Genomic DNA, 120,491 nt, shown 5'->3' on the forward strand with positions numbered 1-120,491 from the left:
GCTTCTCAGCCTCTAAGCACCAGGGCTGGGGCAAGCAGGTTCAGGACTCCTGGACAGATGGATAGGAAAGGGAGAGATAGAATTAGAGACGGTGATGGTGCCCTGATGAAGGAGGAATACATCTGTTCATAGTATCAAATCGGACTCAGAAGGGGAGGAGATTCTTCAGATCCCTTGCTGATTTTCAGCTTTTGATTTTTTTGAAGCAGTCGTCCATGACAGCACAGACAGTTTACCAATCCCATCCAGCCTTGGTGATTTCATTGGCTCTTTTCAGAGCAAAATGAAGCCGAGGAGGAACATGCTTTTAATGAAAGTGCCTGTCTACAATAGGCCTGCAACAAGGGATTGCTGCCATTATGTGTGTGCACATAATTGGGGTTATTTCCCTGAGTATATTTCATCAGGTTTGGGGAGTCAAACCTTTGATTTTCTGTAATTCTAAGCCTTTTTTTTTTTTTGCCTCGCCTAAGGGTTGGTAGTACTCTCCGTTTTATTGTTCTTTATTTGTCCCTTTTACCACCAGTTTATTTCTGTCTTCGTGAACACGAAAGTGGTTGCTGTGTATCCTATTACCGCCCTTCTCCCATGTGTAGACAGCTGCCATTACGCTGAATTAAACCCAAATATGAAATCAAGGTTGCCATATTGATGCTCATCAATCCTCCTAGGAATACTTACATCATCCTAAGTGTCTCTCTGACCCTCGTTGCTCTTATTATGGCTTGTTAGAACAATTAAAGCCGACTCGTGTCAGATTTATAACTCACCCTTGTGTGTGTTTGCGTCTGTACATGTGTGCGTGTGTGTTTTATTCTGAACAGATGTGAGCATCTGCCATTGGAGTTAAGGCCATTAATACATGTCGAGAGGTGTTTGTGAGTGGATGTGCCTGGTTTTTGGCAGCAGCTGTTGTTATTTGCTGTGTGCTCTGTTTGTATGTTGCAAGTTGTCTGACATACCGGATTTGAAATATAATGTATATTTATGAGACACATACAGTTGTTTTTCATTTGGAAAACTATTGGATTCAGCTCTTCTGTTTCAGGTTGTTTACAATTACAGAAATACACTTAACACATACTTAAAAGACACACCCACAAAAGATACAAGAACAGCATCTGGTAAATAATGATTTACAAAAAAAAAAAAGGGTAAATACCCTTTGCTGATTGTGGGACCAACTCTTATATGCTTCCTATCATTGGCTATTTTTCTCACACACAGTACATCCTTACAATACATGTTGACACTTGTGCAGAAGTTAAACACAACCAAAGAATTGCGTAATAACACAAAGAAATAGGAGATAATAATGGTGAAGCCAACTCCTTCTATTCACAACACCATCAATCTTACATGGAATGTGGTCCCACAAGTTTTAAAGTGGGTGCAGGTGGATGTTGGGTATTATTATCTACGCTGGTCTTCAATACAAGCCATTTTAGAATAATAGGGCTGCATTGTTACTGTCTTTATAAATCATAGCATAGCTTTTGTTGGGACAAACGTTTGTTGATTCCTTGAGGCACCAATTAAATTCAGTGGGAACAGGCATGTTGGAACTTTTCTGTTAAGCAGTCCACCTCTTGTTCAGCTTTCATCTACTGTACCCGTTTGTCAGTGTTAGTTTTTCCATGGATGTAGTTGAGGTGTTGTAAGTGTTCTGGTTTATTTTAAATCCCTTTGTGAGCTTGTTTTCTGTTCATTTGTCCACTATTTGGAGCTCTTTAATCAGTGAGGTGCGTTTTACACTCTGACCACCAGAGTGTGCTGTGTGATGATGTTCCTTGCCTTGCTCAAGGCTCCTCTAAATAATGAGCCTCAGCACTTGAGAGCCCAGCTGAAGGGGAGCAGGTCCTGTGGGCCCTGTGGTTAAAGTGGTGTCTGTACTTCTTCCTGTTGCTCCTTAAGTAAAATGAAGGTCATAAGATTCTCTTCACAGCCATAAGTGACCATCAGCACAAGAGCACAAAAAAAACCCTCCTGATATTGCTTAAGATTTGTGGCTGTCAGATGCTCCTAGCTCTCTTTTTGTTGTCTTCTGCCTGATGTATGAAGCCAATAAACAGAGACCTTTGTCTCTAATGAGCAGTGGATTCTTGCTCTGCTGCTGTGTGAGTACTGCTCGTTTGGCTCCAATAAACACAGAGCTTTACCGGACAGCTCCACAGTTCCTCTCATCTGTCACCACAACTTTCTCAGCGACACGAGGGCTTGTGGAGGGGACCAGGTTGGGAAGGAGGAGGGTGTAAGTGTGTGTGTGTGGACCAGGGAACTGTTAGGTATATAATTAATGACCTCATCCTGCTCCTCCGGCTGTCCATGAACTAGACAATGAATGGGTAAGAGACAGAAATCATGAAACACAAGTGAAATCAAGAGAGGGAAAATGACAGGAAGGGGGGGGGGGGGCAGCGAGGGACTGAGAGATTGAAAGGGGGGGAAGCATATGTTTAAGGCTGAGCTTGATTAATAATTATGAGTTGTGTCAGTGACCGAGTTGCCGTCCCATTACCCCTGCTGTCTACTGGAGGGGCAATTATGTGGGATTTACCCCCCCCCCCCCCCCCATGCTCCCTCCCCAACAAATCCTCCCTGTCCTTCATTTTTCATGTGCCCAACTTTTGCTCTTTTTGCTTCTCTTCCCATTTGTAGCCTGAACAGCACCTCTGTTCCCATGGCAATAATGTGAGCTGAATATAAATAAGTGGTAAATATCAAGGGACGGGACCTTGGCTTGGAGAGAAACCTGGGAGTGATCAAACTCTGTCTGTCACCGCACATCTTTTTTTTCTGACTGTGGTGTACACCAGGAGATGTAGCAAGGACAAAGACATGAGAAGGGTAGGAGGTGCCTGGTCTGTCTAGCAGGGAGGAGCCATGGCCCCAGGGGGTCAAGCTACCCCCCCCCTCTGCGAGCCCACTGCCTTTCTGGATCATTCTTCGATCCCATCCATTTCTCCTGGACAGCACAGGCACAAATTAGGCCTAAGTATCGGCTTAAAGATTTACAGAGTGGTAGCTGACAGTCACTTCTTGTTAAATGAGTACATGTAAAACCATAAACTGAAGCTGCACTGTCGTGATTCCCTTCGCAATGATTAGAAGAACGGCCTAAAGTCATGTCATGGAGGTGGAGATGATCTCCTCAAATTACGTCTCTCTTTCCCAGAACCCAGGCCCTCTCCTCCCCTTCCCCGTCTGGACGTTAACAAAGACAATCTGCGCGAGTCGTTCGGCAAGCATTCGCCATCGACTTGCGTGGTAGCAGAGGAGCAGGCGCACCTGTCATAGGTGTGGGGCCCATCTGTACAGTAACAAGCAGCTTAGCCCCATGCCTGAAGCAAGAGGTGGAGCTGGCACAGTCTGGCTTGGGTTACTGCACTCCTGGGAGAAGGCCTGCATGTGTGGTGAGGGTTATAGAATGAGTAGTTCGTGTTGGCTCATTAGAGGAACGAGGAAATGCGAGTATGTCAGTGTGTGTGTGTGCGTGTGCACAGGTGCATCCTCTTTGTATTTGTTTATGCGCATACTTAGTTAGTTTGGGGTTTGCATGCCTCAGGGATCCTAATGATTCATTGTCTATAAAGAAGGCAAGTTGTGGAGTTACGACAGACTGAGAGGTTTACCAGAGTTATAAGCACAGCTGCATCCTGCATGAAGACAAATGTGTCTGAGGTAAGGGTTCTAAAGAATGAGAGTGTGAGCAATACAGAAAAACTTGCATTATGTGTTTACGGTAGTAACCTTCGCTGCCTGAAACGATTCATCAATTTCTCATTCAACAGCAAATTCCACAGAAATCCCCCGAAAAAAAAAAAAATTTAGCAAAATGTCTGATTTCATTAGTTACATCTTTTTAAAGGGCTGTTGTTGTTGTTTTTTGTTTTTATAAATGTCCGAATGACATTCTGTGAACAATCACTTATAAAAATTCCTACTTGCAGCCACATGTCATCTATGCCTATTTCCCATTGTCTGTCCACAGTATGAAAGCACGCAGACATAACACATACAAACACACATTAAAATGTGTAAACCCAGTGTCCCAGTGTTTTCCGCTGGGAGTACGATCATGTATAACCCATCCCCCCCCATGATCTTGCCTGTAAAGATGAAATATGTAGCCGTATCATCAAACATTTAACACTCACGCTGCCACAAATCAGATCCCTAATCGTGTGTGGACTTCGGGGACGGAGACTCACGTGCATGTCTTGATCCCAAGTTGATGCGAGTGTGCCGTTTGGTACGCTGGAGTAATTCATAAAAGTCGTGCAGACTTGTATGCAGACGGGCATCACTGCCAAACAGTGTTAATTGTTAAATCAGTGTTGGAGAAACCTTGTTTTCTTATCCACTTAATGGTGTTGCTGGGTATGTGTGCGTCTGTGTCTATTTCTGTGCATGGTGTAGGCTGGGAAGTCTCCTCGGCACTGGGTAAAGTGGGCTAAGTTTACTGGGGCAGAAAATGCAGGAGCGTGACTCAATCCAGCGCCTTCATACAACCAGCCTCTAAAATATGCTTCTGTTCGTTTTCTGTCTGCTCAGTCGTGTCTTTCGGACATCCTCTTACTCTGAGAGGCTTGTACTCGGAAAAGGAGGACAGGGGTACAAACTGCCGCCAACTTACAAAAGGTGAAAGGTATGTGTATTTGCCTGATACCTTTTGATTCCCCTGCGTATCAGATACTGTTTTCATTCTGTATTCACCTGTTTTCTCTGGTCTGAGTGTGAATGGGTCTAAAATCCAAGGTGACTTTTACTGCAACAAGAATGACATAAGATAAAAGAGTGCACCTGCCTCTCTCCTCACAGGCCTTTCCAGACACACACACACACACACACACACACACACACACACACACACACACACACACACACACACACACACACACACACACACACACACTCATGCACACTTCCAGGGACACACACACCTGCATCCAGAGAAGCACACGAATATCACAGAGCCACTCACTGTAATGTGGAATGACAGATTTGGGGTGCAGAGTGACACAGCAAAAAATCAGATTACTAACAGTGCTGCAGAGAATGACTTAGCAGAATCACTTTCATCTGCACTCACTGTCCTCCTTCACCGGAGGCTGATAAAAAAAAAAAAAAAAAGACGAATGGAGATGAAAAATACAAGAAAAGACGGAACAAATGTCAGCAGTGATGAAAATACTGACCTAAACAGATACACATTATATAAAGATTGGTCATTAATACAGCTTTCAGGCAGTGCTGTACGAGTAGAAAAAAATGCATCACAGGGATAATAACTCACAGTTTGATATTTAGTGGGTCAATAAAAGCATTTGAGGTCATTCGACCAGACACGTGAGCAAGTAAAGTGCAGTGGGTTGCATTCTCTGCAAACTTTAACACCTACATGTCTAGTGTGAAGACTGTAAACCCATTAGACTGTTAGATGCAAACAGGTGCTTAAGAGGCTTTATCAACATGTCTGGAATAGATATCCTTTGTGTGTGTGTGCGTGTGCGTGTGCGTGTATGCGTGTGCGTGTGCGCACTCCCACTTGGAAGACTGCCAGGAGTTTGATTTAGCACATATCCCTATTTTCAACACCAGGTGGACTTAGTGATCAATCAGGCTCACGCAGACACACGGTCTTTACTCTCGCTGGAAAATTGCCTTTAAAGAGCAAAACTGTCCTCAGAACGGAGAGGTGTGTGAAGGACAATTTTGCGATGCACAGTCTGAGCTGCTGTAGCCAGCACTCTGGGGTCCCTGCCGTTTACTGGATTACTGGGACGGTCAGTTTTCAGGAGGGAACTGGTGGTGGTGAAAGATGGAAGAACACCTCAGACCTCGACTGCTTCAGCGTGATTCATCTTAAGGTACTGTGAGCAGTGAAGCTGATTTTTATAACAACAGCTAGTGTAGCAAATACACATCATTTGTGGAATTGTCCATCATATCATTATACCTTTATTTGTAACTATAACTCTGTAAAGTAATTGTTGTTTATTTACATGATGTATATGAGGAAGTGTGAAATAGTGGATCCCTAAATTACACATTTATCTGTGCAGTAACAATAGCTTGGCAGTTCAGACTCTCTCTTTTATGTAAATTACGCACTAATGTGTTTGTGTGTGTCTATTCATAAGTGCACGCGAGTTGTGCGTGGATGTTCTCTTTGTATGTAATGGAACATAACGTGTTCTTTGTGTTATACAATGTTATACGATGTGAGGTGATATTCAGCTTTCTCTGAGATGTCTGCTGTAAACATTTCACTAGCAATTCATTCATTCCACTGCCTTCACTTACCATCGCAGACACACACACACACACACACACACACACACACACACACACACACACACACACAGTGGATTACACCCAGAAATCTGGGTTTTAACCCCAGCCGTGCCAAGCAGGAGCCTCACCGGGACACGCTGTCCTGCGCTGTCTCTCTGTTGGGGGTTAAGCTCTTCACTAATGATGACTGCTGGTCTGGATAGACTACCCGCCGCTCTCTACGCTCCTCGCTGCACTCAGACTCCGCAAGCCGCCCCCTTCACAAGTCTTAGTGGGCATATACTGTCCATCTTCAACGTGCTAGAGCGTGTTTATTATTCATGAGTAGCATGCAGATGAGAATTAGAGGGATATATCGGAGCTAATGGTCAGGTGTTACATATTCACAGCAGGCGGCATCAGAAGCAACTTCAGCCTCCTGAGGGCAACAAAGACCTGATGGATGAACACTCTTTAACACCCGGTGGTACGTTTTATGGCGGGTGTGTGAATGCGGGTGTACATGCATGTGCACAGAATCATGGCTGTGCTACAGCCTCGGTCACACCCCAGCAGTTGGGACTACAGACTTGGTGTGAGGACTGATGAGTGGCTGTTCCTTTTGACCGCACACCCAAAGGAGGTCAGAGGGCAAAAGGTCATCGGTGCTCCAGGTCTGTGTGGCTTAGGAAAAGGGCAGGAGGAGGACAGGAGGGAGAAACAAGATTGAGAGGGACGTCTCTGAGACGCAGCGAGGCTGAGAAAGAGCGAGATGAAGCAGATAGAAAAAGGTTAAATGAGGAGTGAAAAGAGGGAAGAGGCTTGATGTGGAGGGACAGAAGGGGAGATGTGGCTACCAGTTTAGATGGACAAAGAGAATAGTGCATCCCGATATCTAAATCTGGTTAAAAGCTGAACAATCTTTAAACCTGATTTATATACCATGCATATGACAAAGACAGCTGTTTACAGTGTGGTGGGATGAAAGAAAAAGATTACAAAAAAAATCCTCTGAAACCTGCTTCTGACGCAACAATATACTTATTACAACCCAGCCTTGATTCAAACGGCAGATAAATCTGATTGCAGACCAGCTGCATGTACAGCAGCTAATGGTTACATTAAATTAACTACATTACGGCAGCATAAACCCGTTCTCTGATTACAGAGGCCTGAATTCTGCAGCAACATGGTTTCTCGTGTGCATGTAAATGTGGTGACTGTCTCCCTCCTCACAGTTAAGCTTGTCACAAAATATTACACAATCGCCTGATTGCGATTATTTGAGCTGACCACAATCAATTTGCACAATTGTGAGAATTGTTCCCATTCAGCTAGATAAAACTAACAGCGATGTTATATTTCAATCACTATTTCCACGTCTTTTTTCACCGTTCGAGGTTTGACTGCACTCCTTTAATGACGTCATCTTGTTGTGCTCCCCATCCCCCTCCCCCAATGGCTCATTAGTGGAGAATTAGCGCCACCATCGGTTTCTCTCATCGTGCCTACCTTTTAATGTTCCACCGATCGTATTTCGATGAGCATTTATTTGCATTAACATCATGGATGTAGTTGCAAAGCCAAACGCCATAGCCCATAAATGGCTCTTCTTCTTCATGAAGTATGTGTTATTAAACTATAGTTATGCTTAAACTACAACAGTAGCGTAAATGAACAGAAAATGACATTTTAATCTTTAATCGCAGTTATTTGTGAGACAATGTGATAGCCTTATTTACAGTTTGTTACAGCATACAGTCATATTCTGTTTATTAGTACAGCCCAGCTAAACTAACTTCAGCATGATCCAGTCTTCATGTTTCTTGTTAACTGAGAGAGAATGGGGGGCACATTCCACCAGCACTCGCCAGAAAAACAAAAACAACCCGTCTCCATGGACGTCCCACTAACATCCTCCGTCCCCCTGCTTCCCTTCTTCTTCTAGTCTGCGTTCCTTCCCCTCTCATTGAATCACTGCCCCTCTGCCACCCCTCTTTTTCCCAATCAGCCCTCTACCCCACATGCCCTGTCCTCTGCAACCCCATACCCCTCCCCTGCAACTGTTACATAAGCTTCCAGTCATAGATCCAGGCTATAATCGCTGTTGTTTCCCCCCCCACCCCCCACCCCCACCCGTGTGTCTATGGGAGCCTCAGCATCCAGGGCCAACCCTTAATGAGGCTGCCACAAAGGCCCATTGATGAGAGGCCCTGTGTGAGAGAGGATGACCCCAGCCAAGAGCACCCAGAACTGTGCATCAGCTGCCCCAGGCTCTCCGTCCACACAAAGATGTCCACTGTGGACGGAGACCTGAAAAGACACGGAGAGGGAGAAAGGGGAAGGGGAAAAGAGGGTGGAGATAACAAATCAAACAACTTAGAAAATATGAGATGGAAAGATATAAAAAAAATTTAAAAAAAGAACCAGATGACTTCATCACATAGTAGCTACTCTGAACGTTAGCTCCCCCATGAGGCCTGCGCCTCTCTTCCTCCTCTGTTCATCCCAACAAGAACAGTGAGACCCACCCTCTGCCCTCCCTCTGCCAGGGAGTCGTCAGTGTTTTCATCTCTCTCGTGGATCATAACTCATCTGAAGAGGGGACTACAAGACTCTAGTCACGAATCCTCGTCGGTAGTCACAGGTTGGTCAAGAGCGATCGAGGCACTCTGATGGGACTCTTTCTGTGAAGCTTTGGACCGCTGATCAGGAACCCAGACGGTTTTTGGAGCCAAACTTACTGGAAATAGACCTGTTTTGTCTATCAGTTTTGGATTGTTTCTGGTTATTCGGAAAGCTACCCTGGATGGAAGATGAAAGTAGAGTGAAGACAAATTAAGCTGGACTGTTAGAAGCTGTCATGGCACAACTAGTTGGAGAAATGGGATATTATATTGCTGACATGGCGTAACTACCTCCTTTAAGTCGTTTGTCAACGTCCCCTGAGCGCACACAAAACGAGAGAAAGAGAAAAGCCTCTGGAATAAGAGTGGATTTTGCCTAGGAATTTTGTAGTAAATTTTGTTTCGTTGATCAGTTGAACGATGACTCTTGCAGCTCGTCTCGAGGACTTAGAAGTGACCCTGGAACACATGCTTATGGACGTTTTTGTAAGTTTGGGCACTATTTCTTTTGTTCTATTCGGTTTTTAATCTCAATATTTAAAAAAAATTAAAACTGACATTTTTTTTTCTTTCGTTTGCCTTCCTCTGTTTTTATCTCTGTGTTTCATATGGGTGACCTCTCCAGTGTATAATTGCAGTTGGAAACCAGAGGCCAACATATGTTCATGCCTTTTTCCAGCTGCTCTCTCATTAATTAGCCCAGAAAAGAAACATGCTGATTAAGCATCAGACTCTGAGAGATTCAGGGACTAAGCTGGCTGACCAGGAATGTAACTTGGACAGAACAGCCTTATATATGACTCAACACAGGGTGAGCTCAGTGAGTTAAAACTTTGGGAATGTTAGCTCAGCGTGTGAGGAGCTTTCATCCAACTAACTCCAAAGTATTAAATCTAGGTACAGTGCTTATTTATGCTTTCTGTGGTCGGCACCCTTCATATTTATCTGCGGATAGCTATAAGTCTTTTGATTAGAAATGAATGAAATCTCCAAGTGCAGGAAGTGGGGATTAAGAATGAGGAAATGAGGGATGAAAGAGGGCCGAGAAGGAGAAGGAAAGCCTGATGGATGCGATAGTCATGTTTCTATTGCCCGTGACGCTTGGTTAGAGGTAGATTACTCAGGCCCCTGTGGTTTCCAAAGCATTGGGGCTGTGGGAATGAAATACTGCTCTACACTGCATCACACACACACACACACACAAACATATGCACACGCAGGCATAAGTGGTCTACCTCTTCATAGACAAGCACACATTTTGTAAATGTGACATAAGAATCCCTGGTTGCTTTGATCTGCCGGCTGCTGTAATGAGTTTGGTCGTTAAGCTGCTGTTTCCCTTTAACATTGTTTACAGGCACGGGCATCTGTCGGAGGGAACTGTAATCTGCCCTTTTCTGAGATACACTCTGCTTGCAGTGAACACTATCAACGCTCAAATCCACTGCTGCACAGCATCAAATTTCACTAATAGATGCAGAGATTTGCTGCTTGAAACCATCAACCTATTGTGGAGATTTGGTTGTTTTCATACTTCCAATAGGTGATTTATGACTGAGGCAATAAAGATTAGTGTGTGTTAGTGTTTATGGCCAGAAAAAGGATTTGGATTATTCATGCACTGCATGTGGGATGGAAAAAAAAAAGAAAAGAAAAAAAAGGGCGTCAGGAAAAAGCTTCCTTCCTCCACATTTCCTCTCAGCATCCTAATTAGACTGCTTATTTATTTCTCTAATTGCTGCAAGAGGCTGGAAAACAGAGGGTTATCTGGCCACTTTGCATACTTAAATGAGAAATATTTAAATTGCTTGCACTCTTTCCAATCTGGTTGCTTGACATATCACATTCAATGCACGCACGCATGCATCCCCCCCCCCCCCCCCCCCCCCCCCACACACACAAAACATGCAGACATAAGCTAAGAAGAGGCATATTTCAGTGAACCATCAAGTAGAGGCAGAGTGAAGTAGGTACTTTCATGGGAAGGCTTACCAGCAGTAGACAGTAGCATGGAGCAGGCATCTTATACTACTGAAAACATTTTGTCATAATACTAGTCACAGGACTCACCAGCACTATTGTCAAGCATTGACTCTATTGCCGAGTCTGTTCAATGAATCTAAATGAAGACAGTTAAGCCCAGAAACTGAGGTCATTAGAGTAATATTAAGGGTCATTAGAATAATGACAGCACTTCTCCATCCTCCGGTAGAGAAGGACCTCCAGAGCCCTATCTATCCCGCTCATTGGCTTGTGAGCAGCAGCCGAGTGTACAGCTATTTTCAAGGGTGCAGTGCTATTTTCATTAGCCACAGCAGTGCATATGAATGATTCAGGAAAGCCGAGAGGATCTGAGGCAATGAACTTCCTTTACAGCCTCTTTTACTACAAGAAAAGGAGGTCACTGTTTTGTTGCCTCGACTGCTCGCTGGGAGCTAAGCGGAGTCATTTGTAGAGACTGTAGATTTTTCAGGTCAACACTCAAATGTCTTCTGAATTCATGGCCGCATTTGACATGAATAAAATAGTAACGTGATCTGTATCTGCTGATTGGATTTCTTTTTTTTTTCCTGTTTGCTGTAACATGTCAGTTTGTGGCGTCACATCGGCTCCTGCCAAAGCTGCTGTGTATTGTGTTGCTGGTCTGCTGAGCTGTGAGGGGAGGACACACGGGGAGACGGCAGCTCCTCTTTGCGAGGATGCCTCACAGTCTCGCACAAAGGCTGACAGTCACATCAGGAAGTGAAGCGTTGTGATTAAAAATGCATTCAATCTCTGTGTAGTTTAATTGATTCTCCTCCTCGTGCACCCTACAAATGTCTCCACCTCCCAATCTTCTCCCCCAACAAACACTTCTGAGAAGCAGGCCCAGAGGCAAACCTAAACATCCCCTCTTTACTCATCTTCCTCCCACATCCCTTCTTCTCTGCCCCATCCCCCTGGTCTCCTCTGTCAGAAAAGACCTCAGCTGGACGAGAGTGTCTCCATCACAGCTGTACTGCACTGCTCTGCTTTGCTCTTTTCAGCTCTGTCCTCTGTAAAGAACTAGTTTATATCTCTGGAGAGCTGCTCTGCCTCACAGGGCTTGTGGTCCAAAAAGCATTCAGTCTGCCAGGACCACAAACACTGTGACGCACTGATACCAAGAGCTTCCTCGCCACAATACGGCATTATCAAGCACGTGTGTCTGCAGTATGTACATACACACAACTTGTTCTCTTGTGTACTATTCACTCTTGACTCTTTGCTGTAGATGTGTTGATTCAGATAGAAGCTATTGACTGGGTGTATTATGTGGGAATATTCTGTTGCGTAATGATTGTGTTCTCTGCCAACTTTTTCAGTTTTAGAAAGCTGACCTCCTCCCTCTTTCTGTCTTCCCCTCATCGTTCTCTCTTTCTCTTGTTCCCCCCCCTCTCTCCACCCTGCATTAGTCATCCCATCTGAATTGATCTGATCTCAGTATTGATTGGTATGCGGCTGGAGTCACGTCGTCTCAGGACCAAGGCATAACTTTGTACAAATTTCAGAGCATATTCCCGCAACCTTACCCTTTGTCTCACCTTATATCTTTCTTACTGGCAACAAATCCCATAATAAGACCAAACCGAACACGTGTCAGTCCACCTCTCGGTGTTTTCTCATTTCCCTACCCATGTTGAGTCAATCAGCAGGAGGACTATTTGTTACTTAAAAGCAGGTCACAGTTCATTTGTTGGGGACTATTACGGTGCCTTTTCATGGTAGTGATCATAGTAATGAAAAAACATAATTTCTCCCATAGTTCAGTGATGGCTGACTTGCGTGTTTTAAAGTTTCTCCTCTGGCATTGCTTAAACATGGCCTAAAAACTCATTGCTGTTAAACAAAGTTTTATTTTACAAAGGTTGTTTTTTTTTTTGGCCAAGATCAAAATCCCCTAAAGCCTTAAAGTGGCTTAAATGTAACTCCGCTACACCTTTATCTTCATTCAATATGTGTGACCATATTTGGATGAGCGGGGAGGAGCGTAGGGTGGATCTGACTCGGTCTGATTGAAAACCCAGCGATACTACGCCCTGCCCATCGATAGCGGAAACCCAACTGCACCACAGGCCTGTCAATCAAACAGACTTGCACTCAAAAACATGATTTTTTTTTTTTTTTTTTTTTTAGGTCTTTGAGGGATTATTTTCTGATAAATAAGACTAATAAGAAGGAGTGACATTAGCTAGCAACACCAAAATGAAATTTATTGACTTTGTATTTCATGGGATCAGTTTAATGGGAGTCTATGGAGCCGGAGGCTTTTTAGGAGCCAGCTTCTAGCGTCACTCGGTGGTATGACAGTTTAAGGCACTTCCACATTGGCCTCATTTTTCAGACTGGAAAGCTACGTCCACTTTTATATACAGGCTATGGTTCTTGTATAAACAACACCACATGGACATGGTAACAAGGTAAAAACCTGATTTTCTCAGGAGGGAGTCTTTAATACCTTTTAGGCAACAGAAGAGGAATACACTACATCAGAGTTTGGCTACACGCTGTTAATCAGTATCAGAATCAATTCATTGATATTTGTGGGATTTTATGGGATTTGTTGACAAAAACAAACAAAAAAAAAAATCTAAAAATGTAGAACAGAATAATGATGTGGTTTTTTTGGGGGGGGGGACCTCCAAAGACTGAATTCAATTTGAATAATAAAGTCAGCTTTAGCTATCAGATGTATCTCATTTACTTGCCTCGTTAGTCTTTTCTGAATCACCAAAATAAATAGAGAAAAGACAATTATCTCCAACTTGATCCAGTTTTTATGGGCACATCCATGAACTCATTAGCCATAATCATTCATCCTTCAATTCCCATCACATGTATGGTCCAGATTCTGATGTGAACCGGCGCAGCGCACGCAGAGGCTTTCCAGTAGACTTGGGTGAATAATTCAGAAGCTTTAAACGCTATTCACCGGGCGAAATTGCACATCCAGCACCCCATTCAAGTCTTCTGCTACCCACGTAATAGACTGCTGATTGGCCCATTGGAATGATATATTCTAATTCTATCAAGGCATAGACGACTGTATAATAGCAGTGCAAGAGTCTGGTTGTGGACTCCACTGAGACAAAGGTTTTTTTTTCGAGGCAATGTCTGCCTCGTCAAGGTTATGAACACATTCAGTGTGACGACACTCCGTTGGTGACAGAGCCTAAAACGTTAATCATACTGAACGACACACAAGCAGATGTACACACACACACACACAACACACACACACACACACACACACACACACAGTCACCTCTCGGCAGGATGAGCAGATGTGAGCTGAGCGGACATGATTTGACCAGGACAACCTGTCCTAGAGTTCCACCAAATCTCTTCAAAATACAAATACTGTATGTCCCAGTTTTCACAGTGACTCACAGAAATGTGTCCGTTCCCTAAAAACAGAAAATATCTCGCAGGCTATCCGTTACCTTTTCCGCACACACAAAAGTGTTTCCCAGGCCTTCTCGCACAGACACTGCTGAGGGGATGATAATCGAAGTGGATGCTCCCCTGTGGAGAAGTCATTATGATTGGTTCTGGCCTGATGAAGGGTGGGTGGCCCCCGCATTCATCTTACTTTCAAGGGAAAGAAGAAAAACAACACTGGTGTAGAAAGCACGTACGGGATCACACGGTTACAAATGAATTGAATTACGCTATCGGGGTGGAACTTGTTTAGCCGCGCTATATGACCGTTTATCTGTTTTGCTTGCAGTGCTGGTGTTAATCAACCCTTTGTAATTTTGCAGAGTCTTGAAACGTAAACATTCAGCCCCCTCCCACCCTGCCTGGGATGCAGAGAGAGTCCAACTAGAGGACATTTCCATAAACACACGCTCTCCGCCCACCCACCCACCCACCCACACACACACAGTGAGGAGCAGGACCATAGGGATGAGTCAGACATCCCAGCATTTACAATGCTAGGATTCCACATTTAAGAACCACTGCTTTTTCTTTTTTTTATTCCAACTCTGAACAAAGACTAAGCAGACACGCAGCTGTTTTGTTTCCCTCATTATCATCTCTCATAACTCGATAATGATTTCTCTTTCTTTTCTTACACGCTCTCTCCTTATCTACAGTTCTTCTTTTTTTTTTTTTTTTCCATAAATGTATTAATAGCTTTTGGTTCATTTTGGGGACAGCTGGTTCTTGTGTAGCGAGGGACATCAGAATCTCCCAGATCTTTGCTAGATTCTTGTATTTTTATGCCGTTTTATATATGTTTGTGTTTTGACATATTTTTATTACAAGGTGCAAATCCCATTCGCCTTTATTTTTGTGCGCTTGTTGACTGAAATGGGTCATTGTGCATCTAGCTTAAGGCATCAAGAAGAGTAACATGATGTTTTTTCTTTTTTTTTTTCTTTTTTCTTCCTGTCAAGATGAGGGCTTATCACCTCCGTGGATTTGAGGAAGCAGAATTTAATCAATTTTAAAATGACAGAAAAAAAAAAAAAAAAAAAAAAAACATCCGCGGAAGAGAACAAAAGAACACAAACCGTACTTAAACTGTTCAATTAGGAGAGCGTATTGTCATCTCGCTGTCAAGGTGTCATAGAGATCCCTATGAAAGCAGCGAGGGTTTGTCACCGGAATCAGCAGTGGCAGTTAATCTCAGTCATCAGGATCTGAATTAACATCAAGCTCACACATCGCACAGCGTACCAGTCGCACAGCAGAGAGACGGAAATGAATTGTGTCTTTTGGTTCCTTTTACAATTCCTCCGATATATCATCCGTAAGACCTGGATGTCCGCAGACTTAAGTTTATAAATAGCCCTCTGATATTTCTCATGTAGGCCGCAGTCACTCACACACTGATGTGGGCCAGGGTGCTGAATAAATAATGCTTACTGGGGATTACCACTGCAGATGATTTTCCTCCTGTGTGCTTGTCGCTCGGCTTTAACACAATGTGTGTGTTTCTGTGTGTGTGTGTGTGTGTTACATATACAGTATTATGTAACTAAAGCCGTCTGGAGTCCTCACTTATAGAAATGATATGGGGATGGAAGAGGCTTGTTTGGTTTGCTCATTTTGACTGGTGGTTTTAAACTGATTTTATACCCCGTCATGGAGCATCAAATCATCTCATGACTTTGGTAACCAAGCTAAACCGTACAGGTTACAATCCAGCGATAGTGGTTAACAACAGCTATCCAAACCTATCAAAAATATTTGCTGTCTAATGTGCCAACATACTGTACATGTATGCGTGTATATTTGCATACCCAACATCTTTATACGCGTGTGCGCGCATGTATGTGTCGATTCACTTTAGTTAATCAGCTGACAGCCGAGTATTGATGTGCAGAACCAAACAGAGCTCAGCAGTGAGTGGTGATGAGAATATGACAGTAAGTCACTAGGTGCAGCTGTAACTCATGAATCCAATAGCTTTAATGGACATGTAAAGACCACTACGGTGGATACAGAGGACTGACTCAGCTGAAAGGGGCTCCAGCTCGCCGCGGCTCTCTGTGGCTGCAGTTACCGTGATCAAAGGCCTCCTCGTAGGGCCACAGCTCGGCCACTGAAAGTCCACTACTGTCAGCAGAGCTTTGTGAAAAAGAAAAAAATCAGGCCAATTTCCGCACTTGTCTTCGCATAGATGAAGAACCAAGTGGTAGTATGATGAAAATCTGCATTCATGATCAATGTGCATGCTTGACTGCAAGGGTGTGTGTGTGTGTGTGTGTGTGTGTGTGTGTGTGTCTGTGTGTGTGTATTCCCCCTTTGTGTCCTGGTCCAGACAGTGCAGGGAGCGAAAGCTGGATGTGGGATTTCAAAGATAATCTCCCTACCAGATGGCAAAACATCCCATATTCCCTTTGAGGTTCCCCACGTGATCCCCTGTAAGGGCTGGGTATGTATGTGCGCGCGCGTGTGTGTTTGGGTGGGGGTATATATATATATGCTCACGCACAATTATTATTGGATCATGTGACACAAGTGCGTATGCTAATAAGAGCTGTAACGTCACATTAATCCAGTGACCTGGTTAAGCCCCCAACTGAAGGAAGTGAGTATGCGGGGAAGGGAGGGGAAACTGCCGGAGCTGGAGAAGAGAGAGAGAGGAGGAGAAGAGAGAGGAGGAGAAGAGAGAGGAGAGACAAAAGCGCACTCCCTCTCCGTCCCGTACACGCTCACACACTCATTCACCTCGTGAGCGGCAGAGTGGAGCGGAGCGGAGCGGAGCGGAGCGCAGCAGAATGGACAGCGTTTCAGGACGGAGGGAGACGGAAGCGGAGAGAGGCACATAGGACCAGCGTGGGACTTTCTACTCCAACATCGCTCACTTCCAGCAACTCGTTACACACCCACGCGCAAGCCCGCGTGGACCACAGCTGTCAGGCTGGACGGGACGGCGAGGACACCCACTACCCACTCTCGCACGCATGCTCACACGCCCACGGACACGCACACTCTGGAGCGTAACATGGTGGTCCAGGGAGCAGTGACGCCCGGGAGAACCCGCCGGCTGATGCTTAAACTGCCGGTGGGAACTCTGCGGAGGAACAGTGGAGAGAGGGTAAGACTCTCTGACTTTGACTCTCTCTCTCTCTCTCTGTGTGTGTGATCGTGTTTTCTCGCGCTGTTGTGTGTGGAAGTGGGATTTAAAAAAAAAAAGGTTCTTGGCTAATCCACGGAACCGTATTAGAATTGAGTTGGTGGAAGGCAAGTCAAGAGCAAAGCTTTTAATCTCCACGGTGGACAATACTTCTCTGTGTCTCTCGTCCTGTCAGTCTGAGTCTGTCAATCTTTGCAGCTCTCAGTCTGTCTCTGTCACTGCTAATGTATTCCACTGCCGTCCTCGGCTTCAAGGTTAGAAGGAACTCTCACTGTGGGAGAGCTGCCTTTCAGTGCAACTTGTTTGCCTGTCACTGTCACGCGCAATTAAACGGGACTTGAGACATCCGTTATCTTCCTTTTATCAACCAAAAGCCACACACAGCCTCAGCTTGATTTAAAAAAAAAAAAAAAATGCTGAATCCTGTCCTGCCCAGACTTTTTTTTATTATTATTATTTATTATTATTATATAAAGCGATGAAGTCCGTTTGTTTGCCGGGCATCAGAGGCTTCGGTGTTAACGTGTCTGTGTGTCTGGTGGGTGTGGACCGAGGGACGAAGATAACAGATTCCAGCGAGGCCTTAGACGTGGAATGCGTGTTGCAAAGTTATCCCTCGTGTCAATTGTAAAGACAGGCCGTGACCTGCCAGGTGATTCACCTCTTGTGTTCCTCAGCAAACTTGTTTACACCACGAGAAAGCTGCGTTGTGCAGCTGTGACTGTAGTTGCGTGTTTCCTCATTGCACTCATTCTGTGAAGCGTGCCAGCACCAATTTCACGTTGCAGGTACACTGGAATTAAGTGAATCACGTTTAAGTAGCGTGTGTGCGTGCGTGTGTGTGTGTGTGTGGGGGTGGGTTCAGGTGAGGAGCGAGAGATGCTTGCAAGCTCTTCCAAACTCCATACCCCCAAATCATAAAGTGCTTAAAGGATCACACAGAGTTGAATCTCCCTTTTAACAGACATCTCAATCGTCGCACCTGATGCAACGTGACTTTAGTTTCATTAACGTGTCTCGTCTTCTAAATGCTACCCGGCCTTTGGAGAGTTGCTTTTTTTTTCTCTCTTTGTAGTTTTCCCCTTTGATTTAACGTGTACACAGAGGATTACAGTAGCGCACGCATCACGCACACATACTGTACACATGCGATCATAAATTACACAGTGCGAGCGTGTAGATGAAAACAGCTTTCGTGCTAATAAGCCGAGACGTGCACCTGCGCTTCAACACAGCTTACGTGGATAAAAAAACAAAAAAAAAAAAAAAAACGCAACCTGGCTCCTTTACAGAAAGTACATTTTATGGTCAAGTTGTGCTGAAGAAAGAGACTCCAGAGGAAGCAAAGTTTTCAGACTGCATGAGGTTTATCTTCGTCTGATGTTTTCAGGTCTGCCATATCCAAAGGTTGTGTGTTATAACTTGTATAGAAGCTGGTAAACCAATAAACTGTGATCTGACTATGTGGCTGGCTGAAATAATAGCCCTTGATTGGAGGAAGCTTAATATTCACTGTCCTTTTGAGAGAGGTAATTGCCACTGGTTGACTGACTGCTGAAACACACACACACACACACACACACACACACACACACACACACACACACACACACACACACACACACACACACACACACACACACACACACTCTCAAATCACCTTAATTAATGTAGAAAAGCAGGTTTTCACATACAGGCAGCGTCTCTCTATGCTGATTGCATTCCCATTCTCTGCCTCCCATTCTTCTTTCAACCAGCAGTGTGCAGACAGACTGAAGGGGGATTATTTGTTGTGATTTGCATAAACTCACTGGCATTATTGCACGGTTGTGCTGGGAAAAAAAAAATGACCAGATAGATGCGCATCAGCTTGCTGTGTAAGGCAGCGATTGTGTCGGATTTTCAAAGTAGTTATCTGTCAAAGTGCACAGGGAGAAACGTGTTCAATAAATCGACAAAGGCGTTTTAAAAAGGTGAATGTAAATCGTCAGGCTGTCTGACTCGTTCCTCTCTCCGCGATGGCAGATGAACAAAGCTCCGTGATCTACTGGTTTCTACACCAGAGGCTCTATAAATGTCAACTGTCTGTTGGGTTATGACTTTCCTCTCCATGTCCTTGCTGAGCCACTAAAATACTTTCACTTCTATACACAGCTGCAGCTTTGTCCTGCTCCAACTTGTCATGTTAGATAACTCATTGCGTTCGCATCCAATCTCCGACTTATGCAATTGCACGAGCTTTGTTAGAGGGGTAACATCGCACAAAAAAATATTGATAAAATCTGTATCTATAATCAGCAGCTGACGTAGCAGAGTGGAAGGTTGTAGTGGAAATTTATTGCTGCGAGTTTAGATCAAGTTAAGAGCCTTTTTTTTTTTTTTTTTTTCACATCCCTCAGCATTTCCTGGTGAACATGCAGAGGTTAGTGGGTGCGCATCCCTGCTGGCTAAACACTTTCCTCCAACCCATTAGCATTCAGTAACTCTTTTTGAAAGATATTTTAAAACCGGATCCTCCAGATTGCTTTTTACCTTCCGGATTGCAGAGTGAGAAGCCACTCTTTTCATCTATTCCCTGTCACTTATCTAATGCAGATGAATCGTCTCGCGTCTGCGTCGCTGCTGTCTGATGGATGTCGGTTTCTATCACAGTTAATTGAGTAACAGGGAGAACATAGCCATCTTTGTTCACGGTCAACAGCTATGACACATTTGAACAAAACATGCCTCGTCAACTGGGGAACAATAGAGGAGAGGAACTTCATTACTCCCCTGATACTCTACGAATCATGGCTTTGCCGTACCTTTATTTTCTACTCCTTGTTGTTGTTCCATAAAAATCCAACTCTTCACAACATGACATGTTGTGCTTCTTACCTGTGATTCCCTCTTTCTCTGCCTCTTGCATTCTTAAGAAAGTAGAACTGGCAGCACGTGAAAGAAGTGTATCAGCATGGACAACATGGGATAGAAGTGCTTGTAGATCCTCGGGAAACACTTGGTGTTTACACTCTAATATGATGATGATAAATTGCACAGTTGATGTTGACACTTTAAAACAGCTTCTTTGAAGGGATGTTTTCTGTTTAGATTACCTCTGCGAGCAGGCTGAATTAGGATTATCCTCTCTTTGTTATCCAGCTATTAAATTAAGCTGCTGCGCTCTTTTCTGTGAAATTAAGAACAAAAGAACAAAACAAAAAAACAAAGAGAGGGTGTGAGAAAGACTGGCATGTGTGTTCATGTGTGTGTTTATGTTGGGGAGAGGTGGGTGTAATACAGAAAACATTTCAGATTTTAGGAGGATGGATCGCTCTCCAAGGAAACATGTTGTTGGAGGGGGCACCGCAGGGGAGCGAGGGCATAAAGGTGGGAGGGGTGGATCACTGTCAGAGAAGGAAACCTTCACACACACACGCATATACACATGTTCAAAACAAACATGCATGAGCAGAATAAGAGTGCAAAGAGACAATGGCAGGACTGTAATTTACCACTACAGGGCTGGGAGCTAGAGGCAGCCAGGCTGGTGATGAGGCAGGAATACTAATCAATCCTTGTTACCTTTAAACATCTTGTCTGCACCAATCACGGAGAAGGTCAGCGCTGGACTCCGGCACTCTGTGGGTCAGGTGGATACTCTGCTTGTTTCTCATCAGACTGATCTAATTGTCTCGACATTTGAGTCAGGATTCATTGAAGCAGCTGCAAAGTTGATGTGGAAACCAAGGCAAGAAAAAAAAAAAAAACGTCCGAAGTAAATTTAATTTGTTTACCTTCCCTCTGGTAGCAAATCTGAATTGGTAGTTTTTGCCCCTACAGCTCTCCTTTGCCTCGCTACAGTATTGATTCCCAGGGATCTTAACTTGCCCCCAGGATTGTAGGTGAGAGAGATGTGGTCAGCCAGCCCAATTAAACAGACAAAGAGATGAGAAAAGAGGGGGGGAAAAAAAAAAAAAAAAAAAAAAAGTGGGAATAACTGCAGCTAAAGGCTCCTGAAGGCCCCTCATGTACCACACCCTGTTCGGCATGAAAAGGGACCCCCCCTTTTTTCCCCAAGGCAGCTCAGAAGGAAGAATGTTATTGAGCAAGTGAGGAAAGGGGGGCACATGGGAGACTCCCACTCTCTTCTCCGCCCAGGCTCTTTCATCACTCTGTGCTATGATTTTTTTTTTTCCCCCCTGCCTTTTATTCCCCGTCCAAAATCAACCCGCAGACCTATAGACACATGGCACAGCTGCGCACAAGTTCAAAGTAAATCTGTACGGGCCGCGATCAAACAATGACGAGATGATCGCCTATTGACTGTGAGTGAAGGCTGAAGGCAGTGAGCTGCTGATAATGTGTTTTCTCTATGGAGACAGTCTGCTAGCAGGGTTACTATGGCGAGAGTGGACTCTTCTGTCCTCTGCCAAAACATCCCCAGTAGATGGATGGGTGTGTGTGTGTGTGTGTGTGTGCGCGTCTGTGTGTTTGTGTGTTCCCGTCCTCCTCTGCCACCATCATGCCGAGCTCAGAAGGATTTCTTCATTTTTCTCTGCCTCTCTATTCTCAGAAATGACTGCATGCAAGAAAGAGAGAGAGAGAGAGAGAGAGACAAAACAGAGTAAGAAAATTAAAAGAGGAGTGTGGGTTGATGGGAAGGAGTCTGTTAAATTCCACCTCCCCCAAAACAGGATGTGGAGACCCCAAAATGTTCCTTAAATATCCCAGTACAATCTGTGCCCTTTGTTAGACAGAGATAACATGTCTCAATGAGAACGGAGTCACTGTCTGTGACTCACTCATATGAAGGGGTTTATTCATAGTGTGTGTGTGTGTGTGTGTGTGTGTGTGTGTGTGCATGTGAATCCTGCACAGTGATATTAGAAGAGGAAGGAAAGTTGGGGAGAAATTATGTGAAAAGTGGTAAAGATTTTCCTGAAGATGTTGGATGTTTGTGTGTGTGTGTGTGCGGGCGTGTGTGTGTGTGTGTGTGTGTGTGTGTGTATGTGCGGGCGTGTGTGTGGGCGGGCGTGTGTGTGTGGGAGTGTACGAGTGACAAAGAGAGACAGAGCGGGAAAGGGTTAGGAAGTGAGAGAGAGATGCTGTCTCTTGTTTTCCCGTGGGTGTACTGCAGTAACATAATAATCCTCATTAATATGTATCTGCTAGGCAAAGTGAAGAGAATGATTAGCGAGAGAGAGAGAGAGAGAGTGTGTGTGTGTGTGTGTGTGCATGTCTGTGTTTTCTTGAGTGAACACCCCTTTGTGCATGTGTAGTATATTAGAGCATATAACACACGAACTAGGTCAACTTCCATACTTAAGAGACAAACAAGTCCCGATGCTTCAAAGGTTTTATGTCATTGTGGGTGCTTTTCGTTGCATGCACGCGCAGTATTTTTCTTTCAATTATTCCAAGCACACACAGGACCAGGGAAACCGAAGCTCAGTGCACGCCAATACGTCCGCGCACACTGACGTACAGTATAGAAGCGCCCTGCTTCCATCCCTCTCTCTCTCTCTCTCTCTCTCTCTCGAGCCACATTACGTTATGTTATTGATTTTCCTGCTCGCACCTCTAACACAATCACATTAAACTAGACTGATCAGAATTGAATTTCAGACTGAGTCTATACACACGTATGTCACTTACAATCTCTGTCGCAGTGACAGCGGTGTGTGTGTGTGTGTGTGTGTGTGTGTGTGTGTGTGTTGAAAACAAACCTTCAAAAGCCAGATGGCAGAGTTACTGACTGTCATGTCAAACTTGCAGCAAAAGAAGAGCATGAGTAGTTCCTGTGCCAGCTGCACTTTCCACTCTCTGGTACACAACTGTTTTAGGTAATTTTGTGTGCCAGAGAGTCTCAGCTGAGAACGTTCTTGTGAATTTATAGTGTAGGTGACCCATTTCCCTCCGCTGCTCTCTTCCTCTCTCTCTGTCTCTCTCTGACTTAGCTGCACTCTGGTATGACACGCCTGAGTGGAGATCAGAGAGCAGGAGAGAGATTGAGAGATAGGGAGATGAAAGAGGTGGAGGGAGAGAGAGAGAGAGAGAGAGAGAGAAAGTAAGAAGACAGAATGGAGAAAGTGAAAGTTCCCTCGTGATGTTCCAGTGTCCTGTTTGTGCTCACGACGGGGATGACCTCGCAGCTGTGCACACAGGTTCGAGATTCGTTTATCGTCATCAATATGAATATACATGTATGTAAGAAATGATGAAACAACACGTAGCTTATCCCACAATCAACTGTCAATTCCATCTGTTATCGTGTCTTCTCCTCTTCATCTTATTACTATGGTAACAGTCGGCCAGCTGATGCTCTGGCCTTGTCTATTTACATCACGGTGCCTTTCGTGACCTTTCCCAGGATTCAGCGGGACATTGCAAACACACGGAATCATGGGAACAGTGCACTGTCATACCTAACCTCCCGCCTCCCTCCTAACCACAACAAATATTTGCACCCCTCATAAATTACAGTGGCTGGGAGGTGAGCGTCTCCGCTTAAACCTACTGATTCATTTTGGAAAATTCACACTATAGGAATACCACACATTCCTCATGGGTTTCTCAAGACACCCGTGAGAACATAACATGAGGCCCTGAAATAGAAGGGTGGGAAACTGAGGACCGAGGGATATTGGAGCATGTGGTTGGAAAAGTTAAGTAAATTAAAAAAAGATCCAGGTTTAGTTCGTAATTGGGAATTTCGATTTTTGAGTGATTGAGAAAGATGCATTGTTGTATTTCTTGATGTAGAAAAGCTAAAGAATTTTTTTTTTTTTTTACATTTTAATTTAGTACAGTGTACGATAGCTGATATAGCAGTAACTTGTTTGTGCTGACTGTCAGTAACAAACAAGCAGTATGAACATCATACAACAATTTGTATGCACAGAAACTTAAACACAAACTCAGGAGTACAGGCGTGACCCCCCCTGCATCGATAAACCTCATTATGAATCAGAGTGCGCTACGAAAGGCCATTTAGTCCACTCACAGTCAGATTGGATTTGGTGTGAAGGCAAATAATTACTGTCCAGTATAGAGTTATTGAATTTCCTATTGATTAATTCTCTCTGAGAAGAAAGTGAAGAAAAATGAAAGCATTTGGCTGTATAAAACCAATCAGACAATTTATTTTATTTTTTAAATGTTACAATTGACATAAAACATCCTCTGTAACCCTGAAGATTAGAGACAGTCTGCTGGAGGTAGAAAAAAGTCTGCGCCTGTGTTTCAATGTCAGAATCATTTTCACATTTGCATCACACAGCACAGCAAACATCAATCATTCAGTGAAGCCAGAGTTGATGACAGACTGGCAAGGCTTTTACACATAGGCAGTGTGGGTTTGGCACAGCTTGTATTGTATGTGGGGTTTGTATTGCCTCCATGTGGCCATTGTTGCAAATGAGTGTATGTAAGCAAATGTAAGACAAGATTCATCGTGTGTTTCTGTCTCAAATAAACAGCTAAGTTTGACATAATCAATTATATTTACATTCTTTTCACATTCTGTGCAGGGATAATATGTCGAGTTGGCGGAGAAGCAGACGGGCTGATTATTCATGATTCTTTTTTTCAAGAATTAGATAGGTCAGACCAGGATACTCCAGCCTGGGAAAACTGGCTCAGAAGAAAACTGTCCTTTTTTAAAAACATTCTGGCTAAAATCCCAGTTCTGTTAGAAATGTCTTTGGAGACCAGATGTCAGTGTTTGAGTTCCGTTTTGTAAAAGCCTACATTGCAAGAATGCTCCTGTTTAGCCTGAATGTGCACATGTGTGTCTTCTTCATAGATTCAGAATGATAAGCATACAGACAGTGTCCAGTCAGACCGGGTGTGTGCGAGGTGTGCACATCCCTCTCTCATTGAAAACGGAGACAGCGAGAGAGAAAAGTGAGAGGACTGGTTGCTCTCCGTGTGAGCTGCAGAGTGAGAGTGCATATCGCTTTAAAAACAACAACCAGTCAGGGAGACTAAGAGACCGGCTGCGTTTCCTTAGTGGGAATGTTTGTGTTTGTGGCGCTCAGACCAACGGACAGAGCGTGCTTTGCTTCAGTGAGAAGAAAGGAGACAGGAAGAGAGGAGGGACGAAGAGAGACGGAGTCAGCAGGGACCACTAGCTGTGTGGGACAGAAGGACTAGCAGGGTTTGACCTTGAGGAGGCACCACACTGGTGAATCCCAGAGAGACACAGGACCTGGAGGGACAGAGGCAGAAGAGGAGACAAGACACAGTGTTTCCCTTTCGCTCTGTGGCTTACCTCTAGAGATGACCCAATTATTATCTACTGGAGCTAAGTGGTATCAAGAGGACAATATTGCTAATCATACCATCTCATTACCTGGGCCTCTGTGGATTTCACCTGTGACGGCTCACCTATACAAATAAAGATTTGCCTATGTGATACCTGTGGATGTCCCCCTGATACACTGCTGTACATACCTTTGGAGGTGTCGCGTCGCAGCGTGCTTGGTAGATAGTGCGGTAATGGAGGCCCTCTTGTTGGGTCTCGATGAGGCGGTGTGTACTCGGCAGGGTCTGCTGTGGACTCTCACCTCCACAGCCATCCGACGGCTGCGCGTGCACGCCAGGAACCTTCCCGGGCCTCTACATCGATCACACGCGTACAGATCTGTTGCAAGGCCACTTTACCAGGTAGGCTGCACCTCAAATACACTCAAAGCATATGCAATGCATATCCAGGTATTCAAACAGTCCTCTTGCACTGGGCCTGTATTGCCAATTTAATCCTAAATAATGTCACACCTGTTAAGAGAAACACTTGCAGGGATTACATTTGCAACTACCTCTTGTCTGTTTACATGCAGCAAACTATTATTAATGAACGATTCCACACTTGTGTGAAAAGTGTTGAGGCAGAAGAAGAGAGGAATGGAGGGAGCAGATGATGTACTGTAGGCCAGGTATGTCCTTCAGACAATAGACCAGGGCCAGAGAGAGGAGCAGGGTTAAACGTGACTGATCTGCTTCATTAAGCATGAGGGACAAAACTGGGTTAGATGTTGTCGCTGTGTTCCCGCCAAGTTCATCGACTGCATTGAGAACTTTTTTTGTTTTACAAAGCTGCTGCTGTGAATAGTTTTCTTTTGTTGTTGTGTTCAGGATGCAGGATGCACAACAGGAAGTTGTGTTGCTAGGGTCAGTATCAAAGAGCTGGTAACTAAGCTGTTAAGCTGGTAAAAGGGGATGCTTGCACACAAAACAGACACAGACACTATTTTATAGGCGGTCTAGTCCCTCTGCCTCCATCGCCTTTCACATTTAATCTAACTTTGCTTCAATAATGCATTATTTTAAATATGTCATTAAAAGTGACAGTGTCTTTTGGTTCCTTGTGTCTGTCTAGCTGTGATTCAGCAGAATGGTTGATCAGTATTCACTTCACCAGGTCTGAATTGGTACTCAGGGCTTTCATGGAGCCATTAGTATTCCCCAGGCGTCTCACCTGCCCTGTATGCAGCTGGCACCGCCAGGACAAACCAGACACAGAGATTTACCAGGCCTGTTGCTAGATGACAAAAAGGACACACTGTACTGCATAGCACAAATTCATCTTTCAGTATCAGTACATGCACACACACACACACACACACACACACACACTGAGTTTTCCTGTCTTTTTTCTCTGATTCCTTTTTTTTATTCTCAAGTGAAGCATAAGCTGGGTTGTTATTTTAACTTTTGTCTTGAAATGCGGTTTTATGTAGCTCTGAAGTTTAAGCATCCTGAGGGAGGGTAACACAATCAGAGGAAGCTAAAATAATTCACCAGCCCTCACGAAGTCAAACCCCTCCTTAAAACCCCCTCCTGGTTTAGAGAGGTCTGACAGAGGCCACACCCAAACACCTTTCAGGCAGAGCTCTTTTAACTCTTTCCTTAACATCCTAAACTCGTGCTTTGATGAACTGCAAACAACATATCTCCCCCTGGCCTGATGCAGTGGTACGGCCCAAGGTGGAGCACTTAATAGTGGAGGGAGTTGTACAGGCAGAGAAGGGGGGGTCAGTGTGTCAGGCTGCAGGATGGGGATATCCCTGGCTCACTGCACTGCCTCTCTGTCCGGCTTCCTCTATTACTGTTAATGAGATACCCAGGCTCACACAACTGGCACACACACAATAGAAGGAGAGAGAAAGTCAGCAAGAGAGAGCTAGAATAACCGAGTCTTTATATTTTATCAACCTGTTTTCACTTTCTTCGCTTCTTTTCCACCGTCTTCTTTCCTCTTGAAATGAAAAAAAACAAAAAACATTTCCACTTCAGCGCTCTGACCTAAACCTGCACCCTAACTTTCTATCCAACTTTCTATTTTTGCTTCTTTTCCTACTTAAATTACTTTTAACTCTCTGTCTGTGCTCTCCTTTTAACTCGCACTGGCAAAGAAATCCATCACCAGCAGTCAAGTATTCTCAATCATGACATGAGCCCAGATATTTTCCTGCACTCCGGTGTGCAACACATATTCTATGTCAAGGTGATGATTTCGCACTCGCAGGGTTCTGCGTGTTGTGTGGAGCAGTGATTGAGCTGTAGTGCTACATAACCAGCAGACTGCAACATTTGCGAGATGTTGTTTGCTCACATTTGTCTCTCGTGAGAGAACGCAGACGTTTTTTCACACGTTCATACATCAGGCTGAGTAATATTGACTCAACAGCCTCCAGTCACACATTTTTTCCTCTGGTGGTGTAACCCTTTAAACAGGGTGAGCACCAACAGGCGTGTTAGGGCAATGCTGTGTTAGACAGTGTCTCTGGGTAATTGTTTGTCATTTCTCATGTTTGCTTTCCATTCGCATTGATTTCAGCTGTGTGTATTGGATCTTTTTGTCATTTTTTTCCCCTCACACCAGCCCCCCTTCTTCCCCCACCTCACCTCTTCTCAAAGGCAGGATATCCTGCATGGGGAAGAAGCAAGCGTAAGGACGACGGCAAACACAGGTGCTTGGGTCTTCCCTAAGTTGCAAGATTTTTGTATTTACCTGTAGTCACCACTGTAATGCAACTCACAAGACTTACCACAAGCCATCATTTTGTTCTTAAGAATTTGAAGTGACTTATTAAGCAAACCTCATCCCCAACGTGTTCAGCATCTCTGTAGATCTTTTCAGACTTGACAAGATAAACATCCTCGATAGACTTGGCTTATTTCCTGTTACAGCGCTTGCTAATAACAGTAGCTGACAGGAGGCTGGTTCTCCTGGATGGGAAATCAACTTTGATCTAAGCTGTTTCCTAGCAACACAAACCCTCTGAAAAGTTTAATACATATTTAAAGTCTCACATTATGTCACATCTGTCATACATACTCATTATACGGCGCTGCTGTGTTAGCTTGTAGACTCTAGTGCATCATACTTGGGACTGAAAGCCAGGCCAGTTTACTCCCACTGAGCTCATCTGGTCCTGTTTCCTGTGAGAAAAGCTCTGTCATGCATCATATTCCCTTCCCACTGATGAGTCCCATTATGATACGAACCAGAGACTCAGCTGCACAACCCTGAAATAACTGAGGTACACAATCCTTCTTCTGTGTGGGACTTGCTTCATTTGTATCTGTTCAGTTACCTCTTCTGTTTGTGGTCTGATAAGCTACGGGCGCTCAGTCAAACCCTGGTGTTTTCAAGCAAGTGGATTTTCTCGAAAGAAAAGTCGACTGTGATTGCCAGCAGCTCCCCTGAATCAGGTCACGATTGTACTCAGTTCAGTTCATCAAGTCTCTCTGACGCTCATGTTCAGTTTATCATCCGTTTGTTCTCATCTTCCACAGAAACAGATGTCAGTAAATAACCTTTTGACAGGCGGGCAAATATCCAGAAATGTAAATTTGCATGTCCTTGCTAATTTCTCACCGTATTCCGTTTTCCCCTGTTTTCCAGCCAAGTAATTATTGGAGAGAGGATGAAGTTGAAGTTGAACTTGTGACTTCCTACTGAAGAATTTTGATCATTCTTGCTGTCTGGCAGTAATCTTTGTTCTCATTGCCAAAGTCCGGATCTGTATGAGAAAATCTTTTCCCAGAACCAGCAGAGCGAGGCTCGGCGATGGGAGGGGTAGAAGGCCGGAGCAGACATTGTCCTAAATTTTTCCAGTAGTTTGTTTATTTATCTTTTTGCAATTTTATAATTTGTCGGCAACTAGCTGGAGGCATATTTGTGTTTGATATCCCTGCATAGGCATACACACACAAACACCCCTCTGTAGATGTGTTGGTGGTTGAAGCCGTTTACAGTGTCTCCCTGGGGATAAGGTCTTATTTGCATAGTTCGTCTGGAAAACATTTCCACTTCTCGATTCCCAGGTTTATCAAATACCCAGTGTGTGAGTTTAAATGTGTGTGTGTGTGAACGAGGAAAAGAAAGAGGGGGGAAGGCTCATTGGTGTCTGAACATAATAAAAAAAAAAAAAAGGCTCTTCTAGAGATTCATCACCACTTGAACGAAAGTAACAATTTTCTCTGAACTCATAAATCATGAATCATGATCAAAGTTTAATCTGTCATCCATATTTTGTTGATATAAACATGTTTGATGAGTCTTCTGGTGATTTGCAGCCTTGTTACATATTAAACATTTAAAGCCTGGCACCCCTCCTCCATTTATACGTCCATGTGCGATTTTATCATTTAGTTACTGTGCACTGTAAGCTTCTTAGCCTTGCCGGGATCTAATGTCTCTGTTAATGTGAGAATATGTCACACTACTTGATAGGATGACCACGCTCTTGATTAATTACAGGCGTTTGGATGATTGAGCATTCACTTCCTCACACGCATGCAATCATCCCAAAGGACTGACGTGATTCTCTGGTTTGAGGCATGGCACCAAATGAAAACAGGATGCTATTTCTACTTTGTCCAAGAGAAATCATGTATTTTTGTCACACGACATTCAAAAATATTCCTTATCCAAGCATTGCTGACAGTGTTTTTGATTTCATATTAAGAGATCGCCAAATGTGAACGCTTTCCCAGGTATCACTTGCCATGTTGGAGACCATTGAGATGTTAAACATGATAAAACACACGGCTTACAATATCTGCTCGTTTTTTTGTCGGACCAAGGTTGAGCGGCCTACTTGATAAATCTGGCCAGTATCCCTTTAAATCCTCTAAGTGTGTCTGAATCGCGGCCAGAGCTCCCAGTGAGTGGCCAGAGCGGACGTGGTATCGGATTTTTGGAGGTGGTCCTCTTCTATTGAGGGAAGTGATAGGTTTAACTGTGGCATTAGTGTTGGGGATATAAGAGTTTACAATGTTTTAAGTTCAGAGGTTAGGGCCTCAGTATAGACTGGTAATCCCGAAGGATTACCATGAGAATCTGGTAAATATCTGAGGAAATCCCTCTCAGGGACTTTCAGATCCTCTATTTGTCTGAATATTATATCCTCTAACAGTGAGTCCACGTGTGTTTACCGAACAGAGGTTTAACGTTTTTTGTGTATTAACTTTTGAAGATGTACGAATATGATGAAAATCAATATTATTATTTCCCTGAGCCAAAGTATTCAGAACCAACAATTTACTGCATCAGTCACATAATGCTGAACAAGAGCTGAAAATATTATGTACACATGTTCAGACAAAATGAGGCTTAGTCATTTTACTTCCCATGGCCTTTGGGGAGGCAGGGTCAGCCACTGTATAGAATTTAATAAATCATGTCAGTCATATCATTTTGAGGCAATTTATTGTGATGAAATGCCTTCAAACTGTCTGCCAAGTACTGGATGTACTCCTGCAGGCTCGATGATCACACGTGTGCATGCTCTCTCTGAAACTCTCTGCTACCTGTTTTTTTAAAAAAAAATGTCAAGTGCCATAAGATACCAAACAAGCTTTTGACAAATAATTCCTTCACTTAACCTAAAAAAAAAAATGAACCCACTTCTCATCTGTAAGTGTGGCATCTGTGTGATTGATCGGGTGTTTTTATTTATTGAGCAAAAAGCCTTCCACCTCCTGCCTTTAGATTCTGGCTCTCCTTGAAGCGAAATGGCCAAATGGAAGACATTCAATACCTTTACTGCGATGGGATTCCCTTTGGACAAGAGGAATTGCACCCACATTCATATCTACACACACACACACACACACACACACACACACACACACACACACAGACCACACACTTGCCAAAGGGCTCTCCCTGCAGATGAGCTGGGTCATTTTTCATTACCCTGGCTCAGAGGAATCAAGTGTGTAGTAATGGAGCACAGTCACAATGAACCGAAGCTTTGGACTGATAAATCCCGGCTGTGGAGCACATAGGAGGCAGACCAGATTGGCTGCAGGACAGAGCTGGTGGAGGGACTGATAGCTCTTTTTCACTCCTCTATTTGTCATTCGAATATCTAAAAGTAGATCCAGGAGGAAGATAAAGAAAGGTCTCAAGCTGCACCGTATTCACCTCGTCACTTCTCATCTCCCAGTTGCTTCTGTTTTCATTGTTATGTTGCCACAATTTGTCTGCCTGCCTCGTCCCCGGGTTATTCCAACTTTTTGTCCTACCTGTCTTCTTTACCGGTTTCAGACCTTCCCCTGTGAATTCCTCGCCCTCACCATCTTCACTGCTGAAAGCACGTGTTTTCGTTTCTCTCTGTGTACCTGTAACTGCATTGTTCATGCACATAAACCCTCTTACGTCATCGTGAGCCAGTATAGCCTGAGGGGGAGCAGGGTAGAGGTTATGTCTTTGTAAAATATATGCTATATGTTCAGTTTCTAGAGCAAAGGATTTCCTTTTCTTTGCCGTCTCGGGATCACGATACTGTCATCGGCTATATTGAATCATTTTGTGAGGGAAACCTTCATTGCATGCCTTTTTACTTTGAATTTATACTCCTGGGTCATACCGTCTCAGCATTGTGTGACTGTCTCCTCCTCTAAGTGCCCTACATTTCTGGCAGAGTGTGCACACGGCTAGATCTCCATAAGTTGCCATGACAACTTTTGTTTGCATCTTAGTCTGGCGAGCACTGGGCATTGTGGCCGGTCGAACATTTATGTGCATGCGTGTGTCACCTTGACAATGTAGGATGTTTCTATGCAACTCAGCGAAAGAAGTAAGTGGTTTAAAAACCGAAGAGCGGCTATGTGGATGGAAGCTCACTGTGCTCCTGTAAAGCTAGTGCTTTGAGAGATGTTGTTGTTTGGTTGTCTCCCTAATTAGCCTGAAGGGTCTTTGGACCTGAAGGACACACACACACACACACACACACACACACACACACACACACACACAACAGCAAAATCAGCAAGAACATAGAGGATTTGAGGGCTTTTACCCAAAACTCTCCTTTCCCCTGCTGTTCTGGTTTCAGGGTACATGTTTAATAGGCTAGTAGAATACATTAGGACTGTGACACACACACACACACACACACACACACACACACACACACACACACACACACACAGGAGTTAGCAGACAGCACTGTTTAATATTCAGCATGCTAAATGATTAGAGTGTTTGGTATTCTATCCAGTCACAGGACACAGCATAGAGGCCACTAGAGTTCAACCACTCTGCGGCACATAGTGCCCTTGAGTTTAGGCCAGGAGTGTGTGTATGTGTGTGAGTGAGAGTAAGAGTGTGCGCATGATGTTTATTTGCTCATGAGAAACCAAAAGAAAGGCAGAAGAAGCAAAAGACAAAGAGAATTCAAGGAGGCAGATTCATCAATAGACTAAGTTCAGTGGGTTTACAAGCTAAAAGAGACTACACAAACACACACACACACACACACACACACACACACTCACGCACTGTATACATTTATATATGGGATACTGTTAGGAGTGCAGAATCAAATACCCCATTCTACGTCACACTGTCTTTCTGCATGCCTTGCCAGCAGTATCAGTGAACACAGGGTCACTGGGGTCTGCAGTGATTTTTCATTCTGTAAATTATAGATGAAGAGTGGAGGTGTAGGGGTAAAAGATCCTTCCCCTGTGAATGACTCACGCTGACAGTCCACATCCTGGCAGATCAGCCCCCTTGATCACAAAGACTGTGTTTCATTGGGATAAAAGTCCTGAAGACATGACATCACTCATACCTATTTGTCCTGGACCTTTGTGCTCCTCTTGTTTAGTTTGTCGGCAGTCGAGCTGCCCCTCTCGCCCCTGTCACCCCGTTTTCTGTCCTTCCTCGAAGATACTTTAGTTACAGAATCAACTAAAATCCATTTCATCCAAAACACAGAGCAGATGTATGGCCCACACACACACACACACACACACACACAACCATTGTACTTATAATGGCTTTATAAGCAAGTGCTCCCTTTGGACTGGAATTTAAGGAATGTCCAGTCCATGTCAGTGAAGGGCAAAGCTGATCGACAAGAGTAATCTGAGAGCGAGAGCAGACATGGACAGAGAGCCGTGGAAGAAAGGTGGCTTATCCCTCCTTTGGGAAATTGACAAAGTGGAATAATCCCTTTTGACTTTTTTTTTTTTAATACATCTCATCCTCTTAAAAAAGAAAAGCAAAATAAGGAGACATGGGTGACCATCAAGTTCAAAGAAATGATGGGCAGCATGTAAGAGGGTGGCCTGCGTGCACGCTCACTAAAGTGTCTCCTGGTGATTTGACCTCGAGCTGACACACTGTGGCGCTGTATCGTTGCACTGCGCTCATGGAAACCTTTTATTTGCTGGGATGTCATCACAGGAGACATATGCTGTCGTCTTGTTTTCGAAATTTCCTGTTGCAAGTATAACTTCAGGCACCGTGTGAGTGTCCGTGCACACGTGCACATCTGTGTGCCCCAGTTTTGTCAGCCACGTAGGGTTTGCCTCAGTGAAATCCGAAAGTACAGTTAAAATAAGAGCATATCATGGATGAATAATGCAAAAGAAAGGAAAGGGAACAATGGAGGATATTAAACCAGGGACTGAACAGAGATTACGAGGGTCCATTGGCGCTGTTTTGTAAGAATATATCACTAATTGTTTAAGTAAGATATTCAATTTACAGTACAGCTCTTGTGCATTTTTTTTTCTTTTTTTTTTTTTTCAAATAAAGCATTTGGTTATATCAGGGTTAGATAATGTGACCTTTCAGTGGGGAATCTGTGAAGAATTTTAGAGCATCAGGAATTCAGCAAGAACAAGGTGAAATATTTCAATGTTATGGCTACAAGGCATATTCAAATTCTCTGTACCAATACAAAATAATAATAGTCTGTCTTCATGTGTTATCTTCACCCCTTTTATTTTTCTTAAATATACAACAAAGTCTCGTAACGTGCAAGCATTGGCTCACATATTGCATATTACTTGGAGTACCCTTGATGATAGTTTTCTCTTTTGTTGCACATATGTGTATATATGAAATATGTACGGCAAGAATGTCCTCTGGCTCTTTTCAGAACGAGCCAAGAAATGATGCCCGTATCTTTGCAGTTTATCAAGAATTGAGGCTCCTCTGGGTGCAAATGGCAGCGGAGTTGAACTTGAAGGCGGCGATGGATTTGTTTGGATTCAGCACAACAAAAAGTTTGGTTCACACAAAGTCTACTACAAAGCATGACTCCTCATGTCTTTACTGTGCCTACTGAAACACCTCACATCAATGTACCCAGTAAAAGTGCCTATGTAGTAGTTAAAATTCATAAGCATCTCCATCTGTCAGCTTTAGTTAAAGTTGTGATTCTGTGTAAAAAACAGGGCCAATACTTTTTTCTTTTTTCTTTTTTTGTGAAAGTCTGGGAATGGAGCTTTGTAGTAAAAATGAGCACAAAGCAGAGTTGGCTACAGAAATATCTCCAGTTTGTTTGAAGTGCCAGTATGTTTCTGATTTTTTTTTTTTTTTTTTAAACGCCCTAACTGAAACCACATTTCAGTCCCAAAGTCACTCACGGGCAGGGAGGGTGGAGCTCACAGACACACACAAAAAACCTCCATGCACACACTCGCACATGCACACACTTGAGCAAACAAAACAGATCTCTCCTCGTTTCTCTAGACATTCCTGGCCGCCTTTCTCTGACCCTCCCTGCTCCATCTCTCTCTGCCACTACATGAAGCGCTAGGTGGAGGAGAAGACAGGATTTAGTCACGCACATTTTTTTCTATCGGGTTTTCAATAAACCAGTGAACTGAACAGAGACTGAAGCCTATAGAGAAATATTTTTTTCAGAATCTTGTGCTGTAATTTAATCTGCACCATATGTAGATACTGTAAAAAAAAAAAAAAAAAACAACGAGTCATAAAGCCTATTCAGATATAATGATCTCAGCGTCATAAATCATCGCAGTGCTACTCGTCTCAGACCACGCTTGCTCTCAATTTGACGTGTTTAAAAGTGTGTGTTTATTTAGTCTCCATAAATATGGGGGACAAGCAGACGGCAGACAGAGCAAAACAGAGAGCACGGAGCATGTGTGTCTGTCTTAACTGCCTACCGCAGCGTCCCACAGTCAGGGTTAAAGAGATTCTCCATCTTGCTTCAATTAACCGTTCAGCTGTGTTTATATCACACTCCACCAATATAGGTTACCTTTTTCCAGAACAAACCAACAGCCCGGTTCCCCTGCCCGACCCTAAAACTTGACTCTTAATACCCGCCGCTTGTTAAACCCGCCTCACCCATTCAGATCGTTCCCCTTTGGACCCGAAATCCACCGGATCAGCATCTCATTGCGACCACACCTCAGCCCAGAATAGAAGCCCACCGGCTCCATAACAAGGGCCCAGATATGTCACACCTACAAGTGTTTCTCACCTTGGAAATACTCTCTGTGGGTCACAGAGAGGTGAGCGTGCAGGGGCACGATAAAGGGGCACGAACATTGGACGGAGTGGCTCACTAAATCACAGCTGCTTGTTATTGTTCCTTCCTGCCTCGCTTCCTTTCTTCCTTCCTTTTCCTCTCCGTCTTATTTTGTGAATCTGCCCGCTCTCATTCAGCTCCTCATCCATTCCAAACAGAAACAATAATTCATAAACTCATGTAGTATTCAGGTTCTTTACACTGCACTTCATTTCTTCTCCTCTTCTGTCTTTGTCGGCTTTACCCCTTTTACCCGCTGCCTGCTTTGTCCCCTTCTCTCTCTCTCTCTCCCTCCCTCGCTTTGGTCAAACAACAGGGCCCTTGTGATAGCAAACTGAGGAAGCTACCAATAAAGGGAGATATGCATTTGACCAAGGAAAGAGAACGAGGGACGGTTGTACATGTATTAAAGGCAAAGAGAAAGTCATCTGGAGATGTTTAAGTTGGACAGGCCAGTTTCCGGTGTCTGGAGCAGGCCAAAAATGTCCAGAAACAAGAAAAATCCAGCAGGAGGGGGGAAAGAATACACCTCCTCTTTTCTCATGTGACCCTTTACGTTTTAGCAAACTAAGCTGAATTGTGGGGTTGCAGCTATGCCAGCAACAAAGCTGTTCAAGCCAAGCACATCGAATGTAAGTGCATCTTTGTATTGCTTAAAGTCTTGGAACAAAGTATTTCTGATGAATCCTGCAAATTAAGATTACGCTCATGTTTTTTCAGATATGGTGCAAGTGTATTTGGCTCAGACGTACTGTGTTTATAACATAAACTGATAAGAGGAAATAGTCAACTCTACCTAATGCAGGCAGCTTCGATAAAAATATATATATATATGTGGCCTGGCACTGTTTTCATAACATGGGGATGACTCATGTTGTAATGCAATAGAAAAGCTGAGTCATTCAAACACTATATTGACAGTAGGCAGCCTATAGGCTCAGCCTTGCCTCTGCTGCACACATTAGTATCTATTTATGGCACTCCGGATTGATTTTGTTATGTTAACAACTTGTGGTTTCAACGGCTGCTGTTCCAGCTGTGTAAGGTGAACACAAGTGCCCAATTTAGGTCACACACACACACACACACACACACACACACACAAGGAGAGTCAGTCCAACGGCTGCAGTAGACTCAAGGCCAGGATTCATTCAAGCAAGCCAAAACCTGAGAGCCAGAGATTTGTGTTTAAAAGTGCAGACAGGAAGTGACAATCTGTAGGAAGAGAGAGAAAAAGAGAGAAAGAGAGACCAAACCAGGATGTAGGTTGAACCCCCTTTACTCTTAAACAGAGGAGATAACCATCTAACCATTTGGGCTTCAGGAAATCTGTCAAAATACACGTGGTATTGGCCTGGTATAAAGTGATCAGTCATTTGAGGATAGGGTCTTTCTGCCCTGCACAGAGAGTAGAGCTGCCTGGTGAAGTGGGCAGGCTGCTGCTCACTGCTCATTGTTACTGATCATTTGCCTTAATGACATATTGGTGTGCTCTGCAGACACAGATGTGTGTTTGGGTGGGTGTAACACGCACACACACACGCACACGGAGAGTGGTCTGCAGTTTCTCATGGCTGCGAGCTGCTGCAGAAAAATTCCCCCTCATCTCCTCCTCTCCCCGCCCCCACATCTTGCCTCCATTATTCCCGTGTTTTTCGAAGCAACTCCGATGACAGCGAGAAACACAGCGCGCAAAAAAAAAAAAAAAAAAAAAAAAAAAAAAAGGGAAGGGAAGGCAGACCGGAATACGCCTCTGCCGTTTCTTCCGCCTCGGCCCCCGTCGGTGGCTGACCGTTGGTACGGTTCTCCCGTCGGCCACGCAACCGTTTGTGCGCACGGAGCCCGGTAGCGGAAAGGGGGGGGGTCCTAACGCACAACGTGAGGGCTCTCTTGCTTTCCGAAGGAGGGATGAGAGGGGAAGGGGAAAAAAAATAAAAAAAAAAACGCTCCTCGGTCGCCGTTAATTAGCGCCGTGATATTTTGGGCTTGACTGGCGAAGATATGAGACGAGCACACCGGCGCTGTGGTGTTTACAAGATAATAACGGGAGGAAACAATCAGCCGCGTCGCTTCTAACTAACTAATGGTCACAAACATGGATGCTGATGTGCCTCCTCCTCCAGGCCGGCCAGGAAAAGGGGGTGTTTTTGGATGATTTTTTTTTTTTTTTTTTTTTTTTTTTTGACAGTAGCACGACTCGTTTGTTTCTGGGATTAATATTCGGGTTTTTGTTTTTGTTGTTTTGTTTTTTTTCCATTTGTTTCTCTACCCCTCTCGGAGTCGGTTTCTGTGTGGGAGCCTCGCAGGGAGCGTGTGTTTGCAAGGTACCAACTAATGATAACGTTACTGCCGTCGCAGGCACTGACCAAGCATCACTGTCAACTGTCTCTGCATGCATGTGTGTGTGTCCGTGTCCGTAATTTAGGGTGTCAGCTCCAGCGAAATAACGAAACCCCGGCTGCTTCCCAACAGCGTTGTAAGGTTTATATTCTTCATCTCCCATCTCTTGCCTTTTAATCTCAGCGTGTCTTGCCAGTGAGTCAGGCCTGAGGATGCATGTTAGCCAATTCAATCCCGACGAGGTAATGGGTCCGAAATGTTGGGTGGGCTACATGCAGCAGGAATCACACACACCAGGACGAGGTGGTGCAGCCAACACATGTGTGTTTCCAGCCTCTCAGTGAACATGTAGGCTGCACACGGTGATTTTTTTTTTTTATTTTTTTTTTTATGCTTAAAGGACCTTCTAATAATGTTCAAAATCCTGCTCGTACACTCTTTGTCTCATGTTGCAGCAACATTACATTTAAGTCCTGATTTTCAACCAATGTTTAATGACATCAAGCTATTCATAGAGACTTTATTACATTTGGTTTCACGGCGGATAGAAACTCGGTAGCATGTGCCCAATACCACAAAGCCAATTTTATGACTAAAACCAATAAGCGTCTGTTTCGGGCAGATTGGGCTGCCTAATTTTAGCCTGAGGGCAGTGATTTGTTACCTTGACGTTATGGTTTGCAGTATTCCCAGGTGCCTCAAGCTGAGTGCCAGTGAGAGTGTTCATACTTGTGTGTATGTGTGTGCATACACTGTCTGCATTGCAGTTTTAAAGTATTCTGCAGATAAGATACTTAAGGAAGCTGTTTGCTTAGTATACTGTCCTCTTCTTTGTCCTCAGTGAGTGAGATGAGTTCATGAAGCAAAATGGCTTCCAAAATTATCTAATTGAATCGTCTAATACCTTCGCAGCAACTTTAGATACACTTGGCATCTCAGGGTTATAGATTTGTTTTTAAGAGATTGTGTCTGCACCACTGACCTCCCGCTCAGTAGTTATGGTAATAATTACAATCGCTGTGTACGGTATAAACATGGAACGTTTTGTAAAGGTAATGTAACTCCAGGGCAGGAGGGTAGGAGACGAAAACAAAAGGCAACGTTGGAAAATGCAAGGGTGTGCAAGTCACTCGCTGTGTGCACAGGTGCACCCAATCTAAACCCTCAAACCACAGGAGATCAATGGTGAGTGGGAGGGTAAGCCGAACCCTGCAGAGCAGCTCGAAGCCACACACACGCACACACGCACACACGCACACACACAACAGTGGCCATTCAGGGGAGTTCACACAGGGATGAGTGTTGAGGCACAACTACGTCACTTCTTTCCCTCTCTTTTTCTGGTGTCTTCATCCCTTCGCTAAAGTCTCACTTCCAGCCTACCACCCCGATGCAAGTTGGCATGAATGGTGAGAAAGTAGGCGTCTGTTAAAGTTGTGCCTGTGTTGATCACACCCTTACCAAGTTGCAGTAGCCTCAGGTGGCCAATATCATCCTCACGGTAAAGAGTTACAAACCGGTTACACTCGTTTATGGCATCTATTTTATGGAGAGGGAGTTCCCATCAATTGGTTGACAATGAGGACGTCTCTTCCTTCTCCTTATTCAACATTTCTTACCCCTCTATATGCACCACCTCCCACAATCCTCCCCCCCCCCCCCCCCCCCCCCCCCCAGATCCCATCTCACAGATGTGAGGGAAGTGTGGGAGGAGCCGGAGGGTGTTTCTGTTCCTGAGGGTCCCCGCTTCCTGTTAAATTGTGGAGAAACTCCACATGTGCTGAAAAACACCAGGATATACACACACACACACACACACACACACACACACACACACACACACAACTCTTACACTTTGTTCATATGTCTTGAAATGTCAGGCCACATTTCTCCACTGAATTTTAAAGCCTTAGTCGTCTTGCATTTGTTTGTGTTTCACTTTGTGGTTGCAAACTTCCAGGCAGGTTTGTAGATATAACTTGACTGTGTCTGTCATGTGAAATATTTGGTGTTTTCCCACAGTTGACCGTTTCATCATTGCACCTGCTTCGGTGTTTACGCCTGGACGGATATTATCTTCTTCTTTTTTTTTTTCTTTTTTTTGGCTCTCTATTCAGCAAACCCTGTATCAGCAACACAGACAAACACTCCGGTGAACATAGTCAGCAGGCAGCTTCACTCACTGTGGTCGCCAGTCCACTGATGGATAATGGATTTCCTGCTAAAGGAGGAATGTTAGAAATGTCCGTGATGAACAGAGAACAGAGGACGTTGTCTCTATTGGCCCATTGTGTGTAGTTAGCTCAGCTAACCTGGTTAAGACATGAAACATTCAAGTTCGCCAAACAGCACATGGCTCACATACTGTACAAATTGAAATGGGGATGCGTCATCTTTTTGTTTGACCAGAATATGCGAGGTATTTAATTAATTTCCTTTGTATGACTGGCATCACTGGAAATCCATACACAGGTCTACCTTCGATGTATAATGGTATAACATGTAAAAGCTGTAATTCATTTATATACTAAGAAGTAACCCTTGTGGGGTTTTTTTGTCTCTGTTTCACAGATGACAGAGGGGAGGCGATGTCAGGTCCATCTCCTGGACGACAGGAAGCTGGAGCTACTCGTACAGGTGAGTGTCTCCTCTTCCCGGCCTTAAGCTCTTTCTTTACTTTCCACCCTCTCACTTTACAGATTCTCATTTCCTTAGAGCAAGAGAGAATTGATGTGTGCCTTCCTAAGGGAATCGATTATTGCTGACAAAGGGAAATCTGGTCAGCAGTAGGTGACTTTGCAGTTTCTTGGTGCTCACCTGATCTCTCCACAAACGTCCCCCCACCCCCTTTCCCTCCGCCACACACACACACACACACACACACACACATTAAAACAAACCCTGGTGTGCTCGCAAAACTGATTTGCTACCGCTGTTGAAGCCATGCGTCCTGACGTGGAGCTCAGTTCGAATGAGTCTTAAACAGAAAGCTTTACTTCCCCTAAATTGCAGCGACTCTCAGCCTTCCATTCTCCGAGCAGGTCTTTCTGCTGTAATGAACAAAGGCAGCAGCAGCAATCAAAAAAACCTGTCTGTCCTTTAAAGCCCCTTTTCAGATAGCTCTACTCTGATCTGCTTTCTCTTTGCTACTCAGGGTTAAACCTGGTCATGTATTTTCTTCATTGATTGTTGGTAACGCTCAATTTTGTCGTCCCTTTTACTCTCTTATGGTTTGGCCAGATGGACTGAAACACAATCATTAGAAGCTCCTTGTACTCTTCCTAACCTCCCTTTTAGCTCCCTTTGGTCTGACCATTACTCGATTCCTCGGGAAAGAGACGAAGACAAAAGAAAGTAATTGCCCTGGAACAGGAGAAAAGGAGCAAGCGGAGAATAAAAAGATTGACGCAGAAACTCAGGAGGCTCAGAGGGAGAGATAGAAGTGAGGTGGGAGCTCAGGAATGGAAAGACAGGAGATGACACTAAAGAGATGGCAATAGAGAGGAGAAAATGGAGGAGAGAGCCAGGGATAGGTCTGCTGACTTTCTGATTTGATTACTCTGCCAGAACTGATCCGCTCTTTCAAATTGGTGCTTCTTTCAGCTCCTCTTCTACTTTCTCTCTCTCTATCTCTCGGACTTTCCACTCTTCACTCTCCATATCTTCTATCTCATTCATCCACTTGCTTGGTTTTACCTGCATTTCCCATTGCTACAGTAGCTGTCTGTTTGGCTCTACAAATACAACAGCTGCAGCTCCATATAATCTATTCATCCTTTCTTTTGCTCTCATTCTTCATCCTCTTGACAATTAAGAAAGGACTGAACAAGCAAATAAATGAAAAGAAAGGCGAGGACTCAAAAACAAACATCCTTTGTTTTATGTAGTGTTTTAAAGGTATAGTACAGATATGTTGTGTGATCAAATCAGTTCTGTTTACCACCTAGTATAGACAGAAAGGTATTTTTTTTTTTTTTACAGTGTGGCAACGGTTTGAGCAAGAGAGAAGGAATAACAAACAGTCAGAAAAGTGGACGTGATTAACAAACCATTGTCTTATAAATCAGGATACCGCTGTCTTTCTTTCTCGCTCGCTCTCTGTCCTTGCTCCTCTCTGCTGGGCGGATGTTCTGGTGGCCTGTGAGTTGTAAGTAGGACCAGAGAGAATTCCAATGTTATTCTTAGTTTTCCGCTGAACTAAGAAGCAGTCGAGTTCTCCACTCGTCTGCAAAAAAAGGATTTCTTTATAATCCACAAGCGGTGCAAACAATTTTGAGTTTGAACTTTTACAATACTACTAACTGATCACGTAACAGCCGTCAAGTTAAGTCTGTTCTGTGAAGGTTTTCATTTAAAGTTGTTGTTGCCATGACAAACACACCAGCCAGCGAGCTTCTGAAAGGCTGGATCTCACTTCTGTCACTGATTTGTAACACTGACCAGCTGCTTAATCCCAGAAGTGTCATTCACCCTTTTCCCCTTCCTTATCCCCTCCCTCCTACCTTTTGATAGCATGTCCTCTGCGGTTTGTTAATGGAGCAATGCCTCATTGGTCAGGAACGATTTGCCAGAGGGACAGCATACCTATAGACCAGGCTGTATAAAATGGAAGCTGGCCACCAAAATACACCACTGGGTGAACATATACTTTGTGAGTCCAGTGGTATCACTTCTTTAAGGCCAGAGTGGTGTAGGATAAAGAGTGAATGGGGTATTAAGGTTAGGTTGTGTGACAGTGTTGCTTTCCCATGCCATTTTTTTATGTTAAAGACTCCACGTTCATAAAGGGAGACTTTAGTAAGATGCCTGGTGAGGAAGCATGACGTGAAAGCGCTCCAACGTTAAGTCTGCATCTAAAGCATTCATTAAAACATTAAAACCAGAATTTCAGGATTAAAACAGAATTAAATTAATGCAGGATGTGTGACAAAAAAAACCTAATTCTGGCACAGCCTTAGACTCAGTGGACCGCCACCGATAAATCACTTATTGCCCCCTAAATCTGAGCAATTCTGTAGACACCAAAGGTCTTTCTAGCTGTTTGCAGAGATTGAGCCATGACTTGCTGCCAACTAGCCAAGTGAGCTCGTGTGTCGTCTTTGCATTTGTCTTTGCGTGTGTCTCCTCCTCGCTTGCACCTCCCTGTAATTCTTACACTGTTAATTACCTGTGCTGCTGAGGAGGCACAGGCTAAATATCTATTAGCAGTAATGCTGTCTAAGCTAGCACAGAGCTGTACAGTCTGATAGATGGCTCCACGGTGTGTGTGTGTGTGTGTGTGTGTGTGTGTGTGTGTGTGTGCGTGTGTGTGTGTGTGTGTGTCTCTGTGTGTGTCTGTGTGTGTGTGTGTAGGTCTAGTGTGCCATATCACTTACTATATTGCCTGTCATTCACTGATTGTATCACTAGTGATATCCTCCACAACATTATTACACTTCTGGTATCTGCAATCTTACAGATAAGCTGTAGTTCATGCTTATGGAAAAGGTGCGTGGGTATTGTCACTTGGAGAGAGGCAAGCAAAGTCAATTATACTATCCAGTGCTGCCAATGGGATTCTACAGTCTGCTTGGTATTAACATTGTTGTGGCAAGCAGCTCAGGCTAACCTTACAGGAATGCTCTCCGTGTTGTTTTTCATCTGCAGTCATGCGTTTCTGATGTTCAACAGTGTATCTGGGGTTTATTTATCGCCGTATCATCTTTCCAACAGTTTACTCTGTGTTCATGTGTCTCTGTCCCCCTGCTCATTGTTTGTTACCCTGCGGTGGCATGGATGTTGCTTAATTGATACTGTTGCTAAGGCAGTTGACTGCTATGTGGTAATGAAAGACCACCAGTGTATGTTTCTCAGACGGAACCAAAACATGAATTACTGCTAATACTATAAAGAATACCCTCCTTTCAGACTCTAACATTTCTTCATCTGAAATGTGCTGAAAAACTTCAAAGGGGTCGAGGGTTAAGTTCTTGCGCTTCCATTTGGAGAATTAACAGAGCCGATCAGAGTCTCTGTGATCGGGAGTGCCAATTTTCTGTTGAGTCACACAGATCAGGACTTAAATATAGAGAAGGTCAGCACTTTAGTCACGGCTTGTGATAAATAAACAACACGCAGCCATAGAATAAATACAAATTTAACACAATCATGGTCTTATTCTTTGCTAAGTGTGTCAGATTCATTACTCCTTACTGTAAATATGCATTTGAAATTGTACATTTATGATAACCTCAGTATTCCTTAATATTGTAGTCTGGGAGTCTTTATTTTTTTTCTAAACATTGTAGGGTTTTGTAGCAGCATTGCATCAAAGAGTTTTGGAGACAGAATTATCCAGCACATATTCCCTGTTATTTTCTATTGAACTCGTGCAGAGGAATATACGGCAGATCAACCTGAACATATGTTCACTTCACCTCAAGCTCTCTCTTTCACTTGTGATCTCTCCAGAGCCTTTACATGTAGCAGGATCACTGTAGGCGTCGTGCTTATATGGGATGTAGGTCAGTGGAGGTGTGTGTGTGTGTGTGTGTGTTGTGTGTTGTGGGTGTGTGTGTGTGTGTGTGTGTGTGTGCGCTTGGCATCTGTGCTTGGCATCTGTATGACATCACCTCCTTCTCTTTAAATAGCTCTCAGTAGCTAAGTTGAAGCTGTGCAGTGAGTAAATAGCACACGACATTAGGAAGAGATTCTTAAAAATCTGGTACTATAGTGTCGCCTTTTTGTGTGCGTGTGCGCGTGTGTGTGTGTGTGTGTGTGTGTGTGTGGGGGTGTGTGTATACAGTGAATGTAGGCGGCGAGGCACACCCATGGTTAACCTCAGGGGCGGGCGTTCTGTTACTCAGGATGTGACAAACCAGCAGCATATGGCAGCAGTCCCTGGCCTCTGCTTGGCTTTAAGATGATCTGCATGCTCTGGGTGTTGTGATCCGTGGAGGCTCTCATCACATATGGCTTGGGCAGGTTTCCACAGTATTAGTTTTCGAGGAAGCTCTTGTAGCCCACTCCCTGCAATACAGTGGTCCAGCCCAGAGCCATGACTCTGCAGTGCCGGTGTGGGTCAGAAAGGCGGGGGGGGGGGGGGGCAGGGTACCTGCACTGTCAGCAACATCCCCGCACTCCATCCATCTTTCTCGTGCTCTCGCTCTCTCTCTCATTTATCTCCTCCTCTCTTGCTCTTTTCCTCTTTTCCCTGGTGTTTGTCAGAATGCTTAGTCATTGCAGTAAGTCAATAGCTAATATAATACATTAGCATAAAGCTCTACCACATGTACTTGTTCCAATTAAACTGCAGTGTGATAAACTACTATCCTCATCTACGAGGAAAGTTATAACTGATAAATATAACCAGGACCTAACCCAGCCTAAATAATCTGCTTCCCTGCAGCCCAAGCTGATGGCCAAGGACTTGCTGGACCTCGTGGCCTCACACTTCAACCTCAAGGAGAAGGAATACTTTGGAATTGCATACACAGATGAAACGTAAGTCACATTCAAATATTTGTTCCACTGAAAACTGCAGCATACGTGGTAGAACTATCTCTTCAATGTATCTTGTTTGTTGGATTGGGTTTGTCAGTGCTGCATTACATGTGCATACAATGCATAACACTGTAACTACATCCAGACCATAGACTGTATACAAAAGTGGACATAGCTTCCGGCTCTGAAAAATGTGGCCTTAAACTGTAATACCACCGGGTGACTCTAGAGGTTGGCTCCAAAAAGCCTTCGGCTCTATAGACTTCCATTCAACTTCCCTCGTAAAGTCTCAGTCAATAAAATTTCTCCACAGGTTTTCCGTATGTCTAAATGTATTCTTCCAGATTATTCTGGCCGTCCATTTGAAAATAATCCCATCATTGATTATAAAATAAATCTTTAAAAAAAAAAAAAGCCTGCATTTTGGGGGGGGGGGGGTGGGCGTGTCTGTTTGATTGACATGCCTGTGGCGCAGTCAAGTTACGGCTATCGGTAAGCGGGAAGTAGAATAGCTGGGTTTCCAATCCGACCGAGACAGATCCCCCGCTCCCTACCGGCTCCGAACCGTTTGGGACTAGCAACATGGCGCCAAATTCTGAGCTCCAGACTTCATAACGGCCGTTCACAAAGCAATGGGCGAGGTCACTGCTGGTTGCCACTTGATCCAGACTAACAGCAGACGTGATACTCAATTATTAGGAGTGGACTTGTTAAAGTGATACGAGAAGCAGACAACAGGCAAAGTTAGTATCACAGTTTAGATGCAACCTGTTGTGCTGGTAAACAAAACAAAGGCCATTAGAACGGAGGGCATGTGAACATAATCAAATGCATCTGAACTGCTTGGTTGCTTGAAACCGATGTCAGTGATGCCATTGTCAGCATATCTGCAGTCATAGACAACAGGGATAGAAAAAAAAGTGAAACAAATGTCATTGTGTAATAACCATAATGTGTACTAGCAGGTCAATTTTACAGTTAGTTGAAGAAAAAAAAAAACCAAAGTTTTACAGTGGGTTTTCCATGCGATTATTGTTTACTACGACAGATGAAATTGTTCTCTTTATGCATGAATTGAACTTTGTAGCATTGCTAAAAAAAAAAAAAAAAATCTGAAAACCGTTGAAAAGGCAAGATCTTTTGGGAAATATACAGTTAACATTCGATGCTGCACAATGTACAAAAGCAGCACTTTGAAAACGTGGCTGTTGGTTTTGGCGTGTTTTTCTTCTGAGGAATTTCCAGTGTGCTTTTATATACTTGACTGTTTTGTTTTGGTTTCCTGTAGGCTTATTTAACTATGAAATGGTTGTTAGATTGAACAAAAATCGCATTTAGCCCAGATATCTAATTTATAGTTTTTACTTGTCTTTCAACGACAAACAAAAGGGTATTTTTTTTTTTTTTTTTTAACCATTGCTGCTATCATTCTAGGCAAAACAAAGAATCAAGATCGTCGTGAGTATCACATGTAACCATCAACGGACGTCTGACAGGATCCTTCGTTATATAGGGGATTGATGTTCGGATGAGGTTATGATTGTCTTGCTCAGGGCTAGCAAAGATCACGAGTGTGTCTCTGCCAGGAGGCTTGTTTCGAGAGCTGCGCTTGAAATGCAAAACTGACATTCAAATTAGTATTATTGTGTTTTGTGACCTAGAAAGACAGAGGCACCATAGCATGACAGTCATGCAGACATGCCAATGATTTACATACAGGCAAACATTGCCGTGGCCTTTGTTTCTCTGTTGTTGTTTTTTTTTTTTGTTTGTTTTATCTCGCGCACCCACTGATGTCACGCAACACTGGCCTCTGCTCTATGGCATTTTACATGGCTGACGAATACTGTTGCCAATTTCAGTCCAGCAAACCAGCATCCGCTTTGCAGTCTTTGTCCCCCAGAGCTAAAGCGTTGATGTGTCGATTTGTTACGTGCGCCTGGGGAGAGCAGACGCCGCAGCTCTGACCACTCGGTGGTCAAAGAGGCTCTGTGGGGGAAAGGAGGGCGAGAGATTGAGAGACGAGAGGCTGAGGGAGGGAACGATTGAGAGAGATGTTGCTCAGTTGCTCAGGAGACCATGCAGGGTAACCAGGGCGACAAGCTGTCTCTGCAGTTTTTCTCTCTGTTGGAAACGGAGAGAGAAAGGAGTGGGGAAGGGAGATAGGGTGTGTGTGTGTGTGTGTGTGTGTGTGTGTGTGTGTGTGTGTGGTGGGGGGAGGGATGGGGGGGGGGCTGAAGGGATGGCATTTTAACAGGGAAAGAAAAATGGGGAGGCTTAAGTAGAAAATGTTAAGTGTCATGAGATGAATTTTTGTGTAACCTTGTTGGACATTTAAACATCTCTGAAAAATAGCGTTGATTGTTGTGTTTTTTTTTTTGTCTCATCAGGGGCCATTTTAGCTGGCTGCAACTGGACCGAAGGGTATTGGAACATGAATTTCCGAAGAAGTCCGGTCCCATTGTGCTCTACTTCTGTGTCAGGTGAGGCTTTTTGTTAACACCTCAATCACGTCACTTGCACGTATCATGATCTGATCGGAGATGTTGCTTGAATGTGTGCAGGAATGAGAAGGAAAGATTGAGCGTGTCTCCATGTCTACGCACATACATTCATGTGGTAATAGGAGCAGATTAATAAGATTAGTTATGAAAGGCCCCTATGAAATTACTCTGACCCCAGTGTTTAACTCCTGCCACAGGGCCTCTCAGCCAATCATGAGCCTCTTACACCTCATTCGTATGCGCTGCATGAAAATCCCATCAAATATCCTCAAACTCACTACAGAATCCCATTCTCCATACAAGACAACAGAATAGAGGGAAAGAAGTCTCAGCATTTCTGAGCATTTTTATGTGAAAGCAAAAGGACAAAAACAGTTGCAGACTAATTTATAATTGGTTGACTTATCAATGAAAAGGTAAACGGGGCGGGAAATTCTCCGGCACTTGACTCGTCCCATTATGTAGACACATGCCGTTTCTGTGTGCTATTCTTGCTGCTGCTGTATTGGAGTATTCTCAGTTAAAAGCCAGCTCTTCTTTGACCTGCTGTGACAGGGTTATGACTTCATACTACACTTCCACATGCCTTTTTCAGCCCTTTGTACTGCTCATACAATGGCCCCACCCTTATCTAAAATATTCCTCAAACACAGGCGTGTGACAGAAATAGAAAGTGTGCGTGCTTGTGTGTTTTTGATTGTATGTGTAGGGCTGTGTAACGATCCTCAATACTTTTATGACAGACGCCAAATAAGTCAGATGCAATCAGGTATCAAAATATGAAGTGTCAGTAAGTACTAAATGTTGATACCGAAGGAGTAAATATCTTCAGTGTCAGAGAGCCATTGCATTACATTTATATAGGCTCTACTTGGGTGGCCCGCCCAGGTAGATAAAATCACTGTTTCAACTTAGACAAATCTTACATAAGAAATTGTTTTTAGATTTTCACTATTTTTAGAGTAATTTTTACCACAAAATCCTTCAATTTTAGCATCTACCCACAGTCTGCATGTGAGGTGTTTATGGGATATCTATCAATTAATTGTAGCAACAGAAAATAATGTCTTGATTGCATGAGTGTCTGCATGCACATCGGTCACACATCGCACCACCAACCACCACAAGTAAATTCTAAACCCGTTAGAAACACTGCAGAAAGCATGCAGCATGCTTAAATAAACTAAAATAAAACTAAATATTTCTCCTGTAATATGTAATGCAATTTTATTTTTATGGCATGGATATAGAAAAAAAAGAGTATCACTCAGGAAGCAGTATGGAAGTCAAGGTATCGGTACTGGTATCAAATATTTTTCAACAATACCCAGCCCTTTGCATGTGTGGGTGGTTTATCTTCAATAGGCTATTGAAAAAAAAAAAAAAGTCACCTCACCTGAGAGGAAATTTTGTCAGGCTCAAATGAACAAACACTCTCAACCTTCTCTGTGCTCAAAAATACACACACACACACACACACACACACACACACACACACACACACACACACACACACACACACATCCTCAGAGAGAACTCGAAAGGGAAACTCAAGGCTTTGTTTCAGGTCCACTGTTGTTCTTTGTCCCCCATACAACATGTCTCGATGATGTCATATACACCCCAGGGACTGAGTCTGTGTTGGCAACGTACTTAGCAACATGACGCATATTAACTTCAATTAACAATGTCACTGACCAGTCATTTCCAGGGTGACATTTACAGCAAAGTTCAAGTCATGACACAGTGAGGCTACTGTATAACATTATTCTTAGCACATTGACCTACTGCTCGCCATATTTAGTGAACAATGGCATTATTGCGCAATGCAGCAGTGAAATGTGCAGATTATATTGATGGCCGCTGGTATTAACTGACGGTCCTGTCTTTATCTCAGGTACAGTAGAATTGCATTAAACAGCTCTGTACGTGTGCGTCTGCTGGTGGTGAGATGGGCGGAGAGTGAGGGTCACTGTGTATTTACATAGACTAATGGGTGTTTGAGGATGTGGTGCTGGTGCTGTGGCCCTGTGAAATTCGACACCATTTTGAGGCATCATCTCCCCCTCTTCTCATTCGCAGTTCAGTCCAATCTCCAACCTCAATCTCTCCAAATGTCACTCTGACTACACCCCCTCCCAAACACATCCCACCCTATTTCTTAACACGCTTTCACATACATAAGCAGATCCTGGACTATAATGGAACAACAATCAGCCCAAATGTCTGACCTGAATCTAATATCAATCGGAACATTGTTTTTATTAGCACAATATAAGGTTTGTTATGTGTTTATGAGTGTGTGTGTGGGTTAGTCTCTGTGCGGGTGCATGCACATCATATATTCGCATGCGGTATATGCGTGTTGCGTGTGTTCCCAATGCATGTTAGGCAGATGCCCACCTCCTGCTGATTCAGTGGGTGCCTTTTTTGATACTTGCTGCTGTGCTGGCAGTGTGTGTGTGTCTGTCTCATCAACACTGAGGCTTTAATTAAATGTTCACACTGAATATTGACAAGGCTCCTCTCATTCTCTCTTGCAGCTCAATGGGTAATGGGATTTTAGCCCTCCGATATTGATCCTCCTACAATCCTGCTCACTCAATACCTATACACACTCATAGGCACACAAATCGACAGGCTCATTCACATGTGTTCATAGGAACATGTGCCTAGGACACACACACACACACACACACACACACACACACACACACACACACACACACACACACACACACACACACATACTTGCAGAGATATACCAAGTCATATTCTGATAGTGTTTAATGTGTGTGTAGGGCATGGGTCTACAACTTGATGAAAGACATCGCCTTAAATTATGTCAGAGGGCACGTGAGCATCTGTACTGTATAGAATCTTCTTGATGTGTGTACTAACAATGAGTAGCTTCCTAGTGCACCGTCCTAGCTCCCCTCTGGCTCTGCATGCATTCATGAGCTAAATTTAGACTGCATTATTATGTTAGTACCCTGCTCACCGCTCTACCAGAAGTGGGTTACTGTGCTTCTCTCTCCAGTATGTGACAGCGTGTGTGTGTGTGTGTGTGTGTGTGTGTGTGTGTGTGTGTGTGTGTGTGTGTGTGTGTGTGTGTGTGTGTGTGTGTGTGTGTGTGTGTATGTGTATGTGTGTGTGTGTGTGTGTGTGTGTGTTTGTGTTTGTGTGTGTTAGTATTGTACGCGTGTGTGGAATCACGGCGCACTGCTGATGATGCACAGAGGCAGACAATGTGTGTAGTGCATCATGTGCACATTCAATCTGTGTGTGTGTGTGTGTGTGTGTGTGTGTGTCTGCCTGTATATTCAGATTGTGGAATGTGCACACAGTCACAAACTAATCAGGGATCATTGCCAGCCACCTTGGGGAGAGAGAGAGAGATTTGGTGTAAGGGGAAGTGGGAAAAAATGCTGGTATACAGGGTCAGCCTTTGGTGTGGTGTGCCCCCCTCTGGTCATGTTCATCATTGCACCCTTTTTGGCACATCTGCACATGATATCATAGCCTGTATGTTAATTCGTTCTCCTATATTAGCTGTGTGTTACTTTTTGTTTCTGAAGCAAATACAAAGTAAAACTTAAAGATCTTCTTCATATGCTTAAAGGTCAACTAATACTCATGTTGGCTTTGAAGTTTCAGCAGTATTGAAGAATTTTCTTCTGTGTTTTCAGGTTCTACATAGAGAGTATATCCTACCTGAAGGACAATGCCACCATTGAGCTGTTCTTTCTTAATGCAAAGTCCATCATCTACAAGGTAAACGTGTTACTTTGTGCTCACGATCTCATAATAAAGGAGGGCGATGTGTTTATCTTGAAATGCTATATTGATGGAAATGTTTAAAACCAAGATTTCCCTCTGGTTTTAAACTGCTTTTACGACAAGAAGGTTGAGATGTTCATTGTGTATGTTTTAAAGTGGAGTTATGGAGTGCAGAGCTTTATGTTGTTAGAAGCGTGCCACTTCATTAGCCCAGTTTTGCTTCTAAATGCAGAGATGCCACAAGAGGAAAGCATGGTTTTGATGAAGCAGAAAATTTGAACCATTTGCATCTGCTGTTAGCCATCATGTTATGTGCTGCTCCACATTCCAGTAACTAGAAAATAATTTGACACATTTACTGCCATCTGTCAGTGCTGAGGTACATTTATTTAAGCTGTTTAAAAGGCAAGTGAAATTATGCCTTTGAATAAACACAGATAGAAAGTTGTCCAAAGGGGGAAAAATCACCTGGAATGATGTTTTGTACATTTGGAGATTTACCAAACAGAGAAGGCATTTTGTATGTTTGTTTGGAGTGGGGGGAGGTTATCATGCTTAGTTTACGGCTTAATATTTAGGCAGTAAAGAATTGGCAACCCTCCAGTTACTTGTCTACCTGGCCTCCCACATGGATATAGTCTGGTTAGCACACAGTGCAGTCATTGACACCAGTGTCAAGCAGTTATGTGAAATATCCAGGAGAGGGCGTGTGTGGCTTCAGGGGGAAAAAACTGAACAGATGCGTCCCAATCAAAACCTTAGAGAAAACTATAGTTATGTCTTAAATAAGAAAGTTTCTTCAAAACCAAGTCTTATTTAATATGGTGTATCATCCATGAACACAGAGCTATCACGTCTCACCTGTAATATCAAGGGTTTGTTGAATACATGTTCAATGTAGTAGTATTAAGGTTTCCTTCCTCAACTAATGTTGTCAACTAGTAAAGTGAAAAAAGTGTACATTGGAAGCTCTAGGTCGTGTAATTTAAGCCTAATTCGTCTTTAGTTAGACTCATGCAACCATGTGTTTTATTAATCATGTCCACTGGTGAGACATTGAAACCTTGGTGGCAGTTGCAATGTTACCAAATAGTCCGAAACAGAAGTCCCACAAACAGAAGGTTTCTGGTTCAGTCCCTCTACTAACTAAAATACACTATCTCCATCTGCTAATTCATCACGTCAGCTTAGCTGAACACCAGTGCTAACCCTACCTACATCTAGCAGTAGATGACCTTGACAACCTGACGACTGGACTTTCTGCAGTCAGTGTTTGTATAAGTAGTTAGAAACATGTTCTGCTGTGCTGAGGAAATACACGCAGTACAAAAATACACAGCGTGTGACGCTTTGTAGGCTCCTTGCTGGGCGGTACACACAGGCTGGGTTTGTTCTTTTCTGGCCGGTTCATCCCTGGCTGTCTGATCTTCCAACCAATTAAGAGGTGGATTGTAAAGGGAACATTCCTGGCATACGTGACCCACTACTCACTGCCCGGTGACCCTTATCCTTCTCTCCCTCAATGTACACATAGCATGCCATCTATACAGTATGCACGCTGACACGGTTGGTGAATATTTGCACAAACACAAAACAGCCACATAGAGACATTAAATCCTCAATGCTTGCACTTGGCTTGGTAGCCTTGTTTCCCTGCCGTAATATTAACTGTTCATCTACGTTTTCACCACATATCATTAAATAACGTTCATACATTTAAAGACCACATTTGTAACATGTACTGAGTAATCAGAAACCAGAGCATCCATGCTCACCCTCAACCCCTAAACCCCCTCTCCCAACCCCCTTCACTTTGCCTCTAATCTCTGAGCTCCTTCCACATGAAGACGTCATGAAATCAGAGAGGGGAGAGAGAAAAAAACGAAGGGTTAGTGGTGGGGAGATGAAAAGAACGAGCAATTTATCTTTAATGATGAAATGAATGATAATTAAAGGCATGTCCACTTTTACCCTCAGTGTCAGCACACTGTGTGCTTTGTTTATTGACTTGCCAGCAACAGGAGAATGTGTTATTCATGGCTTCTTCTTTTCTTCTCTTTTTGCAGGAGCTTATTGAAGTGGACAGTGATGTTGTCTTTGAATTGGCTTCCTACATTCTACAAGTAAGATAAAGTGTGTGTGTGTGTGTGTGTGTGTGTGTGTGTGTGTGTGCGCGCGTGTGCGTGTGCGTGCATGCTTGCGTGTATTTGTGGATGTGGATGTCTATGTGGATATGTTTGTTTTTTTCTTTTCTTTTTTTTTGCCATATTTAGCACATGAAGCCAAACCAAAGCCAAAGTTATTCCAGGGGATGTTGCCCTGCCATGAAACAGTTCTGAAGCCATTTGAACTTTTTCCACCAGTCCTAATTGATGATGATTAAACTCACATTATCTACTGCAGTCATAATTGACGATGATTAAACTCACGTTATCTAATGCAGTCGTCAAGCTGTCGTTAAGCCGCAGCGATGCTGGGAGTTTTTAAATCCCAAAAACTTCAACTGTCTTTGTTGGTAGCAGAATTCTTGTCCTAGCAGTTAAATGGTAAAAAAAAAAAAAAGAAGAATCGGTGCTGCCAGTGCTAAAAGAACACAGAGCAGCAGGGAAACTCTTTTACTTCACAAACACACTCAACATCAGCCATTTCCCTCTCCTGTCCCTTTCTCAGAGTAGGTCAGTCCATTAACTGTGATTCTGAAAGGTCATGTTACACAGACTGGGCTGAGTGGTTTGCGTGCGTGCGTGCGTGCATGTGTGTGTGTGTGTGGTGTGTGGTGTGTTTGCTTTCTGTGTGCAGGTGCAGATGTACAGTATCGGGTATCTGCTCTGTAGGCCTTCAGAGGTTTCACTCCAGATGGAGGTTCAATGTTTCTCTCTGATTCCAGCAGCGCAGGCTTTATTCCACGTTCACCTTTACAAACAGAACATAAACACACATTTTACGGTCCCTGCTCAGAGCTCACACTGTCATATATGTAGATTGTCCTACCATGCCTCACTTCTTTTATCTTTTTCTTCCACAGGAGGCTAAAGGTGATTTCACCAGGTAAGCACACTGGTAATCATTATATATAACTTGCATGTAAGGAAGACGGAATATATCTGTCCTTTCAGTTGTTGTCAAAAGGGAGCGAGTGCGGTGACATAAAATCAAACGTAGTATGCAACTGCAGATAGTTGTTGGTTTTAAAGGCAAAGCTGTCTGACAGTCGTTGCAGTCTTTTTACAGGTATCTGGCTACATGGCAAACCTAAAACCAACAAAGGATGTTTACACTGGACGCGTGATGACCCATTAAACCAAAAAAAAGTTGTAGCATATTTACATAAGTTCCTAAAAGTCAAAAGAGCTCAAACCATGTGAATATATTTTATTAGAAACTAGCATCCAACGAATAGTGAACCGGTCTATGTCAAAGTTTTCTTCCACAAATTTGTCCCCTGTTCACAGAAGCACTGTAGCTGCTCGGTTGGTTTAGAAGAGAGAGGCACAGACAAAAGGACAATAGAGATGCTATCAGTGGTTTGTCTGCTTCTCTGCTCCCCTGACCACTGAGGTGCATCACAGAGAACTGTCTTTGTGTCTGTGTTTGATTTACATCCCTCCCTGCTTCTTTCCTGCTGGCCCTGTTCAACTTTGGTTCTTTCCTTTCAGCATGTGCTGCCACTCCTGAGAAAACCATGGATTTCATGTTTTTTGTGTGCCAATATGTTTGTCTAATCACACAGTAAATATTGAAGGTAATGCTTAACATATTACCAGAAGATATATATATTAAAACAAAAAGATGGTCAGCTACCTACAATTTCAGTTCAAAATTGTCAGATTAATTATCACTTTAAATTTACACGAGTTAAAACCGACAGCTGTGGAGCTTCCCACTCATGTTTCATGTTTCAGATGAGCCGTGCATGACATGTGGCTCTGCAGATCTGCAGATCTGTGTGACGTTGGCCTGAAATTATAGTGTGTCATCCCTTGTCCCTTTGTTGTGGCACAAATAACAGACTGCAGCAGCTGTCAACTCTGACCTCATTTCCGCCATGAAAAGAGTAAATAAACACAACATCCTGCAGAGGACTGGAATGTGACACACACTGGAGACAGTCCTTTCAACCTCCTCCCCTTTTCCTTCCCACACAGGCCTTACCCCCCCCCCCCCCTCTCTTAAAGTCCATAGACACAGCCCTCTTCCTATTAAGATGTCGTCGTATATAATGCAAAAGCTGTGCACAGAACCACATATACCTAATGAATAGTTATATGAATGGATATCAATCCAGACACACAGCTGGGTTCACACATTGGAGAACAGCCGGGTAGGGCGGATGGGATCTCTTCCAGGACTTTAGCTCATAGGTTGCCATGTTCCCAGGGCTTTCCCCAATCTTCTGGGGCCTTGGTGGAGCCTGGAGAGAGGCTAGGGGATTAGAGTTGGGTATTAAGACCTCCTGCCACTGGAGGTCTGAAAACTGAATCAGGGGCCAAGTCCCTTTAGCTCTCTATATGGTTCCCTGTCTCATTTACTCTATCTCAGTCTTAATCGTTTCCTCTTTTTTTTTTTTTTTTTTTTTTTTTTTTTTTTTAATCTCCTTTTATCTTTCTTTCTTTATCTTTTGTCTTTGTGACTGTTGTGTGTGTCGTTCTTTTCTCTCTATCCCTAACTGTCAGTGCCTCTGCAGCTGTTCAGCGATAGACCGCGCCCAGTCTCTGAAACAGAGTATTTAGTCCCCATCAGCATTCATTCCTCGCTCTTGACTGAATGTCGTTTTTCTCCCCATTTTTCCAAAGTTGATTCCGAGAATGTCCTGGAAAATATTCAGTTTAGCTTCAACTGAAAACTTAAACTTGCGTCATATATTTGAAATGCTCCTCTTTCTACAGTTGTATCTTGAGTTTTTACGTGAAACTACTTGACCTACAGGAGAGAATGATTGTTCTTGCAGAAGTCGTGTTGACCAAGTCTTGTGGTTTTTCTTTCCCAGTAATGAAGCAACCAGGTCTGACCTGAAGAAGCTGCCTGCTCTACCCACTCAGGCCCTAAAGGAGCACCCATCTCTGGCCTACTGGTGAGAGACTCGTCGGTCAATCAGACAACCACCGGAATATTAGACAAGCAGCTCATCTGTTAATTTCCTTATTAATAATTTTCCCTTTTCTCCTTATGACACTCTCCTACAGTGAAGACCGGGTCATAGAGCATTACAAGAAGCTCACTGGGCAGTCTAGAGGGCAGGCTATTGTGAAGTAAGTGTGTGTGTGGTGTGCGTGTATATGTCTCTGGTTATGTTTGTCCAGTGTATTGAAGGCTGTCTTCTTACATGTCTGTCTTTCTGCTCCTCACAGTTATATGAGCATTGTAGAGTCTCTGCCCACATATGGAGTGCATTACTATGCCGTAAAGGTACAGTTTTACTACTCTGCCTTTTCTTCTTTCTCACACATGCACCACACACATTTTTGTTCACTTTGGACCTGCAAGCAGCCAGTTAGAAATTTGGAGATATGATGGAACTTAAATTTGTACTGTTCTGTTTGGGCATTTGTTCTGTCTGTGTCTACTTCTGTCTATTTGTGTCTACTTCTCTTTTTCTTCCCCTTTTCTTTCTGAGGTATTTTTGTTGTGTGTTGTAGGACAAGCAGGGGATCCCATGGTGGTTGGGCCTGAGCTATAAAGGCATCTTTCAGTATGACTACCAGGACAAAATCAAACCCAGGAAGGTGAGATGATGCTCCCTCTAATCTCTCTGCACAGCCTTCAGTTACTCTCAGACATCATTTAGTATGACTCACAACTGAAACTTGAAGAGATATTTACCCGAGCTTCATCGAGGCACTATTCTGATTCTTTATAATTCATGACCTCCTGGATATCCTTTTCTTTTTTTGGCCTATTTTTCCACTCCCATTCCATTATTTTACCCCCAGAACCATGTGTTATTGGTATAAACAAGATGTTGCTTTAGAAGGAAACCACTTCACTCTATCTTTCTGTTGTCCGTTTTTCCATTCAGTGAGTCAGGATATTGTGTCAGCAAAGAGTACTAACAATGTTGTACACTTACTACTGTCTGGAGGCGTTCAGTCTTGGAATGTTTTACATCCTGTCTGTTCAGTGAAAGCGTCCTCCTCCCAGTCAGTTCACTCTTTGGGTTATTTGTAAAAGCCTTTTCTTACCTCACCTCTGACTCCCAGTCTTGTTTAGGGTCTTGATCTTTGGCATTCAGCCTCGTCTCACAGGGTGTTAATGGTGTTAACAGCATCCCTGCAGGCTGACTGACCGCGACGACACACACATCCTCATAAACGCAAGCACACACAGGAACTGGACTCAACACTGAACTCACCATCCTGATGAACACTTCCTGTCTGCCAAATGTTTGCTTGTACATTGTGCTCTGTATGTGTGCGCGTCTTTATTCGTGCATTCCAGTCTAAATGACTGCCTCACCACCGAACAGTATTCCTGTCCCATTCAAGTACTCCAAATCTTGTGGCTGCTTAGGTGTTAAATCACTATGGTGATGGGGAAAATGCAGTCCACTTATCTCACATCAAACTCACAGACACACAACCACCAGAACACACTTGGAAACCTGTCCATATGTCACAAACTGTGCGTTTTGTTGCCGCATAATGTACCTTATGTAGATGATTTAGCCTTCATAGAGGTAAATACCACAGAAGAAAATGATGGAGAGTGTATTTTGGGAGAGATGGAGGGAAGAAAGAGTTAATAGCATTCCCATACAAGTGACTTATCGAGCATTCAGCTGCCATGGCAACAGTCAGTGAGTCACTGGTCCATCAAGCTTCAGTACTGACCCCCTCACTTTCTTCTCCTTTCTCACTCTGTCGCCTTCTTCCTCCCTCACCCTAACACACACACCCACACATTTGGAGGCAGTGAATGGATAAGACAGAGCCTCCTTGTGGTGTGAGTCTGATTGTAGTTGTAAGAAGCTTGACCCAAAAGAGATTTGTGGGCAGCATGTCTCATTAATGCAGCATCACAAGTCCATTTAAACCCCAGTGAAGGCAGTGAATGTTTGGTCACTAATCAGACAACGAATGAAGCTGGATGGTGCTACTTTTCCAGAGCTGAGGTCTAGAAAAGAAAGACGTCACAACAATATGTGCAGATGTTATGTTAGTAACAAGTGTTATCGCTATTTTAGGTGGAGGAAGCGCAGATTAGGTGATGAGTCACTCAGTTGAGTACCAGTAACCACTGACTCAGAGTGAAGTCACTGTGTCATCACTAGTTTCTCATTGTTCCAAGTTTTCAGCACTCAGACTCTGTGAAGTGGAGGCAGAACACTAACTGAGACATTTGGGGCCAATTATCTTTTGTCACAGTAAAAATGGTTTATGTTTTCAACACAAACCTTTTCTGTTCATTAACAAGAGACTTCATGTTGCGTTTTGTAGTAGGTGTGTGTACTGGAAGCAGTTGTGTTTAATTAGTCTTTTACAAGAGGAGATCCTGTTGTTTCTAAATGCAGACCATCTACCGCACCCTCCACATTTATTTAGGGATGTTAAAATACTTCCCCCTTTGCTTACCGCACACCACATGCAGACACGCATACAGTACACACAGGCTGGGGTTTACAACAGAACCACACACTGGTCTAATGCCTCATTAGTGTCCTGTTTAGCAGAGATTATAGAGTCTATGAACTGACTGACCACCATGTGCATTTAACTATTCTAATATGCATATTCTGTAGTAACAGAAACTGAGTACGCAGATACTTCCTTTTGTCAGCTTCTGCCTGCCTCTGATTCGATTTTTCTTCAATGCCATCCTTCCAAAACACTACAACCAAAATGCAAACAACAGGAAGGGCCTCCACAGTGTATGTGCATCTCTATGGCAATTGGTGGATATAGTGTTGCACCCTAGAACCCCACCCATGAGTGAAACAATAGTCCTTGGGACCCTTAGGTTCAACTCTAGAAATAAATAATACCTGGCCTCACTGTGCTATTTAAACGTTCTATTCTTCGTGTAATCTCCAGGGAGTCCACTGCACCAAAGAAAGGCATTTATCAGATTTGACCTTTTCATTTCTTAATGGATGTGTTTGGCTGCACAGACATTATTATTGGACAGACGTGGGTCCATGCACATGTTTGTGAATAATGACCAGTCACTTCCTCTGCTTCTGTGTTTGTGCCATTGTGTCTCAGTGTTCTATAGTCAGAGGGAAGAGGATTTAGTGGATAACAACACACAAGCACGAACCTCGCCCTAATAACAGAACCACTCACCGGCTTTCACTGAGTTCCTGAGAAAGAAAAAAAACTGTCAGCATGTTTTTTTTTTTTTTTATCAGATAGTCAAGCTTTTAACAATCTGTTTCAAAGGGCTACAAAGTTTTCATTAATACAATAGTATTAAGTAAGTAAGTGGAGCACTTTGGAAAAAGTATAGAATTTCAACGTGACTGCTAATAGCATTCTCAAAATAAATTCAAATACGGCTCGTGCGCTTGCATGTGTACGACTTCTTCTCAAACATCAAAGTCGACTTTCGAAACTGCAGCAACTCCGTGTGTCTGATGGCGAGGATAGCTTTAGTGGGCTGAACACAGTTACCAACACCTATCTTATCTCCACCGCTCTCACCCATATGTTGCCAACACACACACACACACACACACACACACACACACACACTCACACAGTCATTCACTCAGTATCTAGCCTGCCTGCTATATTTAGCACCATGCTACATTAGCACTTCACACTCCATTGAAAATGTACGGTACAGTGAGAGTTTTGATAAGACTGCTGATCATCTTTATGCACGCACATGCACACATACAGTGCATAAATACTTACATTATATTGCGTTTACACACTCTTGACATAATATTTCTCCCCCACCTCTCTTTTCCTACCTGTCATACTTCTGTCCATTGTTTTCCCAAGCTGTTAAAATTCCTTGGCCATGACCTGTTCCTACCTTGTTTCCCTCCCTTTTTCCTGTCACTGTGGGGGTCTTCTACTTGATTTCTTTTCTCCTGTTTGTTACTTCTTCTGAGGTTTGTATGTGTGCTTTTGCATGTCGGCTCCAGCTGATAGATGCAGGCCATCTCGTGTTCTGAAATAGCCCACACTCTGCTCTTTCACTAACAAGAAACAGACTCAGACTTTGTGAATGTCTGTGTGTGTGTGCAGAGAGGTCTGACTAAACAAAGCCAGGGCACTTCAATCGCCGGGGCCACAGAAAAGTTCTTTCCCCCCCTTTATCACCACCCCCCCCCTCGACCCTTCATTACACACACACACACACACACACACACACACGCACACACACACACACACACACGCACGCGCGCGCACACACGCACGCGCGCGCACACACGCACACGCGCGCACACACACACACACACACACACACACACACACACACCTCCCAACCGCAGCCCAGAGCAAAACGCATAGTCCCAGAGGGAGGGAGGAGGGGTCAGGAGAAGGGGAGGCATAAACGCCCCTTCTCCTCTTAACCCTCCCAGAGAAGCTCCAGGAGAGGAGGAAACTTAACTTCACACACTTTCTCTCCACCAACACGCGCACATGCCTACAGATGGTGAACACCCACCACCTCAAAACGTTCTGTTCCCTTGCGCCTGGGAGGATTTAAGATACATATGCTGAGGAATATGTCTAGAGGGAAACTTTCTGGCCCCGCTGGCTTTGACTTCTTTTATAGAGGAGCTGATGGTTCATAAAGGGGACGGAAAAGAGAAAAAAAGAGAAGTCGAGCAGGGGGAAGGAAGCCTTCTCGTGCTCACACTGTCTTTCTCCAAAGTGAGGTCATCCAGTGCTGGGATCCACTGTGGACAGGACTGCCTGGTCTGGACCTGATCAGAGAGCTCCAGACTAGGTCCAAGCCTTTCTCCCTCCTCCGTTTTGAACTCCTTTTTATCAGCTTCTTCTTTTTCCTCCTCCTTCTCCTCATCCATCGCATTATCTTTAAATACAAATTGGAACATACAATGAAGAGAGCTGGCTGAAGGCTGTATGGATTTAATGTGAAACATGTTTTTTCTGTGAGCAGTCCTGAAGAGCGTCTGTTTCTCTTAAACCTCAGGTGTTTCAATGGCGTCAGTTGGAGAATCTCTACTTCAGAGAGAAGAAGTTTTCAGTGGAAGTTCATGACCCCAGGAGGTAAATTTATATCAAAAACCTGTGCTAATGTGCTTTTCTTAAAACAGTCTAATTTTCTGTGTTTTACTCATCCTACTTCAGTGATTTCATGTTTTTCCTCTTGATATCTGGTCTGTGGCTAATATCTGGAACTGATAAAGTCTTCCCAAAGTTATGGGCAGCTTCCAGTAGCTTTTACTGTAAACTACCACAGTGGCATATGTGAATATGTTAAGACTCAAACTGCATACTGCAGAGTGCAGGAAAAGAGAGATTAGAATCTAATTGAGTAATGGTTGCAGAATTTGTCTTGGCACCAGAGCAAGATATTGGGGATGTCCTGGTGGAGTCTGACACAGATTGATAGTCTGATTATTAACGCACTTGTGCAGCCGTTCTCGCACACGCACACGCACACGCACACACACACACACACACACATACACACACACACACGCACACAAACACACACACACATACACACTTAATAGTTGATCACAGAAGGATAGATGACCGTGCGATAGCTGTTTTGCGGCGAAAGTGACCTCTCTTGTGTTTATTTAACATGGGTATATGTGTGGAGTGTTATTCTGCAGACAGAGGGAGGGAATGGGAAAAAAAAGAGAGACGGGGTGAAAGAGAGAGCAGTGGTGTTTTCTTTAAAGGAAGCTGTCATTAGGGTGAGCTGGTCTGTTGCTCAGCTACAGATGTGTGTTTAAATAAGGATGAGTAAACAATGGCGAACATCGTGTGTGGCTTTGCAAAAAGTATCTCTATCAGCACAGTTCTCTCAGGCTTCCAATATTTTTTCTCCCTGTTAGTAGCAGCAGTAGCCACTAGAGTAGTCGGATGGTACTTTCACTGTTGTAATTGTGTAGCCATCTTTTGTATTCAGTGTATATAAGGAGGCCTTGTGTCCGCTCCTACTGTAGGGCGTCGGTAACAAGAAGGACGTTTGGTCACAGTGGCATTGCTGTGCATACCTGGTACGCCTGTCCTGCCCTCATCAAGTCCATCTGGGCCATGGCCATCAGCCAACACCAGTTCTACCTGGACCGCAAGCAGAGCAAGGTCAGTCTGTCCCACAAGATATTAAGTCAAAGCATCACAGGCATGTTAAGAAATGCAAAAGAGACACTCAAAATTCCACAGGCATGGTCAGCAGGTGTGGTAATTAAACAGCTTGAAGATGTTTGACAAACCCTCTCCGCTCTTGCCTATTCAGTCGAAGATCCATGCGGCGCGGAGTTTGAGTGAGATTGCCATCGACCTCACGGAAACAGGAACTCTGAAGACCTCCAAACTGGCCAACATGGGCAGCAAGGGCAAGATTATCAGTGGCAGCAGTGGCAGTCTGCTTTCCTCAGGTCAGTGTGTTTGAGAGAGAGAGAGACCATGAGGGGAAAGTCTTTGTGTTCGCATGAGACGTCTTGTTGACAACTGGAGAGACAGAAACAGCTGCCGCTGGAAAGAGACCACGGATTCTCTGCTGAATGTTCTCACACATACACTGTACACACCCCCCACCCAATGTCTTTCAGTATGTACAGAACACCACTCCCACCGTCCGTGTCACACAGACTCATCCTCCAGAGGCCCCTGCCTCCTCTAAATTTAGTGTGCGAGAGAATGAAAGGGGGCAGCGGGTCAGTGTACAACTTTGCCATAGCCTTTAAAAACAATGTTGAACAAATAATGAGTGAGACAGGAAGATTTGTACATGAACCAAAATTAGAGCTGAGAGGAAAATGCCCTTTTAAGCTCAGACAGCCATGTAGAACGTGTTCTCTGCTGTGAGAGCGAGCGCAGCAATTAGGCTGATGAGAAACGCAAGTACTGTAGCCTGGTCAGGTATTATTCACTTTTAAAACAACATGCATTCGACCAAACCAGCAGCATTTATGTTTAACAAGCAAGAATTTGTCTCTGTACATGAGTACAGGGTCAGTTATTTAGAGTGTTTCACGCCTTACCGAATCAATTACTGTTGTCAGGAAGGAAGAACAGTGTTCTCTTTCAGTTCTAATGTCCTCCATGCACTTCTCATTTTTGTCCCTCCGTTGCTCGTCTCAGTTGGATTTATTGCTTTTTCTTCTGTTTCATCTTTCCTCGTTCCATCGTTCTCTCTTCTGCTCTCCATTCTTGTTAGAGGAACTGTTACATGTTTGTGGTTGTTCAAATTGCCACATCCAGATTGTAAAGTTTCTCTAATCAAATTAAAACTCTTCATAGTTGGAAATTAGATGTTGCAGAAACATGGCTGTAACACCAAACTGAATGTGTTTCAGTTTGTTGGTTGCTGCTAAGATTTGTTTACCTGCAAATCAACCGAAACTCTGGACTTAAATATGGTGTATCTCGTAACAATAGAGAGCATTTTTTGGTTTCTTTGTGACAAAACATTTTCAGCAGTGGTTAGTTTTGTATTGTTTGTATGTTTGACTGCACATTGAACCACACTGTGTCATTGAAAGAGCAACAGAGACTGGCAGTGCGTCTGGTGAGGGAGTGTATGCGTTCTTTTCAACAAGGCATGTTGCAAACAAGACTGGCACCATCTCAGGGCCTTGGATACGTGCGTCACAGACTTTGTCCTAAACTGCCCCTTCCTCTAAACACTCACCCTCGCACAAACACGCCACTAACACTCAGTTTCCTTATCGAAACGTTCCATTCACTTCCCCGTAAACATCCTGCAAGACTAGCAGGTGCACGCGCAGTTTTTCCCTCCTTGCCACAATCTGCCTCAAAAGACTACTCCTGAGTAGTCTTTTGTGCCCTTACCTTGTGTTGTCTTCACCCTGCAGGCTCTCAGGAATCGGACAGCTCCCAGACAGCTAAGAAGGACATGCTGGCAGCCCTGAGGGCCAGGCAGGAAGCTCTGGAGGAAACACTAAGACAGCGACTAGAGGAACTCAAGAACATCTGCATACGAGAGGCGGTATGAGAAATCACTGGCAAAATTGGCAAATATTTTGAAAATTGAAATAGTTTCTAGCTTGTTTTTTCTGACTTTATTTCCCTGCCCACCTTCATATTTTCCAGGAGCTGACAGGAAAACTTCCAAAGGAATATCCGCTGGATCCAGGAGAGGAGCCACCCACAGTCAGACGGAAGATCGGCACTGCCTTCAAACTGGACGAGCAGAAAATTATACCTAAGGGAGAGGTGAAGCCCCAATATTATCCTTACTCGCACTTTAGCACACTTGTAAATGTGGTGTAGTACGAATATATAATATTACATGAACTCAGCGTGGCGCTGTGATGCAGTAGATGGAATATGTTAAATACAGAATTAGCTGAGAGAGTTTATCTCCTCTTAAGCAAGCTGTAACGTTAGTGATCCAATTACGACCAAAGTATGGACCTTATAGATCAAAAGCCGTGTTTAAAGGATATATGTTACACAGTACAGATCAAGGGTTGTTCAAGATTAGCTTCATTTAAAGCTGCACACTTGATGCTCTCAAAAAGGCATGAGGTGCTGATTCACATAACGATTGGGTAACTAATCCCTGCTGAAATTCATTTTTAAGTAACAAGTGAAACTGAGAACACTGAAAAGCCACAATTGGAGACATCTTGGACCTTATGAAAGTAGTTGTACTGCTGTCTTTTTGTGCCACGGGTAGATTTTCCAGAGAAGCTGAGCTTCTAAATATAGTCTGGCACCGTTCTCGCCACAGGAAGTGGTGATAGTAGGATTGTGTATGCGCCTGTATGTGTGCAGGCATGTGTGTGCGTGGGTGTGTGTTGCTGAGGTTGTATGCCTTGAAAAGAATCCAGGGACACGATATCACAAAACTGCCTTGCAAGCAGAAAGGTGTTACACTGAGCACCTTAAACTCGTACACTCACAGAAACAGAAGCCGCTCTGGCAGTAGTGTGAAGCCATTGTTAGTGAAAGGGATTCCTCAGAACTGAGGTAGTCTCATATGAAGTCAACCCAAGTGAATACATCATCGTTCTGTCCCTCTGGAGGCAAGTGAAATCATGTGTGTGATCTCAGATGTGAATGAACTCATTACATGCTCGCTGTACACGTGTGTGTGTGTGTGTGTGTGTGTGTGTGTGTGTGTGTGTGCGCGTGCGTGTGCGCGTGCGCAGGACTGCCTTGAGTTTATTTCCTTATCTGTAATTACAGTCACAAGTTTGTGCTGTACAATTCAACAGTATACTATACCACATATATATATATACAGTATATAAGTAATATATTTGCCGTTTGACAGAGTATGTTTTTCTTGGTCCACTAATGTCAGGAGAGCTGTGGAGGAGGAGAGGATGGATTGATGGAGGGGTGTTATTATTGGGGGACAGGGTGTCTCAATAGAGAATATCCAGTGGTGAGAAAATGCGCAGCTGCAGCACAGATAAATGATTTCCGCAGTATGTTTTCCCTGGCAAGTCCGTCTCTGTGTGTCTAACCGAATATGTTGCATGGGAGAGATGCTGTCGGCGAACTGGGACTTGTTGTTTTTGGATTGCTCCTCGATTTCTGTTGCTAAAACTGTGAGCGGATCCGGTAACTTTGTGCACGTGTTATTCAAAGTTTGCGCTCATGTTTGTGTGTGTGTGTGTGTGTGTGTGTGTGTGTGTGTGTGTGTGTGTGTGTGTGTGTGTGTGTGTGTGTGTGCCAGGAAGAGGAGCTTGAGCGTTTGGAGCGGGAATTTGCCATTCAGTCCCAGATTACGGAGGCAGCCAGGCGTCTTGCCAGCGATCCTCACGTGAGCAGTAAGAAGCTGAAGAAACAGAGGAAGACCTCTTATCTGAACGCACTGAAGAAGCTCCAGGAAATTGAGAACTCCATCAATGAGTACCGGGTGCGCTCTGGCAAGAAGCCTACGCAGAGGGCATCGCTTATCATAGAAGGTATCAATATACTCCTATTCATCTCAGGAAAATGAAATTGTTTTCACGTCTTTTGGTTCCTATTGGCTGCAACTGCCACCGCAGACAGCACTATTCTTCTCAGGTTCATTTCAGAGAAGTTATATAAATTCCCTTTCGATAGTGAAACTAGCAAGTTTCAACATTATTGTTTTTTTTTTGTTTTGTTTTATAAAATACAGGTTTATAAACAATGTGACACTTCTAGGCTTTTAGATTTAGTTCCAGTGCAATCTGTAACCTGTTGTTTTTGTTTCTCTGTCCTATAGAAGCCAATATTTGTTCTGAAGACAGCTCACTGTCTGACGCGCTGGTCTTGGATGACGGTGAGTCTCCCATCGTTCACATCATTCCCAAAGACTCTCGCGACAACTCACCGGTAGTTGTACTTTTTCTGGCTCTGACTTTATCCGATGACTGCTTTGTTTCAGATGATCCTCAAGTTACAGGTACCCCCACCTTCTCTCCAGTAGCATCGCCTCATAAGGGCCTCCCCCCACGGCCACCATCTCACAGTCGCCCCCCTCCGCCGCAATCCCTGGATGGCCTGCGACACCTGCACTACACACGCTTGGACTACGATAAATCCCCCATCAAACCCAAGATGTGGAGTGAGTCGTCACTGGATGAGCCCTATGAAAAAGTCAAGAAACGCTCCTCTCACTCCAGGTAAGAGGGAGTTTATCTTCACGAGCTCTTTCGAAATAAAGTACGTTATATTGATTTACAAGTGCGAGACGGCTCAAGAGTTAATTTATTCAACGGTAAGCAACCAAAAGTGAATTTAAGGTACTTTATATTTTTGAAAAAAGGCTCCGCACATGAATGTGGTGCAAGTGCATCGGAGGGAGCTACGACTAGAAAATAATAAAACAGACTCCAACACGATGTCTCACTTGCTGCCGAAATGTGTATTACAGCGTTTTGGTCCGCCCGACCTTCATCAGCCATACACTTGTCGAAGGTCGGACAGACGAAAACGTTGCAATAAATATTTCGGTGCAGAAGTTCTTGTCATGGTGTGATTATCTTAATGTAAGTCCAGTCAAAATAAGCAGCAATGTGTGTGAAGGAAGTCGAATTGCAGACTGGAGTTGCAGCCGCCACACGCAGCTACTGAATCGATGGACTTCATACTCGGGTCGCATGTGAGAGAGGAGATGATGATGACATTTCTAATGAACGCACCTCTGTCTAGCCACAGGCGTTTCCAAAGTTCTGGCAATGCGGAGGCAGGCGGCAGTAACTCTCTGCAGAGCAGCCCCATCAGGAGCCTCCCTCACTGGAACTCTCAGTCCAGCATGCCGTCGACCCCGGACCTGAGGACCAGGACGCCACACTACGTACATTCCACCAGGTCAGTCGACTGTTTAGTGGTTATTCAAAACGCTGCAGTTTATCACTTAGCTAAACAGCACTGAAACTACACCAAAAAAAAAATCCTTTTAAGACTCCCATCTCTGGGTAATTGGGGTTCCCCAGCTGGAATGAAGCGAGAGGGCTTTTCTTTCATTTAGCTCCTTCCATCCGCCTCTCTTGCTTCTTGTCAATTTTCTAAATTAAGAATACGAAACATATTTTCCTGTAATAGAAATCGCTTGGTCTGCCTGACCGTGAAGTTCTTTGTCATGCTTCAATCTCACAGGTCAGTGGACATCAGTCCCACACGTCTGCACAGTCTCTCTCAGCACTTTAGGAACCGCAGCTCCAGCCTCGAGTCGCAGGGCAAACTGCTCGTGTCCGATCCCGACGCACACCCGCACACCCTGGGCAGCCCTGACTTCTTCCTCGGCCCCGGACGCAGCTCCAATGGCTCTGACCCACTGGACGACTGTTCATCCTGCACCAGCCAAAGCAGCTCAGAGCATTACTACCCATCTGGTGGACCGCCTGGCAGCAACCCGAACTACTCTACTCTGGGAGAGGACTCACCTTCCAAAGCCAGGCAGAGGCAGAGGCAAAGGCACAGGTAAGGGGCGTCGACAAATAGGCTTTCAGGACTTGAACTATCCTTATTTGGCCATGCGCATTTTAACGAACGTTTCTGTGATATTGACACGTGCGTTGTCTGTTTTCTTTCTCTCCAGGTCTGCAGGTCACTTGGGTTCCTCGAACTCTGGCTCGATGCCAAACCTGGCAGCTAAGAATGGCTCTGGCGGCGGCTCGGGTGGAGGTGGAATGGGAGGGGGACACCATGGAGTCTACCTCCACAGTCAAAGCCAGCCCTCCTCCCAGTACCGCATCAAGGAGTACCCTCTATATGTGGAGGGCAGCCCCAACCCTGTGGTGGTGCGCAGCCTGGAGAGCGATCAGGAGGGCCACTACAGCGTGAAGGCTCAGTTCAAGACCTCCAGCTCCTACACGGCCGGGGGACTGTACAAAGAGGCCTGGGGGGGAGGAGGAGGGAGGAGAGGGGAGCGGGCCGACTCACGCCGTCACGCTCTCAGATCGTACGGACTCCGTCATTGGGGCGAGAGGGCGGTGGAGGCGGAGGAGGGGGGAGGGCAGCGGTGTCTGAAGAGCTGCGGTGCTGGTACCAGAGGTCTTCGGGCAGCCTGAAGGAGAGGAGTCACTCGCATTCAGGATCCACATCCTCCGAGACTGGATCACAGCAAGGCACTCTGGGACATGGCCGAGGGAGTAGAGTAGGGACACTCGCCAAAGGCTCACCAGGTAGGTCTTCGTGTTTTCTTCTCATTAAACCCCGTTTATATTCTATCAAATGTGAGATATTCAATGTACACTGTAAAACAGACAAAAAAAACACATGCCCCGTGTGAGGCTTGAATTCACAGCCTTCAGATTTTGAGACTGACGCGCTGCCTACTGCACCAACGAGGCTTGAAAACTACTGTTATCTTCGTGCATTCAGACTTAAACATGTTTTTCATTTTTCTTAAACGTTAACGTAGTGTGAGGGCAAATGTACCGTAGAATTAAAAAACAGAAATAATGCCTCTTGAAAGGTTTGAACTCGTGATCTTTAGTTTATAACACTGACCCACCGCTGCATCGAAAAGGCGCCGTTATTGCTGTGTGCATTTGGAGGTCCCACCTACCGAACTAGATTCTTCAAATTTCAATCAGTTAAAATGCCCAGAGAGGGAGCATCCAGCGTGGCTTTACGTGAATGACAACCCTCGGGGGTTATCAGACCGACGTGCAGCGTGTGAAGTCGGGTGGAGATGAAGGCGGAAAACGCGTCGAACCCGCTGCACCAGCGAGGCTCGCGGTTCAACGACTCCGCTGCGACATCGAACCGCGGCCTCCGTCATTTGCTTAACTGTCGTTCTCCTCCGCAGCCGCATCCCCTCACAGCCAGAGGAGTATGACGCCCTCCAGCGAACACGCAGCCACCCCCACCCCGCCCTGTAGCCCGCAGCACATCCTCAACTGGCAGAGCGGGTAAGAGACCCGCCGTCACCGCAACATACAGCAGCCGACCTCGTCGCCGAGGTGTTCGACTTCGGACGCGAACCTCGGACCGACTGCGTCTTTGGCTTCTCGGCTTCTTTCTCTCCGTCACACGTAACAACACTCGCAGGCTTTGACTGTCCGATCTCCCCGTGTCCGCCAACATCGTTCGTCATCCTTCAAACTAATTCTAAAAGGGTGTTAATGTGATTCGGGGGTTCACAGCCGTTTTTAAACCCTTTTCAAAATACATCTCTCCTCTTTACTTTGCATCCTGTTTTGCCGCTTGTGTTGCAAATGTTGTTTTTTTTGGTTGTTTTTTTTTCTCTCGCCGCACTTCTTGTTCCTTTTCTCTTCGCTCTCCCTCCCGTTTTTGTCTTGTCTCTCGTTCTTTTCTCTCTCCGATTACCGTTTCCTCGTGGAAAATTTTCCTCATCGCTTAATATTTGTCATTTCTTCTTTGTCCGTCTTTCCGTCTATACTAACCCTCCTTTCTTTGTGTGTGTGTCCTTTCTCTCCTGGTTTAGAGGCACAGCAGACAGCTCTCCTACTGAGGACGTCTGTCAGTCTCCCCCTCAGCCCAGCTCTGATGCATAGAGGTACCGTCTGCGGTCTCGGCCTCCCTGTGGTCTGAAGCTAGTGTAGCGTTGGGGGGGGGGGGGGGGGGGGGGGGGGGGGGGGGGGGGGGGGGGAGAAGAGCAGCACCGTACGCAGATTGTGCAAAAAAAAAAAAAAACTTTTAAGCAAAAATTTCTTATGATGTTACTTACATGAGGGACAAATCTTATATTCATAGACATGTATCTGTACGCAACTTAAAGAAATGCAACATGTTTACCACTGGCTGATATCATCCACTTTGGGGGGAGGGGGTGGGGGGGTGTTCGTTTCTTGCTCCATGACGGTGGAGGTATTGCGTGTCACGTCCTCCTTCTCTGGCTGCATCTGTATCTGATCTTTTGCATGTGCTCTGCTGTGTTCTGACTGCAATGCATCGCCGTGGCCCGCCCCCGGCAGGATTTACTAATAAAACAACTTAACCATGTACGGAACATTTTTTTTAAACAAACGTAAAGACCCAGCAGCGTCCGGACTCCAGTATTTTTTAAAACGTTTGATTAAATCACCTTTCGAAATAACCCGGTGTTGCGCAGTCGGTGTGATCGTGGTCTGTGTTCCTCTGCAGGTCGTTCGGCGACGGCTGTTTTCTCGGCAGCCCCTTGTGTTCAGAGCTGGCGGATGTGCAGTGGTACGGACAAGACAAGGCCAAACCTGGAACGCTGGTCTGAGACCTTCCCACGGGGCCTAGAAGAGTCCCGTCGCCCTCTCCTACTGCCTGTCCACTGTCCCTCACTTCTACCCATCAACAACCAACAACCTCATCCTTAAAGCCCTGCAAAACAACCCCGCCCTGGCCAGACCGACGGACTGGACAAGTGAGCCTTCCTCCTCCCTAAATCTCACCACCTCTTTGTCATGCCCCCGCCTACTACAGCTCGGCTGGACGGGGACACGCTGGCCCGGGCTCTTGATAGGGGCCGATTTCACAGGACAGACTGAGAAGTGCCACCTCAGCTGATGAACTGTTGCCCCACAGCGGCCCGCGGACCTTTCTTTTCTCACCTTCAGCGGCACTCGCGCAACGGGGCAAAAAGGGGAAACGAGCGACGGGAAGAGCACAGAAGAATATCAAACATACAAGTCAACGAAACCAACACCGGACCTTTCCAAGGATCTGCATCATATCTCATCTTTGGTCCCCGACCTTACTCACTCCAGTGCACTGCCACCCAAATCAGAGGATACCTGCTGGATTTGAGCCACCAGTCTAAAACACCACTTCTAGGCCCCAATGAACTGTGTTGCGTTTCATTATTCGTGTTAGTGTTGTTTGTCTTTTTTTTTTTTTCTTTTTTTTTTCTTCTTTTTTTTTTTCTTTATTCCTCCCTGCGTATTTATAAAAAGAGAAGATGACACAAACATCTGGACACACAAACTATTTGGATGACAAATTCAACGCCTCCCGGTTTTAATCCACAATCAAAGACAGCAGCTGGATCGACTGGTCACACCAGAGTCCGTCTGGGCTGGCGCCACTGCAGTCGACCGTGTGGGGAGGGAATTCACAGCGACAAGAGGAGGACGGTTTCTGGGACGCTATCTGGAATATCGACGAGGACTATAGCAATAACACGCATTGTACAATGTCTATGAACTTGGTTGAATCCACAGAGTGAATTGAAGCAGGCACCTTGCTCTGCTCTCTGCCTGATGCTTGGAGTGAAGGGTCATTAGTGCACCGTAGGGAGAATTTGGAGTTGTGGTTGTTGGATTTGGCATTAATCTATGCTTTCTTCAGTGACTTTATAAACCATGTTTATTTAATGTCTCTCTCTCTGTCCACAACGGTTTGTTTGGCCACATGGTGGATTGAGATAAGTACTTGATCCGGAGCGTAGGCGGGGGGTCGGATGAAGGGTCATTTGGGGGGTGTCGTTGGGGCCACGTCAAGTCAACTTTGTAGAGAAGCGAGATGTTTTGATTCCAGCTTCTCACAGTTTTGGATTTTCACGAGTGAAAGATGACCGTTGACGTCTTCTGGCATCACTTGCGCCGTGGTTTGACGTCTAGGCCGCTCGGTGACACGTCTCCGCAGCGTCTTGTTTTTATCGCCCGTCTCTTCTTCTGTTGTGGTCACGGCTCCACACCGGTTCTCACCAGGCCGGGTATCTTGTCAGTCCCTCTATAGAACCGTGTTCTCGTCTTTCTGTCCATCCACGACAGGAGCGCCCGGATCGACCTTCATCGGTTCCAAATGCGTTACATTTGTTCTGTAATTTAGTACCGACACTAATTAAAGCCGCATACCCCGTCGAATCCCCACGGTCTAAAGCCATTGTATAAAGCAGCAGTATGACACAGTAGCCACAAGTCGCTGAACGAGCGTTTGCTGAATTTGCCATCAGGTGAAAAATTCATTAAAACATACTTCAGTCTGAAAGCACAACATTAGCAGTGTCTTTTGAGGGCTGGACCTGGAGTTGGTGTGTTTTCCTATCAAAGTGTTGAATGACAATGATTTCAGGTTAACCATTCATTCGTGGATTTAGTCAGGGCAGAAGAGAAGCTTCAGCCAGAACTGAAGAAGAAAAAAAAAACATCTTTAACCCTCTCAAACAGAGATAATTGTTTTCTCACACATCCCAGTCAACAATCAAACATTCAGAACAGGGTTTGAAAAGCACACCTGGTTTTGTATGAAGGAGGTGGAACGAGCTATCTGTTCGAGCTGTCCTTGAATCCCTCATCTTCCCTTGACGGATGTTTATGTTGCAAAATAATGCTCACCGTTGTCGTCTTTGTTGTCGCACAAAATCTGAATTCATCAGACATTCATTTTGCTAAAATTATACGACAAATTGTAAATCCCGGTGACGGAGAGAAGTGGAAATTGTTTTCAATATTCTTGCACCATTCAGAGGAGGAATGGTACGTAACTCACCCTGTGCTTCATAGAGCTGTGTTTCCTTTACACTCTGCTATCAGATCTGTAGTTTGCCACTTTCTACACCATTTGTACTGAGAAGTTTGAGCCCACTCCCTGCATGGTTGCTTCTCTAAAACTTACTCATCCATGCTTTGGTCAAATTTGACAAAATCTTTACCCAGGATTTGAACCAGCAGTCGCTGGTTACCTTGTATTCCAAGTCCGATCCTGCTTTTCTCTCTGAAAGGCACAATCCCATGCATGCCCTGCAACACCCACGGACAATATTGAAGACCCTAAAGAGAGCGTCCGACTTCTTCATGCCAACATCAGCACATTTTGTTCCATAGTGTTGTCCCGTCCTTCCCAAAAGTACCATTTTGACCTTGTTGTAATCTCTGACCTCTGAGCCCGTTGTGAAGAAGTGTGACACCTCCCCCTCCCCCTCCGTAGTCCCAAACAACATGTTTTCTGTGATCCATACAAATGTATGCGGTTTTTGTAATACTCGGAAGAGAAATGAACTAACTATTTTATCAGTCTTTTCCTGTATGTGCGGAGGGGCGCTGTTAGGTTTTGTGGGGTTTTTAACATTCACATTCATTGTTTTAACAATGTTCCATTTTATATGAACCAGTATTGTTTCTTTTTTAAGTTCTGACATTGTAACGACCCTTTCAGGTGCTACAAAAAGACCAGTTACTGCTTTGTCACGTAGGATCTAGGACATCTCTTCATTGTTATCGATAGATTCAATACCAGATGTGCAAAATGAAGCTTATTTTAACAGACAGTTTAATAGTAGAACACTTCCTCTACCAGTCAATAGAGCATGTAACTCGATTTTATCAGTTCTGTTCAACTGTAACAAGACATTAAAGGTGTTGTAGAAAAAAATGTGGAATTGATTTGAAGAAAAAAAACAAAAAAAAAACGAATTCCACAGTTAATTTATTCTTTTTTCTATTAAGAATTTGTATAGTAACTTTACATTTTTCAAAACTGTGTTGTTGGAAATTGATGATGAATTTTCAAGATGAGAAGCCGTGGTGGTTCTTGAGAGTAAGAAAATAAATTATTGATGAATGTTCTCAAGATAATGCTTTTGTCCGTTTCTTCCTTTAGTGATTCACACCCTCCACGTGGCTCAGATCAGATCCGTCCAGCTGAAAGCTCGCGGTACAGGTCAAACCTATCAAAGGGAATCCCCAAATGTGACACCACTTCCGCTCCTCCAGACGCACTCAGTCTCTTGTCATCACATCAAGGCTTCAGTCGCTTCCCTCTGCTCTGGTCCTCCTGAGAGGATTTCCTGTGGAGTCAAAAGGAAGATACTGTCCAAACACAAACGATATCACTCGTCACGACACAAGATTAAACGGGTCCGACTAAATAACTTTTTATTTGGGAGTTAATGTGTCACTGCTCGCTCAGATCACGCTGGAAATTCCTTCTTTGTGTAAAAGTTGGCAGAAGAGGCAGAAATCCGACCAAACGGATTGTACGGCTTGACACGTACACTCCTGCTGTGAACGCCAGTACGCAAGCCACAAACACACACACACACACACACACACACACAAACAAACAATAGTTGTGATCTTTTCTGACGGTGTGTGATTTCTAAAAGAATCCAATGTCGGGTTCTGTGAGGACGCCCACAACATTATCATCCTGCTTTCATTCGTACAAGTTCTTGTGTCCGTTTACTAATGAATCCCATGTTACTCTTTGTATTCTGTGTGTTCCCATAGCAGCTCTCCCAACCAGGCAACAGCTGGAAGCTTTTAGCCAGACATGCCGTGAGAAAGTAGCTGCACTCTGATTCTTTTTTTTTTTTTTTCTTCACTCATGACTGTGTGTGTGTGTGTGTGTGTGTGTGTGTGTGTGTGTGTGTGGCCTTACTTTATATTCTGAATGAAATCCTCCATCATTGAAATTCTCAAACGCACAATACTCTTCACTTTTTCTGTACTCTGTGTGCTGTTTGTCTATGTTTAGGCTATAAGTTTGGAATAAAGGTAATAAACGGGAACATAAATTTACACTTAGCGGCTTTTTATCACTTTTATGTATTGCTATGCACTTTTTTGTCGCATTTCGGACGACCTTTAGGTATGACCTTTAGCTTGTCAGCAGCCAAGTCCAGACGGGGCGATGACCTCACCACATTTTAGAGTTTTACCGACCCACACGGCTTCCAACACGGTTTTATTTGGCCATACATGGCTATAACATACTCCGGTTCAAACTCGAACAACTAAAACAACAATAAAACACATTTTATTGTAAATGTACACCCAGCGCTACATCTCTCTGTCTTCACCCGCTTTCCTTCGTCAAATTAGCAGGGCGCTGCAGTCATATTTCTCATATTTACACTCATACGCTATAGTATGACCTTTTTTTTTTTTTTCTTATTTTGGACGACACGCTATAGTAATACTTTTCTTTTCCTATTTCAGACAACATGCAACATGTCGTCCAAATTATGAAACAAAAGTCATACTATAGCATGCCCCGCAAATTATGGAAAAAAAATATTGCACGCTGTCCGAAATATGAAAACAAAGTCCGGCGATGCCCTTTCACAAAAAAGCATGGCCTTCTCAATGTATCAGTCACATGTTAATGATATTCTGACCCGAATTGAGGTTCATGTAAACAACCATCTTGAAGTAGCTTGTGAAAGTATGAAAAGTGTAATTTCCTGTTGCCAGCAGGTGGCTCTATGACTATGAGCGAATATTACCAGACAGATGTCTTCAGGGCTGAACAGTTATCATACATGTAAAGTTTGGTAAAGGTCAGTCCATGCACATAAGATTTACAACTATTTGTAGTTTCACGGCGAGACGCTCAAAATGGCCACGGGCAACGCCACGGGCACACTGATCGATGAAAACAAAACAATTTCTTTTGATAACTTGTCATCTCCCGGGTGTTAAGATAGGACAGACAAAATTTCAGGTCGGTACGTCAAAGTTTGTAGGAGGAGTTTGTTAAAATACCACATGAGCGGATGGCAAAAAAAATGGAGACTAAATTCAAAATGGTGGACTTCCTGTTGCGTTGACATAATGGTACAATGGAACTTTTTTTGTACGTCTAGGTGTGATGCACATGTCCACTGAATTTCGTGCATGTAGGTAAATGGAGCTGCCGGGGCATCTGTTTAGGGGGCGCTAGCGAGCCATTTTGCCACGCCCATGTGCGACTCCACTAAAATACGTAATTTTTTTTTGCCCGGAGAGACGCGTGTACAAACTTTCTATTTTTGAGTATGATAAAACCTCCAAAAATGCAATTTATTTGGAATAAATATAACAACACAGCACCATCGGTGCTCGGGCCTTAATAATGAACTGTAGTGTCATGTCATAATGGTTCACAGAATCTAGGAACCAAATACACAACACAAAACAGATTAACACTTGAAACAACAGCTAAATTGAAGTGGATCTGTATTTCAGACTGGACTGACATGAAAAACTTTTGGCAATGCTACCCTCTAGTGTCCATCAAAGAATATCTGGGAAAATGAAAACAAGGCAACCCAACATCAGTTTCCACAACGGACAACAGTTCAATTATTAAATAACACCATTTTAATCAACAGATCTGCATGGGCATTTTTACAAAAAAAATGTTTTTATTTCTTTACAGCTTAAAATTTTCATAACATAATAAAACAATTATGAGCGAAATTAATTGTATTAGCAATTTTTTTGTTTTTTAAGTTATTGTGGTCCTAAGTCTACACTGTTAACTGACATCAGCTTGTTTAACAGCTTTTAAATTTACTGCTGCACTTCCTTCTTTGGTTTTTGAGAATCCCAAAGGAGAAGTGATGCTGAGTCATCAGTCAAATGACTTGATTTCATCACATCTAAAACATTGTTATATAAAAGAAATTCATAAACAGTTCCTACAGTGCCTTGTCAACAACAGCAACTAAGTTTATAAATGGTGTGCAAGCAGGACCAATATAAAAACAGATTTTGGTCTTTGGGTTTTACAGATTTAATTCCACTTGTTCCAGTAGAGGTCCGTTGGTGTCATCAGGATCCTGTCAAGAAAAGCACCCCGACCACATAAAATCGAACAATCATAATAATATTAATAGTGACGTTTCTAAATGTGGTATTTCTGATTCATTTCACTGGAAGTACTCGGCAAATGACTAACGACAAAACATCATCCACGGTCTCGCCAAAAATCAGCTGACAAAGTTAAACTGTTCCTGATTTCAAAACCAACATCACTTTGAACTGAAATGACAAAAGCACGGGAGTAATGAACAGGGCTAGGTTACTCTGTGTATCCTACCTTACTATATTTACCTGTAAGACGCGGCTGTAGACCTGAGAGTGCCGAGAACTGTAGCGACGCAGGCCTCTCCAGGACAGGAAAAGTATGTAGACTGACGCCAGAAGACACTGTACAGTAAATATAATGGAGCTCACCCTTGCAACATATGAACCAGCAAGCTGGTGAGAAGAAGGCAGGAGGGGAAAGGAGGGAAGGACTTTTTTTTTTTAAAAAACAGTATTTTGTTGTCTAGGCATATTGTCAAATATCTTGAACAAAAAAACACGAAACAAAAAAGCTTCGTAGAACCTCTGTGTTATAAATAAAAATGTAAACGTATTTCTAGGACTGCAGAATTACCTGCTGTTTTGTGGTTAGTGCAACAGGCTGCGCAGATCTGAGACCGTCAGCCAGCAGAGCAGAGACTCCAAACAGTAGACTGAAGATGTTCAGACCCATCAGAACGATGATCTGTTTGTTGGTATAAAATGAAGTAATGAAGTTCATTAAATAAGCAATAAAAAAATAAAAATTAAAAAAAAATTACAACAGAAATGATTAAACACACAGTTTACCTTTAATTTGTTCGCTTTCCTCTGAACCTCTATTACCAGACATCCAGCAGCTGCATACTGTAACAACACAAACAGTTATGACCCAGTACTTGACTCTGTTGAAAAAAAAAATCATATGTCTGAGTCTATATCAGCTGAAGCAAATGTGGACTTACAAATAAACTTGACCAAACTGGTGTTGTCATGGAGACAGAGCAGTTGTAGCTCACACATGCATGGGAGACGGTGGTTAGTGTGCAAGCGAGGGCACTGAGGACCTGAACCACCTGAGGCCAAACAGATTATGAAGCGGGGCGCAGGTATTAAAACCTTTAATAACTATGTCAGTCAACCGTTTTGGACAAGCAAAGGAATTTAGCGTCTTACCCCAGTGACTAAAAGTCTAGTGTTAACCACAGCCCCAAACCAACGATGAATCCTGACATTGTTTAGGTCCTCATTATCGGTGACCTGGTTTAGGGGGCGGGTTGAGGATGTCTCTTTAAAAAACACTTGATACAGCCCCTCCTGAAACATGTTCTGTGTCATCTGTCGTGGGAGGAAAAAGCAAACTTGTTGGCAGACGGAAAGGATGTTGAGTGATCCAACACGCACGTTATCCGTGAAAGGAAATAATGACATACACACCCCTTTAATTCACATTTCACATGTCATTCCAGTCTACGACTGCTTACCTTCCCAGATGTTGTAAAGCTTTCACTTTCTTTTTTTTTTATCCACGGGGTTTCATGTCAACAGAAAATATCATCTAACTGAAATAAGAGATATTTTAAGAGTTTTTCTTCTTGGCGTTGTTACTTCTCTGCGTTGTAACGTGGATCCGGAGTTTCAAAGTTCACTTGGGTTAAATGATAATGGAAGGTTAAAGTTCACTCTTGAGGAAGTGATTTAGTGAGCTCATTGGCCAATACCAAAGAGCTTATCAGTGTGTCCGCGGCACTGGAGCATCAGAGGACAGTTTAACAGCGGAAAAGACACGTCAGAGCAATGAGGCGGATTGTAAAGCGTGAACCTTTTTTTTTTTTCTTTACACAAAGAAATATTGAAATTACAAAGGCCAGGCAGGTGAACACAATACAGAGAGAAAAGCAGAGTCCAAAGTCCAGGCATGGTCCAAAACTGACCAAATTCAGAAAAGCAGAACTCTTTAAACTTTAATTTAAGTTTACGCTCTGAGATGAAAATGTATGACTCTACAACCTGGTAGTGGCAGACGGGAGGGGGGGGGCAGATTTATTGAGTGGGCTGCAAGTGAGCATATTGGGGGGGAAAGGCAGCAGGTGAGGTGGGCGTGGTAGGCACGAGCGAGAGAGAGAGCTGGGGACCCCTGGTGGGTGGAGGGAGTGATACAGGCAACAAACTGAGCAACTCAAAATAAGGCAGGAAGACCAAAACCGTAACAGAGAAATACGATTATAATTTATTACCCTATACTATATTAGTATATTATAGTGGACTAACTTAATATGTGTAGTGAATGATACAAGTTTTTGTCTTTATATTTCTCTAACTTTTACAATATATTACCTACCTATTTATACAGTAGCCTCCATCGACCAAAATACAGTATAATAACGCCAATTTTACCAATTTTACAAATAAACCCTCATTTTATTTGTGAAGCAACAATAACTACACTCTCAAAATGAATTTCAATCAAAAAAACAAAACACAACAACAAAAACGGGATGATACAAAAAGCCTGTGCACTTCGGGAAAATCTTATTTTTAAGAAAACTAAACTATCAAGGCCATCCGAGATATTCACATTTAAAGGAACAGGATCTACTTAGAAATACATATAGTATACACATATGAAGTAGTATGTGAAAAAACTTTAAAAATAAGAAGGGTACTATAATTGATCCGTGAGGAACTGCACTAATGTTTGACCTCTTTTACAATTAGCAAAGTCAGTTTTTAAAATATATATTTTTTAATTCCTATCGTATACATGACTGAAACTGTTTACAGAATGAACAATAATAAATTCTGGGTTTGAAACATGTTAAACTTTACACTTGAATAAATGACATTATAGAAACAAAGATATGTAAAAAGCTCTATTGAATATTTAGTTTGTAAATGGAATTGTTTAATCACAGATTTTTAGCAACAAGCTGGTGCAAAAGAACTGAAAAGTCTGACAAGCCACAGAAGGCAGCAGAAAGAGGCCACGGGACTCTGAGGATCTCGGCCAGATGGACACAAATTTTTAGGATCTATAAATAAGTAGGAGCATGTCAGACCCATTCTGTTTTTCCTGGCAGTGTTTCAGTGTCATCGTCCTCTCCTTCCCCCGCTCTGTACAGGTCAGTCAATCTGCTGAAACGGTGTCCCGACTGATCCAAGCTCCCAAAGTCCTGATCTACCTCTGAGTCCGAGGAGTTGATGGAGCTGAGTGAATCCGCCTCAGAGCCCTCACCTTCATAGTCAAACACAAGGAGAGAGTCGTACGGGGAAGCTGCGGGGTCACCGTCTGCGGCGCACAAATTCTAGAGAGGAAACCCAAGGGCACAAATTGTAGAAACAATTTAATAAACATTTCAGTGATTAAAACTGGAGACAATTATATAACAAAGATATTCATAATAAACACACTAGAGGTCGAATACTGTATATGAATTTTGTGAAGACTCACATATTCAATGAATTTACCAACTTCCTCATTGTCTTGAATTTGTAGGCGGTAGCATGGGCGGCACTGGACTGCAGGAAACACGTCACTGCAGAAGACGTCAAGACGGTTATTAAGTCCTCTGAGGAGTTGGCTCAGGTCGTAATCCTGTAGAATAAAAACAGGAAACAGGAAATAATTTATTAGTATCACAAAGAAACAAGCAGACAAAAAAAAAAAAAAAAAAATACAGAGAAGCCTCAACAAAGTGTCCCTCCAACTTTAATGTGACTCACAGTTGAAGTTTCTCTGGCAGGGGTAGTGTAATGTAATTATCACCTTTACAGGTTTTGCTGTGGTTATGGTTTCACCCAAATTACCCCATGCTTTTCTGTTTTATCTGTGTATAATGCCCAATGCAGTATCACACAGTGTTGCATCACTAACACAACATCTGTCATTCCACGTCTTGTTATCACCTCCCTAAACACCCGTCGTCCTCAATGAGCCTCCCACCTCTGCCAGTCATCAGCTCGCTCAACTGCCTGCGCAACCTGGGGGGGAAATTGTGCAGGTAATTGACACAGTCAGACAGTCCATCTCTTACTTTGACTGTCTGACTTTGTTTTCCTGACATACATGACCACATTTTGGCCTGTTTGGTCAACCTGCCTCCCTCTCTGTTAAAGACTGTGAGTCTGAGCATCGACCTGGTGGATTATTTTTTATCCTCTGCAGCCTTGAATGTTTGCATGCGAGTCCCATAGTTTGAGGAGCCTATAGTAACAACTGTTACCATGTCACTATCTCGTGCACACTCTGTCCATCTGTAGCAAAACACGACCTCGTTTGTAATTTTCTACGAAAAATCACAGTTCACAGTTCACAGTTCAGAACAAAATCCTTGTAAGTGACATATGTAATCACTTTAAGGCAGATCATTTGGTACTATTGTCCAGTGTAAACTAAAATGTCTTATAATTACATCTAATATAAACAGAATTCTTGTAAACTAATTGGTGCTTCATTTTTCTTCTAGTGTTGTCTCTCCCCTATCCTGTTCCTACCTGGTCCTCTTCACCCCCTCCCTCCTCATTGTAGTAGAAGATGTCGTCTCTCGGTACATCAAGAAGACAGGCATCCTTCTCCATCCTCCTCCTCCTTCTCAGCAACAACAAAAGCAGCAGGAGCAGCGCTATGATCAAAAGAAAAATGAGTCAGTGAAGAACAGAACAAGTCATTAAAAACTAAAACAAATTAGCACAAACTGGTTACATACACAGAAGACAAAAAAGGACTCCCAGAACTGAGGTCGCAAGAGAAGGGACGCGTAGATGGGGGGCAGAACGAGGGATGAAGCAGGTAGAGACGGCCCCTAGACATTGGCACACCTCTACTTGGAGTGTACTGTCTTGGAACAGCATGGCGACATCATAAATGCGCATCAGGACGTAATAGTCCCCAGGAGGTAAGTCTCGTCTGGGGGCCAGCGCTGCCACATTACCTGGGAAAGATGCAGAATGAATACTTCAAAGGTGCTTGGCTTGAGTTGTAAGTAAATATTTGTTAATGTGTGTATGCCATGCAGAGCTTAAGTTCCTCAGATGGTTATATTTTTGAAGTTATTCAGCATCTGATTGAAATAGTGAAACTTTGCAACATTAGCTAAGCAGCTGCCAGGAAGTGCGGTGCCGATAAAGCACTGCAGTTCCTGTAAATGACAACTTCTGCATTTTGTCACGTATGTGCATATGTTTTTAGTGAGCTCTTGTACTTGTGGAATTGGTGCTGACTGTCCAGTTGATCCCGTGTCCTCCTTGAAGCTCCACAGTAAATGGGCCCGCATGACCGGGTCCATCCAGGTCCACTATATCCAGGAGGGCAGGAAGGGGGTTATTGTTGCAGAGGCTGGCTTTCCTCTGCTTGATCACAGGACGATGGTCATTCACATCTAGTAAACTCACAACCAGAGTACCGGTCCCTGTAGCTGGATTATTATCTAGAAGCACGGAAAGGGAAGGATTTAGGAGTTATTGTTCAGTCAGGCATAAAAATTGGTTAAGGGAAATGAACACTGTGACAGTTTTGTTCGGTAGGACCAAAAATATAACTTTACCATCGTCATAAGCCAAAATTAAGACTGCGTATTTGCCGTCTTTGACATAGTGTGATTCTCTGTCCATGCTGCTCATAACTTTGACTGATCCTGTGTCTTTACCGATGCTCAGCCACCTGACGGTGTCATTGTAGAGTTTATATCTGCAAGCAGGAGAAACACTCTGGTTAGAACAGAGTCTGCGCATTCAACCCACTGGCAAAACTGTACATGCAAACTGTATCCTCATGTGTGTTTTTACATACCTGACACTCTGTTTCCTGGCTGCGTCTGGGTCCTCAGCTCTGAGGTCGACCACAGAGCTGCCCGCTTTCACGCCCTCCGAGATGCTTACGTAAACTTCTGATGGACTGAAAACGGGAGCCTCATTCTTGTCCACGACTCTTACGATGACCGTGGCTGTGGATGTTGACACCGGTCCAGAAAATGGCGCCTCGTTTGTTACCACCACCAGGAGAGTAAATACAGGAATGCTCTCAAAATCCAGCTCCTTGGAAAAGATGGAGCGAAAGGGAAGAGATATGTGTTGAGTAAAATAACCTATTAATAGACCTGCTAATAAAAAAATGGGCAGGTAATTCCCAACCTTGGCTGTTGTGATGATCCCCTCCATCCTATTGGAGCCTGTAGTGATGTTGAACTCTCCCGCTTCGTTGCCTTTGATTATTGAGTATTTGGTGTCGGCATTGGAAGAGCCTAACTCATCCTTGTCGGTCACCTTTAGTCTTATTACCACCGCTCCGACCTCATTCTCAGGGACTGATGTCGACGTCTGGAGAAGAGCAAGAAACGTTGCTCAGTAAACCAACAGAATAAATTTGACTTATTATTATGAAGTATTCTGGCATTTTCAACAACTCACAGACGTCACAGTGAATTGTGGAGCATTATCGTTGCTGTCGGTGACAATAATGACAACAGTGCAGGTGGCTGATAACCCCACCCCCTCCAAATCAGCAGCTTCTATCGTCAGCTTGTACTCCGGATGAGTCTAACATAGAAAACTAGAGTTACGATGGAGATGAGGGATGAAAAATCGTGGAAATGGAAGAGCAGTGTTTATTGCCGTTATAGTTACCTCTCTGTCCAGTTCACCTGCCAGCAGACTAATCGTTCCACTCACTGGGTTTACGGCAAACATGTCCTCTTTGGGCATTTGAGGCATCTGGGATATTATCCTATACCTAATTATGGCATTGTTTGTGTCTGGATCGTCCTTATCCACTGCCGTTACCTTAATAACAAAGTCATCTGTGGAGGGAAACAAGACCGGGTTGGCTTACAGTGCTTCGCAATTTAGGAAATATATGATGTGAAATTTGGTTTGCGGAATCTTTCTCTCACCAACGTCAGCGCTTTCGCTCACTCTGCCAAAGAGAGGGTTCACCTTGAACTCTGGGGCGTTGTCATTCTGGTCAATGATGTTGATAATAAGCTCAATGGGCTCTTCCACTTTAACTCCCTCATTCAATGCCTGGGCCCACAGCTGTAACACACAACACATAAAGCATTTACACAGGTTAAGAATCAGAAAATTCTCTGAGGTTATTTCATAAAATGTTGGATAAACTAGACACAATTAACTGTAAAAAAAAAAAAAAAAAAATAAAAAAAAAAAAGTGAGGTTATGATTTATCTTAAGCTCACAATGTATTTGGCTAGTTTCTCTCTGTCCAGTGGTTTGGTCACGTACAACACCCCCGATCGACGATCAACAGTAAAGACACCCTCGGGCGGCTGATCTGCCCCGGGTCCACTGATCTTGTAGGTTATGGCCACCTTCTCCTCCTTGCTGGACTTTAGCTACATCACAAAAATAGAAATATTTTCACTGAGGAGGCTTTAGTTAATACATTAAAAATCATTTAATTTTCTGCATATCATTCTTGGTTACCTTCACCAAAAATTTGGGGTACGGGCCCCTGCTGTTTTCTGGAAAATTAATTTCTGGAATAACCCACTCCCTCTTCATCCGTTTCAACCGTCCAGCCATGAGTGGATACTCTGTGACGGGGAGCTGCCGGAGGACAATGTCAGAGTTCTGTTTGAATCAGGATGTCATGTCAGACACAGTATTTTCTTGTAATCTGATCAATAAAGATTACAAAATTACTGCCACACCTCAATACTGTTTCTTTTTGTGATTTCTTTACTTGGCCAGTTGCTTCTGTTGTTGAAGCACCGTGGTTGGATCCCTGCGGCAGCTAGAGACGCAAAACACTGAGGAGCAAACAATATTCAAACATTTTGACTCGCACTGTGACATACATTATTTACAATACTACTTAAAATGAAATATTGTTTGGGTGCTTGAAGGTGAAAATAAGTATGACATAATACTGAACTTTGTACCCATGCATAAACATATATACAGAATGTGTGTGAAACAGACACTGAAATAAGCAAAAAAAACCAACAACTGACTTCCGTGTCAAACACTCACCTGGACTTGGCAGAATAAAAAGAGCCCCCTTAAGGTCCCGCTGTTCCCCATCATGTCCCTCAGTACAGACACCCTGCAGGTCTGTCCTCCACACTGACTGGACTGTAGTTGCTGCTTTGTTCCAGTGGCAGACTGCCAAGTGTGTGGCATTTACTCACCATGCTGAAGGAGTGGTTTTCATCTTCAGAGTTCCTCGGTCCATCTATTAATTAACCCTTTTCCGGAACAATGTGCTGTCACCGTTTAAAGTATTCATTCACCTGCCTGTGGCTACAGCATCCATGTATTTACTGTGTTTCACTTTGCTCTCGTTTATGCCGAGTGGCCGTTTGATTTTTATCAGGGAACGTGAAAAACAAAGTTAGAGGTGACCGCAGGCGCCGTCAGTCATGCAGGTTTGTGTTTATGCGGGCGAGGCTTTCCCTCTCTCACCTTTCAAAAAGTTTTTTTTTTTTCCTCGACGTGTATTAATAATATCTAAAGTTCTGAATAAAGGAGCTGCAAAAAAATGTTTTACTAACAGCATTCATTAAAGTACGCGCTTTACTTTGATTTTGTTTGCGGGACGGTCGGACCATTAGGGATTTCTCAGTGGGCAGCGCACACGTTTACAAAACACTTCAGGATGAGATCGGCTTCCATGACACTCAGCAGCTGATACTTTAGACCAGTTTATTTTGAAAACCGTCCACTCCCACTGTTCCACTCAGGTTTGGACGTTAAACTCTACACTTAGTAAATGTGGGTCGGCCATTTTCTGGCATGACTTTTTGATCCAAGTGTTTCTGTGAATAAACACAAACAAAAAGTAATTTCTCCAGTTCTTTAATATGAAACATCGGCACCTTTTGCCCGTGAGTGGAGTGACAACTTAAATACAATTACATTAAAGATAGGACCTTGGCACAAAATGAATGGTATACTTTATAGCTTTACAAAAAGTAAACGGGATGGATTGTCAGTACAACAAAAATAGAAACAAAAACACAGACAAGGAACAAAGTGAGAATGCATTTTGTCTTCATATTCACTCCCAATATTTCTACTTTTGACATGCAGCTTGAAATGTACGTAGTAAACATTGGAGGACCAAAAAGGTTTTCTTCACAAAATCTGTATTTTGACCTGACAAGTGCTTGTCATGAATATGTAACCTCTGTTAAGTATATTGAACAGTGATTTTGAAAAAGCACATGATACAACACTGAAACCTTTCCCTTCATTAAAACTTTTCATGAATCAATTTATGTAACAGGTTGTAATGTTTGTGAAGAAAATTATAATCACTAGAAAATGGTGAGAAAGATCTGAACTGATTGATTCTCTCTGTCCAGCTTTATAAAAAAACAAAAAACAAAAAAAACCATATGTTAGCTGTGGTGAGGTCTGGCCAGGTCGGCGTTCAGATACACAACGGTAGCGGTGATGTCGTCCCTATACATACGAGCTAGGTCCTCCGGCAAAGCCAGCATCGAGGACAGTCTCTCCTGGCATAGTTCTCCATACCCGTCAGTGCCAAGAGCATGTCTGATGAGGTGCGTGGTGGCGTTGGTGTCTAAAGCGGGGGAGGCACGGGCCTGGCGTTTTAGCAAGAGTTCATGCATCTGACCCAATTTCAGCTTCCTCTCAGACGGAGAAACGGGAGCCTAGAAACAAAACAAAAAAAAAAGATAGTCAGAAACCTTTCAGAAATCAGTTCTTCAGGATACGTTTAAAGCCTAAAAAATACATTAAAAAAAAGTCAGTTATTTGAAATATAAATTGTGTGTCGTTACACAAGGGAATGTCAATAGATTGTCACTTTTACTCTACACAAACCTGTAAGTGAATTCCACTTAGGTGCTCTCCAATGAGTCGTACTGCCTCCTCGCTGCCTAGTTCGTCCCACAGCCCGTCGGTGCCGAGGATCAGGAAGCGGTCCTGAGGTCTCAGCTTGTGATAGGTTATGTCGGGTGCCACATCCAGGTAGGGCGGTGTTAGGTAGTTAGGCGGAGTGTACTGATACAAGTTGAGGGAGTCAAGGTCAACACCAGATTCCAGACTGTCCAAAATGTTCTGCTGCAACTCTCGGCTCCATTTGAATCTCACGTCACCAAACGCTCGCAGGGGCATCAGAACCTGGGGGGGAAATAAAGGGCTGAACCTCCGACTCATTTTCTAAAGTTAATGGTCGGATTTATAAACTACGCGGTGACAGAAACTCACCCCTAGCAGCCTCTCGTCTGCGAGCACCGTGTCCCCCTCCGAGGGCGGATGCTGGGCTTTGATTCGTTCCACCTCAGCCTGGTTCTGTGTGTTGTGGTCCTGTGAAAGAGGCAAAGCGCTCCAGGAACCGTCCTCGTTTTGTACCCCTAATACCGCCCGGCAGTCACCCGCATTCGCCACGTGGATCCCTTCTGTGCCGACGTGAGCCACACAGGCGGTGCAGCCGGCAAATGCAACCTAAAGACAGATAAGGAAGCATGCGTATCAACACTGTGCGAACTTGAATACAGTGGTGCAGCAAAGGCAGGGTTTTTTTTTTTTTTTTTTTTATCTCATCACCTGGATAGCTGTGCTTTTCATCAGGTCGTTGGAAAGAGGGACTTGGGCCTCCAAGGAGATGTCGGCGTCGAGCCGTTTGAAGGCGCAATCCAGAGCATCCCGAGGGCTGCAGGAGAAGATTGTTGAGTATTGTGTTGTTTTACATGTATTTTATTGTCAAGTTATGCATTTCAAAGGCTTAAGAGTTTTGCAATTTAGTTTTGGGTAAAAGGCATTTGTACGTGGCATAATTTCACCTTGTTTACTTATTCCTATACAAATAAACAAAACAAAAAACAACAAAAATGGAGAAGGAAGGTAAAAACCAAAGCCAATCAAAAGTGTCTACATGTGTTACAATATATATTTATGTTTATTGCACTTACTTCTATGGAGTATGAAACTTTATTCAAATGCCAAGAGACTGAAATCTCACTGAACTGTTTATTTCCTCTGGTGGATAAATTGGCTCCACCACTTTTGACAGCTTCAGGCACCAAAAAACGCACCCAGTGCTCTTTCTCAACCAAAGGCAAATGAACCACACTCGTGAAATCGCCACACCGCATCCCGGTGCGATGCAGTACGACTACACAGCCCACTCTTAAAGACCAGCTTGTGATTCGCAACACTTTATTTCCACCTGCTGAAAGTATAGATATGCAGATGTTTTACTATTCCCCCCCCCCCCCCCAAACTGGACCTACAAGCCCATCAAACCTTTGACATTTATATAGTTTTATATGATTTATGTGGACCAGGACATATGACAAGGAAAACATACTAATAAGAAGGAATTAATTGCATTGAAACAACAACAACAACAACAACACAACGCAAAGAATATCTTCCATTTGACAAATGGTGCTTACCTCATGCCTGCACCATGTTCTTCACAGTCCAGTAGTTCTTGCCAGAAGACTCTGAGGTGGTCGATGTAGAGGGAAGCAGATTCACGATAATTAAAGTCTGTATGATGTTTATACCACTGCAAGATGGGAGGAACCGGTCTGCCATGCTCCATGCACTTTTCAAGCTGCTCCAGGCTTTGCTGTGGCATCATTGCAACTGCTACGTAGTACAGCAGCCGCTCGCTGACAGCCTGAGCGCACGCCCACCCGCCGTGGCCATCAAACATTCCAAAGAGCATGCCCTCGGACTGGAGAAGAGAGAAACAAATGCATTATATTTGACAAGGAATGGAGAGAAAAGAAGGGCGACTGAGAAAAGAGAGTAGAAGGTGCGCACCTGCAAGCAGGTGGCTGCGCTGCGACGGTCCTCATTAGGAGTGTTAGCGGCTAGCTGGTTGCTCTCAAACTTTCTCACAACACTGAGCCCCCTGCCATCAAATTCTGGCAAACTCACCGTCTGAAACAGAGATGCGCATACACCGGATTACTCATTACTGCGCAGTTGTATAGAACCGCTTCATCCATTTATTAAAAGCTAGATTTTTCTGCCCAATTCAATCTAAACAAAAAAAACAAGTTTAATCCACGCATGTTGAACAGATCCAACAAGATAGTTTTCTTTCTCATCCAGATGACAGGTTTTGTGATACCCATTACCTGCTCACTGGATCTCAGAATACTGTTGATCTGAACTCGGCTGAGCTGGAACTCCAGGTCCTGACGAGTTGAGAGGCGTCGCCCGCCTCCACACCAGTTTACAGATTCCTCACCAGCGCAGCGCCACTGATCTGACCTGGAGGCGCCCCAGGATGAGGAGTGACAACGGTGGGCTGGTCGGGGCTGAGGAAAGGTAAAGGCCACTAGGTAGGCATGCTAAATGGACAAGATCAGAAAGATGACAACATCATTTAAATTGTCTCATACTGTCAATGCTTGTGGTAAAAAAAAAAAAACAATCTACAGTGAATTTTTGCATTCATGGTTTTGGTTTCGTGGAATGGATCGTTAGTCTCTTCTAGTAAAAAAAAAATAAAAAATAAAAAAAAATGAGGCTATCACATATTGTGGCTTTAAATTACATCACAGTAACAAATGATTTGACAGTTCTGACTTTTACAAAATCTTGAAATAGTCATGATGTGACCTTAATTTATTCTTGTTAGTGCGGGCCCCACGTGTTCAGTCTGGAAAGACTCACCGATCAAATATAATTTCTCGGGCGAACGGCACAAATCCTTCACAATAGTTGCTGCAAAACAGGTGCAACAGACATCGATGGTGCATGGCACCAATAATTGAACGGTTTAAAAAAAAAAAAAAAAAAAAAAAAAAAAAAAAAAGTGCTCACTACAAACTATAAAACGTCATCTTCTTCTCGCTTTAAAAGCCAAACTTCACAACAACAACAACAACAACAACAACAACAAAAAACACCAGACTAAACGTATGACGTAATAATAATAATAATAATAATAATAATAATAATAATATGACGTAAATGCTGTTGGAAGATACAAACGCAATAGTCTCATTTAAACAAGAAACTAACCGGGACACGAACCTTGAGCGGGACTCCGGAGTAAAGTGAGTGGCTCGACGCTCTTTGAAGGATGCCGGCGCACACGCGTCCATACATTGCGGATACGACGCTGTCGGTTGGGTGTCGCGCTGCTTAATCCCGTGCGAGCTGCAGAACAACATTATAAAACAAGAAAGTTTGAACTCGCTTAGCCGGCTAGCTCCGCTGACGTCCGGTGGACCAACTAGTGGCCACGATTGGCGTTAAACCCAGAACCTCTGCTTTAAGATAAAACACTTGACAACAACACCGATGTCGCCGATATGTCAAAATACGTTGATTAAACAACCAAATACTTACAAACTTGGTAAAATAACGACTGAATTGGTGTCCGACGTCAAACTCCAAACACGCCGACATGTAAACTTAACCAACAAAACGCAGTGCGCGGTCTTCTTCTTCTTTTTGCGTTTTAATGGCGGCTGGCAGACAACGTTAATGGCGCATTACCGCCACCAATTGGAATAGAGTGGAATTGACGTAAAGCTTATTTTTACTCGAACAACAACAAAAAAATAATAGTAATAAAAAAAATAAAGTAAAATATTTATATTCTGTCTGTAAATCTCGTTCTTCTAAGTTACTGAAAACAGAAAATGAAAACAAATATCATTAGACTTTCTTTGTAGTTTGTCAAACATATTAAATTGCACCTTACCTTATCTGAACCTCGTAATAATATTGACGCTACTTTAATGTATCTTTCATCGGCGTCACCTGTTCTTTAATGAGGCAATAGGAGAAGATGTCAGGCTTCAAGATATTTTATATAACAGCCGCAGAATAATCCGTTTACAGAGCTCTGGGTCCAGACTATGTTTCCCTGACCGCGACAGAGTCTGTGTCAGTTCACGAAGTCTGATCTCCTGACTTTCCCTCACCCAGTCTTCTTATAGTCCAAACACCAAAAAGTCATGTGTATTGATGTGTCCTTTGTTGGTTGGTCGAGGTGGGGGTTGTCTTCCTTCATACCCTGGAGTCCTCGGGACAGCCGTCTGTTCCTGTTTATGACTCAAAGAACAACAGTATGTGACCCCACAGGTTGCCGACCCCCTCCTGTGACCTTTTGGTTTGGCACAGCAGTATCACTCTCATTCACAAACACAACCTTTTGTCTGCACCTTCATTCACAAACACAACCTTTTGTCTACACCTTCATTCACAAACACAACCTTTTGTCTACACCTTCATTCACAAACACAACCTTTTGTCTACACCTTCATTCACAAACACAACCTTTTGTCTGCACCTTCATTCACAAACACAGCCTTTTGTCTGCACCTTCATTCACAAACACAGCCTTTCCTCTACCCGGTTAGGTTAGGTTAGGTTAGGTTAGGTTAGGTAGTTACTTTATTAATCCCAGAGGGGAATTTTTTTTCCGCTACAGCAGCATACAGAAGCAATAAGATAATAGTAGAATAATAGAAAAGCAATAAAATAGCAGTAAAAAATATAAAATATAAAATGCACAGTATATACAGTGCAGTATATATATCTATATATATTATATACAAACAACCAAGAAACACAGACAACAGTGTTATTGTTGTGTGATGGATTTTGCCAGAGGTGAGTTATTGTACAGTCTAATTGCGGTCGGCAGGAATGATCTCCTGTATCTGTCCTTGTGACAGCGGAGGTGGAGGAATATTTTGGAGAACGTGGTGGAGAGGGTGGTCAGGATGATCCAATATGGATAACAGTTTGTTCAGCGTCCTCCTCTTCACCACCTTTTCCAGGCTGTCCAGTTTGCAGCCGATGATGGAGCCGGCCTTCTTCACCAGTTTGTTAAGTCTGTTGGTGTCTCCGGCTCCAATGCTGCTCCCCCTCTCTCCCTCCCTCCCCCTCCTCCCCCTCCTCTCCCCCAGCAGACCACAGCGAAGTACAGTTCACTGGCCACAAACAGACTGGTAGAACATCTCCAACATCTCCCTGCACGCATTGAACGATCGAAGTTCCCTCAAGAAAAAGAGTCGACTCATCCCCTTCTTGTAGACAGCGTTGATGTTGGTCTTCCAGTTCAGTCTGTTGTCATAGAGACACCCAGGTACTTGTACTCCTCCACCACGTCCACCTCCTCTCCCAGAGCTCTCAGCGGTTGTGGAGCCATCGTCTTCCTCCTGAAGTCGACCACCATCTCTCTGGTCTTGGCCACGTTCAGGAGCAAGTGATTTCTTCCCGCCCGCTCCACAAAGTCCTCCACTACTGCCCCGTACTCGTCCTCCCGTCCATCCCTCATACACCCGACCACTGCAGAGTCATCAGAGAACTTCTGCAGATGGCAGGACTCTGAGTTGTACTGGAAGTCAGTGGTGTACAAGGTGAACAGGAAGGGGGACAGAACAGTTCCCTGAGGAGCTCCAGTCCAGAGTCACAGAGAGGGGTGTGTGTGGGGGGTGGGGGGGGTGGGGTCAAGGTGTCAATGGAGGAAGAGCCCTTTGAGATTGAGGGATCTATGCAGTTCACCAGGGGGGGCATAGGGGGGAGAGGGGGAGGCAGCGGAGGTGTTTGGGAGGTGTGAGGTGTGGAGGAGACAGATGAGGGCGGTGAACTAAACCTGTTGAAGAAACATTGTTCCTCTCCAGGTTCCCCCTGGTTGTCTCTCTCTCCCTTTGAACCCAGTCATCTCCTTCATCCCGGTCCACACCTCCCTCACGTTGTTCTGCTGGAGTTTGACCTCCAGCTTCCTCCTGTAGGAGTCCTTGCACTCCCTCATCTTCTCCTTCAGGTGGCGCTGCACTCTCCTGAGCTTCCTCCCTGTCCCCAGACATGAAGGCTGCTTTCTTCTGATTAAGAAGCACCTTCAGGTCACTGGTGATCCACGGCTCGTTGTTGGGGAAGCGGCGTACAGTCCGGGATGGTACGGTGGAGTTAGGATGAATAGTTGATAATACGACCTATATATAAGTAATATGATACGGCATACATATATGTTGTATTATTGTAAACACAGAATCGCACAATATTTACACCACTTTCCGTTTATATTCACCTTTCAGGAGCTTCTTCTCCCTCTGAGGTCGTCTTTAACAAAACTACATTCATTTAGGGGAAATGAAAACACAATGTCGGCTTTACCACTGCGGAGCACTCCTTTACTGCAGTGACAGAAAGGAATCTTTGGTCTATAGACATTTAAACAAAATATATATTTGTCATCAAACCGAGGCCAAATATTTTGCGTTCATTCATCAGCGTGAGTAAAAAAAAAAACTAATCCCATTTGCTTGTACTTTAACATTTGTAGTGGCTGTGGGCTGTCTTGCTCGTTTCCATGGTAACGCGGAGGTCTACGCTCGTTTCCGTGGTAACGCGGAGGTCTACGCTCGTTTCCGTGGTAACGCGGAGGTCTACGCTCGTTTCCGTGGTAACGCGGAGGTCTAAAGTTCCGTCGTGATTCCTAGAAGACAAACGCTTGAAGTGAACTCCTGTTTTTTTTTAATCACCGTATCCTACTCTAATTTCTGTTCGGCGACAGTTAAGGAGTACTGGCGAAGTTAGTTTGTTAGGACAGCAGCGGGAAGACAAATTGTGCTTTGTAAGACTGGACTTATATACTTAAAATGTATGTTAATTCGCTAGATTAGCAACAACTAGCTCGCATTAGCTCTGGGAATAGCATTTATTAACGTCAGTGTTGGCTAAATATGGGAATCAAGACGGTGTCCTTATAATATTAAGCGAGTCAGATACTAGTCTTCAAGACTCGGTCATTTACAGAGTGAAATGAATACGACAGGGGTTTGCAGCAACAGCTGTAATGGTAAGTGACATTGGTCGCCAACTCCAGTTTCTTTTGGTGTTTGTACGTGGACAAAAAAAAAATGGGATTGTACGGTCACACATTTATGTTAAACTGGTTTAATGTCATCATTCTTCTTTCAGCCACAAAGACAGATCTCACTTTGCTGCTCGAGTGTCTGAAATTTCAGATGAAATGTCCTGATTTACAGAAACAAGCTCTTCTCACCATTCACTCAATCTGCGAAAAGAGAGGTAATAGTGACGAGAGGTTGTAGTGAACAATGACAGAAACAACACCTTGTTGTCCCTAACCACCTAACACAGCTCCGTCCGTCTGTACGATGTGTTGTTTGGACACATTTGGTACTTGTCCACTGTCTGAGTCACATTACATTTTCATAATTTACAGAGGACAATGTGGACCTGCTTCGAGACATGGGAGGTGTGGCTTTCGTGTATAACCTCTCCAAATCGAGTATTGTCCATCCAGATGTTAAGGAGACTGCACTCTTTACGCTCGGCACGCTGGCAGAGGCCAACGGTAGGCAGCTGTGTGTGAAGTGTGTCATCTCAATTCAGGGGCACGTGCTTTAAAGAATACAGTGAAGGGCGAAGGACGTTGATGTGTCGGTGGAATGTGTTATTTTTCACGTGCAAATCATTTCAAAAGTAAATTCTAATTTTACATGTTGACAATATAGTATTTATGTTTCCTTCTGGTAGTGTATTGCAAGAGTTCTCTGTGCAGAAAGGAGACATTTGCAGACCTTGCTGGTTGGTTGCTGAAAGAAGACGTCCCGCTGACCCTGAAAAGAGTGACCGTCTACTTGCTGTTTGTGTTGGTGGCCAACAACAGTAAGATCAAGGCTCCAGAATGAGTTGAAGCTACGGGATTGACTGTCACGTTTCTCAGCACGTCTGTCTTTCACTTTACATGACCTTTTCTTTGGTCCGGTTAAGTTTCAAGCTGATGTTCCTTGTAAAGTATGTGGAGCAAAGTATAGCAGAGAGAAATAATTCTTTATCGACTTCTGAAAGTAGGATTACCTTGCTTTTGTTTATGCACATGTTTGAAGCCCCGTCTGTGTCCTATTGCAGAATCAGGACAGACTTTAGCCCAAAACAGTGGCTGCCTGGATATTCTTCTAGACCTCTTCAGGTACTTTGTGATACTGAACACTCATGTAATCTCATGTAGCCTGACATCAGCCTCACCAAGTTTACGTAAGTTTGCAGAGTTTAGTAAAAACTCACCGTAGCTTATAGTAAGTGTATATTTTTGCAGGACCCATTTCCCCTTCTCCAATGAAGCTACTTTGAAAGCAGCTAATGCTACTCACCAACTTTGGGCATCTGTGTCAAGTGCTCTCTGTGGATGTGTCAACAATCCCCAGAATGGTAGTATTATCTTGTTTGTTTGTTTATCGTACTGAGCAGGTAATATGTAAATCACTGATTTGCTTGTAATGCTGGCAACAGCATTCGGGTCAAGCCTGCATTTAGTTTATATGTGGGATAGGAGCAAAAGCAGCCTTTACTCAATCATGTCTTTCTTTTCATTGCAGAGGACGGTCAGCGTCTTTGCGTGGCAGCCTTTTCCATCATAAAAACTTGGCTTCAGCAGATTTCTCTGCCCCGCACTGAGATTTTCCAACCCATATGCTCCTTCATAGCAATGACAGTTGCCAACAACTGTAAGTCAAAGTGTTGTTGTTGTTGTTGTTGATTCGGAAAAACGATCTAAATTGATGTTAAAATTCAACTTAATGAATGTTCACCACTTTCTGTTTTTGCAGCCTGTGTTCAGGAGAGTTTTTCTGCCTCTGGTGGTTTGGAAACTCTCACTCTTGCACTGGTTCGTCTAGCTTCTGCCGCAGATACAAGCTTATTGCTCTGCCAGCTTTCTGTCATTACATCCAAGGCCCTGTCAGCTTGCATTACTGAAAACTGTGCGTCCTGCTCTCAAACACATATACATACACATTACCAGTTCATTCAAACAACCTAAAGGAGACATTTAAAGTGACCTTTATTCACTGTCTTATCTGTAGCTGCTCTGGCCTCAGGCCTGGCTCAGTATGGCGTAGTGTCCCACCTTTTATCTTTGCTGGTGAGCCCACACATGGATCCTAAGGACAGACTCTCTGTTTTGCTCACCCTGGGCCACTGCACGGAGGCCTCTGGTGAGACTGCACAGCAGTGCACTATTTTTGTGTTTAACGCTTTCTCTAAGTGTTGTCCAATTTATATTTTAAGCAGGTAGAGGATCTCACTTAGTGCAGCTATTGACAGTCATCCTTCTAATCAGATTACAACACACAGTCCATGTTTGTTTTTCAAAACGTTGTGCTTATTTGGCTGTGCAGAGGAGCACCAGTTCCAGCTGGTGCAGTGTGGAGGCCTGCCCGTTATCATAACTTTACTCGCCGAGGACACGTGCGAGGAGGTTAGAAAGGCTGCCACATTCATATTGCAGACTTGCAAACAGGCCAGTAAGTCAAAGCCGTTTTCATTACGTTTCAGGGTCACTCTTTGACGTTGTTATTTAGCATTGTCAGTTACCATGTAACACAGGCCCTTTATTTGCAACATTGCCCAAATAAATGCATGAATTCCCTCCATTTTCGAATATATTGACATGTGTAGATTTGAATGTGTAAATTTTAGAACAGCATACTTTTATTTACAGCAGTGTTTGTATTCCCTTCCCTTATGACGAGTTAGTTCTGTACATTTTCGTGTTAGTTAAGTTAGTAAGTAGAATGAATGAGTGATTGGATAATTTTGGGGTAAATGTAGGCCAAGGAGCCGTCATAATGATCTATTTGTCTTGTTTGAGAAGCCACGTGCTCGGGAGTTGGTGGTCTGACAGAAAAACAGATTGAAAATGTGGAACCCCCTTCAAACATAGAAGGCTTCAAGAGATCAGCCAGAGAATTGCTGCACAGGATTGAACTGCTCGAGAAAACGCAGGTGAAGATTAGACGCGCGCTCACTCACACTGCTGCAGTCTGACCCGCATGTGTCATGGTGACGAATGATGTGCGTTTATGTTCGTCTTCATGAGGGTGAGCAGGAAGACTCGCCACATTCAACTGAGAAGCGAGGCCTGCTGTCTCTACCCCCGGCTTTACCTCTACTGCCGCAGAGGAAGGAGGCCATTGAAACCGTCCCCATGCTTAAGTACGTACCAGCAAGTGGTGACAGCAGCACTGAACCCCAAACGGTCAGAAACATAACAAGAATGAGAAGAAGAGTGAAAAATGATCTCAAATTTAAGTCCTCAGGAAGAGAAAGCTGACAGCAGTGGAGGAGATCTGTGGTGGTCAGTGTGCAAAGATACAGGAAACCTCACGTCCTATCATGTTCAGTCACTAGAGGGAGGCGGAGAGCAGCGTACGGCAAACAGGTCAGTAAACGTGCTCAGTGTTGATTACTTATTTTTCAGAAAAAACTGGGGTTAAATGATTAATGATTGCTTTCACATTTACATTTCTGTCTGCTTTTGTTTAGTCAGTTCTTTAAGCTCCCGTTACCAGTGAGGCACACAAAACCAAAGGACAGTAAATATACTGAAAGTAAGATATACAGACTCATGCCTGTACCATATGTTATTGATTTATTATTTTTTGATTGCTTTAATTTTTGTTTTCAGTGAGTGTGTGGTTTCTAAAAAAAAAAAAAAAAAAAAAAATCTATTTTTTTTCAAGTAATATATTTTTGTGTTTAGGGTTAGAAGGCAGTGAGATGAGTAAAGTGGGGAGAAACCCTGTGGAGGAACACTCAGTCTCTCATAGCCGGTGTGCAGGTAGGAGAATATGAAGCTGCCCTTCAGTGAGATCTATCTTGTATTATCAGCTGGTTGTTGAGAGTTTAAACAGGTGCTGTAGCCACATCTGCAGGCATTATGTTTTAGGGTTGTCCTTCTGTCTGTCCGTATAGCTCTCATATTTGTGTGAACAATGAACTGATTCGATTTTGGTTGCGAAAGACAAAAGATCAAGCTCACTGTGTTCGTCACGTTCATTTGTCCCACTGTCATGAACACGGTTTATCAGAAATGCCTCTGGGGAATTTCTTGAAATGTATTACAAGCGTTCAAGCCCCACGAATGAAATGATTACATTTTACTGGTCAAAGGTCAGTGTTCCCTCACGTCCTATTCTCATAAACAGTGCCATAATTTCAAAGCCTTCTCTACCTGTATCGTATGAGTCTGGACAAAACATGAATGCAAACTACAACTTGACTTGTTGGCAGAGACAAATTATTTATGAAGAATAAACCAATATAGTAAAGTAGGTTCAGACACAAAGTTTTGGGTCAGTGTAATTTGTTATTTTAAGTATATTTTAAGTGTCTTGTTGACATCCACATATCTGCACTTTTTTTTGGAACTGCCTGATAACGACACTTAGATAATCATCATTGTATTAACACTGCTTAAACTTGCTCATTCAGACAATGTAAACACCGGACTTTCAGAATTTCTTTTTAAGTAAGGTCCTCGTGTAACTCTTTTTTTTTTTTTTCTCTCTTTCAGGTTGTGTGTTATCTTTTGAGGACGTGACCAGTCGCACTTTTGCGTCTCTCCAAAGCTCTTGTTACCACAGCTGTGACATGCACAAGGTTCTCCGAGAGGCAATGGAGAGGTTCAGGGTGCGTCACTGCAACCTTGTGTTCAGGAAGGAGCAGCAGGACAACACTGTGGAGCAGACAGACGCAAACACCGAGACACTTTCAGCAGCAGAACCACAGAAAAACTGCAAAAACTGGAGCAGTAAGAGGCTTCAACAGTTGAATTTACACATGAAATCTACTTTATCGGGTCTACTTCCTGTTTCGCAATCTGAATGAATAAAGAGGACGCTCCAGTAATATCTCCTGTGAAGCATAACATGATAATGGAATTGATCGTTGAAAGAAATATTTTACGAGTCAGCAAAATGTCCTTTTATGTTTTTTTGGTTCACTTCAGATAACAGCCAAATAATATTAGCCCAGTCTTTTGTTTTTACTTTTCATTTGTTCCCAGGTTCTAAAGTTTTTCATTTTGTTGATGAAGCTGCTATTGCAAAATGGGTTGAATAGCACTGCAATTGGGAGGACATACGATATAAAGATATTAGGACATGGGTGTGGGCTTCATTTCAGACTCTGCTTGTAATTTACACTACGTCATAGGTGCACTGAATTATCATAATTTCTCATGTTGTCATTGCCTGAAAGCATTGAAAGGCCATATTTTTTTTTAAATATTTGTAGACTTGTAAGTCCCCCCTGAACTTTTTCTTAGTTTTTATCCTGTTTTTTTGTGGAACAATCAATTTTATTTTCCGTAAAAAAGAAACACACATCACATTCCAATCATTACCTACTGCTATAAAAGGACTGATTTCTCCTCCACTGTAGAAGACGTCTGTCTGACCCCCATAAGTAAAGGAGCGAGGAATGGCAAGAGCTTCCAGCCACAACACTTCTGGAAGAAGTACAACGGTAAGAATTATGCAGCAAATCAATTTAACCCACAAAGCACTGTTTGAGTCGTCCTAGATCTAACAAATAAACAAATCATTTTGAACTAAATATTTGTACAACGTAAATAGATCAAACGCAAATAAACTAAAATGTTGCACAAGTACAAGACAAAACGGGGCTAAGCCATTGTCTCTGCTACGGTGTGTCTGGGTTAAAATCTGAAGCACCGTTGCTGTGTCAATATTTGCCATGTTATTAATATGTTATTGATTCACGTGGGTGAAACACTACTTTGTTTAGTGGAACTAAATTCATTAGCAAATGTCAGTAACTGTGCCCACAACATCACACGATCACAATCATTTACTCGTATTGAATAAATGTACAACAATGTGGAAAAAAATATGGAAAGCAGTGTCACACGCTGCCGAGCCATTTGACGCCAGAGAGTACACGATGTTGACGGTCTCTGACACACCTGCGCTCGGAGGCTCACGCAGACAGCTTTGCTGCATTTTAGCAGTTGAACCTGTTAGACTCTTTGTCAATTTCACCTTAGCTGGACCTGTTTTAAACCATGACTAAGCGACAGAGCAACAGCACCAACATGTTTTATTAACCCTGCAAGCTAAGTCTTCCTGGTATAACAAAACACAGGAAAAACAAGTCGTAACACAACAAATAATGTTCCTGAAAGCAAAACAAATGATCCGAACACATCTGCTGTTTGCTGTAAATGTAGGCCATCAATCTACCGTGACATCTGTCAATGTGTAATCTGAATATCTTATTCTTCACAGGTTTCACTTTGGCTCCACTGCGCAGTAGAGGGAAAGAGGAGACATTCATCCCTTACAACAGTACTGGTATGAGATATTATCATCCATTGTCCTTTACCCTTTTTCCTTTATTTTCCATATTCAGCAACACTGATCCCATCCCTCCTCTCAGGTCCACGTCTGACTCCCCTAAGAAGGCAGCGTCTTCCTGAAGGTAGATGTGCGATGGCAGATCTGGGTGTTTACAGTTGATTACTTAAAGCGTGTGTGTGAATGTTGTGATTGGGAGCCAGTGGTGGGAGCTGTCTTCCACAATGTGTTCCTGACGGCAGACGAACCAAAGAGCAGGAGGAATGTTGAACTGCAGCCAGTGTTCTCACAGTGCAGGCCAGAGCTGGTTCAGAGCTGCACAGCTGTATTAAGCTGTTTCACACTCTGTATAACACAGTGTGTGTATGTGTGTGTGTGTGTGTGTGTGTGTGTGAGTGAGAGAGAGGTTTATTCTGATGCTTTTATGTTATGAAGAAGGATTTTGACATTATTATGATTTAACATATTCTTCACTTGCGTCACATTTACAACATTGCATATTGAACTTGTTTATTTATATTTATTTTTGCCGTTCCCTTCCTCGAGCATTTAGACTTCTCTCAGTTCACATCGTCTGAGTACGATGTCGCTCGTTGCAGTGGACAGGCGCTGTTTTATAGTGCAGTCTTTCTGTGCTGTCATGCTGAGATTTACTGTTTCTTTTTTTTCTTTTTTTTTTTACCTCGTAGCCAAATGCTTTTTCCAGTGCACACTTTGTGAGAGTCCATACTTAGAATAGTTTTTCTTCCACTGCACAGTCCACATTTTCTTCATGTTCTGCTGTTTTTTCCACTGCTCTCTTCTCCCCATAATTATTTTCCTATCTCATTTCTGTTCCTTCTCTTCTCTTCTCTTCTCTTCTCTTCTCTTCTCTTCTCTTCTCTTCTCTTCTCTTCTCTTCTCTTCTCTTCTCTTCTCTTCTCTTCTCTTCTCTTCTCTTCTCTTCTCTTCTCTTCCCTTCCCTTTTCCTGTATTCTTGTTTTTGGCAGAGCTGTGTTACCTGCACCAGATTTTGTAATATCACTCTTATGAGTAGTAGAACAAGAAACAAAAGAGCTAATGTCTCTCTTTATTAAGTTTAGGAACAATTGCTATGTTATAACAGATGAGTTGTAAAACCTGGAACTCTCTTTGTATTTTTCACACACACACACACACACACACACACACACACACACACACACACACACACACACACACACACACACACACACACACACACACACACTGTTTTGTGTCTTAAATACAGGAAGAAGAAAAGGAAATAACAGTGGACATTGTGCTCTTGATGATCAGCCAAAGACGAGCACAGACCAGTGCTCCACTGTAAGAGTTTGAAAGTTTTCTGGTAAAAATGTGTTGATATTTTCATGATGCCATATTTTCCAACAGCTTTTAGTGCCGTGACTACTGTACATGCTGCAGTGCGTCAAAGGCATTGAAGAGTAGTGTCGATGAACGCTGACACTGCTTTCTCAAATCAGTGCCTGCACACACACTGCGAACAAACAAAAATAAATATACTAAGATACCGAATTGATTTAAAGTAGACTCTAATGCACAGTACAAAGACCAAAAGATGTTGTAAAGTATGTCTTATTTGACCAAATCTGAAGACAATCACAGGGAGGTTGATCGTCTCGAGAATACTACAGGACAAATCTGCAGTGGGCTGCAATCAGTTAACATGTATACAGTACGCTTGAGAGAATGTATGCAATGTGCTGTTAATGAGCTGAAATCTGCAAAGCCACCAGTGTGTTTGGTAATATTGGTCACAGCCAATTTGAGCGGATTATTTTTCAGTGGGAATAATAAGCAACAGAGGTTTTGAAAGCACATATTCTTTTACTTTATTTATTTAAAATTTGATTAAGTAGAGAAAATGTATCAACAGTTGCTTAGTACATGTACGCTGTGATTGTCCGAAACTCTGTGAAAGGATAAACTATGCCGAAGAAGTTGTCAGTACAGTACTTATGTAGATGAATTATACAGTATTTTGTTATGTCAAGTGGGTGTTCATGCACGTTATTCGTGCCATAATCCCCAGTCTCCTTTCCAGCTGACACACTCTCTAATCTTTACAACATCTTTTTTTTTTTATCTCTTCTGTCTTTATGTGGAATCCTCACAGAGAAGGAACCGGAAGGACTTTAGCCGTGAGGAGGTGTGTTACCTTTTGTCCGGAGTAAAGAGGTTTGGCTTCTCTTGGAATTCCATCTTGTGGTCGTACCCCTTCCAGCCCGGACGCAGCAACGTTGACCTGGCCAAGAAATACAGGCGGCTCATGGTAAAGACACAATCTTGAATAAGGTAGTTTCCAAAATAACTGTCAAAGTGCAAAGAGATGACCTCCCTTAATTTCTCTTCTTGTTTTTTGTGCCTTCAGTGTGGTGAAGCCCAAGACACTGGCAGTGAATAACCTTCGTCCTGAGATCCTGAGTCACTCCTGAGTAATGGCCCTCTGTGAATATCCTGCCTGGATCTATCTGCAAGGCCATCATATGGCACTCTGATAATCTAAAGCAATATATACTCCCTATACTTAAAAATGACTCACTTAAAATACTTTCTGCGACAGGTTTTTGTGTTTTGACAGATATTGCAAATTATTTGAGTCGACAGTTTCATTGTCTTCATGTTTAATTCATTGAAACGGGATTTAAGAAAATGTTACTGCACACAGTTTGTTTGAATGTATTTGTTCATGCTTTGCATTCATCGCATAAAGTGTCATTTGAGAATAAATCAGAAAACTGTTGGGAGTTTTTGTAAGAAAAAAATTGCCAAAATGCCATAAAATCTAGTCCGGCAGAAGTGAGTATGGTTACATGTATTTTGACTCAGCGAATTTATGAAAGAGTGACACCACATTTATCTGTGATTTATTTAAAGATATTAACAGGAAGTTCCTTTTTTTGGGGGGGGGGGGGGAAACAGAATAATTCTGTAAAGAAGAAACTGTATTTCTTTCACTTCCACTTCGAGCCTTAAAAATCCTAATTGTCTTACTTCCTTCATAGATGGTGAGATGAAATCAAATACCAAGTTCTGTTTTCTTTTGCTTTTGTGCTCCGGCCATCACAAGTCCACAGAGACAGGAAATCAACAAGGAGAGAGGGGGACTCGAGTCCAGCACTTTTGTTTATTGAGTCCAAAGCCTCTGGTATGACAGGAATCGCAAATAGTGCAACTCATGCTGTTTATCTATTCTCGGTGTGCATCAAGAAGCTCCGTCTGCAAACTGTATTATTTGCTAAAGCTGAGCTTTGACTGAGATCACTGTCTGAAGAGTGCCTCTCCCACTCTACAGGGACTCATCAGTGTGTTGCCAAACACGGACTTACCCGTTTGCCATGCCCCGAGGCGTAGGCCGTGAAAGTTAGGTGTGTCCGGACAAGGCTAAATGTTTTGAGTCCATACGATTATTGAACTGGGCAGGAGATTCATGAATTGCCCTCGTGAAAAGCAGCAAGCAGCAGCAGCAAGCAGCAGCAGCTCCACTCTCGCTGCCGTCGCGGCGGAGTCGCACGTCCCCTCCTTTAGGCTGCGTTTCTGTCAAACCGGAGTTCGTATTTAATAGCGTCTTATTATTTTTTTCAGTTTTAGGCAGGCCTAAAGCAGAAGTGGCCTCTCATACCAGTCCGATGACTGCTTGGTCAAAATGTTGGGATAGTGTGAGGGCAGGCCGAGTGTGGTGGGAGCGGCATGCGAGGAGCACATTTCTCATGGACTGAAACGCAGTCGCACTGAAGACTTTTGACCCGGACCCCCCGAAAACCTCCTTCCTCTGGAAAGAATGCGGCCCGGTCGCTGCGCTTCTCCCTCCCTCCCTCCCCTTTGCGCCCCCCTCTCCCACGAGAATTGTTACAAGACGCTGTCTCTCTTACGTGACCTGGGCTGTACTCGCTAGAATTGGATTCCCATGTGTCCCATACGTGTGCTAGTATGTTGTTCCAATGTGCTTTGCGATGGAGAAAGCTCCAGTGTGAAACTCTCTGACAGATCCCTAATCTGTAGCTGTGCAAAGAGTTCATCCGAGATCGATCGTGCCGGCTAGCCTTTATATTGATCCGATATTTCTTTCCAATTTACATTCCCAGATTCTTCCGACATGCGATAACAGTATTCTATCTCTTATCATATATTCTCTTAGTTAAAAAAAAAAGAAAAAAAAGAAACAGGGAGCGTGACCATAACACATATGGAATACCATTTTTATTTTCACAAGCAACTACTTGAATTAAAATATCCTCTTATTGTATTTAAAATACAGTAAGGTGACAATCACCTTTAGAGGATTACCGCAAAGTCCGAACATGATAATGATAAGACATAAATGTTGACTGGACACTTGTATCCCGCTTACACAAGTGGAACTGTCGCCATCTTAGGTTGCATTCTTTGTCCCTGACCTTTTCTCTTTCAATGAGCACACTCGGCATATTTTCCTCAGAAAGATTTGACCCTTTGTACTTAAGTGATTTTTACGTACAGGGTTATTATATAGCAATGGAACATATTTCCTTAGTCCCAAAAATGAGATTATTTTTGCTCGTGAGCTTGCACAGAGGAAGATCTCTGTTGTCTAACAGTATACTTGTAGTCCCTGTGCTGCTGGAGCCTCTTTACCCCACCCGCACATAAGAAGGCGGTTTTATGCATTAAAAACAGAAAAGTATCACTATTTAGTAATCACTTCAGTTAGTTCCACAGCTCTTTTGGCAAATTTGGTTCATTTAAAGAAAAAAAAAAGAAACAGTTATTTGCCTTAATTAGGGCACTTAAAGTGAGAAAAAAAAAAAACATGGTTTCTTTGCTCCGCACAGAATTCATGTAAAGGGTAAAGAGAAGGGGGTGGGGGTGGGAGGGTGGGGGGGGGGGGTTCACATAAAAAATATCCATTCACTTCTTTCATGAATTATCGTTGATGGATTCACATCAAGTCGGCGGGCACGCTCATGTCCATGATGGGAGTGTCATCGGGGATGGTGACATCACATGGAATGAGGTCACTGACAAGGTCATTTCCTTTCAGCTCCAAGTTCTGTAGGATTTCACGAACGCTTTCCTCGTCGACATCACTCCCGAACTTCTCCAAGCACCCTGCAGCCTCCACCTTGATCAGCTGTTCCAGACGTTCTGATGTTTCCGGCTCCGGTGTGGAACCCTCAGCGGCCTCAGCGCCGTCTTGGCACTGCTCACCTGCTGGGATGTCAGACGGCTCGTCTGCATCGACCGGGACGGGGACGGGGACGGGGACGGGAGCCGGGGAGGGAGTGACGTCAGGGACACCCAAGTCAACCGAAGGGAGTGACTCTTGAGTGAGAGATTCTTGGGTGAGCAGGTCTGCCTGCTGCTCTGGAGCGTCAGCCGGGGCTGGCGCTGGATCTAAGACGGGTTCAGGGACCGCCTCAACTTCCGGCTCTGGTTCGGGGACCGGCTCCGGGGCTGGTTCAGGAGCAAGCTGAGGTTCAACAACAGGTTTCGCAACCGGCTCTGGTTCTGGAGGCGATGATTCGCTAACTGAGACCAGAGCTTCAGGCTGCACTGGATCTGGAGTTCCCTTAACCGGAGGCTCTGATTCGGCATTCACCGGGACTGAGGCAGCTGGAGCTTCTCCCTCTTTACACTCTGACACACATTCTTCGCTGGGTAAACAAGCCGCCACTGTCGCTGGCTCCCCCACTACCACATCTACATTCTCTGTCTCGGCGACATCCTGAGTCTGTGTTATTCCAGAGTCTTCTGCCGGTTGAGGAGTCGCCGGCTCCTTTGCAGACTTCTGATCAGTGGCCACGGTTTCAGCGCTGTTGGCTGGGGCATCTCGCCTTCTGCTGAACCCGTTTCCCATGACAAACCTGTACAAAGGGTCAAAAATGAGATTGAACATAATTGAGACAGTTAAAACGTCAGTTTATATTTTGGAAGTGGTAATAAAAAAAAAAAAAATATATATATATACAATCTTCTCTTTGGCCAAATATTGCATAAACTAATTGTGCTTTAATATAAATTCATTAATACACAGTAGGGTTATAAAAACAGTAGAAAGTAGAGAGAGAGAGAAACTATCTTTTAATTGTCCGGATTTGGGTTATGGTACACTATGTTCTCCCTCCCCGGGACAAGTGCTGTGGTTTTCTGGAGAGGAGCGTGTCTGAGTAGAGAAGCTTTCTGCACCGGTCCGACGATCATTTAAAACATTTGTTTGATTAATCACTGCTGGCTTTTACGCAGACATTTAATCCAACGACAAAAACAACGTTCTGGACAAGTCCAGACGTGTGCACTGAAAACGTTTGCCACTGGCGAATTTTCACTTCACACGCCTCCTCCCCCTCTAAAGGGAAACATATAGTTTATAGTTTTCCATTGTTTTTCGTTTCTAAATATTCTGTAAAAGAACCACACCTTGTTCCAGCTGCGTCTATCAGTACCACGGACCCATACACATGCAACTTAAACAACAGTTTTGTCAGGTTACTTAACATAATGACAGGACACGCATCCCCAAAATGAAGTTATGAACACAAAAGAATATTAGCCTTCTAATAGTCATCGATAGTCAATTGCTAGTGACAGCAAAACGAACAAAGAAAACTTTTTACAGACGACCCCGCCTCCCTGTCGTGCTGAACAAACTGTTAAAAAAAAACTGTCCAAAAGTGTGCAGAAGTACAAAAAAAAAAAAAAAAAAAAAAAAAAAAACTCCAGTCATGACATTAAGTTAAAAAAAAAATATATATATATAACAACGGCCATCACGTAACCAACCTTCTGAACTTTCTGCGTTGGAAGTAAAAGTAGATCAAGTTGAAGGTGATGTCGTACTCTCAACTTGTAGAAGTCCGTCCGTCAAACTGTCTGTGAAGGCGCGGCACCAGCGGAGCCGCTGCGCGCCGCGCGTCCACGCTCTTTACGCGCGCCCCGCCCCGCCGGGGCCGTCATGCCGGGGACACACCGATTTCGTCGCTGGTTATCAAACGTAAATAAACAGAACATTTAAACAAGCCCGGCTCAATCAAACGTGAAATTCAACCGTCGGATCAACGTCTACCCCTGACAACGCTGTTCAGAAATCAGATCTTATTAAACTGAGAATTTATTGAAAGCGCTCACCGCTGTCCAGATATGTAATGTGATCATTGTTGGGGACGTAAACTGATCAGCTGATCAAGGTTAAACATTAATAAACCCGTGACACATTTATTGAAGCATCAGCGTGTTATGCTGAGAGGTTTGACGGACTTCCAGTTTCAAAGCTTAACTCCTGAAGATCAGACAAGTAAGATAATAAAGCAACATTACATTTGTACCGTTTTGTCCATTAAATACTATTTTTGTGTATATACTAACAAACAACACGGTATTTCTCTGAATGATTATTGTTGTTTTTTTTTTATAGATTTTTTTTGTTGTCAACATCGATATTAAATGTGCAGTTCAGGGGCCGTGGGGACGAAGAGCATTCTCTCCCTCCGCTCTTTTTGGATCTCTGTGGCTCTCCTGCTCGTCTACCTTCAGATGTTAACCTCCCTGGTGCTCTTCGCTGGCGTGCTCGTCGTCTCCGATGAGGTCCTCATCAGCCCCTTTCGCTTCTGTCGAGCGCTTCAACACGGCGAGGTGTCCTGCACCGGACCGTCCGGGAGTTTACTCAGCGGCGATGAATCGGCCCTCAATATCGACATCCTCGCAGCGCTGGTTACTCTGGGGTTATACGTTCCGGTGGCGCTCGTGGCCTTTGCCCTGCTGGCCATGCTGTTCGCCACCTGTGCCAAAGACAAAGGAGTACTCTGGTTTAGCATGATCTGCCAGGCTGCATCGAGCTTCCTCACCCTGGCTGGCATTATAGTTTTCGTGCAGCTTTATCGGTCACATTTTAGTTGGAAAGACTTGACTATTGGATTCTACATCTGTGTGAGTGTGCAGCTGGAGCTTGTCATCACTACTGTGCTGACCGTTGTGTCGGGATGGAGTCTGACGTTTGACTGGGAATAAAAGGGTCCAGACTGCCCCCTGCTTCAGCACAACCACGGGACCCGGACTGCGATGAAAAGAAATACTTGCAATTATTATTTTTTTTTTTTAAACATTATTTGTGCTGAAGTCTTTGCTTTAGGGTAATGTGCTGATGAAAACCATGACCCATGACCTGGTCGATGTAATGACTAACTGTACTTCTTCTTCTTCTTTTTTTTTTTTTTTTTTAAATCGGATTAACTAACATGTTAGTTCTTCTTTTGCTGTAGCTGTCATTGAATTATACACAAACTAGAGAATGAAAGCTGTGTTTGAATATGTAAATAAATATTTCCTTAAAAACGAGAAAATGGTCTGTTCGCTCTGATAATCACAGCTGGTGAATAGATGAGAGGATGCAACGTATTAATGCTGCTACAGTTTTTGTATATGAAATTAAAAAAAAAAAGTAAAATGTGTTGTTTACGAAGATTGTCAGTCATACAGGTTATCGTCAATCTAACTGTTATGCAAAGATAACTGGACATGATTGAGTTTTTTTTTTTGACATTTCACCTCTCATCCAAAAGACCCTTGTAATTCAGAGCTGAAAAAAACGTTTCTTCATTTAATTCAGCCACAAATTGAACTATACTTTCTTGTGAACAGTAAAAGAACACATGCGCTATGATCACTCATTTCAGAAATGTAAGGCTTTTTTTTATTTTTCCGTTTCTCCCTCTACAAAGAGGCCACAGGTGCAGCTACAACGTGGTGCTCGGTGAACTCATTAATGTCTTCTGGTGAAACCATCTCTGTTACCAAACCTCTGCGGTGACAAAGTGTGACATAACCACAGGTGTTACCAAAGGATTTTGTATCCAAACACAAAAATCAACCTCTCGGTCTCATTAAAGCTTTCCGTAACCCTGTGGAATAAGCATGTTGTCCCAGGGAATTTCCACAATTTCACGTTAAATCAAACAAAAAAACGGGGGGGGGGGGGGTACAGCGGAACAGAAATGACGTTATAGCTCCATTAACGCGGAAGATTTTGTCAAGTTACACCGAGTTGTTGCACCGACATGAGGTTTTAATGCCATTTAAAAGGCAGACGCCGGCATCTACACCTCGTTTCAGTGCAAAAGCATTGGTAAATTATTGGTGTCTCTCTTTGGATCCACCGTCTTGTGGAGCGCTGCCAAATTAGACATCTCAACGGCATCACTTTGATGTCTAAGAAAAGTTTTTTTCAGTTTCGTGAAAATGCTTTAAAAAGTTCATTTATCAGGAGAAAAAAATGTCCCGTACAAGCCTCAAGGCATCGTCCTCCTCTGCTGCATCTGCCAGCATCTGCGACTGTTCCTTTCTTTTCCCAGCCTCCACGACAGCGTTCATTAATCCGCCATGATCCTGAACTGGTTGTGACCTCCGACCCGCAGATCCAGGACGCTGCGGGCTCTTGGTGCACGGCACTGGTTCCACCTCTGCAATGTCCGAGTCCGTTTCTGAAACGTATGTCGTCTGCACGTCGTCACCGCGGCCTGAGGACTCGTCCCCTAAAGTCTCGGTCACTGACTTTGTCCTCATCTGCGAAGTGGTGGGTTTCTCTCGCTTCTTTATGGAGTTCACTGTCTGTGGTTCAACCTATGTTTGTATCGTAAATAGCATTTTAGAGAGAAGTTAAGTAAACAAAACAAAATTGCTTGCTAGGAAAGTCAAATTAATGGACACAACAACCTTAAAAATGACTTATCCAGTCATTGCAATTTAGTGAAAAACAACTATTCCAACAACACTGACAAATATTATTGCGATTAGGTTTAAATCATGTTTTTTGAAAAAAAATAAATAAATAATAATTATATATAGCTGCATGTCGGTGGAATAAGCTGCTTATCCTTAAGATAAGAGGAGTTTTAAATCCGATCTTAAGAAATGGTTGTTAAATAATTTGTAGTTGTACACATGATTGATGTTTTCTTCTGGGTTTTTTTTGTTTGAAAAATCTGCCATCTTGTGCTGCAATATACCACAACAACTACTTACTACAAAAAGTAATCAGGGTTTATTGTATATTTTTATCCTCACATTTAAAAATAGATGAAGTCTGTCAGTTGTGATCAGCCCATCATGTTTTTTTTTTTTGTCTAATCTATACACGAAGCTAACAACCTGCATCTCATAACCCCTTAAAAAAAATGGTGATGATTATTGTTGAGCTTTTTTTTTGTATTTTTAAGGGGCTAAATGCAAAAATTCTGGATATACTTGTACTGGATACATATTTGACTTTCACGCGTATAATCACATATATCACATTTATGGTATGTTTTCATTGTGATATTTATTGGTTAGAGCAGGGGTTTTTTTTTTTTTGGGGGGGGGGGTGGGGTGTTCAGGAAGAACTTTGTAGAAGAAGAAGAAGAAGAAGGGGAGAATTTTACATTTAGAAACGTTAAAAACAAACAAATACCGCCACCTGCTGGTGAATCTGGAGCGCCGCACCCTCGCAGGTAAGATACGAAACAGCTGCTTCTACCAGCTCTCTCTCGTTCATGCAGTAGAAAGCAGCCCTGGAAACACATCAGAGCCCATTTGTTCGTCATAAGCACTGACAAAGTTCAACTTAAGCGCAACAGCGACACTCGTGTGTTTCTGACGCCCTTCTACCTCGCGGTTTTCCGTTTCCTCCTGGTCCTCAGCGGCTCCTTCTCTTTCACTTTCTCCTCTTTTTTCATCCATGAAGGCAGCGCGCGATGCCTTTCTGACATGGCGACGTTAACGTGCACAGCTTCACGTCATCTCCACATCTGCAGTGAGCTCATGCTGCCGAACCATGAGGTAAAAAGGACGCGAGAAACAGGAGGGGTTTTCTTTGGTTGTGAAGTCACGTGACAACACGGGGGTTGACGGAGTCTTTACCGCCACTCAGCGGACAAGAATGAAACAAGCCCGGTTCTTCAGGAAATGACCACGAAACAGTTTTCAATGAAGCAATTCAGGTTTAATAACCAAAACCAAACCAAATTTTCCACTTTTATTTGGATGTAAATGGGTTTTTAAAATACTAGTCAGTCTTTGCACAGGTTGATTTCTTGTTTTGTTCATTATTTATGATTTAACATTTTTTTTTTAATTAAAAGTTTTTGTGTTTTGTGAATTGTAGTAATAAATGCGATATATTTTTCTTTCTTTCTTTCTTTCTTTCTTTCTTTCTTTCTTTCTTTCTTTCTTTCTTTCTTTCTTTCTTTCTTTCTTTCTTTCTTTCCTTCCTTCTTTCTTTCTTTCTTTCTTTCTTTCTTTCTTCTTTCTCTTTCTTTCTTTCTTTCTTTCTTTCTTTCTTTCTTTCTTTCTTTCTTTCTTTCTTTCTTTCTTTCTTTCTTTCTTTCTTTAACATCGAGACAGGTTTTATGTTGTTATACTAACTTTCAGGCAGTTCTATCTGCCGTTATTTACATATGATCGCTTCTATCTCAGATGATTTGGTCTTGGAAGATATGAAGGGGGGGGGGGGGGATCACACACAGCAAATCACATGTGAATTTGTATTAAGGGAGATGTAGCATCTTATGGGACCCGGAGATGACCATAACCATATTAGAGAGGAGAAGAAATACTGACAACATAAACACACACAACTGGGATTAAACAGAAATAGCATGCTAAGAATCTAGTAACCAGCTAAATTGATTTTACAATGGATTTTACTTAATGTTGTTTTGAAGGCTTATGGGTGGATTTCTGACATTTGTCTAACGAGGTCATTATTCATACTTCTCCTTCCTCTTCTAATCTGTTGTCATACGGGCCTGAGATAAAGATGGAGTTTAGCATCAGCTCTTCCGGCTGCATTATATCCCATACAGTATGTCCAAGTCTGTGCTGGGGTTGGACAGTTGTTTACTCTCAGCGGCTGGATCTTCAGGGACCTTGTGGCTTTGTACCTAAAGATGGTTATTGCGTAAGGAACCATCGGATTAAGTTTCAAGTTATATTTTTGTGCAGATAACAATTTCTACGCACACGTCTTTAAGGAAACAAAATTCTATTGCCACACCAGTTGACCCGTGTTTGTCTCCTCAGCTGAATTCAGGATTTAACATAGCAGACTGTGCATGAGGGTGATTAGTTGTGGCATAATCTACAGTTGTAACATTCGACGCCCAGAAAGCAATAAAATCTCCAGGGGTTAAAATGTGTGTGAGAACAAAATTTAAAAAAAAAATGTGATGATAAATGAGGAGTCACTGGGAAGGAGTAATCTGTTCCACCCTATTAAAGTCGTATGTCAATGAATCTACAAAGAGCTAACTAAAGCTCTCAATTGTGAAGTAGGTGACAAATTTCAATATGTCCCCCTTGAAAATAGTTTTAAGTTGTAGCATAAATAGCCTACTGAAGGGAACAAGAACCCATAAAACTGCAATGGCTTCAACTTAAAGTATTTGAGTAGATGTATTCTTCTTCTTGTATTTAGCTACTCCAAGTGTCTTTAATCAAAACATCAACAATACATTTTATTTGATATTTATATATAGTTTGATTTTACAGCTTGCCTTGGTGGGGTCAAATGTAAAAGCTGTTTTAACAAAAGGGGAATTTAGTTTGAATGTGTTTACAGATGTGAATCAGAAATTGGTGGCACAAAAATCACAGTCTGCGGTACGTGCCCAAATTGTTGTATTCACATTAGCGCTGGTTAATTCTAAAATAACTGTGAAGAGGCACAGATCATGCAGTTTTAAAGACTAATGAATGTATCGTAATCACAAAGTTCAATCATCATTTGCAAATACTCACTCCCTTCCATCTCCTAGTTACATAAACACACACACACATTAGTTTGCTGGAATTAATCAGGGTCTCGAGTAGTGTGCTCTGTGATTAAAACTGCATCGCAATTCTGATCACCCAAATTCTTTGATTTCACTTCCAGAGTATTCCATTTTTTTTGTTTTGTTTCCTCTTTACATTTTTCGATGAGCACATTGGGTTTCATCCTTGTAAGATAAAGCAGCAATAAACCAAAAACATGAAACATAAAAACTTTCTGACTTGTTTTCCAAGATACAGTCAGATAAACTTATTGAATACTTTTTCTTAACTGTTAAAATGCACTCTGGGTACGTGTGGACATATATTATAGTGAAGTACTGATGGCTTCTAACCTCGTATGTCTTCTTACTGGCCAACAGTTAGATACATAATGCGAGTCGAGCTGCATGACACATTTTTTTTTTGTCCCCGTTCTCTTTTTTCTCCTCTCTATCCTTTTGTCGCCCTCTTTCAATCACTGATGTTCAAAACAACCTTGTATCAGATTCTCACTTTCTGTCACTTTGTACCCAAAGCTGCCATCTCTCTCTCACTCAGGCCTTTTAATTATGCCTCTAAAGCCCCTTCCTACAAGTGCTTAGTCCTTGATTGCAAAGACCAGCTTTGTATATTTGACTAAATTAAAAAGTGGGGGAAAAGGGTGAAAAAAAAACCCTCAAGGCAAAGAGCATGTTAACAGCCAGCTGCACACACAGTGTAATTTTCCCTAAAGCTCTCAAGTTCAGTGCATTTTAGGAACAACAAATAACGAGAGGGCTCAAGTGGTAAATGAAAGAAATCCTCAAAATCTCCATACATATTATGATTATTATTATTTACAGCAGATGACACTCAGTAGAGGATTTAAAAAAAAAAAATAACTGTATTACTGACCCACAGTTTTTCCCTCTTATGGCTTTCTTCTTTTTTTATATAACGCTGCTAGAAAAAAAAAAATTCCACCAAAGCAGAGATGAGTAATTACTGGACAAAGTTAGGTGCTTTACAGTGAAACACATGCCACCGGTATAACATGAGATTCCCAGACAGTTTCCTTGCAAAGCTTATTCCAATCCATCTCTTTTTAAATGCAGCAATAACTCAATTTTTTGTTTGTTACTAAAAACCTAAATGAAAATAATATATAACATCTACAACTCATTATCAATCCTAAATCATGATGTTAAATTAAATTCATTTTTAAATTGATCCACACATTAAAAAGCTCTTTGAGGAACCTGAAGTAGCATTGGACTCGCTCTCCTCCAGGCTTGCTGCCACATCCACAGATCAGGCTGTGCTAAGAAGATTTCTGTGTGCTAATGGAGTAAATCTTGTCACTGCTTTTCTTGCATGCTGAATTTGTGGGTCAAACATGGCAAAAATGTCTGCTAAACTTACTAAACATGAGTGCATCAGCACTGTGTTTATTTTTAGTTTAACAACAACTTGAAGTTATAAATAAATAAAAAAATGTCCCTCTGAGGGATTAATAAAGTATCTATCTATCTATCTATCTATCTATCTATCTATCTATCTATCTATCTATCTATCTATCTATCTATCTATCTATCTATCTATCTATCTATCTATCTATCTATCTATCTATCTATCTATCTATCTATCTATCTATCTATCTATCTATCTATCTATCATGTCTGTTTTTTTTATCGAGTTGTTGTAATGACCCTCATTTGAAATCTCTTAACACTTGGATCTGCTTACATTTAACTTTTAATTCTACATATATGATGATATATATGATATACATGTAAAGTTGAGCTGGAGATAAATGAGTTGATCAGGAAAGTTCTCTATCTACTTTCAGTATCCTCAGCCGTCTCATCACATGTTAGAGACTCCGAGGACCCTAACTGCAATGAAGCAGACTAATCTGATGGTTCTCTGCTTTGGCTTAACCCTGCTTTGAGTAAGGGTCATTGCCATTGGCCATCTGTCCCAGAAACCCCTCTCGTGATTGGCGATATGGCGCAAGAGGGCAAGATTTAGGAAGAGTAGGATGTTTAAGTTGAATGAAGATCTTTCACTAAAGGATGTTATCTGTTGGCAGAGACGCAACACCATCTCATTATGGTATCGAGGACCATGGTAGTGAAAGTTAAATTTGTCTTATGTCACATCACACAAAGCACACATACGCACACACACGCACGCACGCACACATGCACACAGGAGGAGAAGAGGAAATCATTTCTACCTTTCAGGGGGTCTTTTAGCTTCCGCTCGGCTTTGATTGCAGCAAAGTGTCTGGGAGCCAATTATTCCCGTTGTGTTTGAGCACAATGTGGAGTTCAGTCTTTCACTCGTTGTTTGTGTTAATGTTTTTCTGTTGAGGTGCATGATTGTGTGTTTGATTAGAATTTATCACATGACCTGGAGATGGCCGTGTGGTATCTTTACTTTTTACGTTTTGGTGATAAATAAGCATAAAGCACACAACTTCCTGTACATGTAACATCGCAAATGGCAGATTGGTGGAAAGTGTAGAGTTTTCTAAGAAATTATGTGGTTATTTACGTATGATCGCTTCTATCTCAGATGATTTGGTCTTAGAAGATACGGGGGGGGGGGGGGGGGGGGGGGGGCATTACACACAGCAAATCACATGTGAATTTGTATTAGGGGAGATGTAGCATCTTATGGGACCCGGAGATGACCATAAACATATTAGAGAGGAGAAGAAATACTGACAACATAAACACACACAACTGGGATTAAACAGAAATAGCATGCTAAGAATCTAGTAACCAGCTAAATTTATCTTACAATGGATTTTACTTAGTGTTGTTTTGAAGGCTTACATATATGGGTGGGTTTCTGACATTTGTCTAACGAGGTCATTATTCATACTTCTCCTTCCTCTTCTAATCTGTTGTCATATGGGCCTGAGATAAAGATGGAGTTTAGCATCAGCTCTTCCGGCTGCATTATATCCCATATGTCCAAGTCTGTCCTGTGGTTGGACAGTTGTTTACTCTCAGCAGTTGGATCTTCAGGGACCATGTGGCTTTGTACCTAAAGATGGTTATTGCGTAAGGAACCATCGGATTAAGTTTCAAGTTGTATTTTTGTGCAGATAACAATTTCTACGCACACGTCTTTAAGGAAACAAAATTCTGTTGCCACACCAGTTGACCCGTGTTTGTCTCCTCAGCTGAATTCAGGATTTAACACAGCAGACTGTGCATGAGGGTGATTAGTTGTGGCATAATCTACAGTTGTAACATTCGACGCCCAGAAAGCAATAAAATCTCCAGGGGTTAAAATGTGTGTGAGAACAAAATTTAAAAAAAAAATGTGATGATAAATGAGGAGTCACTGGGATGGAGTAATCTGTTCCACCCTATTAAAGTCGGGATTTGTAGGCTACTGTGCTTTCTCATCAACAGTGATAGGCCAAATCCACAGGGATTTCCTGCCAATCACAGGCTAGTCTTAATGACTTTTCCTCGGAAGCTGATAAAAGTGCTTTTTTCTAAAATCGTCAATCTGTTGTGTTTTACAGATCAACAGTGGCACAAAAAGAGTAAAAAATAAAGGCCAGACAGGGTATTCTTGTGGTAGCAACATGCTTGGGAGAGGTGAAAGAGCCACCAGCACCAGTTAACCCCGCTTTTATGTGTCGCTGTTGAACTGAACAAAAAGTTCCTGCTGTGTAATCCATGACCTAAAGTTGACACTTTCCTCGAAAACTCATTGTTCTTTTCAGATTAACACATGCAGACAGTATAGGCATGTCTTCACTCACAACAACATGGTGGTGGTGGTGGTGGGAACGGGGTGGGGGGGAGGAATGAAAGGAGTGAAAGTTGATTTCATCAAGCAGTGTCACCTGGCTCACTCAACCGTAGACTCTGCCAAATTGAAGATGTAAATTTCATCCTTAAGTATGCGCTAATAAGAGCAATCACTTGCGTGGTTAAGACTCTAATCAAAATGCTAATTACAGTCCAGGCCCTTCAAATGAACAATTTAGGATTCATTATTATTTTTTAGTTGGACTTTTCTGTCCCTGCTTCCCATTAAGCATCTGTTAGCCATAAAGGTTGTGACATTACATAAAGACATCTGATATCTTCACATTGCAGTTAACTTATTTTCTGCCATGTAATTCATGAGTCTAATCTACAGCTGTTGGAGGGATGTTACTGTTTTTCATACAATTATGAATGTTTGAATTTCCAATTTTTTTAAACATGCTGAAGTCTCCTTGTTCGATTTGGCTCAAAATTTTAGACTGACATGTCACTGATGACCTTGGACACAGCAGTTGGCAACAGCCTCAAGGCAGGAGTCCATTACTAGGTGTTCCAGAGCATTTGATTGAGATGAGCTCAAGATGTGATTGTTTTGCCAAAATAAATTATAATAGCTTCCTGCAAAGTTGAATTTAAGTACAAAATGTCCAGAGAACTGCAAACTTGTTTTTATTCAGTACATGTATAATCAAGCAAATCAGTTTCTTTGCCAAAATTGTTTTCATATCATAGAAGAGCTTTTTTTTCCCATTAGCTTATTGATTAGTTAATAACAGAGAGAGCCCACGCACATCCAGCACACTGATTGTATAGTGCAGAATAATCTGAAAGATCAGAAAATATCACAGCACTGCAGTAATGTGAATGCAAATGAGAAAATCTTAAGGACACCCCAAAGCTTTTCTCACAGTACAGTAACACACTTGGGGTTAAAAGACAGCAAAGTACTTCCACTGGCGTTCGGTGACTACAACACAAAGCTTCCCCTCCAATAGCAGCTGCAGCAGCAGCAGCAGCACACCTTTTGTTCCACTTTGATTCTCGTCTCTGTCAAACCGCCTAAAACCTCTGCTTTCTAGGTCTCTGATCAGAGGAAGCAGGCAAGACATCAGGCCGGTTGTCGTGGCAACAGATGCAGATTTGAATACCCTTGATGTGTGGTAAAGGTGTATGTGTTTTAGTTAGCATGTGTTTTAGTGGGTGAGTGACAGACAGACACAGAGTAACAACAGTGAGAGTAACCAATTGGTCCTGAAAGTAACTGCAGGAATTCATAGACATGTTGACCACCACCAGTCACACTGCAGTTCAAATGTCACACAGCTCAGGATGACTTGGAGCTGCAGGACTCCTTCCCAACAAAACACATTCCGGAGAATAAATGAGTCATGCATCTCTGAGACTACTTTTACTTCATAATCAATTGAAAGGGAATAGTGTCGTTTTTAAAACACAGGCCCAGATGACGAAACTTTACAATTATGGGGATATCTTGTGAGTGCGTGTGCTCATCTTCTGTTGAATTAATTTGCCCCGAGGTTGTTGCTGCAGAAGATAACTTTGTCTCACCTTCCTGAATAATGATGGCCGTGGAGACTGAGAATATAGCCCCGCGGCTTTGGGATGTGTTGCTTTGTGATTTGCGGGTGGTGTCTGCTGTTTTTCTGCTGTGTATTTGCATGTTTTATGTGATAAACAGAAATCCAGACGAACAGGGGAGGTTTTCATCAGAAAATAAAACACTAATAATACGTTAGATTTTGTCAATATTGATAACACACGCGAAAACGAAGGCAGCCCATAATGACACCACATCTGCCACTTGTGTCAGTAACTATAGTAGTAGGGGGGGCAATTTAACTAAGTATTATGGTTCGCGAGCAGACGGATGACTCAAAGGCATAAAACTGAGGCAGTAAGTCAAAGTAAAAGGCTGGTTTGCAAGAAATACACCGGGCCAGTGAAAACAGATGGAGGCTGGTGGAGAATCCAAACTTGGGCAAAAACACAAACAGAAAGACAGACAAAGAACTGAAGTCAGACACTCAAACACTCTCAAACATAACAATCTATTACTGGGAGGTGAACAGGCTATCAAAATGAACATAATCTGCACCTGCTGACATAAAGATGCAGCTTGAATATTTATGCAATAGTAATCTTAACAAAATGATAAGATTTATTTTGTAATAAAGTTTATAACAGGTACTTTTGATATACTTTAAACAGTGTCCAGTATAATTGCCGATAATACTTCTGTACTTTGTGTAATTTTGAGAGAACTTTTGGAGAAAATCCTCCACTTTCAAATCAAAAGTTGAATTCACAGGCAGAAAAAGCACCATCACTCACTCTGTTTTGCTGATACAATTTTATGCATGCGTACG

The 120,491-nt window shown here is 43.2% G+C and overlaps 6 protein-coding genes and 1 non-coding gene across 13 annotated transcripts; 2 read left to right on the forward strand and 5 right to left on the reverse strand.

The window, feature by feature from the left end:
• Nucleotides 1–25,513: 25,513 nt before the first annotated feature.
• On the forward strand, nt 25,514–75,473 carry frmd4a (FERM domain containing 4A). The gene is given in 25 exon segments (XM_069161914.1): nt 25,514–26,163; nt 41,223–41,288; nt 46,039–46,133; nt 48,524–48,616; nt 52,327–52,411; nt 54,484–54,540; nt 55,443–55,465; nt 57,405–57,488; nt 57,601–57,666; nt 57,766–57,823; nt 58,054–58,140; nt 62,525–62,601; nt 63,513–63,651; nt 63,806–63,947; nt 65,388–65,521; nt 65,626–65,748; nt 67,223–67,454; nt 67,742–67,798; nt 67,904–68,141; nt 68,671–68,829; nt 69,118–69,441; nt 69,560–69,888; nt 69,891–70,145; nt 70,775–70,877; nt 72,073–75,473. Coding segments are annotated over 25 exon segments (3,297 nt in total). The 5' UTR covers nt 25,514–25,995; the 3' UTR covers nt 72,176–75,473.
• On the reverse strand, nt 70,241–70,313 carry trnal-caa (transfer RNA leucine (anticodon CAA)). Its single transcript has one exon. It is a non-coding gene; the product is annotated as a tRNA-Leu (tRNA).
• Nucleotides 75,474–77,761: 2,288 nt separating the features above from the next.
• Nucleotides 77,762–79,846, reverse strand: tmem253 (transmembrane protein 253). Its single transcript, XM_069162365.1, has 6 exons — nt 79,626–79,846; nt 79,415–79,525; nt 79,260–79,316; nt 79,045–79,155; nt 78,717–78,812; nt 77,762–77,770 (listed from the first exon to the last, which is right to left on the reverse strand). Exons 1-6 carry the CDS (start codon nt 79,785–79,787, stop codon nt 77,762–77,764), a joined length of 546 nt encoding a protein of 181 aa, XP_069018466.1. The 5' UTR covers nt 79,788–79,846.
• Nucleotides 79,847–80,798: 952 nt separating this feature from the next.
• LOC138205967 (B-cadherin) lies at nt 80,799–86,486 on the reverse strand. The gene is made up of 15 exons (XM_069162366.1): nt 86,436–86,486; nt 86,114–86,212; nt 85,887–86,009; nt 85,640–85,795; nt 85,337–85,478; nt 85,071–85,243; nt 84,855–84,983; nt 84,579–84,764; nt 84,238–84,482; nt 83,993–84,135; nt 83,651–83,875; nt 83,156–83,380; nt 82,944–83,071; nt 81,901–82,044; nt 80,799–81,754 (listed from the first exon to the last, which is right to left on the reverse strand). Exons 1-15 carry the CDS (start codon nt 86,484–86,486, stop codon nt 81,503–81,505), a joined length of 2,421 nt encoding a protein of 806 aa, XP_069018467.1. The 3' UTR covers nt 80,799–81,502.
• A 758-nt stretch (nt 86,487–87,244) lies between these two features.
• pdp2 (putative pyruvate dehydrogenase phosphatase isoenzyme 2) lies at nt 87,245–91,839 on the reverse strand. 3 transcript variants are annotated; one of them, XM_069163353.1, is made up of 9 exons: nt 91,749–91,838; nt 91,431–91,556; nt 90,527–90,742; nt 90,207–90,326; nt 89,831–90,117; nt 88,980–89,085; nt 88,641–88,877; nt 88,254–88,553; nt 87,245–88,081 (listed from the first exon to the last, which is right to left on the reverse strand). In XM_069163353.1, the coding sequence occupies exons 2-9, from the start codon at nt 91,503–91,505 to the stop codon at nt 87,806–87,808; spliced, it is 1,617 nt and encodes a 538-aa protein (XP_069019454.1). In that variant the 5' UTR covers nt 91,506–91,556; nt 91,749–91,838; the 3' UTR covers nt 87,245–87,805. The 3 variants fall into 3 exon arrangements, with proteins under 3 accessions (XP_069019454.1, XP_069019453.1, XP_069019455.1); XM_069163352.1 differs by having other exon boundaries at nt 91,419–91,556; XM_069163354.1 differs by lacking the exon at nt 91,431–91,556 and having other exon boundaries at nt 91,749–91,839.
• A 2,994-nt stretch (nt 91,840–94,833) lies between these two features.
• On the forward strand, nt 94,834–104,316 carry terb1 (telomere repeat binding bouquet formation protein 1). 5 transcript variants are annotated; one of them, XM_069163176.1, is made up of 22 exons: nt 94,858–95,214; nt 95,337–95,447; nt 95,605–95,736; nt 95,919–96,050; nt 96,294–96,354; nt 96,481–96,593; nt 96,761–96,889; nt 96,992–97,144; nt 97,247–97,378; nt 97,562–97,687; nt 98,038–98,168; nt 98,263–98,378; nt 98,476–98,604; nt 98,709–98,773; nt 98,926–99,003; nt 99,739–99,975; nt 100,608–100,691; nt 101,474–101,539; nt 101,625–101,666; nt 102,792–102,868; nt 103,680–103,835; nt 103,935–104,316. In XM_069163176.1, the coding sequence occupies exons 1-22, from the start codon at nt 95,178–95,180 to the stop codon at nt 103,965–103,967; spliced, it is 2,340 nt and encodes a 779-aa protein (XP_069019277.1). In that variant the 5' UTR covers nt 94,858–95,177; the 3' UTR covers nt 103,968–104,316. The 5 variants fall into 5 exon arrangements, with proteins under 5 accessions (XP_069019279.1, XP_069019277.1, XP_069019276.1 ...); XM_069163178.1 differs by lacking the exon at nt 95,337–95,447 and having other exon boundaries at nt 94,834–94,898; nt 95,520–95,736; nt 103,935–104,315; XM_069163175.1 differs by having other exon boundaries at nt 94,858–95,447.
• A 1,430-nt stretch (nt 104,317–105,746) lies between these two features.
• On the reverse strand, nt 105,747–112,351 carry LOC138206462 (protein TsetseEP-like). Its single transcript, XM_069163192.1, has 5 exons — nt 112,181–112,351; nt 111,990–112,083; nt 109,067–109,317; nt 108,323–108,520; nt 105,747–107,406 (listed from the first exon to the last, which is right to left on the reverse strand). Exon 5 carries the CDS (start codon nt 107,397–107,399, stop codon nt 106,482–106,484), a length of 918 nt encoding a protein of 305 aa, XP_069019293.1. The 5' UTR covers nt 107,400–107,406; nt 108,323–108,520; nt 109,067–109,317; nt 111,990–112,083; nt 112,181–112,351; the 3' UTR covers nt 105,747–106,481.
• Nucleotides 112,352–120,491: the final 8,140 nt, after the last annotated feature.

Source organism: Embiotoca jacksoni, unplaced genomic scaffold (genome assembly GCF_022577435.1).
Source record: "Embiotoca jacksoni isolate LCO1_2020_lvr unplaced genomic scaffold, fEmbJac1.0.p SCAF_3, whole genome shotgun sequence".
Taxonomy (NCBI): Eukaryota; Metazoa; Chordata; class Actinopteri; family Embiotocidae; genus Embiotoca; species Embiotoca jacksoni.

Bases quoted from the DNA above. Each gene is read 5' to 3' on its own strand.
- LOC138206462 (XM_069163192.1), bottom strand. From the start codon at position 107,399: ATGGGAAACGGGTTCAGCAGAAGGCGAGATGCCCCAGCCAACAGCGCT.
- terb1 (XM_069163175.1), top strand. From the start codon at position 95,276: ATGGGATTGTACGGTCACACATTTATGTTAAACTGGTTTAATGTCATC. The intron at 95,737-95,918 runs GTAGGCAGCTGT...TCCTTCTGGTAG, and splicing joins CACGCTGGCAGAGGCCAACG to TGTATTGCAAGAGTTCTCTG. The intron at 96,890-96,991 runs GTAAGTCAAAGT...CTGTTTTTGCAG, and splicing joins AATGACAGTTGCCAACAACT to CCTGTGTTCAGGAGAGTTTT.
- pdp2 (XM_069163352.1), bottom strand. From the start codon at position 91,505: ATGTATGGACGCGTGTGCGCCGGCATCCTTCAAAGAGCGTCGAGCCAC. The intron at 89,086-89,830 runs GTAAGCACCATT...CTTCTCCTGCAG, and splicing joins GAACATGGTGCAGGCATGAG to CCCTCGGGATGCTCTGGATT. The intron at 88,878-88,979 runs GTGATGAGATAA...ATCTGTCTTTAG, and splicing joins TGAAAAGCACAGCTATCCAG to GTTGCATTTGCCGGCTGCAC.
- tmem253 (XM_069162365.1), bottom strand. From the start codon at position 79,787: ATGACACAGAACATGTTTCAGGAGGGGCTGTATCAAGTGTTTTTTAAA. The intron at 79,317-79,414 runs GTAAGTCCACAT...GTGTTGTTACAG, and splicing joins CAGTTTGGTCAAGTTTATTT to TATGCAGCTGCTGGATGTCT. The intron at 78,813-79,044 runs GTAATTCTGCAG...TTTACTGTACAG, and splicing joins CACTAACCACAAAACAGCAG to TGTCTTCTGGCGTCAGTCTA.
- LOC138205967 (XM_069162366.1), bottom strand. From the start codon at position 86,486: ATGGGGAACAGCGGGACCTTAAGGGGGCTCTTTTTATTCTGCCAAGTC. The intron at 84,984-85,070 runs GTAACTATAACG...TTTCTATGTTAG, and splicing joins CAGGTGAACTGGACAGAGAG to ACTCATCCGGAGTACAAGCT. The intron at 84,483-84,578 runs GTTGGGAATTAC...ATCTTTTCCAAG, and splicing joins GGATCATCACAACAGCCAAG to GAGCTGGATTTTGAGAGCAT.